Genomic DNA, 119955 nt, shown 5'->3' with positions numbered 1-119955 from the left:
GGGCAGTTCACAAGAGTCTCAGAGAGAATCAGACAATATCTTGTGCCTTGAAGGATAGTAAGACAATTTAAGACAGAGGAGAATATTCCAGGCACAAGAAAAATATTACCCAAAAAGTCCAGAAGCAAAAAAGTAAAGGGCTGTTTGAAAAAGAGGAAGTAAGTTTGACTTGCATAAAAACCAAGAAAAAGAAAAAAAAAAATAAGAAATTGAGGTTCCTTAAATTTCAAGCAAAGGAGGCGTTCCTGTTGTGGTGCAGCAGAAATGAATCCGACTAGTATCCATGAGGATGCAGGTTCGATCCCTGGCTTTGCTCAGTGGGTGGGGGATCCGGCCATGCCGTGAGCTGTGGTGTAGGTTGCAGACGCAGCTCGGATCCCACACTGCTGTGGCTGTGGTGTAGGCCTGCAGCTGTGGCTCTGATTTGACTCCTAACCGGGGAACAACTTCCATATGCGGCAGGTATGGCCCTAAAAAGCAAAAAAAAAGAAAGAAAAGTCAAGCAAAGGAATCTGGGCTTTGGACAGTGTAGGCAGTGGACAGAGGGGGAGGATATATGCAGGTAAAATTGCTTGAAACTGTTGTTAACGGCACCACCATGAGCAAATTTATAAGAAGTCTGGCCAGCCTCCTCTGGACCAACTTTCCCCCTTCTCTTTGGCCCTGTTTTGAAAAAATCCTCTTGGCAGAATTAGTAGAGGAGAAACAAAGGACAGAATGGATAGGATTAGTCCTTTTCTAAGGAAACCAGAAATGAAAGGCAGAAATGAAGGAAGAGTGATGGGATTTAGAGTGTTGGGGGAAGAGATGGATGAGGCAAGAAATCTATCTTTCAAGGAACTGATAGTGAAAATTTACTGAGAGTACCAAGCACTTCCCAAGGCCCCTATGGGTGAACAAGGGGTCATACTCTGCTGTCCCAAAACCTGGCAGGATGACACTAAATTTCTAGCCAAAGAGAATAATGATATTGCTGACCAAAAGTCTGGAGGAAATGAAAAGTTGAGCAAGTTGCTGAGTTTTGGATGATGAACCACAGAACAAAGAGTTCAGTGGTAGAAAATGTGGAATTGAAGTGCAGGCAGGAGACAGAACTATCAAAGTCATGGCTGGCTCCATGCTTAAAAAACCTGATGAGGCGTTCCCGTTGTGGTTCAGGGGAAACAAATCTGACTACTATCCATGAAGATGTGGTTCAATCCCTGGCCTCGCTCAGTAGATTAAGGATCCAGCGTTGCCGTGAGCTGTGGTGGAGGCCGCAGACGCGGCTTGGATCCCCTGTTGCTGTGGCTGTGGCATAGGCTGGCAGCTACAACTCCAATTAGACCCCTAGTCTGGGAACTTCTATATGCCGAGGGTGCGGCCCTAAAAAGACCAAAAAAAAAAAAAGTTGCAGAAGAAAAGTTTGAGGCTGGCAGAGGTTAGTTCCTGAGGTTGAAGGAAAGAAACCATCTCCAAAATATAAAAGTGCAAGGTGAAGCAGCAAGTGCTGATGCAGACATTCCAACAAGTTATCCAGAAGATCTAGCTAAGATCATTAATGAAGGTAATTACACCAAACAACAGATTTTTCAGCACAGACAAGACAGCATTCTATTGGAAGAAGATGCCATCTAGGACTTTCATAGCCAGAGAGGAGAAGCCAATGCCTGCCTTCGAAGCTTCAAAGGACAGGCTGGATCTCTTGCTAGGAGTTATTATGCAGCTGTTGACCTGAATTTGAAGCCAATTCTCATTTACCATTCCAAGATTCCTAGACTCCTTCAGATTTATGCTCATCTACTCTGCTTGTGCTCTATAAAGGGAACAGCAGTGCCTAGATGACAGCACGTCTGCTTACAGAATGGTTTACTGAGGAGTTCACATTGTGGCTCAGCAGGTTAAGAACCCAACCAGTATCCATGAAGATGTGTGTTTGATCCCTGGCCTCACTCAGTGGGTTAAGGATCCAGTGTTGCCAAGGCTGTGGTGTAGGCCTGCAGCGGTAGCTCCAATTGGACCCCTAGACCAGGAATGTCCATAAACTGCAGGTGTGGCCCTAAAAAGGCACAAAATTGGTTTACTAAATATTTTCAGCCCACTGTTGAGAGCTGCTGCTCAGAAAAAAAGATTCCTTTCCAAACACTACTGCTTATTGACGAAGCACCTGGTCACCTAAGAACTCTGATGGAGATGTACAATCAGATTCATGCTGTTTCCATGCCTGCTAACACAACATCCATCCTGCATGCAGTCCATGGATCAAGGAGTCATTTTTACTTTCAAATCATTATTTAAGAACTACATTTCATAGGAGTTCCTGTTGTGACTCAGTGGTTAACGAATCCGACTAGGAACCATGAGGTTGTGGTTCAATCCCTGGCCTTGCTCAGTGGGTTAAGGATCTGGCATTGCCATGACCTGTCCTATAGGTCACAGACGTGGCTTGGATCCCACATTGCTGTGGCTCTGGCGTAGGCTGGTGGCTACAGCTCCAATTAGACACTAGCCTGGGACCCTCCACGTGCCTCGGGTGTGGCCCTAGTAAAGACAAAACAAAAAAAAAAACAAAAAAAAACCCTGCATTTCATAAAGCTATAGCTTCCATAGATAGTGAAATCCTCATGATGAATCTGGGCAAAGCCAATTGAAAATCTTTTGGAAAGAATTCACCATTCTAGATGCCATTAAGAACATTCGTGGAGTTCTGGTTGTGGCTCAGTGGTAACAAGCCCAACTAGTATCCATAAGGATGTGGGTTCAATCCTTGGCCCTGCTCAGTGGGTTAGGGATCCGGTGTTGCCATAAGCTGTGGTGTAAATCTCAGATGTGGCTCAGACCTGGCATTGCTGTGGCTGTGGTGTAGGCCAGCAGCTGCAGCTCCAATTCAACCCCTGGCCTAAGAACTTCCATATGCCACAGGTGTGGCCCTAAAAAGAAAAAAAAAAAAGAATATTAATGAGTCATAAGACAAGGTTAAAATATCAACATTAACAAGAGTTTGGAAGAAGTTAATTTCAACTCTCATGGATGACCTTGAGAGGTTCAAGACTTCAGTGGATGAAGTAACTGGTGATATGGTGGAAATAACAAAAGAACTAGAATTAAAAGTGGAGCCCAGGAGTTCCTGTCGTGCCTCAGTGGTTAATGAATCCAACTAGGAACCATGAGGTTTCGGGTTCGATTCCTGGCCTTGCTCAGTGGGTTAACGATCTGGCATTGCTGTGAGCTGTGGTGTAGGTTGCAGATGCGGCTTGGATCCCATGTTGCCGTGGCTCTGGCGTAGGGTGGTGGCTACAGCTCCGATTTGACGCCTAGTCTGGGAACCTCCATATGCCAGAGGAGTGGCCCAAGAAATGGCAAAAGGACAAAAATATAAAATAAAATAAAATAAAATAAAATAAAATAAAATAAAATAAAATAAAATAAAATAAAAATAAAAGTGGAGCCCAAAGTTGTGACCGAATTGCTGCAATCTCATGATAGAACTTGACAGAGGAGGAGTTGGTTCTTATGGACCAACAAAGACGGTGGTTACTTGAAATGGTATCTACTCCTGGTGAAGATGCTGTGAAGACTGTGGAAATGATAACAAAGAATTTAGAATATTACACAAACTTGGTGAATAAAGTAGAGGCAGAGTTTGACAGGATTGACTTCAACTTTGAAAGAAGTTCTGTTGCGGGTAAAATACTATCCAGCAGCACTGCATGCCATAGAGAAAACGTTCAGGGAGACTCAGCAATATGGTAAACTTCACTGTGGTCTTATTTTAAGAAATTGCCACAGCCACCCTAGCCTTCAGCAATCACCATTCTCTGGAGTTCCCGTCGTGGCGCAGTGGTTAACGAATCCGACTAGGAACCATGAGGTTGAGGGTTCGGTCCCTGCCCTTGCTCAGTGGGTCAAGGTTCTGGCGTTGCCGTGAGCTGTGGTGTAGGTCGCAGATGCGGCTTGGATCCTGCGTTGTTATGGCTCCGGCGTAGGCTGGCAGATGCCGCTTGGATCCTGCGTTGCTATGGCTCCGGCGTAGGCTGGCAGCTGCAGCTCCGATTCAACCCCTAGCCCGGGAACCTCCATATGCCGCAGGAGTGGCCCAAGAAATGGCAAAAAGACCAAAAAAAAAAAAAAAAAAAAAAACAAAGTGAAAGCAATCACCATTCTGATCCGTCAGCAGCCATTAACATCAAGGCAAGACCCTCCATCAGCAAGAAGACTACAATTAGTTGAAAGTTCAAATGATGGTTAGTGAGTTTTAGCAATAAAGTTTTTTTATTTTTTTATGTATGTATGTATTTTTGTTTTTTAGGGCTGCACCCGTGGCATATGGGTGTTCCCAGGATAGGGGGTGGAATTGGAGCTACAGCTGTTGGCCTACACCACAATTCACAGCAACACCGGATCCTTAGCCCACTGAGCAAGGCCAGGGATTGAACCCGAATCCTCACGGAAAACAGTCGGGTTTGTTACTGCTGAGACACAACGGGAACTCCAGCAAAAAAAAGTATTTTTATTTTTTTATTTTTGTTTCCTTTGGTGACTGACTTTTTAATTTTTTTTAATTTTTTTGTCTTTTTGCCTTTTCTAGGGCCGCACATGTAGCATACGGAGGTTCCCAGGATAGGGGTCTAATCAGAGCTGTAGCCACCACCTTACGCCAGAGCCACAGCAAGGCAGGATCCGAGCCTTGTCTGCCACCTACACCACAGCTCATGGCAACGCCGGATCCTTAACCCACTGAGCAAGGTCAGGGATGGAACCCAAGACCTCATGGTTCCTAATCGGATTTGTTAACCACTGAGCCACAACAGGAATTCCGACTTTTTTTTATTTTTATAGCGTTCTTTATTACTCAGTAACATTTATAGTTGTACAATGATCATCACAACCAAATTTTATAGCATTTCCAACCCAAACCCCCAGGGCATCCCCCCATCCCCCCAACCTGTCTCATTTGGAAACCATAAGTTTTTCAAAGTCTGTGAGTCAGTATCTGTTCTGCAAAGAAATTCATCGTGCCTTTTTTTTAAATTCCACATGTAAGTGATGGCATTTGATGTTGGTGTCTCACTGTCTGGCTGACTTCACTCAGCATAATTTCTAGGTCCATCCATGTTGCTGCAAATGCCGTTATTTCTTTCCTTTAATGGCTGAGTAATACTGGGTTTGTACATTGTCTTTTAGACATGATGTTATTGCATACTTAGACTACAGTATTGTGTAAACATAATTTTTTTTTCTTTTTAGGGCTGCACCCATGGCATATGGAGGTTCCCAGGCTAGGGGCAGAATCAGAGCTACAGCTGCCAGCCTACGCCAGAGCCACAGCAACAGGGGATCTGAGCCGCATCTGCGACCTACACCACAGCTCATGGCAATACAGGATCCTTAACCCACTGAGCGGGGCCAGGGATCAAACTTACGTCCTCATGGATGCTAGTCAGATTTGTTTCTGATGAACCACGATGAGAACTCCCTGGTGTAAATGTAATTTTAATACACACTGGGAAGCTAAATCATTTCAGTGCCTTGTTTTATTGCACTATTCACTTTACTGCAGTGCTCTGGAACTGATTCCACAGTGTCTCCAGGATATGTCTGTCTGTACTTTGCTTTTTTTTTGTGGGGGTTTTTTTGTGGGGGGAGGATGTATTTTTTTTTTCTATTTGGTCACACCTGTGGCATGTGGAAGTTCCCAGGCCAGGGACTGAACCTGCTCTACAGCAGCAACCCGAGTGCAGCAGTGACAATACTAGATCCTTAACTGCACTGAGCCACAGAGGAGTTCCTATGTCTGTACTTTGAATCTCTGACTCACCCTTCTCCTACCAATCAGAGAAAACCCTGAGTTTAAAGGCTTCTATGATTAGAACTGGCCAACTCAGACAATCTCACTTTTGCCACATGATGTAGCATGATCGTGGCCCTACTGACACCTTGATTTCAGACTTCTGATTTCCAGAACTGTGGGACAATAAATTTCTGTTGTTCTTAGCCACTTAGTTTGTAGCACTTTAAGGCAGCCCTAGCAAGCTGACACCATCAGTTTCTGATACTTACCACTGAGAATCGTGACTCATATAATTTGTATTGAGTGAATAAAAATTATGGTACAACTCAGAGCTGGCAAATATGACAGCATAGGCAGCGATGGGTGTCTCTGAATGGCAAGTCTGCATGGACTTCAAATTAAAATCCCACAAAAGTAATACTGCCTTGCAGGACTGTAAAGTAGTCCTTGGAGGCATTAAAGTCTTCCTGTCAAGGAAAGGTGGAGTGGTTGCTGCCATGCTCAGTGGATGCCTTGAGTGGGTCAGAGAATTCCTGCCTTAGACGTCAGCAGTCTCTGCCCGACGGCTCAGTTTTATGATGCTGCTGGTCGCTGAGATGTTTGGAATTGTCTAACATCTACTACTAGCTCCAGATTTTTAGGCTGTTGATCTTCAAAGTGGTTAAAAAGACACCATGCCTAGAGTTCCCTTGTGTCACAGCGGGTTAAGAATCCAATGTTGTCACTGCTGTGGTGAGGGTTCCATCCCTGGCTGGGGAACTTCCACATGCCAAGTGCAAGGCCAAAATAAATAAATAAATAAGTAAAAAGACACCATGCCTTCTCAGTGATGAAGTACTGCCTCATAGGCACAAGGATCTTCAAGGTTTTTCTCGTGTAGCCAAATCTAGAGAGGGAAGCCAACTGTGATTCGTACGTCTCCTAATTCAAGTCACTCTAACAGTTGTTTTTTGGTCTTGTTTTTAATGCCATGATATTATTTGTTTCTTTACTGTGAGCCAACGCTTACATAAATTATGTCACATTTGGGGTGAAACTGTTCCCTAGAACCCCAAATAAACAGAAGAAAGTTAAACCAAAAAAGCACAAATGACCCACCTTGCATGCAGCACACACTGAACAGAGGACAGCTCAGGACACTCTCATTGGCAGACAGTCTTGGCAGCATAGTACACTTATTCTTATTGGCTGGAGCAAACAGGACGGCTGCCTTACCAGCTGTAATTGGCTGCGACCATAGACGGTGCTAAAAATGGAGGGAAATAGATCTGCAAAGCATATTGAAAATGTTATTATATAAGTAGTAGGGTTGCACGTTTAACTCACTACATCAGAAAAATAAATAAAAATAACACTTCAATTTTGCCTACAATTATTCCTGACGCTGATATTGGAGTTTAATAGGAAAACTAATCACCTGTCCAATATTATTTAAACGTGGTTATTGGAATTCCCTGTGGCACAAAGGGATGGGCGGCATCCATATAGCACCAGGAGGCAGGTTTCATCACCAGCCCTGCACAGGAGTTAAAAGGCTCTGCGTTGCCACAGCTGCAGCAAAGCTTGGACCTTGATCTTGGAACTCCCTAGCCACAAGGTGGCCAAAAGATTTAAAAAAAAAAAAAAAAAAGGTTATTTAGGGGAGTTCCCATCGTGGTTCAGTAGTTAGCGAATCCGACTAGGAACCATGAGGTTGATGGTTCGATCCCTGGCCTTGCTCAGTGGGTTAAGGATCCGGAGTTGCCGTGAGCTGTGGTGTAGGTCGCAGACGCGGCTCGGATCCCGCGTTGCTGTGGCTCTGGCGTAGGCCGGTGGCTACAGCTCCGATTCAACCCCTAGCCTGGGAACCTCCATATGCCGTGGGAGCGGCCCAAGAAATAGCAACAACAACAACAAAAGACAAAAAATAAATAAATAAATAAATAAATTTTATGTGATGGTTTATGCAGCATCTCTAAATGCTTAAAGAGAGTATACATATTTCATCCATATCAGTTATTGACCAGCAAACGGACTGAATTTTTTTTTTTTCTTTTTGATTTTCAGGGCTGCACACCTGCAGCATATGGAAGTTCCCAGGCTAGGGGTCGAAATGGAGCTATAGCCACCAGCCTATGCCACAGACACAACAATTCAGGATCCAAGCCGTGCCTGCGACCAGCAATGCTGAATGCTTAACCCACTGAGCAAGTCCAGGGATGGAATCCACATCTTCATGGATATTAGTCCAGTTTGTAACCTGCTGAGCCACAACAGGAACACCCTAATTTTTAAAAATAAAATTAAAAGCAATAAAGGTAATACATAGGAGTTCCCTGGTGGCCTAATAATTAAGGATTTGGTGTTGTACTGCTGGCTGGGGTTCAATCCATGGCCCAGGAACTGCTGCATGCCATGGGTATGCCTGCCCAAAAGTAATACATAAATGATCCTTGTTTTAAAAAGAGGCAACATTATAGATCCCCTTCAAATCCCCTTCAAGTCCCACCCACATCCCTGTCCCTCACAGAAATATAACTTGCTTTTTAACCCAGTTGCATGCCACAGAGAGTATACAGTTTGGCACAGACCTACCACACCTTTTAACTGCCTTAACCCACTGTATAAACAGGTTGAGTGTACACTTTATTAGGTATTCTTCTATTTACGGTTCAGTGTTTCCTGTTTTTCCCTATGAGGAACTCTGCAATGGACATGCTCGTACATGTTTCCTCATGCCCAAGTGCCAAAGGTTTTCAGAAGTAGACACTAATATCTGGGATTGCTGGCTCCCAGCACACATGTATTTTCATTTTATTCAATATTGCCAAATGTTATTAAGCCTAGATACAAAAGGCTCCGTGATGCCTTTTGTAGCAGGCAACTTTCACATGCTGTTTTAATTTATCAGTCTTGATGCAGTCAAATGTATCAATCTATTCCTTTATATTTTTGCTTTTAGAGTCTGGCTTAAAATGACTTCTAGTTTCCCAAAGTCATAAACCTATTCTTGTAGATTTTCTTCTGATATATTTAGCATTTTGTTTCTTTACGTCTGAGTCTTTTGTTCCTCTGTAATTTCGTGAGTGGTTTTAGGTAGAGAATCTAACTTTATCAAAACAAATGATCAGTTGAGCCAAAGCCATTTACTGAATTGTCACTACTTTCCCCTCTGAAAGAGTATTCCATCTTTACTGTACATATCACTCTAACTTGGGTGAATGATCCATCTCCAGGCAAAACTCACACTAAGAAAAGGCTTACATTCTCCAAAGAAGACATACAGATGGCCAAAAAGCACATGAAGAGAGGCCCAACATCACTAATTATTAGAGAAATACAAATCAAAACTATTACTTATAATACTTATACTTATATAATATAAATGCTGTGTAAATAGTCACGAATACCATCTGAAAGCTATGTAAATAGTTGCCAGTGCACGACAAATTCAAGTTTTGCTTTTTGGGACTTCCTGGAAATTTTTTTCCCCCAAATATTTTCCATCTGAGGTTGGTTGATTCCCTGGATACAGAATCTGTAGCTATAGAAAGCCCATTGTATATAGTAAAGGAAGGTCACATTTCTATACAGGAAGTATATAAAAAGGAGAAATAAACAGTAAGAATTTGATCGATTCACCAGGTAAAATACATAAAAATTTCCAGGCCTTTCCATGGCTTGAAAGAAATAACTTCCTACATTGGCCTCCTTCCTTCTGATACATGCCCATTAAAAAACTTTTGGGGAGTTCCCTTTGTGACTCAGCGGTTAACAAACCTGACTAGTATCCATGAGGCTACAGGTTTGATCCCTGGCCTCAGTCAGTGGGTTAAGGATCTGGCATTGCCATAAGCTGTGGTGTAGGTCGCAGATGCTGCTTGGATCCCACATTGCTGTGGCTATGGTGTAGGCCAACGGCTACAGCTCCAATTGGACCCCTAGCCTGGGAACCTCCATATGTGCAGGTGCAGCCCCAAAAAGACACACACACACAAAAATTTCATCTAGCTTATTCAGTTTTACAGGTAGCTGGATATAAAAGGAGGGGATGCCATAAAGAAGAAATGAGTATTTCAGGTAAATCTATCTTTCTGAACTGAAAAGTTGATACTCTGGCATATAAGTCAGTTCTTTGAGAGACTTTAATAGTATAGTTTAAACAGCTCAAACCATACAGTTTTCTGAAATTCTAATTTTGTGGTTTTATCTCCAGTGCTTACATAGTGCCTGGTATAAAGTACTCAGTACATTTGGTGAATGAATGAATGGTTGAAACCAGCACTGTCGTTTGGTTCAGTTAATGTTTGATTTGGGATGATTCACAGTCACTTCCCCACTAGTATTACTGTGTAAATGATTTCTTTCTGCCAAAGGGTACAGGCCTACAGCTTGAAGTGGACCTAATCACATTCAAGGCAGATCACAAATATCTCACTCATTTAGTAAAAATTCACTGACTACTTATTAACCACGGTGCTAAGCTCTGAGAAATACAACCAAAAAAAACCAAAACAAAACATAACAAAAAAAACCCCACAAAACACAGTTCTTGTATTTAACTGGAGTGAAAGGCAGACGGAACTGCAATCGCAAGTAGTTGGAAGTTTTAAGCAGAAGGCTGAACACAATGAGGAAATCAAGCTATTTGTACTCAGAAATGAGAGAAGACTAGCAGTCTTTTTTTTAAATTTTAAATGATTTTTATTTTTTCCATCATAGCTGATTTACAGTGTTCTGTCAATTTTCTACTGCTCAGCAAAATGACCCAGTCACACATACAATATATACATTCTTTTTTCTCACATTATCCTCCATCGTGCTCCATCCTAAGGGACTAGATATAGTTCCCAGTGCTATACAGCAGATCCCATTGCTTATCCATGCCAAAGGCAATAGTTTGCATCTATTAACTCCAAATTCCCAGTCCATCCCACTCCCTCCCCCTCCCCCTTAGCAACCACAGTCTGCTCTCCAAGTCCATAAGTTTCTTTTATGGGGAAAGGTTCATTTGTCCCATATATTAGATTCCAGATATATAAGTGATATCATGGTATTTGTCTTTCTCTTTCTGACTTACTTCATTTGTGAGATCTCTAGTTCCATCCATATTGCTGTAAGACTAGCAGTCATTAACAGGAGAGGCCCATGGACGCCCAGAGTCCCACACATCCAACTGAGGTTCAGGTGTCAAGTGCAAAGTGAAAAACCCCAGGCCTTTCCAGAAGACCGGGGAATCACAGATTAGCAGACCAAGAACTATGGGACATTTAGGTGCTTTCCAATTTTTTTGCTATTATCAATAGTTCTGTGATAAACCGCACTGGAAAAATCCTTGTGCACATCTTAATTTCTGGAGGATCAACTCCTGCAAGTGGATTCTTTGGGTCAAAGAAAGGCTATGCCCATTTACAGTTTTATGAGTGTTGTAAGAGGGTACTTGTTTTCCCATACCCTTGACTACACTAGATTTGGAAATATTACGGATTTCCAGGTCTCTACGGAAATGAAAACAGAATGTTTGCCAATTTTTTTTTTTTTTTTTGTCTTTTCTAGGGCCGCACCCTCGACATATGGAGGTTCCCAGGCTAAGGGTCTAATCGGAGCTGTAGCTGTCAGCCTACGCCAGAGCCCACAGCAACAGGGGATCCAAGCCGCATCTGCGACCTACACCATAGTTTACAGCAACGCCGGATCCTTAACCCACTGACTGAGGCCAGGGATGGAACCCACAACCTCATGGTTCCTAGTCGGATTCGTTAACCACTGATCCACGTTGGGAACTCCACCAGTTTTAAATATTAAAAAATTTCCATTTAGGAGTTCCCGTCATGGCTCAGCAGTTAATGAACACAACTAGTATCCAAGAAGATGCGGGTTCGATCCCTGGCCTCGCTCAGTGGGTTAAGGATCCGGCGTTGCCATGACCTGTAGTGTAGATCACACACGTGACTCGGAACCCGAGTTGCTGTGGCCGTAGGGTAGGTCAGCAGCAGCAGCTCCAATTCAACCCCTAGCCTGGGAACTTCCATGTACAATGGTGTGGCCCTAAAAAGACCAAAAAAAAAAAAAAAAAAATCCATTTAACTTCCCATTACACAACTATTTTAATCAGCTAGAAAAACTCGCGTTTATAGAAAAAGGAATTCACTTTACCTTATATTGCAATGATCGCTGGGGTCTTATCTGTTTGTGTTAATATTCCTGAGTCAAAGCAGAAGTGTTGTTCACTGCTTTAACTGGTGGGTTTAAGGTAGAGGAGTTATGGAAGGAAAACGGGCAGAAAAGGTTAGGAAGAAAATGTCATATGATGGGACATGGAGACACAGAACAAGGATGAGAAAGGACAATGCTGGAGGCCTGCGAGGGCCTGACCTCCTGCCATCATGTGCCCTGCCTGTGCTTGTCCACTTTCTGGTGTGGTTGCCCTGTCTGATGTTTTCGGTTCACACAGCTAAGCAACTGCAGCTCCCTTTATCATTGGAGGAGGAAATGAAAAAGCAAGCATAATTATAAGCTGAGAAGTAATGACTGGAGCCAAAGTGAGAAATCAGCACAGAATATTTTTTTAAAGGGAAAACCCACATGTTGCAACTTGCTAAGTCAACCAGGATTTTAGGGCTCTGACCCTCCGACCCAAGTCATTCCTTCCTTTTAAAGGGTTCCCTCCCTAGTTTTCTAATTGGTCATTGTGTGGTTAATAAACACAGCAGAGCCCTTCAAACTCTCTGCAAAATCTGAGAAAGAATTCCCATTCTAAGAAGCTGCACGTCTGGAATCGAAAATATGGCACAAATGAACCCATCTACAAAGCAAAGACAGACTCAAAGACGTAGAGCACAGACATGTGGTTGCCAAAGGGAAGGCTGTTGGGAGTGGGATGGACTGAGAGTTTGGGGTTAGTAGATGCAAACTATTACATTCAAATAGATAAGCAACAAGATCCTACCGCATAGCACAAGAAACTATATCCAATTTCCTGGCATAGACCATGACGGAAAAGAATATAAAAGATGTTTATACATGTACAACCGAGTCACTTTGCTGTATAGCAGAAATTGGCACAACATTGTAAATCAACTGTACTTTAATAATTGTAAAAATGAAGCAGCATTTCTGAATGTTGAAGTGTGAATCAGTTAACTACTTATTGTTTTTCTATCTCAGGATATTCTCTATTTAAGGGAATTCGCTGAACTAATAAAGCTTTTAAGAGGCGTTGGTTTTAAGACGGCAGAAGAGGAAGTTTCTGTACATATGTTTAAGGTTTAGACAGGCAACTGCAGCAATGGCTCCCTCTAACGACCAGAAAATGCTACAGTCATTCTACGGTTTTTTGGTTTCGTTTTTGTTTTTTCAAGCTTGGGAGCTGTCATTTAAAAATCGTGGTCAGGCTGTTTTCCATCTCTCATCACCTTACATAAAGTATCCTCATCACTTTTAAGTTACTTAGAAACAAATATAAACACATCACATAAAAACAGGAAGAAACATTAAGAGAGTACTTTTTAAAAGTAAATTATTGACTTTTTTTTCTCGGCCACACTCACAGCATAAGGAAGTTCCTGGGCCAGGGGACGAATCTGAGCTGCAGCTGTGATATGCCTCAGCTGCAGCAACACCAGATCCTTAATCCACTTCACCACAACGGGAACTCCAGTAATTGCCTCTACTAAAAAGTAGGGCTGGGGTGGGGGAATTGGGGTAATGTTGGTCAAAGGGTAAAAACTTGAAGTTAGAAGATGATTAAGTTCTGGAGAAGGCACAGCATTTGTGAGTATAGTTAATACTGCATTACAGGAGTTCCCGTTGTGGCGCAGTGGTTAATGAATCCGACTAGGAACCATGAGGTTGCAGGTTCGATCCCTGCCCTTGCTCAGTGGGTTGATGATCCGGCGTTGCCATGAGCTGTGGTGTGGGTTGCAGACGCGGCTCAGATCCCGCGTTGCTGTGGCTCTGGCGTAGGCCGGTGGCTACAGCTCCGATTCAACCCCTAGCCTGGGAACCTCCATATGCCGCGGGAGTGGCCCAAGAAATAGCAGCAATAACAACAACAACAACAACAAAAAAGACAAAAGACAAAAAAAAAAAAAAAAAAGAAAAAAGAAAAAAAACAACCAAAGCACTGGAGTTCCTGCTGTGGTGCAGGTTAAGTATCCTGCATTGCCCAGAGCTGTGGTGTAGGTCTCAGCGGTGAACTTGATTTGCTCCCTGGCCCGGGAACTTCCATAGGTCACAGGTGCAGCCAAAAAAAAAAAAAAAAAAAAAAAAGGGGGGGAAGAAAAAAGACAAAACAAAACAAAAACCTGAAACAAAAAACCAAGGTAAGGCCAGTGAGTATCTATTTAACAGAATATTGTCAACCTTAAAAACAAGAATCCAGTTCAAGTGGCAAAGCATTTACTTGGGATCAAAGAAGAGAATTTGGGGTACACAGATTTTGGTAGAATTCCAAATAGAGTCCAGATTGCAGAGAAGGGCTTAGGGGTTTTATGGAAGAAAGGAAGAAGAGGTTATCAGTTTTTTGTTGCTGTGTTTTGTTTTGTTTTTCTTCCTGTTATTGAGCTAAGTCATTTTTGAAGATGAATTTATTGGTGCAAGATAAGGAAAAGTTACTGGTCACTAGGTTAAGGTTCACTGAAAGTTCCTTTCAATAGAATATTCTAGTTTCACGGCTGACTTGGATTGTTGGTGGTTTTCAGAAGTCAGAAAACGGCCTGCAAGGCAGCTCCTCTGGAATAGCTGCTTCGGCTCTATTTTAAATGTCCCCTCTCATGTCATCTTCCAGAATATCATCTCACTTGAGTTATAAGTTTCTGTATCCGTGGATGTTTAAAAACGTTTATTTGGAGTCCCTGTTGTGGCTCAGCATGTTAAGAACCCAACTAGTATCCATGAGGATGTGGGTTTGATCCCTGGCCCCACTCAGTGGGTTAAAGATCCAGCGATGCCAAAAGTTTCGGCATAGATCACAGATGCAGCTCAGATCTGGTGTTGCTGTGGCTGTGGCATAGGCCAACAGCTGCAGCTCTGGTTCGACCCCTAGCCTGGGAACTTCCACATGCCGCAGGTACAGCCCTAAAAAGACAAAAAAGAAAAATTTGTTGATAAAAATTTCAGTATAGCCAATATCACTTAAATGGTGGGAATAAACCCCTTAAAATTTAAATACCAATTTAAAAAAAGTAAACTAGAAGCCTTACCATAAATAAATAAATAAATAAATAAATAAAGTTTTTGTTGTTTTTGTTTTTTTTTTTTTTAAGGAAACTAGGCTGTAGATCAGAATTCTGCCCGGTATAGCCATGTAGCAATAATGTGCAAAGAAGAAGCCTATGTGACCAGCCCTGTCATGAGTTTTTTTTTTCTTTTTTTGTTTTGCTTTTTCAGGGCCACACCCACAGCATATGGAAACTCCCAGACTAGGGGTCGAATCAGAGCTGCAGCTGCCAGCCTACACTACAGCCACAGCAATGCCAGATCTGAGCCTCACCTTCCACCTACACCAAAGTTCACAGCAGTGCTGGATCCTTAACCCACTGAGTGGGGCCAGGGATTGAATTTGAATCCTCATGGATACTACTCGGGTTTATTGCCACTGAATACAACAGGAATTCCATGAGTTTCTTGCATAACTACCGCAATCCTCTCGGCCAGGTATCAAAGTATCTTAAAGAGGAATTTGGCTGTGATCCTCACCTTATTTTTTAAAACAAATATTTATTGGCACAGTGCAAGGCATTTGAAAGACAGCCTGATCGAAACATACAAAGTCCCTGCCTTTTTGGAGCTTGCAGCACAGTGAAGGAGAAAGGCTAGAAACAAACAAATAAGTATATAATTGCAAATTGGGATGAAGCACTAGTAGGAAAAGAACTGTGTTCTTTTTTTTTTTTTTTTTTTTTGGCCGTACCCATGGCACATGGTAGTTACAGGGCCAGGGACTGAATCCGAGCCACAGCTGTGACCTACACCACAGCTGCAGCAATGTCAGGTCCTTAACCTGCTGCACCACAGTGGGAACTCTTAAACTGGATTCTTAAAGGAGATGAACAGGGCCCTCTGGACATAGGCGTAGACACAGCCTCCCTGAAATCTGCATTAGGGGAAGCTTCCCCAGCAGAGGATGGGAGGAGCTTTGCAGGAGACAGAAGCTCTGACCGAGAAACCATGAGTAATGCTCACTTGATCACTCAGAGAGCTGCGGCATTTGGGGACAGTTGATGACATGTTCCTACTTTCTTATTCATATTTGTGTCATCGCATAACACTTGAGTGTTTTGCTCAGGGCTGTGTTCTCTCCTCTCTCTCTCTCTTTTTTTTTTTTTTTTTTCTGGTCTTTTTAGGGCTGCACCCTCGGCATGTGGAAGTTCCCAGTCTAGAGGTCAAGTTGGAGCTGCAGCTGCTGGCCTACACACCACAGCCACAGCCACACCAGATCTGAGTCGCATCTGCGACCTACACCACAGCTCATGGCAATGCCGGATCCTTAACCCCCTGAGCGAGCCAGCTGATCGACCCCGAATCCCCATGAATACTATATCAGGTTCTTAACCTGCTGAGCCACAACAGGAACACCTATATTTTCTTTATTGTCAGGAGAGCCTAGACACAGGTCCATACCTTAAATTTTAACCAAGTAATTTCCAGAAGTCCAGAGCCGAGCTTGTAGGTGAGCAGGAGCAAGCCTCCTCTGAGGGCTAAGATACAGATGACGGAAGCCCTGAACAGAGTTAGCCTCTTAGTAAGAAACTCATTTCTGGGAGTTCCCGTCATGTCGCAGTGGTTAACGAATCCGACTAGGAACCATGAGGTTGTAGGTTCGATCCTGGCCTTGCTCAGTGGGTTAAGGATTAACCCCGGGTTAAGGATCTGGTGTTGCCATGAGCTGTGGTGTGGGTTGCAGATGCTGCTCAGATCCCGAGTTGCTGTGGCTCCTGGTGTAGACCAGCGGCTACAGCTCCAATTGGACCCCTAGCCTGGGAACCTCCATATGCCGCGGGAGCGGCCCAAGAAATGGCAAAAAAGACAAAAAATAAAAATAAAAAATAAGAAACTCGGTTTTGTTGCAATCCAGAGGAAAGAATGCCCACACCCCGCGAGCAAGTTGGATTTCAAGCCAGTGACTTTTGGAGCCAGGTTCCACCCTTCATCCAGCCTGCGGACTGGGGCTGGGGTGGGCTGAGAGGAAGCAAAGAGAGGATTAAAGACACAAGCTGCCCGATTAGCATAAACATCCCAAGAATGTGACATGGGTGGTCTCACCCTTGCTAGTGGGAAGGTTGACCTCTCCCATCAAAGCTGACAGTCAGGTCCTCTGGTCCTCTTACCTCACCTCACCTTAGAGCGTGGTGGCAGGGGTGGTTTCAGGTCCTGCTTGCTCCTAGAGAGGGGATTACAACCTTCCCGCTCCTCCGCAGAGATCTGGCATAGGACACTACACTTTTGTAACCTCCTGTTGGACACCCACGGAGGTTAGGCTAGTCACTCATCAACCAACCTGCACAGAGGAACTAGTCAGAGCAGACTGTTCAGCTTCACAGCTCACTGCTCTTTGTTATAGGGAGTTGAGAATAAGACAAAGGGCTTCAAAAAGGATCAATGCATCATTGAGAGGAAAACTTTTCGGGAGAATTATTCTGAAAAACTTTTTTCACAGAGCTGATGACTACTGGGCCGCCCTCAAGAGATTGCTTCTAAAAAAAAAAAAAAAAGAGGGAGTTCCCATCGTGGCGCAGTGGTTAACAAATCCAACTAGGAACTACGTTGGGGATATGGCTTGGATCGTTAGTGTCGAAAAATGAGAAACATGAACACGGGGAGATCTCCACAAGGCTCTTTACTTCTGCAGAAGGGTGCAGGTACTCCAAAAAGTTCACGCACCGAACAAAGGACCCTCCCCTATTTATCCCTAATGCGGGTGATGTACCTGTCCCCTTCCCATGGGTCAGGTTGGGGGGCACATTCTTCCCGGTTGGCCAGAGCAAAATGGAGTAACCAAGATTTCCTTTGATAGAAAAGACATTATGTTACTTTCCACAACTATGAGGTTGCAGGTTCGATCCCTGGCCTCGCTCAGTGGGTTAAGTGGGTTAAGGATCCGGTGTTGCTGTGAGCTGTGGTGTAAGTAGGTTGCAGATGCAGCTCAGATCTGGCGTTGCTGTGTCTGTGGTGTAGGCCCACAGCTGTAGCTCTGATTAGACCCCTAGCCTGGGAACCTCCATGTGCCATGGGTACAGCTCTCAAAAGACAAAAAAATAAAAATAAAAATCATTATATATATATATATAAACTATTATGAAAACAAAAACAAACCCAGTTCCGCTTAAAAGTCACTTAAGAACGTCCTCAAAATTATCACAGCCTTGGAGTTCCCGTCGTGGCTCAGTGGTTAACAAACCTAACTAGGATCCATGAGGTTGCAAGTTCAACCCCTGGCCTCGCTCAGTGGGTAAGGATCCAGTGTTGCCATGAGCTGTGGTGTGGGTCACAGATGCAGCCCAGATCCTGTGGTGCTGTGGCTGTGGTATAGACTGGCATCTATAGCTCTGATTGGATTCCCTAGCCTGGGAACCTCAAGATGCCATAGGTGTGGCTTTATAAAAAATAAAATTTAATTTTAAAAAATCAACACTGAAAAAAAATTGTCACAGCCTTGTAAATTAACTATATGTCAATAAAAAATTAAAAAAAAAAAAGAATATCCCAAAGAAGCAGTCAAAAATATTAATTTCAGAAGTTCCCATTGTGGTTCAGTGGGTTAAGAACCCGACTAGTAGCCATGAGGGTGTGGGTTCAATCCCTGGCCTCACTCAGTGGGTTAAGGATCTGGTGTTGCTGTGACTGCGGCATAGGCCGGCAGCTACAGTTCCGATTGGACCCCTAGCCTGGAAACTTTCATATGCCTTGGGTGCAGCCTTAAAAAAAAATTAATTTTATTTAGTCTTGACCCTTGAATATTGAATACCCTTCAGTATTCTGACTAATAAAATGGAAAGTATACAATAAAGCACTCTGGTTGTTATTTCCAGGAAAAGCTCTCTCCTGTCTGAGCTGTGAGCTGGAGTCAACTGATTTTTGTTTTTGTTTCTTTTTGCTTTTTTGTTTTAGGGCCACACCTGAGGCAAGTGGAAGTTCCCAGGCTAGGGGTCGAATTGGAGCTGTAGCTGCCAATCTACGCCACAGCCGCAGCAATGCCAGATCCTTAACCCACTGATCTAGGCAAGGGATTGAACCCACATCCTCATGGCTACTAGCGAGGTTTGTAACCTGACTAGTATCTGCTAGGAATTGCTCAACTGCTTTTATCATGGGCACAATTTTCACTGGAAATAACAACAAACCACGGACAGGAGCATAGAACTAAAGGTGTGTTTTGGGAAATTCCCGTCGTGGCACAGCGGAAACGAATCCAACTAGGAACTATGGGGTTGTGGGTTCGATCCCTGGAACTCGCTCAGTGGGTTAAGGATCTGGCGTTGCCATGAGCTGTGGTGTAGGTGGCAGATGCTGCTAGGATCCCGCGTTGCTATGGCTCTGGCATAGGCTGGTGGCTACAGCTCCAATTAGACCCTTAGCCTGGGAACCTCCATATGCCACGGGTGAGGCCCTAAAAGGACAAAAGACAAAAAAATAAATAAATAAAGGTGTGTTTTTGAAAATTACCAGTTCAGAGCTGGTAGTGAAAGATAATGTCTAATAAGTAAGTACCTGACACTGATCCACTGGCTGACACACAAGTTTTCTGCTTTCAAGGAACTTCTAAGAGAATAAAGAAAGAGTAGAGGTCAGGATGGAGGTTTGCTGAATATTCGAAGCGAGGGGCCATGAAGGAAAAGAGAGGTCAACAGGAAACCACTTAGAAAATGCATTAATTAAAGAAACATCTCTGCAAAGCAGTATTGTCTATTAGCAAAGCAGAGTGGTTATGGGCTACAAGCCAAAATGTAGAGACAATTTTTTTTTTTTCGGCTTTTTAAGGCCACACCCGCAGCATGCGGAGGTTCCCAGGCTAGGGATCAAATCAGAGCTATAGCCGCCGTCCAACACCACAGTTACAGCAACGCCAGATCCATGAGGCTGCGGGTTCAATCCCTGGACTCATTTAGTGGGTTAAGAACCCGGCGTTGCTGTGAGCTGTGGCGTAGGTCGCAGATTCAGCTCAGATCTGGCATTGCAGTGGCTGTGGTGTAGGCCGGCAGTTGTAGCTCTGATTCGACCCCTAGCCTGGGAACCTCCCTATGCCCTGGGTGTGTGGCCCTAAAAAGCAAAAAAAAAAAAGCAAAAAAAAAAAAAAAAAGAAAGAATCCTCTTGATAAATTCAATCTGGATTTTTCTTCCCCAAAGACATTGGTCATAACCACAGCTTAAATAAGACCTTTTCGTGTCCTCTGTGTCATTTCTGTGCATTCACCTCAGGTTAGCCCAGGATCTGAGGCTGTTGCCTCTGAATCAGTCTAAGAGACAGACACTGGAGAAAACAGGCCTCCTTTTCATAGGCTGAGGGCAGCAAAGGACATTCCTTCAACTTCAGGTGTCACGGAAAAAAATTCTTCCAGGTAGAAAAGAAGGCTCCTGGAGTTCCTGTCGTGGCACAGTGGTTAACGAATGTGACTAGGAACCATGAGGTTGCGCATTCGATCCCTGGCCTTGCTCAGTGGGTTAAGGATCTGGCGTTGCCGTAAGCTGTGGTGTAGGTAGCAGATGCGGCTCGGATCCCGAGTTGCTGCAGCTCTGGTGTAGGCCGGCGGCTACAGCTTCGATTAGACCCCTAGCCTGGGAACCTCCATATGCCGTGGGAAGTGGCCCTAGAAAAGGCAAAAAGACAAAGAGAAAAAGAAAAAAGAAAGAAAGAAAAGACGGCTCCCAGAAAAGCATGTGGAAAATGTTTAATTTTAATTAAAAGCGTGACTTGAGAAGTTATGCATCAAAACTTTAAAACAAAATTCTAGAACTCTTTTAAATATGAGGAGTAACTGATCTAAAATAACCAGATGTCATTCATTAGGAACATTAGAAATTGGGGCCAGAGAAGTGGCCCAAAATGTCCCTCTTGGTCATTCCCTCTTTGCTTAGTGGCAACCCATATTTACTTTTAAGTCACATTCATTCATTCATTCATTTTTTTTTTTTTTTTTTTTTTTTTGCCTTTTGCTTTTTAGGGCCGCACCCACAGCATATGGAGGTTCCCAGTCTAGAGGTTAAGTCGGAGCTGCAGCTGCCGGCCTACACCACAGCCATAGCCAAACCAGATCTGAGTCGCATCTGTGACCTACACCACAGCTCATGGCAATGCTGGATCCCCAACCCACTGAGCTAGGCCAGGAATCAAACCTGAGTCCTCATGGATACTAGTCAGGTTCATTACCGCTGAGCCACAACAGGAACTCCTTCTTCTTCTTCTTTTTTTTTTTTTTGGCCATGTTTGTGGCATGTGGAAGTTCCCGGGCCAGAATCAAACCTGTACTATAGTAGTGACCCCAGCCACAGCAGTAACAATGCCAGATCCTTAACCCCCTGAGACCAGGGATTTCCCCTTCATTCATTCTTTTAACTTTCCTGAGAAGTTTTGCACATGGCTTCACCACTTTTCTCCTCTTACTGTTCCCCTCGTGCCCTGCTTACATCCTTTCTGGTTCCAGCCACATCTCTTGGGTCAAAGTCCAGTCCTAATACTTCTAGCTTTTTTTTTTTTTCTTTTTAGGGCCACACCTGTGGCACATGGAAGTTCCCAGGCTAGGGGTCGAATTGGAGCTACAGCTGCTGGTCTACACCACAGCCACAGCAATGCGGGATCAGAGCCACGTCTGCAACCCACTCCACAGCTCACAGCAACACCAGATCCTTAACCCACTGAGCAAGACCAGGGATAGAACCCGCATCCTCATGGATCACAGTTGTTAACCACTGAGCCACGTAAGGAACTCCCTAATCCTTCTAATCTGACCGGCAGGGACTTCCGAAGCCTCCTTGAAGCCACAAGATCACACGGCTCAATACCTGTTGTCTTGAAATAGAATCACTCAAGATTCTAGTCCATCCTCAGCATTAAGTATCCCAAAACAATAAAAGATGGTTTATTTTATTTTATTTTAATTTTTTGTCTTTTTGCCTTTTCTAGAGCCGCTCCTGCGACATATGGAGGTTCCCAGGCTAGGGGTCTAATTGGAGCTGTAGCTGCTGGCCTACACCACAGCCACAGCAACGCTGGATCCTTAACCCACTGAGCAAGGCCAGGGATCGAACCCGCAACCTCATGGTTCCTAGTCGGATTCGTTAACCACTGCGCCACGATGGGAACTCCCAAAAGATGGTTTAAATTGCAATTATTTTAATAAATGTACAGAAAACAAAAAACTCTTCACTTAAACCTACCAACCACTTATAGCACCATCTCTGTTCATCTTTACTGTGTAAAGGTTCCAGGAGCACCAGAAGGGAATGTGTGTTCTCTGCTTGCTGAGTCAGGGGGCTCAGTGACCCCATCAGACACGTTCACTAACTCTCGGGCCGCTCGTTCTATCAACTTCTGAAAGAGGTTTGTGCTCAAAATCTCAATTATCCTTTTAATTTTATTACTGCTTGTTATGTTGTTCATGATTGTTCTGTTCTCAGTGGGTTGTCCTTGAAAATAAAAACATCTTGCTAGTCCTTTTAATATTTTTTGCCTTAAATTCTAATTTGTCTGATATTGTTATTACTGATCTAGATTTCTTTTCTCGTCTCTCTTTTTAAGGAAAGTCTCTTAAAAAGCCATTACAGTTAGATTTTATCTATCTAGTCTTTGTCTTTATTATTTTGATTCATTCATTCATTCATTCATTTATTTATTTTTGGTCTTTTTAGGGCCACACCCATGGCATATAGAGGTTCCCAGGCTAGGGGTCGAATCAGAACTTCAGCTGCCAGCCTATGCCACAGCTACAGCAGCAACGTGGGATCTGAGCCACATCTGCAACTCATGGCAATGCCAGATCCTTAACCCACTGAGCAAGGCCAGGGATCGAACCCGCATCCTCATGGATACTAGTTGGATTTGTTTCCACTGTACCACCAAGGGAACCCCCCAGAGTCTTTGCCTTTTAATAGGCTAATTCAATATGAACATAATATATATGAAATGCAATTGAGTACTGACATATTTCAAAGTAACTATGCCATCTTATTTTGTGCTTTCTCTCTGCTAAACTTTTTCCTTGCTTCTTTTTTCCTCTTTTTCCTCCTTTCCAACTTTCTGTTGAAGAGATGCAAGGTAGGATCTGGATGCCTCGTGCCAGACTCCTGCTCTAATGGAAAGAAACCTAGTAACTTCTGGCAGAAATGTACATTTTATTTTATTTTATTTTTGTCTTTTCTAGGGCTGCACTCACGGCATATGGAGGTTCCCAGGCTAGGGGTCTAATTGGAACTGGAGCCACTGGCCTACACCATAGTCACAGCAACACGGGATCCAAGCCATGTCTGCAACCTACACCACAGCTCATAGCAACACTGGATCCTTAACCCACTGAGCAAGGCCAGGGATCAAACCTGTGTCCTCATGGATACTAGTCAGATTCACTTCTGCTGCACCACAATGAGGACTCCTTTTTTTCAGCCCTGAAGTTTGTCAGTGATGAGTTGTGTTCCTTCACCGGTCACTTCTGAGTTTCTTGCCATTCCTGAATGGAAGGATGGAAGAAGACAGGAGGAATGAAAGATATGGAGACTGGGAGGATGAGACAGAGCACCAGGAGCTCCTGCAGTTTTCAGTGGATGATTTGACCTTGGATTTTAGTGCTAGCTCTTCTATTCCTCCTTCTCTCCTTCTGCTTTCCTTCCTCTAAGGCACCAGGGAGGGATTCTTCAGGGAATTAATAAGAGCTGCTGGAGGGAGATGCATTCATTCATTTGTCAAGTATTTATTATGTGCCTGCTTTTGTCTATACCAATGACTGAAACAGATCCTATTTTTGTGAAGCTTCTATTCCAGGGTGGGAGGCAGACAGTAAACAATAAATACATGACCATATTCACAAGGTACAATATATAAGTACAAGTTCTGTGGAAAAAAGAAAAAGTAGGACTGGGTAATAAGAGTCCAGATTGCTGGGAGTGAGGGTGAGGTAGGCCTCATTGAAAATGTGAGGTTTTGGAGTTCCCGCTGTGGCACAATAGGATCAATGGCATCTCTGGAGCACTGGGATGCAGATTTGATCCCTGGTCCGCTCAGCGGTTTAAGGATCTGGCCTTGCTACAGTTTCAGTGTAGGTTGCAATGCGGCTCGGATCTGATTCCTGACCTGGGAATTCCATATGCTGAGGGGTGACCAAAAAAGAAAGAAAGAAAATGTGAGTTTTTGAGCATCTAGAAGGGGGTGAGAGTTGGCCATGCAGCCAATGAGGAAAGAGCACCAGGCAGAGCTGGAGCAAAGACCCCAAGGTGTGAGTACACCTGTAGTGTGCAGGGGTGGTGTGAGGGCCAGTGGCAGGGGCAAGGAAGAGGTGAAGGGTGAGAGGCCATACACTATATGGCCCTGAGGCCACTGTGAGGATTTGGATTTTTGAGAAAATGGGGGCATCGCTGCAGAGTTTCGAGCAAAGGTGTGACTCAACAGGTCCTCTCTGGCTGCTCTATTGTGAACTGTGGGGAGTTAGCATAAAGTGGAGAGATGCTTTAGGGGGCCAGTGCAATAGCAGAGGAAATGAAAAATTTGGATTCTGGATAGGTTTGGAAAGCAGAGCCAACCAGCCTTCCAGGTTGGATTAAAAGGTGAGGAAAAGAGAAATGTCAAAGAATGACTCTGAGAAAGAAAAACGGAGCTGGAGGAATCAGGCTCTGTGACTTCAGACTATATTAGAAAGCTACAGTCATCAACACAGTATGGCACTGGACCAAAAAAACAGAAATATAGATCAATGGAAAAGGACAGAAAGCCCAGAAATGAAACCACACACCTATGACCAACTAATCTATGACAAAGGAGGCAAGAATATACAATGGAAAAAAGACAGTCTCTTCAATAAGTGGTGGTGGGAAAACTGGACAGCTACATGCAAAAGAATAAAATTAAAACACTCTCTAACACCATACATAAAAACAAACACAAAACGGATTAAAGACCTAAATGTAAGACCAGATACTATAGAACTCTTAGGAAAAAACATAGGCAGAACACTCTATGGGCATTCCCGTTGTAGCTCAGTGGTTAACATATCTGACTAGGAACCATGAGGTTTCAAGTTTGATCCCTGGCCTTGCTCACTGGGTTAAGGATCTGGCATTGCTGTTAAGTGTGGTGTAGGTCACAGATGTGGCTCGGATCCTGAGTTGCTGTGGCTGTGGTGTAGGCTGGCAGCTATAGCTCTGTTTGGACCCCTAGCCTGGGAAACTCTATATGCTGTGGGTGCAACCCTAGAAAAGACAAAAAAAAAAAAAAAAGAGAGAGAACACTCTATGACATCAATCACAGCAATATCTTTTTGGATCCATCTCCTAGAGTAATGAAAATAAAAAGAAAAATAAACACATAGGACCTCATTAAACTTAAAAGATTTTGCATAGCAAAGGAAACCACAAACAAAACAAAAAGACAAGCCACATAATGGGAAAAAAATCTTTGCAAACAAAATGACCAACAGGGATTAATCTCCAAAACATACAAACAACTCTCATAGCTCAATATCAAAAAACAAACAATTCAATCAAAAAAATGGGCAGAAGGAGTTCCCGTGGTGGCTTAGTGGTTAACGAATCCGACTAGGAACTATGAGTTTGCAGGTTCGATCCCTGGCCTTGCTCAGTGGGTTAATGATCCAGCATTGCTGTGAGCTGTGGTGTAGGTCACAGACGAGGCTCGGATCCCGCGTTACTGTGGCTCTGCCTATAGCTCCGATTAAACCCCTAGCCTGGGAATCTCCATGTGCCATGGGAACTGGCCCTAGAAAAGGCAAAAAGACAAAAAAAAAAAAAAAAAAAAAAAGTCAGAAGATCTAAATAGACATTTCTTCAAAGACACAGAGATGGCAAAAAAAAAATGAAAAGATGCTCAATATGGCTAATTATTAGAGAAATGCAAATCAAAACTATTACAAGATACCACCTTACACCAGCCAAAATGGCCATCATCAAAAAGTCTACAAACAATAAATGCTAGAGAGAATGCAGAGAAAAGGGAACTTTCTTACACTGTTGGTGGGAGGGGAAACTACTACAACCACTGTGGGAAACAACATAGAGGTTTCTCAAAAAACTAAAAACAGAGAGTTCCCTTCGCGGCTCAGTGGTTAATGAACCCAACTAAGATTCATGAGGATGTGGGTTTGATCCCTGGCCTCGCTCAGTGGGTTAAGGATCCGGTGTTGCTGTGAGCTGTGGTGTAGGTCACAGACACAGCTTGTATTCTGAGTTGCTACAGCTGTGGTGTAGGCCAGTGGCTGTAGTTCAGATTTGACCCCTAGCCTGGGAACTTCCATATGCTGTAGGTGTGACCTGAAAAAGCAAAAACAAAAGCAAAAACAAACACAAACAAACAAAAACCCTAAAAACAGAACTAACATATGATCCAGCAATCCCATTCCTAGGCATCTATCCAAAGAAAACTGTAATATGAAAAGATACATGTACCCCAATGTTCACTGCAGCACTATGCACAATAGCCCAGACATTGAAGCATCCTATAAATATCCACAGAGGAAAAGATAAAGAAGATGTGGTGTATATACACAATGGAATATTACTCAGCCATAAAAAAGAACAAAATAATGCTATTTGCAACAACATAGATGAAATGAGAGATAATCATCCTAAGTGAAGTAAGTCAGAGAAAGACAAACATCATATGATACCACTTATATGTGGAATCTTTAAAAAAAAGGATACAAATGAAATTATTTAAAAAACAGACTCACGAACTTCAAAAACAAACTTAGAGTTGACGAAAGGATCTGGTGAGAGGGAAGGCTGAACTGGAGGTTTGGAATTGGCATATGCACACTATTGTATATGGAAAGGATGGCCAATGGGGACCTGCTGTATAGCACAGGGAACTCTACCCAGTATTCTGTGACAACCTATATAGGAAAATAATCTGTAAAAGGGTGGATATATATAACTAAATCGCTCTGTCATACAGCAGAAATTATAACATTGTAAATGAACTGGACTTCAATAAAACTTTTTAAAAAGTAGGGAAAAAATGAAAGAATGACTCTGAGATTTTTCATTCAAGGAAAAGGTAAGAGTGTTGCAGAAGGAGTGGGTTGGGGGTAGAGGGAGATCAGTTTGGTTTGGGGTGTGTTAGTCTGAGGTATCTATTAGACTGCCCAGTGGAGATGCTGAGTTGGCCATATGATTAATGAGTTGTATATGAGATGCCCCAGTCTAACCGCCCCCCACATTCTGTTTCTCCACCAAAGTCTGAGACTCTAATGGGTTGGGGAGTTCCGGGAATTCAAAGCCCCTAAGAAAATCACATCTTTTTTTTTTGGCCTCACCTGTAGCATGCAAAATTTCCTAGGCCATGGATCCAACGCACACCACGGCAGTAACCAGAACCACTGCACACACTGCATCCTTAACCTACTAGGCCACCAGGAAACTCCAGAAAAGACCTGCTCTAAGCCAAGTAACTAAGGGGCCACACTGAGTCAACCAAATTCCTCAAAATCAACTCACCTCATGGTCCAAACACTTGCCATCTCTTTCATATTCTCCCCAGGTGGGTAGAGGCAACTGTATCAACTGTTTGAAGACCAGTTTGTTTGTTTGTTTGTTTTGTCTTTTAGAGCCACACTATCGGCATATGGAGGCTCCCAGGCTAGGGGTTGAATCGGAGCTGTAGCCACAGCCACAGCAACGCCAGATCTAGGCCATGTCTGTGACCTACACCAGAGCTCATGGCAATGCCCACTTAACCAACTGAGGGAGGCCAGGGATCGAACCTGTGTCCTCATAGATTCTAGTCAGATTCGTTTCTGCCGAGCCACAACCGGAACTCCCTTACTGGCATACTTTTAGTTCCAAGTAGCAATTAAAAGTGGCTTAGGAGTTCCCACTGTAGAGCAGTGGTTAACGAATCCAACTAGGAACCATGAGGTTGAGGGTTCGATCCCTGGCCTCACTCAGTGGGTTAAGGATCTGGCCTTGGCGTGAGCTGTGGTGTAGGTTGCAGATGTGGCTCGGATCCCGCATTGCTGTGGCTCTGACATGGGGTCCGGCGGCTACAGCTCCAATTAGACCCCTAGCCTGGGAACCTCCATATGCCACGGGAGCGGGCCTAGAAAAGGCAAAAAGACAAAAAAAAAAAAAAAAGTGGCTTAAACAAATGGAGGTTTACCTTCCACCTAGAACAAAAAGACTAGAGATTGGGAACATGATAATAAGAGGATTTAGCCACCAGAATGAAGGTGAACAAAAATAAGAATACATACGTAGTTGGTTAGGAAACCAACCGTGTCTTCCATAGCATTTTTGCTTTTTTTTTTTCTGTATAATGTTTTGTTAAATTGTTTTTTCGGTTTGTCTGTTTTGCTTTTTAGGGCCGCACTGGTGGTATATGGAAGTTCCCAGGGCTAGGGGTTGAATCTGAGCTACAACTGCTGGCCTACATCACAGCCACGGCAATTCGGGATCCATGGGAGGCGCGTCTGTCACCTATACCACAGCTCATGGCAATGCCGGATCCCCGACCCACTGAGGGAGGCCAGGGATTGAACCCGCATTCTCATGGATACTAGCTGGATTCGTTTCTGCTGCACCACGACGGGAACTCCCATGTTTTGTTAAATTGTATAAAACATTCTGATTTTTATACTCATGGCCAAGGTGTCACTTCATAATTCTCTAAGAACTCCAGCCCCAAGGTTAGTCTTGCTTCCAAACTCCAGGCAGGAAAAGACCTGGAGAGTCTGCTCATTCCTGTGGCAAATCGCAGTTTGGGGAGATTCCAGGAGATTCCTCAATAGACTCCTTGATTTTGAGCCTCCCACCTCCTGGGTTAAGGCCCACCCATCATCACTCTCCTGAACTAAACTGCTGGCTTTAATTTTAAATTGAGAAAACAGGAAACTGACATTTGGGGGAAGTGTAAGAACAAACAGGAAAAAAAAAAAAAAAGACATGTGGTCGATTCTGATCATTTGATTTTAAAAGAAAAAATAATTTCATATGGATAACGAAAAAAAAAATTCAAAATTTAGATATGGGGAGTTCCCGTCGTGGGGCAGTGGTTAACGAATCCGACTAAGAACCATGAGGTTGCGGGTTCGAGTCCCTGCCCTCGCTCAGTGGGTTAATGATCCGGCGTTGCCGTGAGTTGTGGTGTAGGTTGCAGACGTGGCTCGGATCCCATGTTGCTGTGGCTCTGGCATAGGCCAGTGGCTACAGCTGCGATTGGACCCCTAGCCTGGGAACTTCCACATGCCGCGGGAGTGGCCCAAGAAATAAAAAAAGACAAAAAAAAATTTAGATATGGATAACGAAAGAAATTCAAAATTTAGATATGGATAACAAAAAAAATTCAAAATTTAGAAGTGACTATGAACACAAAACTGCTCTAAAAAAATATGTCCTTGAAAAAAATGCATAGTCCTGGTTGGTTAAATAATTACGCAGGTTTGTTCTTGCAGGGTGCCTAGTATTTATGAGATATTTTTAGTTAAATAGAAAAATGTGAATTACTATGGTTTGGGTGGTATGCTATTTTCCAAATTAAAAGCAGTATAGCAAAAAATATCCTTGAAGGATATATCCATAAATAATTAGTTGAATTGGCAAAAATTCCCCTCCCCATGATTTCAGGTTAAGTGTAAAGGAGCTCTGACAAATCAAATGAAATCATGAAATCATGTCTTCTAATATGACAAATATGAAAATAAATTACATTTAACATTTTGCATATACTTTCTAAAAACAGAATATCTGAATAACAAAGTACATCTGAATAAGAAAGCAGTTCTCCAGACCTGCGTGGCCAAGGAGGAGGTGGAGAGAGAGAGGGTGGGATGGACTGGGAATCTGGGGTTAGTAGCTGCAAACTATTGCCTTTGGAGTGGATAAGCAATGAGATCCTGCTGTGTAGCACTGGGAACTATATCTAGTCACTTACGATGGAGCATGATGGAGGATAATGTGAGAAAAAGAATGACTATATGTATGTGTGACTGGGTCACCTTGCTGTTCGGTGGAAAATTGACAGAACACTGTAAACCAGCTGTAATAGGAAAAATAAAAATCATTCAAAAAAAAAAAAAAAAAGAAAACAGTTCTCATGAGGACCAAACAAAATCTTTCTCATTAATCTAATATGTCCTCAATGTAAGCAAATGAGAAATCATCATTTTAATCTGAAAAAGAAGAATCAGGGGATTTCTGGAGATGGAAGGTCTCTTGGAAATCATCTGGATTCAAGCCTTCATTTTGTAGATGAAGAAACTGAGAACTGAGAGGCAAGGGACCTGCCCAAAGTCAGAGACCATTGTGGTCAATGGCAGAGTCTGGACTGGGAGCCGCAATAGTCTCCAAACAGGCTGGTCTTTTTCTTGGCAGATTTATTTCCCCACTTTTTTTTTTTTTTTTTTTGATTTCTTGGGCCACTCCTGCAGCATATGGAGGTTCCCAGGCTAGGGGTTGAATCGGAGCTGTAGCTGCCTGCCTACGCCAGAGCCACAGCAACACGGGATCCGAGCCACATCTACAACCGACGCCACAGCTCACGGCAAGGCCGGATCCTTAACCCACTGAGCAAGGCCAGGGATCGAACCCGCAACCTCATAGTTTCTAGTTGGATTCATTGACCACTGAACCACGATGGGAACTCCTATTTCCCCACTTTTAACTTGAGCAGTAATAGAGACATGAATATGCATAACTGATCTCTCCTTAGTGGGCTTATAAAAGTGTTTTCTCAAAGTATGCTGGCAGTTGGCAAAAGTAATTGCTGATTTTATTAATAGCAACGCACATTTCAAGAATATTCAGGGCAGAACTTCCTTGTCCATGTCCCATCTTAATAAATCTATTTACTTATTTTTTTGGGGGGGGGCTTTCTTTCAGGGCTGCACCCGCGCAGCATATGGAAGTCCCAGGGTAGGGGTCGAATTAGAGCTACAGCTGCCAGCTTACTCCACAGCCACAGCAACGCAGGATCCGAGCCACAGCTACAACCTACATCACAGCTCAAGGCAATGCTGGATCCTTAACGCACTGAGTGAGGCCAGGGATTGAACCCAAGTCCTCATAGATACTAGTCAGGTTCATTACCGCTGAGCGATAACAGGAACTCCAATAAATCTATTTCTTGCCTATCATTTTGCCTCTTGCTGAATTCCTTCTGTGCTGAGACACAAAGGACCTGAGCCTCAGTGAGTCCAGACACCAGGTATTCAATGCATGTATGAGGAAGAAGTGAACAGAAGTTAGCAGGAGGGTTGGAATCCGGGAGTGAGGGAGAGATGTGTGAGGTTGTGACCAAGGGCAGCAGAAGTCACGAAGCCTTGAGGACCAGTGAGCCTGCCCCTGAGCTTGGAAGCTGCAGCCAATGGCCCACACCAATACTCCTTTTGCTACCTGTAGGACCCCCACGGACCAGATCACTGCATCCTCTTTTCTTTTTCCATTTCCTGTTGTTTTGACTGTAGAATAAAGCTTGCCCTTTAAGTTGAAAAAATATATACATACACTCAAGAGCCAAAACTATAACTCCTTTTTGGAGTAAAAGATCATTCCTAGGAGTTCCCGTCGTGGCGCAGTGGTTAACGAATCCGACTAGGAACCATGAGGTTGCGGGTTCGATCCCTGGCCTTGTTCAGTGGGTTAAGGATCCGGCATTGCCGTGAGCTGTGGTGTAGGTTGCAGACGCGGCTGGGATCCCGCGTTGCTGTGGCTCTGGCGTAGGCAGGCAGCTACAGCTCCGATTCGACCCCTAGCCTGGGAACCTCCATATGCCACGGGAGTGGCCCAAGAAATGGCAAAAAAGACAACAACAACAAAAAAAAGGATCATTCCTATTACATGCACTTCTTCTAGGGATACATAGGGATATTTGGTGCGTTACAATTTCATTCCAGTAATAACAAATCAGCATTACCATAACAGTCCTAAGACTCACACACAAAAAGCCCCCATTCATGTCAAGGAACATTCAGTATTGCATCGTGCAAAAGGGGTAGAATTATCTATACCCTTGGATCCATATTCTTAGCCCCCACACAATGACCACTCAGCCTACTCCCACATGCTTTTTGTCTTTGTCACCCCACCGAAACAGCCTTACTAAGTAAGGCCCACAATAATCTGTGAAGAAAGACAATGGTTATTTTTCTGTGCACATCTACCTCGACCTCTCAGCAATACCGGTCACCTTTGCCACTCTGTATCCCATTATCTCATCATCTTTGTTTTCCTTTTACGTCTGACTCTTCCTTCTCAATTTCCTTTGCAGAATTAGCTTCCTTTACCAGCATATACTGGAGTTCCCCAAGGCTCAGTTGTAGACTGTCTTTTTCATTATATTGTCTTCCTAGGCAACTGCATCCTGGTCTATGAGTTCATCCTTATCAGGCATACTTCTCTAGTAATTCCTCATTCATCTCCACTTCAACCCAAACTCTCCAGTCCCAAAAGAGAGGAAAGCCTTGCAGGTAGCTAACAGGCACAGGAAAAGATCCTCAATATTGCTCATTATTAGAGAAGTACAAATCAAACAATGAGAGATCATCTCACATCTGTCAGAATGACTACCATCAAAAAGTCTACAAAAAAACCAGTATCGATGAGGGTGTGGAGAAGAGGGAACCCTTGTACCCTGCTGCTGGGAATGTAAGTTGGTGCAGCCTCTATGAAAAACAGTATGGTTCCTCAAAAAACTAAAAATAGAACTAGCATAATGATCCAGGATTTCCACTCCTGGGCATGTATGGGGAAAAAATGAAAACTCTAATTTGAAAAGATAATGCACCTCAATGTGCATGACAGCACTATTTACAACTGCCAAGATATGCAAGCAACCCAAGTGCCCATCCACAGATGAATGGATAAAGATGTGGTGGACACACACACAGTTGAGTACTACTCAGCCACAGAAAAGAATGAAATTCTGCCATTTGCAGCAACCTGGATGGATCTAGAGATCACTACGGTTAGTGAAATAAGTCAGAAAAAGACAAATACTGTATGACATCACTTACATGCAGAATCTAAAAAATAATACAGACAAATGTATACAGCAAAACAGAAACAGAGAAAACAAGGGGACAGGAATGGCAGGGAGGACCACAATAGGGGTATGGGATTCAGAGCTACAAACCACGAGGTATAAAGTAGATAAGCAACAAGGGTATAATGTAGGAGTTCCCGTCATGGCACAGTGGAAAGGAATCCGACTAGGAACCATGAGGTTGCAGATTCAATCCCTGGCCTCGCTCAGTGGGTTAAGGATCTGGTGTTGCCATGAGCTCTGGTGCAGGTCGAAGACGTGGCTTGGATCTGATGTGGCTGTGGCTCTGGTGTAGGCCGGCAGCAACAACTCTGATTAGACTCCTAGCCTGGGAACCTCCATATGCCTCGGATGCGGCCCTAAAAAGACAAACAGACAAACAAACAAGGGTATAATGCATAGCACAGGGAACTACAGCCATTACCTTGTAATAACTTCTAATGGAATATAATCTGTAAAAATAGGTGAATCACTATGCTGTATACCTGAAACCAATAAAACACTGTAAATCAATTATACCTCAATTAAAAAAAAAAAGAAAACCTCCAGAGGTTCTGTTGTGGCACAGTGGGTTAAGGATCTGGCGTTGTCACTGCAGCAGCCCAGGTCGCTGCTGTGGCGAGGGTCTGAATCCTGGCCTGGGAACGTCTACATGCAGTGGGTCCGGCCAAAATAAATAAATAAATAAATAAAATAAAATAAAAACAAGACTCCTGATTTCTAGACTTGTATATCTGATTACTTAATAACTTTAATTAGATTTCTCACAGATGTTTCAAAATCCAGATGACTCTGTACAAACTGGGTCTCCATCCTCCCCACCCCAATCCTCTCCTCCTGTTTCCTATCTCAGACAGTGGCCCCCTCCTCTACCAAGCTGCCCAAATCAAACATGTGTGGTTCCTGACTCCATCCCCTCCTGTGCTATTTCCAACCCATCCCAAGTCCACTGATGCCATCTACTAAACCCTCCTGATCTGCCTACTTCTTCATCTCCCCACCACCCTCCAAGCTATCACATCTCACTACTGTCGTCTCCCTGCATCTCTCTCTTCCATCTGTTTCAAAGAAAGGGGCCAGGAGTTCCCGTCTTGGCGCAGTGGAAACAAATCTGACTAGGAATCATGAGGTTGGGGGTTCGATCCCTGACCTCGCTCTGTGGGTTAAGGGTTCAGCGTTGCTGTGAGCTGCGGTGTAGGTTGCAGACTCGGCTCAGATCCCATGTTGCTGTTGCTGTGGTGTAGGCCAGCAGCTGTAGCTCCAATTAGACCCCTAGCCTGGGAACCTCCAGATGCCGCAGGTGCAGCCCTAAAAAGACAAAAGACAAAAAAAAGAAAGGGGTCAACTGTGACAAGGCTCAGAACACTCCTCTTGCTCCTACTAGATTCCTAACATAACCTACAAAGTGTCCTATGGTCTGAGGACAGCCTCGCTCCTTTGCAATCTCACATCATACCACATCTCCCCTTCCCAAATGTAGTCTCTACACGCCATCCTTTTTGCAGTTCTTTAAACTCATCATAAATTCCTCCAACCAATGGGCCTTCGAATGCGCTATTTCCTTTTACCAGAAGGCAATCCCTCCACCACTCTTTGTTGAACTAAATTCTATAAAACCACCAGATTTCAGCTCAGGTGTCCTTTCCTCATGGATGTCTTTGCTGACAGCCAGTCCTGGGCCAGATTATTTTGTAAATAACAAAGAGAGAGAACCATGTTTCGGCTTCAGAGAACTATGTTTCTTTCTTAAAAAATTTTTTTTTAAAAATGATTGTGCCCAAAGCATATGGAAGTTCCCAGGCCAGGGGTTGAATCTGAGCCTCAGCTGCTACCTACACCATACCTGTGACAACATCAGGTATTTAACCCACTGCACCAGGCCAGGGAGCAAACCAGGACCTGAGCAGCAACCCAAGCCATGCAGTCAAATTCTTAACACACTATGCCACAGCAAGAACTCCCCCATGTTCCTTATAGCTTTTGAGTTTGTAATACTAAACTCACATTTTCATTTAATTAACGTCTACCTTTCCTTTCCTTTTTTTTTTTTTTTTGTCTTGTCTTTTTAGGGCTGCACCCGAAGCACATGGAGGTTCCCAGGCTAGGGGTCTAATCGGAGCTACAGCTGCTGGCCTACACCACAGCCACAGCAATGCCAGATCCGAGCCACACCTGCCACCTACACCACAGCTCAGGCCAATGCCAGATCCATAACCCAATGAGCAAGGCCAGGGACTGAACCCGAAACCTCATGGTTTCTAGTTGGATCCCTTTCTTCTGTGCCATGATGGGAACTCCTAACATCTATCTTTTCTGTTAGACTGATGTTTCTTAAGATCACAGAGAATATAGGACTGGTCTTTGCACAGTGTCTAGCACTACCTGGCACATAAAGTATGTTCCACAAACCTTGGTTGAATAAATGAAATGATCATTGTATTCCTGACATTAGCAAGTATAATCCAGTTCAGGTTTAGAAATAGTAATGCAAAAACAGAATATATCTCATAAATCTGATCTCCAGAGTTCCCATTATGGTGCAGTGGAAACAAATCCGACTAGAACCATGAGGTTGCGTGTTCAATCCGTGGCCTTGCTCAGTGGGTTAAGGGTTCAGCGTTGCCGTGAGCTGTGGTGTAGGTCGAAGACGAGGCTCAGATCTGGTGTTGCTGTGGCTATGGTATAGGCCAGCATCTGTAGCTCCTATTCGACCCCTAACCTGGGAACCTCCATATGCCATGGGTGTGGCCCTAAAGAGAAAAAAAAAGATTTTGGTCTCCATTCTTTTATTTTTGTCTTTTTTTTCCCCCCGGCTGCACCCAAGGCATATGGAGGTTCCCTAGGCTAGGGGCTGAATTGGAGCTGTAGCCGCTGGCCTATGCCACAGCCACAGCCACGCCAGGCCTGAGCTGAGTCTGTGACCTACACCACAGCTCATGGCAATGTCGGATCCTTAATCCACTGAGCGAGGCCAGGGATCGAACCTGAGTCCTCATGGATGCTAGTCAGATTTTTTTCCACTGAGCCATGACAGGAATTCCAGGTCTCCATTCTTTTAATCACACTTTCTCCTTCAGTCATTCTACACATTCAATCACCCAACACTAATTCATTGACGGGGTCAAGGTGGAGTGCTTGATTAAAGCCGTTATTTTAAGTAAAGCTTTAAGACGACTACTAACAGTTTGAAACTAGCAAGGTTTAAAACGCATTGTAAAAAATACAACAGGAGAAATCTTGCTTCATTTCACAGAGAAATGATTATTTCATTTCTCCTCTATGTTATTTTAAGAAGGAGATGAGGATTTTGCTTCATCAGATGCTGCATGTCTGGAAGCTGGACAGGCCGGTGTTACTCCTACATATGTACACAGACGCCATCCTTCTTCTGCCAGTTCCAATGTGCGATTTGAAAGTAAACACATCAGGTCCTTTTCATTTGTAATAGATAAAAACTGAAGTCCAGTCATCTCACATAGGATAAAAAACAAGTGCAGGTACATCTGTAACAAAAGGACAGCCAGCCTGTTTTTCTTCCATAGCACGGCGTTTCTGGTTTATCTCTGTAGTTGGTCCTCCTTGTCTGGTGCATTTTTTCCCCCAGGAATTTCCTTTTCAATGGGAAGATGGATGGTTTTTTGGGGCAAAAAATATTTATCAGACTCTAGTTCCAGTAGTACATATTTTATTTACTTATAAATACATACCCCCACCCTATCTTGCTCCAGCCTTCCTTGCATTCTTATAGACACAGGCATTTATTACAACTCTCCCCCAACATTTATTATAAACAACCCCCTCCCACTGGCCCCAGTCAAGTTGTGTTTACAGCTAAGAAGAATTTGTACATGGCACAAATCAACTCCACTGTTAATGCACAGAAATCATAATCCTGACTGTGCTGAAATACTTTTCTCCAGCTTCTGGGAAATAATTATACATGAAACACATACTGAGAACATTTCTTAAACAAACATAATGCCTGAGGCTCATCTGATAAGACGAACTGCTTTGTACTTCTTAGCATAATAAAATGTATCTTTGGAAATTGAGAAGAACCAAAGGGTATTTAAAACAAAAACAGAAACTGCACATACTAATCACAACAGATTGATTGATACATTGAAACTGTGTCAAAACAGATTTTCAGTGAGGCTTTTCATTTAAACAGGCCAGGAAAAAAAAAGCCTAAAAGGTACATTTTATACAAGTGGCTCCCTGTCCTCAAGAGTTTTCTCATTTAAAGTTTCTAAATAATATTTAGAAAAAGAATTCTTTATTACAAGAGGAATCATCTGCCTCGGTGAATTTATTGTGACAGGTTATCAACAACTGCTTTGAATGCTCAAATGGCAAAAGCTGAAAGCAGAAATACATTTTGCAGTTAAATATGTGGCACAATTATTTCCTTAAGCAGAAACTATGTCATTCCCCCATAATTTAATTTAAAAAATTATCCCTTTAAAAACTCACGGAACTTGTTAAAAAAAACCAAAAAACTCATGGAACTCGATACATATTGACTATTTCTCCACTTCCCTTTCAAATCTTTCCTAATATTTTCGCCAAGTTTCTGCTTGGTCTTTGATAACATTTGCCTTGACTTGCTGCTCAAGAATTTTCCTCAGCCCCCTTAGAAAGGCTAACTTACTTCACTCCAAACCCATTGGTGTCAAAGAAAGCATCAAGGATGCCTTAATGTGGGAGGGTAGGGAGTGACAGCAGGGAGGGGGGGTCTTAAGAAATTACCAACATGAGGAGTTCCCGCTGTGGCTCAGCAGGTTAAGAACATCCATGAGGATGTGGGTTCGATCCCTGGCCCTGCTCAGAGGGTTAAGGCTCTAGTGTTGCCGTGAGCTGTGCTGTAGGTCGCAGATGTGACTTGGATCCAGTTGCTGTGGCTGTGGTATCGGCTGGCAGCTGTAGTTGCGATTTGACCCTAGCCTGGGAACCTCCAGATATCGAGGGTGCGACCCTAAAAAGACAAAGACCAAAAAGAAAAAAAAAAAAAAGAAAAAGAAAAAGAAAGAAAGAAATAGAAAAGGAAAGAAATTACTAACATGAAATGCTCAAAGAGGGAAGAACAGTCACCAAGGTGAGAAGAAACCTGCTCAGTTCCTCCTGTAGTCTTTTCTTTGGGCCATTTAAACATGGAGCTATTTTGGTTTTTAACTTCAGGTATGGTTTCTAGAGTTCACTGAGAATTCAAAAACCAAGGGAATTTCCAGAGAAGCTGCAGTTTATTGATAATATCTAACTTCTTACATCAATTTTCTCCTAGGGAAATGGTACTTTTAGAACTGGATTTTGTCCTCTGGTCTCCTTGACTCAACTTTGATTTCTAGAAATCACTATCTCATTTCTATAAACAAAAAAAGTGGGACGTTATACTAAAACAACTAAAATAGAAAGGCTAGTTTTAAATTCTGACTTGAATACTTTGGCCTAAATGATAATAGAGCTCACACTGGGGACCACCTACGAGCACATAGAGGATTCCTGTGTGTCCTTAAAAAGATATGAATTCCTTTGTCACCATTACAGAACTGTAATTTCAAGTACTTCATTTGATATAACCAAACCATCCAATATACTTCATATAATCATTTGAAAAGAAGCATGAGCCATGTCTCAGAGCATTAAGTTTTTTCAAAAGGTGCTCTAAAAGGGAACGTCACATTTAGAATAAAATTTCCTTTGTGTTACTTCTTGGGACCCATCGTGTAATGAATTCGGCAATATAATTTTTGTTTCTTCTTTGAAAGCAACTTTTTTAATTGCATACTTCACACTTCTAGAAAATCTTCTTGAAGCGACTTCCTTTCCGCCACAAACACCCAATTAAGGACGCTGTACCAATTTACTCTTACTTCCTTCCTGTTCACTGAGTTTAAAATGGGTATAGGCGAGAATGCCAAATAATGTACACAACATGCCAAGGCCTTGATTAATTGACAACGGATCCTTAAATAAAACATATCCTCCAAATAAAGTAATGCAGAATTTGAAGTGTCCAAACATGTTATAGCTGAGGGTTTTGGATAAGGATAAAAAAAGAGTAACAAGCTAGATTTATATTTTCACATGTGCATACCCATGACCACCTCTCACCACCCCTCTCCCTCCGACCCCAGTCCAGTGAGGGAAATGCTGGTACCTTTAGGTAGGTTTTTTGCAATAGATCAGTGACAGATTGCCTCAACTCTCCTTGTTGACCTCTCCAAAGAGAAAGGGGGCCGCAAAACAAGGCTGGGAAAGGGATTCAGAATAAGGTACTGAGGGAGCTCCCATCAGCTCAGTGGAAACCAATCTGACTAGTATCCATGAGGATGCAGGATTGATCCCTGGTCTCACTCAGCGGGTTAAGGATCTGGCATTGCTATGGCTGTGGTGTAGGCCAGCAGATATAGCTCCGATTCAACCCCTAGCCTGGGAAGCTCCATATGCTGCCCGTGTGGCCCTAAAAAGACAAAAAAAGAAAAAAAGAAAGAAAGAAAAAGGTAGTGGGAAGATATTTTATAGAGCAATTCGAGATACTGTTTCATGGTGCCGTTTCTAATAAAATTTCCTGGGCAATAAGGTGAGACATATAAGGTGCCAGAGAGCTGACGCAAGGTCGACACAGCCAGTGTGCTCAAATTTTGGAGGGACTTTTGGACAGGGGAAGGAGCAGCACTGAGCACCGATGACACCCCAGGTGCCATGCCATTATATTATATATAAATGCGTATATAATTGAGCACTTTAATTATATTATATATAAGCACGTATATAATTGAGCACTTTTATTAACTGAGCATGTTTCCCTTCACTGTGTTTACTCTCCCCATCCTACAACTGTACAGGCTCAAGGATTTTAAGTACCTTGGATCAGAGTCAGTAAGTGGCAGGGCGTTGGAGTCCAAACACAGATGGGTCTATTTAACTCCAAAGTCCATGTTCTAGTTGAGTTTACTGCCAGCGAACTTGCTGCCGGATTAGTGTATTTCCAAATGACTGTGCACTTAAAAGTCAGACTAAAGACACACACGTGGTTCCTTTACAAATTCTTCTCTATCTTAATTTTTTCTATTTGAATGAATCCCTTATTATTTTGCAGATGTTTGATATGTATCCATCTGCTCTTCCTAATAACAATACTGGAAACACTCGCTGCCTCAGTGGCACGCTGCCTAAGCCAATATATGCAAGGCATGTATTTATACATAATAAATATCTGCCAGGTGCTGGACACAAAGTCTCTCAAACACTCACAGCAACCCAGCATTACAGGTACCATGACCCCTTTTCATAAGCGATGAGAGCAAGACCCCAAATATCCCACAACTCAGGCCCACCAGCAGGGATGGAGCCAGGCTTGCTCACCTGGACCTGTCCGACCTCAACGCCCAGGCTCCCTTCTCTGTTCTGAGTCCAACTAAGCAACGTGGAAGTTCCCTCTGGGCAGGCGAGGTGCACTGGGTCACCAGGGTACCTGTGCCTGCCTGCCCCCATAGGGGTGATTTTCCTGAGGGATGGGGGACCTTCCCAAGGATGTCAATGATAACCATAGAAACGAGGCTTATTATGAGCTATCTTCAAGTGCACTGGCTCCCACACAGCTGCATTTCCTTACTCCCCAGCCACTCTTACATATATATGAGAAGGCTGGTATAATATACATATATTATACCCATGGCATGCAGAAGTGCCTGGGCCAGGGATAGAAACTGAGCCACTGCAGGGACAATGCCACATCCTTAACTGCTAGGCCACCAGGGAAGGCCTCACCTCTCTTGTAAGTAGTCACAATCTGTTAAAGATACTTACATGAGAGGAAAGGCAAATTTATTTATTAAAAAAAATTTTTTTTAACCTATTTTAGGGCCATATGCACTCTCGCAGCATATGGAAGTTCCCAGGCTAGGGGTCAAATTGGAGCTATAGCTGAAGTCTACACCACAGCCACCTATATCACAGCTCATGGCAACGCTGGATCCTTAACCCACTGAGGCGAGGCCAGGGATTGAACCTGCATCCTCATGGATACTAGTTGGGTTCTTAACCTGCTGAACTCCAAAAAAGGCATTTTTTTTTTTAAAAATTGCACATCACTCCTTTATGATAATGATCTGGAAAAAAGATTTAGTACAGTTATGCTCAAATGAGTACCTAGCCCAAATGATGGGATAAGCAACTGGAACATGATTCAGAATTCAGGCACAGTGAAAGTCACACTCGGGCGTGATCAAGAGGCATTCCATTGCCATAAAACAACAAGGCAGGGGAGGAATTCTAAAACACACAGCAGGATGAACTCCTACATCTTAGGAGTCAAGTTTATCCTGTGATGGTATAAGGAATGGCTTCTTTTCTTTTTTTTTGTTTTTTTAGGGCCGCACCTTTGGCACATGGAGGTTCCCAGACTAGGGGTCTAATCAGAGCTATTGCTGCCGGCCTACGTGGGATCTGAGCCGCGTCTGCGACCTACAGCACAGCTCACGGCAATGCCGGATCTTTAACGCTGAGCAAGGCCAGGGATAGAACCTGTAATCTCACGGTTCCTAGTCGGATATGTTTCTACCGCACCACAGTGGGAAATCCAGAATGGCTTATTTTCTGATGACCACATGTGGGAATATTTCAACCTCCACTAAAAACCCCACAAGGGGTTTTTTGTGTGTGTATATATATATATATATGGTATGTATGTAATTTTTTTTTGTAAAAGTAAATCAAAAAGGCAAATTTAAAGAAATTCTTCAGGGAATCCTTTTGTAAATTAAAGAAAGAATAAAAAATGGGAGCAATCTGTACTCAAATTCCTCTGTCTCTGCACTCTGCTCCAGTGGGCTTTTGCCAGGATGCTCTGAAGTTCTTGACAAAACCGTCAGCGCCCTCCACCTCACCAAACCCGTCCTCATTACCAGCCTTCTTCAAAGTTGACCTGTCATCAGCACTGGACACAGCTGACGCCCCTTCTCCTCACTTGGCTTCCACTCCCTCTCCTCCTGCCTTCCACCCTGAGTGCTCCTTCTCTGCCCCTTCTGCCTGGCTCTTCTCATCTCTTCAAACTTAAACACAGAGGGGACCCATGGCTCGGTCTCTGGCCATCTTTTCTTCTTCTACTTGTTTGCCTGGTGATCTCAGCCAGTCCTGCTGCTTCAAACCACATCCACACACCACTGACTCTCTCTGCAACGGCTCCAGCCGAGACCTTGACCCTGAACTCTTGGACTTGCTTTACCCCAAATCGAGCACTTGGTCTTCCTCCCCCACCCCAAGCCTCCTCCCAGGGGGCCCTCTTTCAGTCCATGGCAACTCCACTCTACCAGCTGCTCAGGCCCAAACCGGGTGTGTTAAACCTTGTCTCCTTTCTCATTCTCCACATTCAATCTGCCAGCAAAACCTCTTGGCTCTTCTTGAAAATATATCCAGAATCCAGTCACTTCTCACTATTTTCACTGCCACCATCCTGGACCAAAGCATTGCGGTTTCTTTCTTTTTTTCTTTTTTTCTTTTTTTTTTGGTCTTTCTGTCTTTCTAGGGCTGCACCCACAGCATATGGAGGTTCCCAGGCTAGGGGTCCAATTGGAGCTGTAGCTGTTGGCCTACACCAGAGCCACAGCAACGCCAGATCCGAGCCATGTCTGCGACCTACACCACAGCTCATGGCAATGCTGGATCCTTAACCCACTGAGTGAGGCCAGGGATCGAACATGCAACCTCCTGGTTCCTAGTCAGATTCCTTTCCACTGCACCATGATGGGAACTCCCACTGCGGTTTCTAAATCAGCACGTAGCTGAAAAAACTAAATGCTTGATACACACAAAGTGTTTCGAACAGGGCCTGGCACAAAAACCACTAGGTGGTTTTTTTTCTCCCACTTCTCTCTCTCTCTTTTTTTTTTTTTTTGGCCACACCCACAGCATATGTGGTCCCAGGCCAGGAAGCAAACCTAAGCCACAGGAGTGACAATGCCATATCCTTAATCCGATAGGCCCTCAGGAAACTCCAGTGTTGATGTTGTTGTTTTTTAAATTATCACTCTTATTGTTATTTGTTGACAGTTGGCAAATGTGCTTTTTTCCTTTGTTGGCATCTCAGTATTCACTCACTAAAAGCAAAATGTTGAAAATGGGCAGCTGAGTTTGATTCAGACCTTCAAGTCATGACGTCATTTCTTGATTTGAAGCAATAGTGAGAAAAACAGGCACGCCCATAGCCAGCACAAAAACAAACTCAGAAGTCAGAGTGACTGGTCTGAAATTATTTTCTGTTTTTTGGATTAACCACCTCTTTGCCTTACACCTATCCAGCTAATGATAACCGAAAAGTGAGGGAAAAACCAAGGAGCCCCCCATTATTCACTCCGCAAATATTTATTTAACCCCACTCCGTGCAAGGAACGGTGCTCTATGTTAATTCTGGTATGGGAAAAGGTCACCTATTCCTTAAGAAAATTCAAAAGCATGTATGATACAGAAAGCTAACCCATTTCCCCAGTTCATAGTGCTGTAAATTTCCACAGACTCTAACGTGGAAAGAAATAGTAAAAGACCAAAACTGACTCACTCTACTCAATTGAGGCCATGCAACAGTGATTGTGAGACTCATTTAAGGAAACCGGTATGATGGAATTTGGAGAATATAAAAGACTGCGCATTGGTAGGTTATCAGGAAAAGGATACGTGACTGGTGAAGTGTTCCCAATGATCCAATAAATCGATAAGTTCACCATGAAAGCTATTACTCCAGAAAGCAGGACCATCAGCTACAATTAAAACCAAAAGAATCATTAATGCAAAGTGGCTGCAATCATTACAATCATCACGTGAAAACACATTTCAACAGGCATTTCCATCAACCACTAAGAAATGATTTTATTTTTTAATTTTTTTAAAAATTGGAGTTCCTGGAGTTCCCGTTGTGGCTCAGTGGTTAACGAATCCGACTAGGAACCATGAGGTTGCGGGTTTGATCCCTGGCCTTGCTCAGTGGGTTAAGGATCCGGCTTGGCCATGAGCTGTGGTGTAGGTCACAGACTCAGTTCGGATCCCACGTTGCTGTGGCTCTGGTAGGTCGGCGGCTACAACTCCGATTAGACCCCTAGTCTGGGAACCTCCATATGCCACGGGAGCGGCCCTAGAAAAGGCAAAAAGACAATAAAAAAAAAAAAAAAAATTGGAGCTCCTGTTCTGGCTCAGCAGGAATGAACCCGACTAGTACCCATGAGGATATGAGGATTCAGGTTCAATCCCTGGCCTCGCTCAGTGGGTTAAGGATCTGGCATTGCCGTGAGCTGTGGTGCAGGTTGCAGACAAGGCTGAGATATAGCATTGCTGTGGCTGTGGTGTAGGCTGGCAGCTACAGCTCTGATTCGACCCCTAGCCTGGGAACTTCCATATGCCATAGGTGTGACCCTAAAAAGCAAAAAAAATTTAAAAATTAAAAAAAAAATTTTTGGGGGGCCTCATTCATGGCATACAGAAGTTCCCAGGCCAGGAACCGAATCTGAGCCACTACTGCAACCTACGCTGCAGCTTCGAAAATGCTAGATCCTTTAACCCTTTGTGCCAGGCCTGGGGTCAAACCTGAACCTCCATTGCAGTTGGATTCTTTTGTTTTTTGTCTTTTTGTCTTTTTAGGGCTGCACACATGGCTTATGGAGATTCCCAGGCTAGGGGTCAAATAAGAGCTATAGCTGCCAGCCTACACTACAGCCACAGCAATGCAGGATCCAAGCCACGCCCGCAACCTACACCACAGCTCACAGCAACGCCGATCCTTAACCCACTGAGAGCAGCCAGGGATCGAACCCATAACCTCTGAGCCACGACGGGAACTCCTGCAGTTGGATTCTTAACCCACTGCACCATGGTGGGAACACCAACAAAAACGTTTTTAAAAAGAGAAAATCCAGTTGGGAGATAGCAAGAACTGAGGATAAAAGAGCAGAATAGCAGTCAAAAGTGTTCTTTTTTTTTTTTTTTTTTGCTGTGCTGTTCTCAGCATGTGGAAGTTTCTAGCCTAGGGATGGACCCTTGCCACATCAGCGATCCAAGCAGCTGCAGTGACAACACTGTATCCTTAACCCACTGTGCCACACAACTTCTTAGAAGTGTAATTTTGTCTACAAAATATAATGGAAAATTCTCCAGTAATATCCTGTCTCTGGGTGTGAATATCCAGGTTCATTTTCCTGAACTATCCAAAGAAAAATTATTTTGTAATAATTCTTTTTCTGCATTTTTAGGGCCACACCCGCAGCATATGGAAGTTCCCAAGCTAGGGCTTGAATCAGAGCTGCAGCTGCTGGCCTGCACCACAGCCAAGCCAGATCTGAACCTCGTCTGCGACCTACACTACAGCTCACAGCAACATATGCTGCAGGAGGGGCCCTAGAAATGGCAAAAAGACAAAAAAAAAAAAAGAAAAAAAGAAAGTAATATATACTCATTACAGAAAAATCAGAAGACAAAGATGAGCAAATCATAATTTTTTCCTCCAGTTTTATTAAGATATATTGACATAGAGTATTGTGTGAATTTAAGGTATAGAGCATACTGATTTGACTTATATTCATTATGAAATGATGACCACAGTAAGTTTAGAGAACACCCATTATCTCATATGTATACCAAACTAGAGACATAGAAAGAAACACATTTTTTTCCTTGAGAAGAGAATTCTTTTTCTTTTTTTTTTGTCTTTTTGCCTTTTTGTAGGGCTGCTCTCGAGGCATATGGAGGTTCCCAGACTAGGGGTCGAATCGGAGCTGTAGCCGCCGGCCTACACCAGAGCCACAGTAATGTGGGATCCGAGACAAGTCTGCAACCTACACCACAGTTCACGGCAACGCCGGATCTTTAACCCATTGAGCAAGGCCAGGGATCGAACCCGCAACCTCATGGTTCCTAGTCGGATTCGTGAAGCACTGAGCCACGACGGGAACTCCAAGAAGAGAATTCTTATAGTCCCAACCACTCACCACTGTTAATACTTTGGCATATATCCTTCCACATCTTTTTTCCACTTTGCTCATATTCATACTTATTTAAGTTGAATCCGTAGGCATTCACTGGATATCTAAAAACCAGGTCACATCTTGTAAGGAACACAATGGTTTCTTGCCCTCAAAGATATTAGAAACCACTTGAGGATATAATAAGAATGCTGATAATCATAGCTTATACTTACATAGTACTTATTATGTGCTAAATGTTTTATATATATATTCTTTTTTGATTTTTTTTTTTTAGGGCCGCACCCACAGCATATGTAAGTTCCCAAGCTAGGAGTTGAATCGGAGTTAGAGTTGCTGGTCACACAGCCACAGTAACGCCAGATCTGAGCCACATCTGTGACCTACACCACAGCTCAAGGTAATGCTGGATCCCCAACCCAGTGGACAAGGCCAGGGATCGAAGTGGCAACCTGTGGTTACTAGTCGGGTTAGTTTCCTCTGCACCACAACAGGAATTCCCCGTTTCATCTTAGAAGATAAAACAGGAGAGTTCCCATTGTGGGGCAGTGGAAATGATTCCAACTAGTATCCATGAAGATGCAAGTTCGATCCCTGGCCCAGTGCAGTGGGTTAAAGGATCCAGAGTTGCTGCAGCTGAGGCGTAGGTTACAACTATGGCTCAGATCTGATCCCTGGCCAGGGAACTCCATATGCCGGGGGTGGCCATAAAAAGAAAAAAGAAAAAGGAAAATAAATAAAAGTTATAGAACATTCTTTTTTTTTTTTTTTTTTGTCTTTTTGCCTTTTCTAGGGCCACTTCCCATGGCATATGGAAGTTCCCAGGCTAGGGGTCTAATCGGAGCTGTAGACGCTGGCCTATGCCAGAGCTACAGCAATGCGGGATCTGAGCTATGTTTGTGACCCATACCACAGCTCACCGCAATGCCGGATCTTTAACCCACTGAGCAAGGCCAGGGATCGAACCCACAACCTCATGGTTCCTAGTCAGATTCATTAACCACTGCGCCACAACAGGAACTCCCCACATTCTCTATTTCTCAAATAAGAGAATTTGGAGAAAATATTAGTTATAATTTAAATTATTGAGAAATTTAAATTCCAAAGAAACAATGTCATATTTGAAGTTTTCTTCAGTCTCATGTGGGTTTTTTCAGTTTTTAACTCAGTGTGGTCACAAGAGACCAGGGGGGTTGGATTTGTGTCCTGTTTAGGTAGAAGCAGGAATACCTCATTTGTTTTACAACAGTGAGGTCCATTAAATTTTCAACTCAGAGAAACCTGCTCCTTAAAGATTTTAAAAACTGTTGCTAGAAATGTATCATTATTAATTGTATTGATTTCACAGAATGTCACATACCTATTTCTTGATGACCTAGCACATCATTAAAAACATGATTACATGCTCTACTTTGAGGCAAGGATGCCCTCTAGGGACATGAAGGAATGAAGGTGACAATCCCTTATTCACTGGCTTCAGCCTACTGTGCTCTGGTTTCTTTGACCTTTTTTATGGCTTTTCTGCTCAGATTCTCACTTTCAAATCTGTCAGAGGGCCAGTCATATGCAGCCTTTCCCCTCCTAGTCTCAGGTGTCCAAGCTGCAGTGGCTAGAAGGTCGAATGACCAAGATGGTTGGAACTTTTGTAAGAGGAGAGGAGACAGTATCTGAGAGAGGGTCCAGTGGTTTCTACTTTGGGAAAAAAAAGGGTATAAACCAAAGTACACAAATTCCAAACACCCATCAATCTGCTCACAGGCAGCCTCATGGAGTGTTTAGGAATGTGGACTTTTGCTTTTTTTTTTTTAGGGGTGGACTCACGGCATATGGAGGTTCCCAGGCTAGGGGCTGATCAGAGCTACAGCTGCCAGCCACAGTCACAGCCACAGCCACATAGGATCCGAGCCACATCTGCACCCTACACCACAGCTCACAGCAATGCCTGATCCTTAACCCACTGAGTGAGGCCAGGGATCAAACCCGCAACCTCATGGTTCCTAGTCAGATTTGTTTCCACTGTGCCATGATGGGAACTCCGGAATGTGGACATCTGATGTGGAATGCATGGATTCAAACTCTGGCTCTGCTGTGGGATTTTGAGTTAGTTACTTAACTCTCTGCCTCTCAGTTTCCTCATCAGTAAAATACCTAATAAAGTTGATCTGAGGATCAAATAAGTTAATATTTGCAAAGTGCTTAGCACGGGGCCTGGATCAGAGTAAGGGTTAACCAAGTATGATAAATTAACACCACCAACAAAAAGACATTCCCATTGACTGTGCTAGAAGTATGGGAAGCAGAAGTTTCTTTCCTAAGTAGGAGGATTATGCTTTCTAACTTTATCAAAATGTCCCCAAAGCACATACCCCTTTGACCTGGCAATTCCACTCTAGGGCTCTATTCCCTAGACTATAAAGTACCAGTTCAGGAGGACACACATACAAGGGACGTTTTCTCCAATACTGAACACAGCGGTTAAGAAGTGAAACTATCCTATAGACAGTGAAAGAATGATTTGAAGAGACTTGCAGGAGACATTGTTAAGTGGGAAAAGCAAGATACAGAAAATTGTGTGTAATAGGATCCCATGTCTATAAAAGAAACATGTGTAATGTATGCAGACATCTGTGTATGCGAGCCTGTGTATGCTGCATGTGCTTCTATATCAGTATGTACAGCACAGAGAAAAACAGAAGAACAAACACTGTAACGTTAGCGTGACTTACTTCAAGGGGCAGGGGTGGGCTAGTGAGATGTTGAAGGGTGTACAGGTAGGAAGGCGGCAAGCCATGATAAAAACAGCATGGATAACATGGCATATACACACACATATGAAATTAAACACACACACACATGCATAGGTCTGTGTGTATGAGAAGATCTCACACCAAAATGGTAAAGGTGATTACCTTAGTGTGGCAAGATTCAAGGGGACTGTGACTTTATTTATTTAATTTGTCTTTTTAGGGCCGAACCTGCAGCATATGGAGGTTCCCAAGCTAGGTGTCAAATCAGAGCTACAGGTGCCAGCCTACACCTCAGCCGCAGCAACGTGGGATCTGAGCCGCATCTGACACCTACACTACAGCTCATGGCAACACTGGATCCTTAACCCACTGAGCGAGGCCAGGGATCGAACCTGTGTCCTCATGGATGCCAGTCAGATTTATTTCTGACAGGAACTCCTTGACTTTATATTTTTACGCACATTCAAAAATCTATACGATGGTATGTACAACTTATATAATTACAATAAAATCAACAAAGCTACATTTTCATTATAAAAAGAAAATAAGAAAATGCCCAAAGTATTTGCAGGCTATAGCTTGGCATGCTCAGCACAGGAACCAGGCATCAGAAGACCTGAAAGCTAGTTCTGGTTTTGCCACTGACTAGCTGTTTGACCCGAAGCAAGTCCCTTAATCTTTATGTGCCTCAGTTTCTTCATCTAAAGAATAACCCTTGCCTTGCCTCCCCCAAAGGGTGATTATAAAGGTTAAACATGAGAGAGTTCCTGTTGTGGCTCAGTGGTAACAAACCCAACTCGTAACCATAAGCATGTGGGTTCCATTCCTGGCCATGCTCAGTGGGTTAAGTATCTGGTGATGCTGTGAGCTGTGGTATAGGTCACAGACTCCACTTGGATCCTGTGTTGCTGTGGTGTAGGCCGGCGGCTGTAGCTCTGATTTGACTCCGAGCCTGGGAACCTCCACATGCCATGGATGCAGCCCTAAAGAGGAAAAAAAAAAAAAAATTATGAGAACAAACCCAGAGTTGCCAAGGGGGAGCGGGGGGAGGCTGGGGCTAGCAGATGTCAGCTTTTAGATATGGAGGAGATTAACCTACAAGATCTTACTGTACAGCACAGACAACTGTATTTAATGTTTTATGATGAACCATAATGGAAAATAATTTTTTTTTTTTTTTTTTTTGGTCTTTTTGTCTTTTCTAGGGCCACACCTGCGGCATATGGAGGTTCCCAGGCTAGGGGTCTAATTGGAGCTGTAGCTGCTGGCTTACACCACAGCCACAGCAATGCCAAATCCGAGCCACGTCTGCGACCTACACCACAGCTCACGCCAATGCCAGATCCTTAACCGACTGATCGAGGCCAGGGATCAAACCGCAACCACATGGTTCCTAGTTGGATTCATTAACCACTGTGCCACGACGGGAACTCCCGGAAAATAATATTTTTTAAAAAGTGTATATATGTGCATACCTGAATCACTCTGCTGTGCAGCAGAAATAAACACAATATTATAAATCAACTATACTTTGATTTCAAAAAAAGAAAAAAAATAAAGATTAAATGTGAGAATGGATCTGAGATAGAGCTCTGGAAACTAACAATTGCATTAATAATGGAGAATTATTATTGCCTTATTTCTTAGACACCCAAACAATTAGTACTTACTAAAGCAGAGAGTGACCAAGGACCAAATATTCCTCCTTCTCCGAACACTGGCTCAAAGAAGGGCACGGCGACCAGCAACATGGCAGATGACATAGGGGCCTGGTAGTACAGCAGCTGCATTGAATTTACTTGCAATTCATGCTGTTTGGCTCCTACCCACTGAGAATGAGGAGAGAGAACAAGTTAGGCAGGAAGAAAGAGCATCACTCAATAAACAAAAGCTGTAACTCTAGCCATAAAGATGGGACTGGGGGGCAGGGCTGGGGAAGAAGAAATGCCTAATGGTTCTACCAGATCTCAAAGATCAATAATATACATGAATATCCTTTAAGCACCCTGGATGAAAGGAGCTTTATAAATTCAATGTCTGATCATCTACTTTCTTCTTAATTATAAAGGAGAAGCAATATCCTCTCCTCCCTCCTGAACCTAGCAAATGGGGAAAGTCGATGCACACAGGGCCCCACAGGCATCTTGGGAAAATATGGTAGGAATTGAGATGCATAAGCAGAATAATATTTAAAAGCAAGATAAGCAAGACTACAGATACATGGAGTTCCCGTTGTGACTCAGCAGTAATGAACCTGACTAGTATCCATGAGGATGCGGGTATGATCCCTGGCCGCACTCAGTGGGTTAAGGATCTGGCGTTGCTGTGAGCTGTGGTGTTGGTGGGAAATGGGGCTTGGATCCCGTGTTGCTGTGGCTGTGGCATAGGCGGGCAGCTGCAGCTCCAATTCAACCCCTAGCCTGGGAACTTCCATATGTCTCAGGTGAGGCCCTAAAAAACAACAAACAAAAAATACAAGGAGTTCCCCTCGTAGCTCATCGAAACGAATTCAACTAGTATTCAGAAGGATGCAGGTTCCATTCCTGGCCTTGCTCAGTGGGTTAAGAATATGGCATTGCTGGTCGCAGGCGTGGCGCGGATCCCGAGTTGCTGTGGCTGTGGTGTAGGCCAGTGGCTACAGCTCAACCCCCTATCCTGGGAACTTCCATGTGCTGTGGGTGCAGCCCTAAAAAGGCAAAAAAAAGGAATACAGATACGGTATACAGTATCTGACTTCATTTCTTTCTAAAAATGACCCCTCCAAAATGATGACTGGGGAACAGGGTGGACTCCAACTAGAGATTGACAGGAACCTCTGTTATTCCAGGTGGCTGACAATATGTGTGGCTAGAAAGATATGTGAGGGGTTTTTTTTGCCCATACCTGTGGCATGTGGATGCTCCCAGGCCGGGGATCAAACCCGAGCCAAAGCAGTGACAAGGCCAAGTCCTTAACCACTAGGCCACCAAGGAACTACTCCTTATAAGGTCTTTTCGTTCATTTCAGAAAACCCAATCAACAGCAGAAAGAACGTTCCTTTTTTTTTTTTTTTTTTTTTTTTTTTAGGGCCACACCTGTAGCATATGGAGGTTCCCAGGCTAGAGGCTGAATCTGAGCTACAGCTGCTGGCCTACACCACAGCCACAGCAACGAGGGATCCGAGCCATGTCTGCGACCTACACCACAGCTCATGGCAATGCGGGATCCCCAAACCACTGAGCGAGGCCAGGATCGACCCTGCATCCTCATGGTTGCTAGCTGGGTTCGTTAACTACTGAATCACAAAAGGAACTCCTGGAACTTTCCTCTTCATGGCTGACTTTTCTGTGGATAACCCCCCACCAATATACCTCACTCAATAAATCAGATAATCACAAACCCTAAAAGACCAACACCCCAAAGCCTCAAATCCCATCGGTCCTCAAAATGCTTCACAAATATAACTAAAAAGGAGGCTTTAAAGAAAGCTTGACAGGACTATCCCTGAATAAGACCTGGCAAGAACAGCCAGGCTTTTGAATAAATGCTCCTATATAATTCTTTTCCCTGTAGGTCTGGATATCCTGTTACATGAACTCAAAGTTGATAGAAATTCACCAAGACAAAAATAGAAGAGCAGGAAATCTGAAGCCAGCCTCAGTAAGAGTCTTCTATAACTACGAAAGACAAAGAATTGATTCTTTGGCTTGGGGCGGTGGCGCAGGGAGCAAAGATGAATGTGGAGGGTGTACGCACGCCCCTCCCTTGCTTCAGCAGCCTCTCTGGGCAGCTGTGAGTCTTTGACACAGAAGGGCCTGGAATGGTGGTGACCCTCAGGCCTCCATGCCCTCAAAGCTCACCTGAAGTGCTTCTGAAGTGACCAGGACCGGAATATTTAAGATGCTAAGGCTAAATTTAAAATTAAACTCCTAACATGCATAACAAGAACACCTTGGTTTATAACCAGGGGATGGTTGTGAAAAAAGTAAAACTGGCTACACGTTTTGGCTCCGATTCCCCATGCAAGCACATCAGAAATGTCTAGTCCAAGGTTTTCAGTATAGAGAAAATACTGTTTCACTGTACCCTACCCTGTCCATTATCCTCCCCCCCCCCGCCCTGTATAAGAAACAGACAGACAAAAATACTTGTTGAGACTTTATGGTAATGAAGTAAGTGAATCTACGTATAAATTTCCAATAAATGCCTCCTACAGGCAAGGCACCGTGTTAGTGCACGAAATGAAATACCCATAAAATACTGACAGAGACAAATGATTAGAAGCAATATACAAGCTGTAACGGCAGCATATTTTTGAGGCAAAGATTTATAAATGTGAAAGTTTCCTTTCCTCTTCAAAGTTTTGAACATGTACTCACTCCTTCACAGTAATGTCATAATTAAAGAGTGAATGACAAATATAACCAATGAACTCCATCCTCAAGGAAAAAGTCTTACTACTCATTCTGTAAAGATGTCCCAGAAAATAATATAACATCACCCCAAACCCAGACTGTTAAGCATGGGTGTCATACACTTACAAACAGGTAGGGAGGCACTTGATGAGCATCCTACACCCAAGTTTCTCTGTCTCCTTTCTTCTCTTCACCTTGAGTCAGACAATTTATGCAATTATGCTTTCTTTCCAACAGTCTATTGTCTCTATACTGTATTTTTAAACCTTGGGATACAGCTTCAAAATTTATGCAATCTGCTAAAAAGGCACATAAAGAAAAAAAAATTACCAACCACTTGATAAAGGGATGTAACTAAAACACCAAGAGCAGCAAACACCATTCCAAGGAAATTAAACTTCACATCGTAATAAGAATTTAGGATTACACCTAAAGTTATAGGAATCTGTAAAGAAAAAGAGGTAAATGTGTTCAGATTAAATTCATGAGACATAAAATTAGTATCCCTTTCACCAAGTCTTACAAGGTTAATCACGAAAACATCCCTAGGAAACAATGAACTTCTATAAATTTTTTTTCCATTTGAAAATCTTATTTCTTCAAAGTGAAATAGGAAATTTCTTATTTATATTCACATTTAATTCTATTTAAAATTCCGGGTAAAATTATGAGTCAATGCATTGCACATTGCAAGAAAAAAATACATGTGTGCAGAGAGGAGTAAAATGAAGGACCCCAAAACTAGTGTCTAAAGAATATATAAACCAAAACGTATAACAAAAGCATTAAGATTTTGAATATTCTAAGTTATGACGTTCTGAAATTATTTTAGCCCATCTTCTTTTATTTAAAGACGTAGAAACCTCTGCAGATCGTCGCTGCAGACATACCCTGAGACATTTTATGCTAAACCTCTAACGTTTATTATAAACGTTTTTCAGTTTGAGCTTTTGCAATGAACCCGATACACTCATTTGCACCACTCCATACAGCTTTCTTTTCTTACCCATCATACATAGCATTTAAGGATCAAACCATAGTTATTAAAACTCACACAAGCACACTCTAATGGGCTAAAATCCCAATAGAGCGCCAAGATGGCTTTTCTCCACCTTCTCCAATATAAGCCTTAAGTTCACATGCCCAGAGATGACTCATGTGTGGATTTCAAGATCATGGGAAAGAGCGTGGCTCAAGGTTAACCATTCGAATTTCCCGGGGAGAAAGACAGTCCAGGAGGTAGGATGTTGGAGGAGTGCCTCGCCAAGCTGAAGCTACTCACCAGCGTGAGCTGTATTTTGACAGAGAAGGTTTTCTTGTAGAAGAGGGTCTGGATGACTATGATCACCGGTGTGGTCATGGCCTTAGCCAGCTGATAGGTGCCTATGGTGTTGTTCTGCAGAGATAAATTGGTGAAGACCACGAAGCCACAGAAGCTGAGCGCCAGGAGGAGGAGCTTGGAAGGCGGCAGACTTTTGGGGGCAAAGATGTCCAGCTTCTGGCAGGCATACAAGCCCAGCCAAGTGACCACGAAGTGCACCAGGGTCAGGCTCATGTTGGGGAAGCCGTGGTGCACATAGATCCATTTGTTGAGGAACACGATGCAGATGGACACCAGCAGGTTGAGCAGGAGTCCGGCAGCGATGCGCCCGTTGCCTCGCACTCGGTCCGCCAGCGATGCCATGACCCCCACGAAAGCTAGGGCCCTTCAACCTCCGAAAGGGGCGCTGGGACTGTCTCTGGCTGCCTTTTCCCTCCTCCTATGTTGCCGGGTCTCCGCAGACGCCGGCCTTACTGTCCAGCCGGGTAGAGACATGCAACCTTTGGGTCTCAAGCGAGCAGCAGCCTCAGCAGTGCACACACGCTCTGCCGCCGCCCATTCAGTCAGTGAGGACGCGGCAGCACTTCCCGCGCGCCCCGCCCCCTTCCGTCCTCGGCCACGTGACTCGGGGCGCCCGCGCTTCCGCCCTCGAACAGTGGTCGGAGCGGCGACTACCTGCGCAGGCGCGTTGAGCTCTGGGTGCTGAGAACTACAACCTTGGTACCTTTCCGGATTGCCAAAGCCTGGTGAGGCCATTCTGGGACCGGTTTTTCGATGTGTGACATTCCCCGTGTGTCAGTCAGGTAGACTTGCTAGACACCGTTGGTGCTGAGCAAATTTAGACTTTACCAGACAGGGGAAAGCATTACTTACCGAAAGCATATTTTTAAACATTTTATTTTAAAAATCCAAACATCCAGGGTAGATATAGTACAATGAGCTGTCATATATTAGTCATGGTTAGTAACTATTCAGATTTTCTTCTCGAATCAAAGTTTGGCTTCTTATTGTCCTAAGAGTGTCCATTTTACTTAAACGTTTTAATATATTTTGTCAGAGTTGTATATAGCAGTCTAACATTTTAAAACTAATTTCATCTGTTGTTGCATCACTTTATTTATTCTAAACATTATGCATTTGGGTTTTATTGTCCCTTGATTAGCCTTGTGGGGTAACTATCTATTTTCAAAGATTATTTCTGATTTTGTTTCATTATTTTTTTCATTTTGACTATTTTCCAATTCCTTCCTTCCTCTCTCTCTTTCACCACGCCCAGAGCACATGGAGGCCAGGGAGCTAGCTGGATCCTTAACCCACTGTACCACAATGAGAACTCCTCCCTCTAATGTCTTGTTCATTATTTTTACTTAAAAAAATTTTAATGGTGTACCCTTGTGGCTCATCAGGTTAAGGATCTGGCATTGTCACTGCTGTGGCACAAGCTTGATCCCCGGCTTGGGAACTTCTGTATGTGGGTGCAGCCAAAAAATTAAAAATTAAAAAATTTTTAAAAGATGAATTTAAAGCTGTGAGTTTCCCCCCAGAGAATACATTTGCCCAGTCTCCAGGACAAAGTAATCGTTTCATTGTCCTTAATGCCTTAGTCTGCTTGACAGTTTTAATTTCCTCTTTAAGAATTATGCAAATACTGAGCACCTGCTTTGTGCCAGGCGCTGTATTTGGCACTTGGGAGATAATGGCAAGTAAAACCAGACCAGATCCTTTCTCATAGATGTTACTAAACAATTACAGTTGATACTAAAAAGATTATAAGCCATGAGAAGTGTTCTGTAACAAAATATGATCCTATAAACGTATAATCACAGAACCGGATGTAAATTTTAAGAGGAAGAAATGGTCAAGTTGTTCCCCAAGAAAATGACTCATACAGGAGTTCCCGTGGTGGCGCAGTGGTTAACGAATCCGACTAGGAACCATGAGGTTGCAGGTTCGGTCCCTGCCCTTGCTCAGTGGGTTAAGGATCCGGCGTTGCCGTGAGCTGTGGTGTAGTTCGCAGATACGGCTCGGATCCCACGTTGCTGTGGCTGTGGTGTAGGCCAGTGGCTACAGCTCTGATTGGACCCCTAGCCTGGGAACCTCCATATGCTGCAGGAGCGGTCCTAGAAAAGGCAAAAAGACAAAAAAAAAGAAAGAAAATGACTCATACAGTCTAGCTTTCCTAACACAGTCTTCCCAGTATGCTTTTCTTCCTATCATGCCACCAAATTCTACCAATTCCTGCTGTAGTGGGTGCCTTTTCAATTTTTTTTATAAGTTTCTTGTATTTTGTTTTTTCCCCAATATGATTTTTTTTCCTACTGTACAGCATGGTGACCCAGTTACACATACATGTATATATTCTTTTTTCACCATTATCATGCTCCATCATAAGTGACCAGACATAGTTCTCAGTGCTACACGGCAGGATCTCATTGCTAATTCATTCCAAAAGCAATAGTTTACATCTATCTGTTAACCCCAAGCTCCCAATCCATCCCACTCCCTTTCCCTCCCTCTGGGCAACCACAAGTCTGTTCTGCATGTCCATGATTTTCTTTTCTGTGGAAAGCTTCATTTGTGCCATATATTAGATTCCAGATATAAGTGATATCATATCGTATTTGTCTTTCTCTTTCTGGCTTACTCAGTATGAGAGTCTCTAGTTCCATCCATGTTGTTGCAAGTGGCATTATTTTGTTCTTTTTTATGGCTGAGTAGTATTCTGCTTTTCAATTTGATGATATATTGCCATCCTCTCTTCCAGTCTGGGTCTACAGAACCCCAACTGTTTAGTGATGTACCAGATGTTTACCCTTACCTGCTCCGAAGTTAAGAGCCTGTGCCTTAATTAGTCTACCTTCATTTAGTCTACTCAATTCATCACCTCCTTCTGGGTACAGATGTAGACTGATAATCTAAGCATGATGATATATGTATAGGGACACCTGCAGCATATGGAGGTTCCCAGGCTAGGGAGCGAATCTGAGCTACAGCTGCCGGCCTACACCACAGCCACAGCAATGCAGGATCCAAGCCGTGTCTGTGATCTATACCACAGCTCACGGGAATGCCAGATCCCCTACCCACAGAGCGAGGCCAGGGATTGAACCCACATCCTCATGGATATCAGTCAGATTCATTTCCGCTGCACCACAATGGGAACTCTGATAAATTATATTTCTATCATTCCTCTATTTTTCTTGTAATATTTGAAAATAGTTAAAATATGAACTCTGACATTTGGGGTAAAATATAAAAGTATCTAGTGCATTCCAGCTGCCTGTTGGATTAAGTTTACTAATCCTGCCATTCAAGGCCTTCATAAGCCTAACCCCACCTATGACATTCATCCAGTTTCCCACTGTTTGAGAACCTGTGCCTCTCCAAGCTGATTTAGTTGATGTAAATACCTTCTTCGCCAAAGCACAGAAGCCCTAATCCTTACTTGTCCTGAAATGTGATTATTATCCTTATTCTCACAGACGTTGTAAAGTCAGGGTTGTTATCTTGCAGCAAGAATAGGTGAGAATAAGATTCAAACCCAAATTTCTCTGGCTCCGGTCCATTTTTCCTCCTTTTTATTATGAAAAATTCCAAATGTAAGCAAGGTTAAAATGGTATGGTGACCAATCCCATACCCATCACCTGGCTTCACCAACAGCTGTCCTGTTTTAGGATACTCACTCCCCACCCCTCTATTTACTTTATAAATAGTAATTTTGCATTTCTTCAAATATACAAATCTTTTTGGCTGCCCCATAGCATAAGGAGTTATGCTAGGAATCAGATCTGGGCCACAGGTGTAACCTACACCACAGCTGAGGCAATGCTAGATCCTCAACCCACTGTGCTGGGCTGGTGATCAAACCTGTGTCCCAGCCCTACAGAGACACCACTGATCCTATTGCCACAGTGGGAACTCCTAAATGTGCAAATCTTATTATCATACGGTTTTTGACAAATGGATGCATGTAGTAACCCACACCTGTCAAGACAGAAAACATTTCCATCATCACACAAAATTCCCTAGAAAATCAGCACCCCCACCCCCAAGAAGAAACCACTGTTCTAGTTTTCCTTCACCAATAGATTAGTTTTGACTGATCTGGAATTCCATCTTAATGGATCATTAAATATTCATTCTTTTTGTGGCTAGGTTTCTCTTTCTTTTCTTTGTCTGTGTGTGTCTGTGTTTTGGACTGTACCCATGGCATATGGAAGTTCCCAGGCTAGGGGTCTAATCAGAGCTACAGCTGCTGGCCGCGGCCACAGCCACAGCCGCAGCATTGTGGGATCCGAGCCTCATCTGTGACCTACACCACAGCTCACTGCAACGCTGGATCCTTAACCCAGTGAGCAAGGCCAGGTGATTGTTTATAAGAAACAGTCTAAACTTTCCTCAAAGACTGTACTACTTTACATCGTTCTTCCCAGAGATGTGTCTGAGTCTCAGTTGCTCCTCATCCTCACCAACATTTGGTTCTTAGTTTCGTGTGTGTGTGTGTGTGTGTGTGTGTGTGTGTGTGTGTGTGTGTGTTTTCCTGGCCATGCCTATGGCATGAGGCAGTTCCTGGGCCACGGCCTAAACCTGTACCCTAGCAGTGACAACGTTGGATCCCTAACCAGCTAGGGCACCAAAGAACTCCCTATTCATTTTTGTTTTAGCCATTTTGATGGATGTGTAGTGATACTTCCTGGTTTTAATTTTCATTCACAATTGATTTGAGTACTTTTGATGGGTATATTGATTATGTACTGTCTTCTTTATGAATCAAATGTTCCAGTCTTTTGCTCACTCTACATTTTTTTGACCTTTTATTACTGAGTTAAAGGAGTTCTAACTTACATATTCTGGACACAAGACTTTTGAGTCAGATATCTTTTTGCAGATGTTTTCTCCCAGTCTAAGGCGTATTTATTTTAATGATATCTTTTATAAGCAGAGGTTTTATACTTTGATGAAGTTTAAGTTATCAGGGAGTTCCCGTTGTGGCACAGAGGTTAACGAATCCAACTAGGAACCATGAGGTTGTGGGTTCGATCCCTGGCCTTGCGCAGTGGGTTAAGGATCCAGCGTTGCTGTGGCTATGGTATAGGCCGGCGGCTACAGCTCCGATTAGACCCTTAGCCTGGGAACCTCCACATGCTGTGGGAGCAGTCCTAGAAAAGGCCAAAAAAAAAAAAAAAAAGTTTAAGTTATCAGCTTTTTTTCTTAGTGGTAATTGCTCGCGCTCGCGCGCTCTCTCTCTCCTCTCTCTCTCTCCTCTCTCTCTCTCTCTCTCTCTCTCTCTCTCTCTCTCTCTCTCTCTCTCTCTCTCGTATAGGAAATCTTATCAATGCTAAGCTCATAAAGATATTCTCTACTCTTCTTAAAAGCTTTAGAGTTTTAGCTTTTATATTCAGGTTTATGACCTAATTAGTTTCTATGTATAGTATAAACTAGGGGTCAAGGTTCACTATTTTCCGTATGGACACTGAGTTGTTCCCTTACATTTTACTGAACTCCAACCAAAGATTTTATTTTGAAAATTTTTAAATCTGCAGAAAAGTTGAAAAACCATAACAAAGACTCCTGAAAATACAACCATATACAATCTATGAGATTTCACAAAAGCATTTCTTAGAAGGAAGTTCACAGTAATACAGGCCTTCCTCAAAAAAACAAGAAAAACCTCAAATCAACAACTTAATCTACCACCTGAAAGAATTCGAAAAAGAACAAACTGGAGTTCCCATTGTGGTGCAGTGGAAACAAATTCGACTAGTAACCATGAGGTTGTGGGTTTGACCCCTGGCCTTGCTCAGTGGGTTAACAATCCGGCATTGCCATGAGCTGTGGTATAGGTCAGAGACATGGCTTGGGTCCTGCATTGCTGTGGCTGTGGTGTAGGCCAGTGGCTGAAGGTCTGATTCAATCTCTAGCCTGGGAACCTCCATATGCTGAAGGTTTGGCCCTAAAAACAAAAAAAAAGCAAAAAGAAAAGCAGAAAGAAGGAAATCAAAGATTAGAGAGGAAATCAATAAAATAGAGTTTCAAAAAACAACAGAAAAAAAAAATCAATAAAACCAAGAGCTGGTTCTTTGAAAGGGTAAACAAAATTGACAAACCTCTGGCCAGACTCACCAGGAAAATAGAGAGAACCCAAATAAAATAAGAAATGAAAAGGAGTAATCTCAATGGATACAACAAAAATACAAAAAAACATTAGAGAATACTATGAACAATTATATGCCAACAAATCTGACAACCTAGACGAAATGGATAACTTTCTAGAAACATTGCAGCCCACCAAAAGTGAATCAAGAAGAAATAGATAATTTGAATAGAGTGATCACTAGAAATGAAACAGAATACATAATAAAAGCACTCCCTACAAACAAAAGTCCAGGGTCAGATGGCTTCACAGGTAAATTCTACCAAACATACAAAGAACTTATATCCATCCTTCTTAAAATTTTCCAAAAGACTGAAAAAGGAACACTCACAAAGATATTCTATGACATCACTATCACCCAAATACCAAAACCAGACAAAGATACTAACTACCAAAAAAGAAAATATTAGGAGTTTCCGTCGTGGCGCAGTGGTTAACGAATCTGACTAGGAACTATGAGGTTGCAGGTTTGATCCCTGCCCTTGCTCAGTGGGTTAAGGATCCGGCGTTGCCGTAAGCTGTGGTGTAGGTCGCAGACGCGGCTCGGATCCTGCGTTGCTGTGGCTCTGGTGTAGGCTGGCGGCTACAGCTTCAATTGGACCCCTAGCCTGGGAACCTCCATATGCCACGGGAGCGGCCCAAGAAATAGCAAAAAGACAGAAAGAATAACAGCACCAATTAAAAAAAAAAAAAAGAAAAAAAATATTAGGCCAATATCTTTGTTTTTTTGTTTTTTGTTTTGTCTTTTTTTGCTATTTCTTGGGCTGCTCCCGAGGCATATGGAGGTTCCCAGGCTAGGGGTCGAATCGGAGCTACAGCTGCTGGCCTACTCCAGAGCCACAGCAACGCGGGATCCGAGCCGCGTCTGCAACCTACACCACAGCTCACGGCAACGCCGGATCCTTAACCCACTGAGCAAGGGCAGGGATCAAACCCGCAACCTCATGGTTCCTAGTCGGATTTGTTAACCACTGCGCCACGACGGGAACTCCTATCTTTGATGAACATAGATGCAAAAGTTCTCAACAAAATTTTAGCCAACTGTATTTAACAACACATAAAAAAAGATCATACACAAGGATGCCCACTCTCACCACTTTTATTCAACACAGTATTGGAAGTCCTAGCCACAGCAATCAGACAAACAAAAGAAATAAAAGGTATCCAAATTGGAAGAGAAAAGGTAAAATTGCCACTCTATGCAGATGACATGAAACTATATATAAAAAACCCTAAGGACTCCACGGAAAAACTACTCGAAATGATAAACAAATTCAGCAAAGTAGCAGGATACAAGATTAACATTCAGGGATTGGCTGCATTAATGTATACTAACAATGAAATATTAAAAAGGAATATAAAAACAATAACTTTTAAAATTGCACCCCAAGAAATTAAACACCTAGGAATACACTTGACCAAGGAGGTGAAAGACTTATATATACTGAGGTCTATAAAACATTAATCAAGGAAATAAAAGAGGACTCAAAGATACGGAAAGATATCCCACACCGGGATTGGAAAAATTAACATTGTTAAAATGGCCATATTACCCCAAGCAATCTACAGATTTAATGTGATCCCTATCAAATTACTCATGACATTTTTCACATATACAGAACAAATAATCCAAAAATTTATACGGAACCATAAAAGACACAGAATTGTCAAAGCAATCCTGAAAAAAAAAAAGCAGGATGCAAAACTCTCCCAGACTTCAGACGATATTACAAAGTAATCAAGATGGTGTGGTACTGGTACAAAGACAGACATACAGATCAATGGAACAGAATAGAGAGCCCAGAAATAAACGCAGACACCTACAGTCAATCAATCTTTGACAAAGGAGGCAAACACATAAACTGGGGAAAAGAGAGTCTCTGGCAAGTGGTGCTGGGAAGACTGGACAGTTGCATGTAAATCAACACACTCTCACATCATGTACAAAAATAAACTGAAAATGGCTTAAATACTTAAACATAAGACAAGACACCATAAAAATTGTAAGAGAGAACATAAGCAAAACATTCTCTCACATAAATCATACAAATGTTCTCTTGGTCCATCTCCCAAGGCAACAGAAATAAAAACAAAAATAAACGAATGGGACCTGAGCGAACATACATGCTTCTGCACAGTGAGGGGGTGGGGTGGGGCAGGAGAACATAAGAAAAAAACAAAAAGACAACCTACAGAATGGGAGAAAATAGTTGCCAACAATGCAACTGACATGGGCTTAATCTCCATAGAGAAACAACTCATACAATTCAACAACAAAAAAACAACCCAATCAAGAAATGGGCATGAGACCTAAATAAACAACTCTCTAAAGAAGACATACAGATGGCAAAAAAACACATGAAACGATGCTCAACATCACTAATTATTAGAGCAATGCAAATCAAAACTAAAATGAGTACCACCTCACACTGGTCAGAGTGACTGTCGGTAAGTCTACAAATCACAAATGCTGGAGAAAGTGTCAAGAAAAGGGAACCCTCCTACGCTGTTGGTGGGAATATAAATTGGTAAAAGCACTATGGGAAATAGTATGGAGGTTCCTCAGAGAACTAAATATAGAACTACCATTTGATCCAGAAGTTCCACTCCTGAATATATATCTGGACCAAAATATTCAAAAAGATACATGCACCCGTATGTTCATAGCAGCACTACTGTAAATAAGAAGATGTGGTATATACACACAACAGAATACTACTCAGTCATAAAAATGAAATAATATCATCTGCAACAACATGGATGCAACTAGAGATTCTTATACTAAGTGAGAGAAGTCAGGAAGAGAAAGACAAATATATGCAATCACTTATATGTGGAATCTAAAATATGGCACAAATGAACCTATTTACAAAACAGAAACAGATGCATAGACATGGAGAACAGACTTGTTGCCAAGGGGGAGGAGGGTGGGAGTAGGTTAAGGATCTGGTGGTGTCACTGTAGGGGCCTGGGTCACCACTGTGGCAGGGGTTAGATGCATGGCCCAGGAATTTCCATATGGCACTGGAGAGGCAAAGGAAAAAATAAGTAACAATTTCAATATATCAGAGTACTTATGATCACAAGGGAAAAGTAGGATAATAGGAAATTTAATTTCTTATTACATAATAGAGGGACAATCCTGGAATTTGTAAGAACAGAAATTTTAATTTTTATGTAATTTTATTAATAAACACAGGGAAATAATGATATAATACATTAAAATTTTAAAGTGTCAACATAATATTATTAAAAGTACAAAATTCAAATGTCACAAATATCTTCCCCATGATAATGCAAAAGAAAAAAACCAGTAATTACAAATACGTATATTTTACAAAAAAACTCCATTTATCATGGAAATTGTTGCGATTACAAAGAGTGGATGAATTATGATTGAATTTCATATCCTAGAGGATCAAGTCCCTGGTCTAGGAGCATTAGAGAGGATTCTCTTAACTTCTGAAGCAATTTCCTTAGTTCTTCCTTAGAAAATACCTGATTTTTAAACAGAGAGAAAAGAATTAAAAATGAGAACAAAAAGGAGTGTGAATTTATAGTCACCTAATCAACCAGATTAGCTTCAAGCAAAAAGAAATTCCTCTTTAAGACTGATGTAGCCGTGGAGTTCCCATCGTGGCTCAGAGGTTAATGAACCCGACCAGTAACCATGAGGTCACAGGTTCAATCCCTGGCCTCCCTCAGTGGGTTAAGGATCCAGTGTTGCCTTGAGCTGTGGTGTAGGTCGCAGACACAGCTGGGATCCTGTGTTTCTATGGCTGACCCCTAGCCTGGGAACCTCCATATGCCACAGGTGCGGCCCTAAAAAGTCAAGAAAAAAAAAAAAAAAGACTGATATAGCCAGAGGCTGGTATATGAGCATAGCCCAGGAACTTCAAAGACAACTCTCTGAGCCAGTGTAGATATTTCTAACTGTTTAGAAATGTATACACATTTTGGTTATAAAAGCACATACATCAAAACTGGACCATTAAATCTAAAAACAGCTAAAATATCTAAACTCATCTCACAAAATTAAGTATTACTATAGAGTTATCAAATCACTAAAATTTAAAGGTGGAAACACTTCTAGAACTTACCAGATACAGCTTGTGGCGCTCAGAGGACACCATATCTGCTAACTGCAGGCATTCCTGATACTGACCAGTACTATGCAATATGGTGTGGAGCAGAAAACACAACATTGGCAGACAAAGCTGTCTCAGTAAAACCATTTGATGTGTTCTTTCATGGTCTTCCTCAGCATCCTGCAGACAGATATCAAGCAGTCATTTTAACAACTTTAAGCCTAATACCTTTACCAAAAAGTCAATGAATCAGACCAACATGCAACTGGTAAAAGAACCTAGAGTCTCTGTAAAGCTTACCATGCCCATCAAAAATAGAACAAGGCAGGGTTTCAATCGTGGTATCTGATAGATACAATTCTTTGGCAAAAAACCATTAGGATGAACAAAACATACTTCAGAGGAGCCAAGTCTGTTAATGAAAACAAAATGCTTCTGAATCTGTATTCACTACCTCTTGAATAAAAACATGCATAAAAGGGAAAAAAGTTAGAAAGGAGGCAAAAATCAAACAGGAAATAATCACCACTGCACTGGATGTATACAGAAGGAAACACAGACACCTATGGGGAGGGCTGAGAGGACATTCCAGACCAACAGTGTGACTCCTGCTGGGCAGAAGGTCAGGACGAGGGGAGAGGTGTGCAGGGAGGACAACTTCATTCAAATGCTTTGTTTTTTAAACAGAGAATGAATTTAAGATGGCTTTGTATAATTTCTTAAAAACAGAAAAACTGGAAGACCCTAAAGATTTGAATAAAACAATGAAAGAGAACTAACAGATATATGAAGAAAAACTTACTGCAGAGAAAATAATGAGCATTTCTAAGTATACATGGATCTTTTTTCCCTTTTTTTTTTTTTTTAATTTTCTTTTTCCGGCTATACCTGTGGCATATGGAAGTTCCTGGGACAGGGACCGAATCCAAGCCACAGCTGCAGCAACACTGGATTCTTAACCCACTGTGTCACAGTGGGAACTCTTACATGGATCTTTCTAAAAAGCGGACACTATGAGTGCAGAAAAAAGAACAGGTTCTATACTCGAACTAGCTCAGTGGGTTAAGGATCAGGCATTGCCACATGGTGTAGGTCACAGACACAGCTCAGATCCCTCATTGCTGTGGCTGTGGCATAGGCTAGCAGCTGTAGCTCGGATTTGACCCCTACCTAGCCTGGGAACTTCCATATGCCACGGTGCAGCCTTAAAAAGCAAAAATAAATAAATAAATTATATATATATAGTTGTCATAAGGAAAATTTTAATTATATATATATATTGCTGTCATAAGGAAATTTAAAAAAAATTATCGGATATCTTGCTAAGCTTTTCAAAGAAACATATATTTTAGCTTATTCTGTTTTCTGTTTTATTTTACACTATGAGTTCTATGTATTTCCTTACAATTTTTAAGGTTATTTCAGAAATTTTAAGGAATTCCCAATGTGGCTCAGCAGTAACAAATCTGACTAGTATCCATGAGAATGCAGGTTCGATCCCTGGCTCTGCTCAGTGCGTTAAGGATCCAGCATTGCCACAAGCTGCAGCGCAGGTCACGTGCACTCGGATCTGGCGTTGCTGTGGCATAGGCTGGCATCTGCAGCTCCAATTCGATCCCTAGCCTGGGAACTTTCACATGCCACAGGTATGGCCCTAAAAAGGAAAAGAAAGAAAGGAAGGGAGGGAGGGAGGAAGGAAGAAAGGAAGGAAGGGAGAAATTTTATTGTGGCTTGGTACTTTTTTGTTATTTTAATGAATTATTGTAGTTTTCAATTTTGTTGTAAGATAATGTAGTGGGCATAAAAGGTCTCTTCTTTTTTCTGCACTCTAGTGTCCAATTTTTAGAAAGATCCATGTAGGGGTTCCCGCTGCGACACTGTGGGTTAAGACAAGGTCCAGTATATGTGTGATACTGCAGGTCAAGGAAAGAAATTTGGGTTTTAGTCAAAGTGTAATGAGAAGCCACCAGAAGGTACTGAGTAGGAGAGCAATCTACATGAGGAACGGACTGTATAAAGAAGAGTGGAAGCAAGGGAAAGACAGGTGAGGATCCAACTAGAATGTGGTGGAGGGAGAGGTGGCGTTGAGTAGGCAAACATCACCTGCCTGGTCTGTTCCCCCTGCCAGCCCTGTGTGCCACCGGCTTCCAACACTAATGGGACCATCCTGCAGTTATGTAAAAAATGAAGTGCAGCTATAAGGGTCAATATATAAGGCCTAGGCTTTGCTGAACAGCTGTGCCTTGCACAAGAGTGCTGGCAGGCAAGCGGGGGGGAGGGGGCAAGGCTGAAGTCTAATCCACGCCCCATTCTTCAGGGCATTTGCACTTGGCATGGAATCTATCTATGTAAGAGAAAGGTTACCATTTCATAATTCTTATACAAGAGATATAAGTGCTATCAGGAACTCTGAATAATTTCCTGCTTTGTTGAATATGTTTATTTATCATCTGACTGCTCAAGAAATCACTTCTTCTCTGGGTTAGATCTAAAGAAGTAACTGAGACTGAAAATTGATTTTTATTCTTTTTGGGGAGGCCAAACTCTTGGTATGCAAAGTTCTTGGTCCAGGGATCAAACGTGTGCCACAGCAGTGACAATGCTGGATCCTTAAACTGCTGCACCACCAGGGAACGCCTGGATATTGATTTTTAAATGTTTGATAAAAAAAAGGGGAATGATTTATTGCCTTCCAATCCAATTCCATTTTAATAATACTCCAGAGTGTGCTATATGACTTTCACTAGCTAAGATTAATTCTTAGGAGTTCCCATGGTGGCTCAGTGGTTAATGAATCCAACCAGGAACCATGAGGTTGCGGGTTCAATCCCTGGCCTCGCTCAGTGGGTTAAGGATCCGGTGTTGCCATGAGAAGTGGTGTAGGCTGCAGATGTGGCTGGGATCCCGAGTTGCTGTGGCTCTGGCGTAGGCCAACAGCTACAGGTTCAATTTGACCCCTAGCCTGGGAACCTCCATATGCCACAGGAGCGGCCCTAGAAAAGGCAAAAAGACAAAAAATAAAATAAAATAAATAAATTCTTAGAATAACAAAGATTTATGTATAAATAAGGCACCAAGTCTTTTCAAACCTTAAATACCTAAATTAAAAGAGCACCAGCATCAGAAACATTTAGCCTGAGGAAAATGCTAAAGGTTCAAAACTATTTATGAGGTCAGCAGAGTTCTACTATGCGTTTTAATATAAGAAGTAGAGACTTTCAGAGTTCCCACTGTGGCTCAGTGGGTTAAGAATCTGATTAGTAACCATGAGGATGAAGGTTTGATTCATGGCCTTGCTCAGTGGGTTAAGGATCCGGTACTGCTGCAAGCTGCAGTATAAGTCACAGATGCAGCGCAGATCCTGGGTTGCTATGGCGATGACGGAGGCTGGCAAATGCAGCTCTGACTAGACCCCTAGGCTGGAAACCTCTATATGCCGCAGGTGCAGCCCTAAAAAAAAAAACAACGTGGAGACTTAAAAGTAATAACTATATTAGGATTCAGGAAACATACCAAAAACACTCCTATAATTTTCTGTTCAAAATAATATACCTAGTACCCAAGAATCCAGCATTTACAATCCTTGGACAGATCATCCGATCTGCAGAGGTAAAGCTGAGTTACTGTTTTTGTCAGGTCCCAGAAGTGGGCCTCGATGCCTTTTCCTTACCCGTTGTGGCTCAGCAGATTAAGAACCCGACTGGTATCCATGAGGATGCAGATTCAATTCCCAGCCTCACCCAGAGAGTAAAAGATCCAGTGTTGCTACAAGCTGCGGCTCAGATCTGGCGTTGCTGTGGCTGTGGTGTAGACCGGCAGCTGCAGCTCCAATTTGACCGTAGCCTGGAAACTTCCACATGCTAAAGGTGTGGCCCTAAAAATAAATAAATAAATAAATGGACAGCTCAGAGGTGAGAGCCACTGCTTTACCTATGTCCTATTCATACTACTAGCCTTACTTTCATATCTGTAAATTGAGCTTAATACATGCATAAGTAATTTTTAGGCCCAGAATTTAAAAAAATTAGATTTTACTATCCTGAATGAACATATTAAATAAGGAGAATACTGTACCTAAGAGTCAAACATTCGTATATTCCCTAACTAGCATTTCAGGTTAGTGTTAAATTATGAGATGTTATAAGCACAAAGGTTACAAGATCTATAGATGCTCCCAAAGAATTTAAAAAAAAAAAAAAAAAAAAAAAGACTGCCCTCGCTTTTAGCTATAAACAATGCACACAACTTACCTCTCTAACATCTACCATCCACCCTCCATCAACAAACAACAAGACATTGTACATTTTCTCCTTCACATCAGCAGTGAGGGCATCCAAGTGCCCTTTCCAAATTCCGTAATCCATCTGCAGAACAAACATAAGGCAGACATATGATGGACTAAAGCCAATACAAATAATACATTTGTACACACAGGAATACATACATATGGAACATCATTCTAAAGAGTTGACATTCAGTAAGCTAAATACAAAAATAAACACCAACAGACTGCAGTTAAATAAAACACTCAAAACGTTAATCATGTAAATGAACACTTGTGTCACCTGAAGGTATGTTTCATGTTTGGTTAATTATCGACAGAAAAGTAAGTAAACAGATGGCTTTTTTTCAAAGTAGAACAGTAAAAAAGGAAGATCATCGATTACAATAGGAATATAACTACTAAAGAACTGATCTCTTTAAATACATAACATGTATTTTTGAGATGCAATAGACATGTCTCATCTCCATTCAACTTACTTCGTATTTCTTTTCTTTGTGTTCATGAGCCACTTTCTCAGTAAAAGTTGCTTGAGGTATCAAAGTAGGTTTTTGTGGAGCTGAATTCATATGCTTAAACCACTCATTAAAGGTTTCATGGGCTTCCTAAAATGCAAAATAGAAAAATACAAAAAAAGAAAACTTTTCACATATGTTTAAAACAAAGCTTTTAAAAAACAGGTCCTAGAAATAATTTTGCAGCACCAAGAAATAAAATCGTTTAATATTTCTTTTTTTATGCAAAAAACCATGGTGAATAATTGTTTTGTTTGTGATGTCCACATGTTTACTTGCTGTCTTCTTGAGGAGCCTGTTAACTTCTAGAGGGCAAGGACAGAAAGCCATCCAGACTTAGTCCTAGACCCTAGTCAATATGATCACCTCATTGTTTGTTGAATGAATTTTGAATGAGTATGTTGTTATTCAAACTCATAGTATGTTACGTAGTCATAATATAGAATATTTTACTTTTCTGTTATTGCCAAAAGCAGAACTGTTAAAGTTGAGATAAGCATCCAAAGAATCTTAAGAAAACATCCAGGAGTTCCCGTCATGGCTCAGACGAAACGAATCTGATTAGTATTCATGAGGAAGCAGGTCTGATCCCTGGCCTCGCTCAGTGGGTTAAGGATCCCGTGTTGCCTTGAGCTGTGGTATAGGTTGCAGATGGCTCGGATCTGATGTGGCTGTGGCTGTGGCATAGGTCAGCGTCTATAGCTCCAATTTGACCCCTGCCTGGCCTGGGAACCTCCATATGCCGTGAGTGTGGCCCTAAAGACAAAAAAAAAAAAAAAAAAAAAAGTAAAAAGAAAACATCTACTTCAGACATCACACACACTATCTACCATGTGAGATGTCTTGGTTGGTTAGCACTGATTAGGGACTCCTATAAATGAAGACCAGGTCATGATTTCAAAGTCCTTGTGGATGAGTCAATCCCACAGTGGGAGATAAGAAAATGAGTTAATTGCCACTTCTGGGAGCTCCCCCTGTGGCTCATCGGTAATGAACCCAACTAGTATCCATGAGGATGCGAGTTCGATCCCTGGCCTCGTTCAGTGGGTTAAGGATATGGTGCTGCTGTGAGTTGTTGTGTAGGTCGCCGAAGTGGTGCTTGGATCTGGCATTGCTGTGACTGTGGTGTAGGCCAAAGCTACAGCTCCAATTCAACCCCTAGCCCAGGAACTTCCATATACTGCAGGTGCAGCCTTAAAAAACAAAAAAAAATCGCCACTTCTGGAAAAACAGTTCAGAGTCTGAGAATGAATAAGAACAGTCAAGGTAAAGGCACTGTGCAGTTTTTCTTTACAATCTCACCAAGTAAGCTCTAATGCACAAATGTTCTCGGATGGCGTTATCATCTTCAGCAGGAAGTGGGCTCTCCATTCCTTGTTCCTCCCATTGATTATAGATTTCTGCTATTGAATCCTGAGGAATTTTCACGAATACTTCTTTTGCAGCTTCGTGTTTTTTTGATGCTATGAAAAAGACGATTCGCCAATATATATGGATTTCTGTTAAATGGTTTCTAACGGAGTCAAATCATTGGTTTGCAACTTTCACAGTGACCTGTAACCACTCCAGGTCCCGAGGTACCTCGGTTAAAGATCTGAGTGATCTTTCTACTGAATGGCTGGGCTTTTTCCTTATTTCGATGCAACCATCACAAAAAGATTCATTAATTGTAGTTACTTTTACATACTATTCTGTATCTTAAAAAAAAATTAATTCCATTTTCAAAGCCTTGAGGTTTTAGAGGCAAAACTGAATAGGACATGAAAATTCACTATTAAATATGTTTTGTTTCATAGTACCAAGTTTAATATATGAGTGGCTGTTTTGTACTTTACCCTAAAACAGAAAACAAAGTTCAAGAACAAAACAAAAACTTGAAAAAAAAAAATATATATATACACAAATACAGCATACCTAAGAATTTCCTCATTATCGCATTGCCTTGTTTTAGTGCTTCCGCTCTCTGTGCTGGGTCAAATACCAACCAGTCAATTACATCAATTTTTAAACGGTCCTCCTATTCATTTAATTGGAAAAAAGAAATGTCAACTTTGTTTTTTCTAAGGTATCTTGCAAATTAGTAGAAATAACTTATATGCTCACTTCTAGTGAATATTTTCCCTCAAGTTACATAAAATTATGAAGAATATAGCTTTTCTTATTTTCACATTTATTTTTATTTTTACATTTAATAGCAGCCTATCAAATTACAGAAAAAACTTATTGGACTGTGAATCTGTAATTATATATTCAATGCACCACCAACTTAACCATGTGATTTCTTTAGGTGCTACTCTAAATTTTTTTTCTTTCTGAAATAAAACTTTCTATTATTTTCTGAAAATAGGAATAAAGTAAGCTACATAAAAGTTAGGGATGCATTCAAGTATCTAGAAAAGTCTGATGAGCAAAAATCTAATGCTCAGCTATTTTCTATTAAAGAAACTTCCTTTAACATACTACTACTACTAAGCAATTCCTTACATATGCTCTTAAGCTTGCTGCCAATTTTTACAACTTGGCTGACACAGCAAAATTCTTCAAAAAAGAAAGAAGCCAGAGCATTTTAAGGGTAGAAGTTGACAAAGGAATAACATGAGGGATTATTGCAGGATATAGAACACATACCCCCAGAGTTCCCGTCATGGCTCAGTGGTTAACGAATCTGATTAGGAACCATGAGGTTGCGGGTTCGATCCCTGGAACTCGCTCAGTGGGTTAAGGATCCGGCGTTGCCGTGAGCTGTGGTGTAGGTTGCAGACGTGGCTCAGATCCCCTGTTGCTGTGGCTCTGGTGCAGGCTGGTGGCTACAGCTCCGATTCGACCCCTAGCCTGGGAACCTCCATATGCCGCAGGAATGGCCCAAGAAAATGGCAAAAAGACAAAAAAAAACAAACAAAAAAAAAACAAAACACCACACACTCCCTTCCCCGCGTATTACCTCTGTAGTGCCAGTATCTAGGGCTGGGGCCAGGTCATGATGACTGAATTCACCATTATCTTTCTTTCGAGTATTCTCAACTACAGTTTTTGTTATAGTTGCAATATCCAAATCTAAAGAATTTTTTGAGGAGACAAAAATCAAGAATTAATTGTTCACACATTATTCTCTAAATGGTTACAATGATTTGGTAAATTTGGGATAACAATTCTTTAAAAATGTCACATGTAAAACGAAAGACATTCTGGCATTATGAAATTCCAAAATTAAAAGACATGTTATACTTCAGTGACAGTAGAAGTTATTTCATTGCTAAAACAGAATTTTATTGAAAAACTCATTCCTTTTTTTTTCTCTTAAGAGAAATAAGATTTAAAACTAGAATGATAAATGTCACTAGAGTCAAATGATAATTTGTCTATAAAGCCCAACAGATGAGGTTCTCAACCATTTTTACCTGCTTCTTTAGCCAGCTCCAGGCAATGGTGGCGCTGTTCAAATTCTGTAACACCTTCCAAAAATAGTGCATACTGGGCAACAGCTAGGTCTTGAGGCAAATGACAGGTATAAAATGCTATGAGATCTGTATGCTTCTCATTTATTAAAAGCTAAAAAGCAGAAAGAGATCAAAGTGTGTCAAAAATAAAACAAGTTCTAGGATCAGCAGTGCTTTTTAAAAAGTTCATTTCAAAATTTCATATGTATTTTAGAGAGTCATACAGACACAGATTTGTGCTGCTAAACACAATTAATTTTAAATTTCAAAAGAAAGTACTTATGATAATTAAAAGATCTCTTATGGATTCTGATGACTTTCCTGCCACTGGATATTAAAATATTATCATTCTGAAGTTTACCTGTATGTATGTCTTTAAAACCTCAATGGAAACTTCTTCCTTCATAGGAAAAAAAGAAAGATATAATTCCATTATAAACACAATTGCTTACATATACCAACAAATACATCTAATAAAAATTCTGCTATAATGATTTTTAATATTTACCATTGAGCAATAACTATATGTCAAGTAAAGTACTTAGCGAGGTTTACATTCAAAGTTAAAAGCCTGATTTAACCTTACCAGACCCTTTGTCGGTAGTCACTATTATTTGCATTTTTCAGAGGAAGAAACTAAGACTTGTGGAGGTTTCATTTACCCAGAATTACACAGCTAGAAGCTGCTGAGCAAGAATGTGAACCTAGGCTCCTTACTCCAAAATCCAGGCCTTCAACCGATGTATTGTTCTGCCTTCTACATGTACTCTGAGCAAAATGTTACCAATCATTTAGGACAGAAGAAAAAGAAAAAAACAAAACAAAGGTTTAAAATCTCATAGAGAATTTAGTCTGGTTCAGTCAGTTTAGGAGGTTGATTTAGGGCTCACTATTGATGAGGATTCGAATTACAACTTCACCAAAAACCAACCCATCAGCATTCTGCTGCCACAGATCAGAACCCTAATGGGTCACCACAGTGAGTGATCAGTGAGTGACCATATGAGACTATATGCACCCTTATCACCATTTCTTGAAAACAACAAAAAAGCAGTATGTTTTCCTGATGACAAGTATATAGCATCAGCCTTGCAGGAAAGGCATGCGGCTCATTTTTATTTACTTTGGTCTGCAGTCCCAGAGTGCGGAAAAACAAAATGAGGTGAGTCATGAAGCGGAGAAGGTGTCCAGGTAGATTGTTTCTGCTCTTGGAAAGCCATTTGCTAAATTCATCCATCAAACCTACAAGCCACCAAAGCAAAGATTCAACAATAGGGATAAAAATCAAAATTAGAAATATAAACACTACCCAAAGGCATTTATTGTATTCCCATAGTACTACTAAATCACTATCTCATTGTTAATAACCATCATATAAAACAGATATTGGATTAAATTCAAATTTTATTTTCTAACAACTAAGTAAAGAGTTATATTCAAATAGGCTGATATTTATAAAGTGTAAAATAAAATACGTAGTAGTTATGTGCACCGTTCTGATAACTTTCTACAAAATTATTATAAGAAAACAAAGAACTCAAACAAAGCAAAATAAAATATATCTTACCATCAATGTCTCCAAGGATAAGGAATTTTTGAACTATATGATAATGTTCTTGATTCTCTTCCAGAACTCTCTGAAAAAATTTTTACATTTTCTGTAAATCTATTGTGGATATTCTGTAGCATGTACTCACTGGTAAGCTAAAACTGTCTCAACTTTTGAAGGAATATATAAATATATGTATATATATATACACACACTATATATACATAAAAAATAAGCTGAAAATGAAGGGTCTTAGGAGACTAAAGTAAAATAAAATATGAGAAGGATATTGCCCTTGGAATATATATTCAAGGCTGAATATTATCTTTGGAAGCAAATAACTATGATAAAACAATTAATCTCTGTGAATGTTATGAAAATCTTATTTTTTATATTTTACTACTGTTTTTCTTGGCAGTCTATGGTGACCAGAAAAGAAGGGCCTCTGTAACTTCAGCAAAATAAACTGTAAGATTTCCTTCAACATAAACAGCAGTTCTTGAATACATTCATTGGGTTTTCGCTTTTGCAAATGGTACAAAGAGTAACAAAACCTTTCGCAGTACTGATTAGACACAGGGTAGAAAAAGCATTTATAAGTAACCTGCTGTTGGATTTTTTTTTTTTTAAGCAAATAGTTCATTTATTTTTTGTCAAATGTATTTTAATTTTTACTTGTCTAAATTTTCTTTCAGCATTTCTTTTTTACATTCATATATCTGCTCCACCTGGAATTGATTTTAATACATGGCATGAGGTACAGATCTAGCTTTGTTTTCTTCCAGATGGAAAGTCAATTATGCCCATACTGTGCATGTAAATAAACTATCCCTCTTCCTCTGAAAGATCATCTCTGTCATCTATTAAGTTCTCATATATATTTGGGATATGGACATCTACATTTCAGTGATTCTATCTGTTCCCATACCAATTCCATACTGTTTTGTTGTATGTTAATATTTTTTTATTTACTTTTTTTTTTTTTTGGTTGTTGCTGTTGTTGTTTTGGTCATGCACACAGCATGCAGAAGTTCCTAGGCCAGGGTTCAAACCTGTGCCACAGCAATGACAATGCCAGATCCTTAACCTACTGAGCCACAAAGGAACTCCCTATATTGTTTTATTATTAAGCCAAGTATCCCATAGCTAGTGTTCTTTTCCAAATTTTCTTGCCATTCTCACTTATTCTTCACTTGGGAATTTTCTATTCAGAAATAATATCCCAAAGTATTAGATTTCTATGTTAATTTTGGAATGACTGATATTTGTATCAAATCCTCTCATACAGCAACATGTGACATCTATTTATTTGCATCTTTCAATAAGATACTAGTTTTCTTTCTGGAGGTCCTCAAACCTTTGGTTGATTTTATTCCTAGGTAACTTATAGCTTGGGTCAGTAATTTAAATGGGACTTTTTTAGGGAGCTAAATCCTTTTCTAACTAGCTGTAACAAATAGTTATAACTTTTGGGGAACTTTGTCTTGAATTTAGATACTTAAAAAATTCCCTTATTAATTATAGTAAATTATTGAGTCTTAAATTTCCAGATTTATATTTTAATCATATGTAAATGTACCCCACCTCTAATATTTGTATCTATTCCTTGACTTTCATGTTTTATTTTCATTCACTGGAATCTCCAAAATAACAAAAATGGTTAAAAAAAAAACTTGACAGAGAAAATATTCATTCCTTTTTTTTTTTTTTAAATGAGAGTTGCAAAGTTTATTTCAGGTTCTCTTGTTTTTTTGTATTTTTTTTTCTTTTTTGCCACACAGGCAGTATGTGGGAATTCCTGGGCCAGGGATTGAACCTACGCTGCACAGCAGCAACCAGAGCCACAGTGGTGAAAACGCAGGAGCCTCAACCCACTAGGCCATCAGAGAACTCCCTTAATTTCCTTACTATACAAAGAGCTCTCATACAATAAGGAAAAGATAAAATCCAACAGAAAAACAGTTGACAGATCTGAATAGGTAATTCATAAATGGTCAATAAACATAGAAAAATTTGTTCAACCTTATGAATAGACAGGGAGATATGGAAACAGTGAGCTCGTATCTCCCACCTACTCTGATGAACTGGCAAAAAGTAAAAAAAGTGTGAGATGTGGAACTGGTGAGAATGCAAGGAGATGGCCACATTAATAAGTTACTTATGGGAATATGAATTAATTGCTACAACTAGGGAATTAACTTAATGACATATAACCTTTAACCCAGAAACCCTGCTTTCAGGAAACATATCCTAGAGAGATAGGACTGGTAGATAAGCATAAACCAGAGTAAATAAACAAGAATGTTCACTGTGGTGCTGGAAAAATCTAAATATCACCAAAAAGGGAATGGTTTTTAAAAAAGGATACATCATTCTACAGACCATTATATACCTACTTAAAAAAATAAGTTAGGGAGTTCCCGTCGTGGCGCAGTGGTTAACGAATCCGACTAGGAACCATGAGGTTGCGGGTTCGGTCCCTGCCCTTGCTCAGTGGGTTAAGGATCCGGCGTTGCCGTGAGCTGTGGTGTAGGTTGCAGATGCGGCTCGGATCCCGCGTTGCTGTGGCTCTGGTGTAGGCCGGTGGCTACAGCTCCGATTCAACCCCTAGCCTGGGAACCTCCATATGCCACAGGAGCGGCCCAAGAAATAGCAAAAAGACCAAAAATAAATAAATAAATAAATAAGTTAGGTTAAGTTAAAACTATATCCACTAACTTAGAGAGACAATCATTAAATGGGGAAAAAAACTGTAAAGGTAGTGTAGGTAGAAGGATGTAAAAAACAACAAAAACCAAAAATCCTATATGGACTATCTACATTATTTACATGTAGTGGTGAGAGTATGGAGAAGGACATGGAAGGCAATGTTTTATCATCTCAGTGAATGTGAATAATCACAGGCGGTTGGGAGGAACTTCTAAAGATCTTACTTATGTATCTTTAGATTATTTTTTTAATTTTTAATTTTGTATTAAAGTATAGTTGATTTTCAGCGTTGTGCCAATTTCTGCTATGCAGCAAAGTGACCCAGTCATACATACATATACATTCCCCTCCTCCCTTCCACGCTTCCTTCCTTCCTTTCTTGTGCTTTTTAGGGCCGAATATGAGGCATATGGAAGTTCCCGGACTAGGTGTCGAATTGGAGCTGCTGGCCTACACCACAGCCACAGCAATGCTGTACGCTTAACCCACTGAGTGAGGCCAAGGATCAAACCTGCATCCTCATGGATACTAGCAGGGTTCATTACTGCTAAGCCACAATAGGAACTCCTACATTCCTTTTCTTACATTATTTCCCATCATGGTCTAGCCCAAGTGACTGGATTACTCTGGTGATTTTTAAAGTCTAAATTTTGACATCTAGGAAAAGAAAGCCTTGTTAATTTTCCTTTATATATTTTTCAAAAGAAAAAGAATAGATTCTTTTGCCAAGACCTAGGGAGTTGGCTGGGGTGAGGAATACATGGCCGCCTGGCTCCATCAAGGCTCGAACACATATTGAGACATATATATGTCTATTTATTATTGAGTTGTTTTATATGTGTGTATGTATATGTATATCAGAGTAATACATATAAATTTGGACAAATGCATAATGTCATGTATTCACATAAACACATACACACACACACGAAAGGGATAAATTAGCTTATACCCACACCACATATTTAGATGAAACCAATCCTAAACCAAAGAAACAGAAATGATGTATCATTTAATATATTATTACGTTTCTTCCTTTTAAAGAATATACTCCATTTGGATAAAAGGTGAGGAAAAGAGAATATAACAAGATTTCACATACTTGTGCATCTTTCAGCCACAGTGCATGACAATGCAACACTTGGTTTCCTATTCCATTTATCATAAAATATTAATATTTACCTTTTTATCAGTAGCTTGAAGTTCTTCAAAAACCTTTTCTAAGGTCCAGCTTCGAAAGGAAGAACAAGGGAAGTGATCAATAACAATAATATGAACAAGGGCTACAAAATAAAACTTCACAGAGCATATTACAAATGATGATGATGAAAACAAACCAATAAACTCACTTTGTTTCCAAATATTCTCTAGGGAGTTCTTCAGTTTCATCCAGAGTCATTACTGATGTTCGGATCTCCTGTTCTACCAGACTGTCCACCATCACCCGAAAGTAGGCCCACACTGTATCCTCCCAGGTGTCACAGACAGGAAGCAGCTTTCCCCCAATTTCAAACAGAAACACACAGATACAGTCAACAGAAGAGACAGGAATAGCAGTTACACCCATTGCTCTGGACCATAAAGGCACCTAATGACCTAAAACATTAGGAATGTAAATTATCACAGCTCCCCCCACCACCACATCTTCTAAGATGTTTGAATTATTAAGATTTCTTCCATAATGAGTTCACAACAGCATTCATTTCCCATGCTGATATAAGATGGTATTTCAACTAATTTTGAAAATATCCCTCAAAATAGCTGCTGTAAAATGTAGCATAGTCACTGTGCTTTATGCAGTACACTTCTGGATAAAGCTATGGGTACCATAAGTCATCAAGAAATAAGTATTGTAATTAAATTTACAATGCTAGAAGAAACTGAAATCAGATTTCATGTATTAAAAACATCAAGTGGTACATGGAATACATCAATTTAAGCAGCTCAAGTCACTCTATTTGATGATTATCTCTATCATTGCTGTTCTTTTTTTTTTTTTTGGCCACACCCACAGCAAATGGTAGGTCCCAAGCCAGGGATCCCAAGCAGTGACCTGAGCTGCTGCAGTGACCTGAGCTGCTTCAGTGACAAGGCTGGATCCTTAACCTGCTGTGCAACAAGGGAACTCCTATCATTGCTATTCTTAGAAAGCAGCTTAACCTTACATGATTACAATATACTTTATTAGAGTATTTTGTGTATCTGATTTCATTCTATAGGGGAAAAAAGAATTATTAAAATAGACCACATACCTGCTTGAGATTCCCACTTAAAGCTGCATAAATTGCTCTCTCGTATCTATTAAAATGTTCCTGAAATACAATGAATATAAAAAAAGTTGAGCTTTGTTTTTCTTAGCATGTGAACTTTTTTCATAATGGAGAATTTTGCAGTGTCTTTTGAACTGAACTTATTTATGCACCTGACAGTTTTTAAACTTTTTAAAAGACCTAGTGGGGTAATAAAAAGGAAAGACCTCTTAGTTTGATATAGTTAACGTTGAATTCTAAATTTCAAATACAAGGTGAAAGCAGACCCAACTCTAACGGATGCTTTGATTATTTATTAGAGTCAAATTTTATTCCATATAGAACCTCTACAGATGTCTTCCCCTATTTAAGGTTCTAAATACCTAATACTACCTGATAATCTCCTAAGAATAACATCAAAACAAGGCACTTGGAGCTGCCATGCATCAGTTTGCATCAAATTCCTAAGGGGAACTAATTAAATTCATCAAAATTTTTCATTTTACTTCTGGATTCTATTAATGGCATTTCATTTTTTCATCGTCCAAACAAGAGACTTCAGAGACTCTCACTATATAACTGAGTGTTCCTTGGCTTTCTGTTTCCAATCTCTGGTCCTAACCATTTTTGTTCCTTTCTTTTCCACTCTCAGTACTAACCTGGGGCAGGCCCTCATTACTTAGTGTCTGAATAATTCTGACAGGCTCCTAACTAGCGTCTCAGCCTTTATTAGTCCATTCAACTTTAAGCCTATCTTCCACTGCCATGCTAATCTTAAAGTACTGCTGTCATGTGCCCTCTTGGGTTTTTTTGTTTTTTGTTTTTTGTCTTTTTGCCTTTTCTAGGGCCGCTTCCGTGGCATGTGGAGGTTCCCAGGCTAGGGGTCTAATCGGAGCTGTAGCCGCCAGCCTACACCACAGCTCACAGCAACGCTGAATCCTTAACCCAGACAAGGCCAGGGATCGAAGCTGTAACCTCATGGTTCCTAGTCAGATTCATTAACCACTGCGCCATGAAGGGAACTCCGCCCTCTTGGTTTTTGATGGCTCACCACTATCTATGGTATAAAGTTTTCATTCCTTAGAACAGCACGTGAGGGCCACCACTGCCTGCGTTTAATTCACCCTTTTCAATATTTCCCATTACAGTCAGTTCTGCTAAAATGCTTGTTTTGAAAACGGGCACTTGTTCCAATGCAACTGACATATCAAGGAATGCTTTTTTTTTTTTTTTAATGGCTGCTCCAGCGGCATATGCAAATTCCCAGGGCAGGGACTGAATCTGAGCTGCAGCTCTGACCTAAGCCACAACTGGGACAATGCCAGATCCTTTAACCCACTGCACCAGGCGGGGGATCAAACCCATGCCTCCACAGCAATCTGAGCCACTGCAGTTGGATTCTTTTTTTTTTTTTTTTTTTTTTGTCTTTTGTCTTTTTTTTGTTGTTGTTGTTGTTGTTGTTGTTATTGTTGCTATTTCTTGGGCCGCTTCCGCGGCATATGGAGGTTCCCAGGCTAGGGGTCGAATTGGAGCTGTAGCCACCGACCTACGCCAGAGCCACAGCAACGCAGGATCCGAGCCTCGTCTGCAACCTACACCACAGCTCACGGCAACGCCGGATCGTTAACCCACTGAGCAAGGGCAGGGATCGAACCCGCAACCTCATGGTTCCTAGTCGGATTCGTTAACCACTGCGCCACAATGGGAACTCCCCTGGATTCTCAACTCACTGCACCACAGTGGGAATTCCTCAAGGAATAATCTGAACATAGTACAAATTTCCCATTTGCTTATGCCCAATTTTGTGTATAAGACACACGAGCTGAATGCAGAAAACTCTATCTAGCTGAACCAAACTACTTAGAAATAGACAAAACTGACACACCTCAAACACCTACCAGCTTCCTGAGTTCTCCAAGTGTGTTAAAAGCTAAATTCACCTACAGCAAGTGTTACAATTTTGCTGCAACTCTGACACCCCAATTCCACAAGCAAACCTCAGTTCTATTTCAAGGTAAAGTGCCATATTTATTGCAGTGTTTATGTATTTCATAACTGTTTAACAGCGTATAATTGTGCTACTGCATTTAAGTTTTTATCTTTTTATGTATCATGGATGTTTTTTGAGTACAGTGCTCTTAACTCCATTTCCCCTAAAAGCCCTGTGGGTTTTCTGCACAGTTCTTCATGCTGTAATGATTCTTAGGAATGCATAGGTCATGTCATAACAGAACTGATCATATTTCCTTTTGTGAGCCTTCTGCCCTAACCTGGTAAACTTGCCTGCCCTTGAGTTTCCCAACCTAGGCATCCTACCTAGAATTCCTTCCTCTGCTTTTTCCAACAACTCAAATCCTACTAATTTTTAAAAGTTCAATTCTATACTCTCTCGGGAAGCCAGCCCAATGCCTATTCTATGGATTTGGTTGGTACTTTTTTTTGGTATTTTTGCCTTTTATCAGTGTTTAATTCTTAGTGTCTGAATAATTCTGATTAGTAGGTAAGCCTTCCCACCCTTATTTATAAGTTTGATTGGAAGCTCTTTGAAAACAGGAAATTCAGTTTTTATTTACTCTCAAATGTTTCACAGTGTCTTCAGCAGACCTTCAGTGAGTTAAGAGTAAAAATCAGTATCAGTAAATATATATCTTACATCTTCTGCCATCCTCCAACAACTTATTTTCCAAATGCATCGATAAGGATTCCCTTCAACAGGTTCTAATTCTGTTCCTACAAAATAGTAAAAGAAAGTTTATAGTTTAAAATGAGATTTCCTTATTTTGACAATGTCTAAAAACAAAAGCTATACTTGACAAAATATCCTCTTAGAGCTAAACCAAGAATAAAATCTATTAAAAGTACCTCCATTAACATTGGGGTCATGGTAGAGTTTCCAGCCTTCAAGTGTTGCAGCTCTCCATGCCTGACCACAACGCTTGCAGAGTCGTTGTGCCTTTAGAAACAAGAAAGAGCAGTTAGTGACATAACCAATGCAGTACTGGAGAAGCACTTGTGCCTTGGGGAAAAGTACCAGCAATTTTTTTTTTTGTCTCTTTGCCATTTATTGGGCCGCTCCCACAGCATATGGAGGTTCCCAGGCTCGGGGTCAAATTGGAGCTGTAGCCGCCGGCCTACACCAAAGCCACAGCAGCTCACAATCCGAGCCACATCTGCAACCTACACCACAGCTCACGGCAATGCCAGATCCTTAACCCACTGAGCAAGGGCAGGGACCGAACCTGAAACCTCATGGTCCCTAGTCGGATTTGCTAACCACTGAGCCACGACGGGAACTCCAGTACCAGCCATTTTTGACAGAATTACATAATTAATCACAGGATGGTGTAGGCAATTAGTAATGGTATTTCATTTTACCCATATGCATGTCCTTCTGTGGTCTCTGCCCTTCTTTAATTCTGCTAGAGACAAATGGGCTAAAGAAGTTGATGACCCCTGATTTATGTAAAAGCATTACAAAAACATTGTTAGTCTCCATAATGACAGGGTGCTATTACTCATTCAATTTCCTGATGTTGTTTTTTTGTTTGTTTGTTTGTTTTAAAATGGCCACATCCACAGCATATGAAAGTTCCTGGGCCAGGGACTGAATCTGAGCCACAGCTGTGACCCACGCTGCAGCCGTGGCAATGCCGAATCCTTTAACCACTGCTCTGGGCTGGGAATTAAACCTGCATTTCCATAGTGACCTGAGCTGCTGCAGTCAGATTCTTAATCCATTGTGCCATAGTAAGAACTCATGATATTTAAGTTAAATGTAACCAGCCAGATGAGCTTAATACACCAATGAGAAAGATACATGTTTATAGGTGCACTATCTCTTAGCAACCAGTTCTTCCTCATTTAGTTCATATGGTTTGGGTAAGTCATGTGGATTCCATCTCTGAACTCCAGGGTTAGGCATGTCACCTAGTAAGAATCATTCCCAGGACTCTTGCTGGAGATATAAATACTTCTTTTGCTGGGATTGCTAGCTTCTAAGAGAATGTAAGGCTGGAGCTGCTGGTGGCCATCACTGACACAAGTGGCTTCTTGAGAATGACGCCACAGAGAGGAGGGCAGAGTCAACAGCATGGGAGAGACAGTAACCTAATGACACCTTCTGAGCCCCTGGACCTGCTTATAGCCAGATATAACCTCTTTACTTCTCTCTTCCATAAGCCAATCAACCCCTACTCGTAAGTAATTTGAGTTGGGTTTCTATGATTTGAACCTAAAGAATCTGAATACAACCAGTTAAAAGGTATCATACCTCAAATATCACTTTGGATTTATGGCTCTTAAAAATTATGAAAGCTATGTAGCAACACAAAAAAAATTTCAAAAAATGTTGATACGCTATCTAAAAAAGGCAGGACAAAATCTGAATGCAGAACCTAGAAACCATTTTTCTAAGTGAAATTAACCAGACATAAATAAACAAATATTGTATAATTCCACTCATATGAAATGCTAGAATAGGCAAATTCACAGAGAAAAATATTAGAGGTTACCAAATGCTAAGAGAAGGAGGAAATGTGGAATTACTGCGTAATGGTTACAGAGTTTCTGTTTGGGGTGATGAAAGTTTTAGAAACAGTGGTGATGGTTTCACAACACTGTGAATGTAATTAATGTCACTGAAGTTCACACCTGAAAATGGCTAAAATGACAAATTTTGTTATTTATCTTTTATGACAATGGAAAAAAAAAACAACAATAATGTAATATACCAAAACTAATGAACTATTTATTTATTTATTTTTTTTTTTGCTTTTTAGGGCCATGCCCATGGCATATGGAAGTCCCCAGGCTAGGAGTCAAATAGAAGCTACAGATGCTGGCCTACACCACAGTCACAGCAACTCGGGATCCAAGTCACATCTGTGACCTATACCACAGCTCACGGCAATGCCAGATCAACCCACTGAGAGAGGCCAGGGATCAAACCCGAACCCTCATGGATCCTAGTTGGGTTCATTAACCACTGAGCCATGAAGGGAACTCCGAACTATTCACTTTAAATGGGTGAGCTGTACATAGTATTTGAATTACATCTTAATAAAGATGTTAACAAAATCTGAATGTATACTGTGTTAATAATTTTGTTAAAAAGAGGTACAAAAGGGATTATAAGTAAATTTTTAAAAGCCCACTATTTGTGATTACATAAAGGTAGTGGGACCTTGAGAGTTTTGTTTTTGAAGTCTTCCAGTAATGTGACTATAACTATACACATATGTATATATATATATATTTTTTTTTGGTGGTCTTTTTTTGTCTTTTTAGGGCTGCACTCGCAGCATATGGAGGTTCCCAGGCTAGGGGCCCAATCAGAGCTGAAGCCGCCGGCCTACGCCAGAGCCACAGCAACACAGGATCTGAAGCGTGTCTGCGACCTACACCACAGCTCACGGCAATGCTGGATCCTTAACCCACTGAGTAAGGCTAGGGATCAAACCCGCCTCCTCCTGGATGCTGGTCGGGTTCTCTAACTGCTGAGCCGTGACAGGAACTCCTGTTTTCTGTTTTTAAAAGTGCATCCTTGTTTGCCATTTTGTGATTCCTAGTATCCTGCACAGAGAGGCTGGACTTAATAAATGAGTACATGTTACTTCTTTTCTTAATTAAAAAATACGAATGATGTTTAATAATCTAAGAGTTATTACTATAAGAAATTACACGCAATTCCCGTCAGGGCTCAGTGGTAACGAACCCAACTAGTATCTGCGAGGATGCAGGTTCAATCCCTGGCCTCGCTCAGTAGGTTAAGGATCCAGTGTTGCCGTGACTTGTGGTGTAGGTCGTAAACATAGCTCAGATTCCACATTGCTGTGGCTGTGGTGCAGGCTGGCAGCTACAGCCTGAGAACTTCCATGTGCCACAGGTGCGGCCCTAAAAAGACAGAAAGAAAAGAAAAAAAGAAAGAAAAGAAATTACATAACATATGCCAGTGATTTGTAACACAGAAGAACAAGAAACACTTTGAATTAACATTTCTATCTGGAGAACACTGCCAATAGTACCGCAAAAGAGGTACAACATAACATCTGAGGCTTGAAGGTCCTATTTATCAGACGGCTTCAACTAAAGAGTCACAAAGTCATCCAGGAAGCTGTCTAATTAGGTACTTCACCTTCTAGGTATAAGATCTTAACTATCATGACGGAGGTTACATTTAAAGAGGTGAAGGTAAAAGGAAGACGTCTGAGGGCAGCAGAGTCTTCAAATGCTTAATAGTGTCAACTAGACAAACAGTTAGGGTCAGACTTATTCTTAACTCTTAAAATGCAAACTAGAAATAATGGGGCTATGCTCAGGGTACACAGTATAATACGAGAAGGCAAAGTTTGACTTCTCATATAAAGAATTTTCTACCAGAGTTGTACAAACTAAAGTGCACGGCTCTCTGAAGCAATGTGGTCTTTATCACTTGAGATGTTCACACAGGAGTTAGATCCAGAAATACTGTGAAAAAGCTACTGCACTGAGGAGACACATACTAGACGGTCACAAAGATCCCTTCCAACTTAGAGTCTGTGACTTCTTGATATTAAACAAGCAAGGTATACACATCATTTACCTCTTCTGTCATTCCAGCACGAATGAGAGTGAAGAGATATTTGAGTAATCTGACTTCATCTTCTCTATCCAGATCATCGAGGGGCATTTTCTGTCTTATGGGAGCATCAGGATCCTACAAAACAAACAAACAAATAAATAAAACCATCACCTCCAAACCCTTTACAGGTACATACAATTTAAACATCGCCAAGAGATGATCAATCTCTCCGGAGTTTAAATACTGAAATAAATTCATTTAATTTAGCTAAGTAACAAAGGGAATGAAAGTGTCTCTAGTATTCCACATAGCCACAAAACTGTCTGCTGGCTATTCAAAACATGTGCCACTGGCCCACAAAGGTAAGTAAGTGCCCTGGTCAGGCAAGTCAGAAACACTACTAGCCCAGCCGGCAACTTTAGAAATCATACTCATAATGCAAGATGGCTTGAGCTTTACCCTGCTGTATCAACCACCTGGCCAAGATAAACCTAAATAGCATTAGCATTAGGTCTAGATGGAGAATGAACATAGAGGAGAAACTGCAGGAATCACGATGCATTCTGTGACTAGAACATGCTTAGCTGTTCTTTCTGAGAACATATAAGAAGAGAACCCAGTATGGGATTAATGCTACATAAAACACACCAACACCCCCCCAAAAAAATTTTTTTAGGTATTCCCTAGTGGTGCTGGGGGTTAAGCATCTGGCATTGTCACTACCGTGGCATGGGTTTGATCCCTGGCCTGGAAACTTCCACATGCTATAGGCACGGCCAAAAAATTTTTAAAACAGATTTCTTTTTTTTTGTTTTTTTTTTAAGGGCCTCACCCTCGGCATAAGGAGGTTCCCAGGCTAGGGGTCAAATTGGAGCTATAGCTGCCGGCCTACGCCAGAGCCACAGCAACTCGGGATCTGAGCCGCATCTGCAATCTACACCCAGGTCACGGCAACGCTGGATCCTTAACCCACTGAGCAAGGCCAGGGATCAAACCTGCAACCTTGTGGTTCCTAGTTGGATCCGTTTCCGCTGTGCCACTACGGGAACTCCCTAAAACAGATTTCTAATAGATAAATACCTCCTCCCTCAAACAGTTATTCCTACCAACTACCTTTCACAGATAAAAAGAAATGTGTCTTGAAACTTTTGGGATAACATACAGTCCTCACTTCTGCAGCAAAAAGCAACATTATCTACATGATGAATTTCAGATGAAAAACTATTTGAATATGACTGTTGAGAGAGGAAATATTCTCATTCCAAATGTAACTGAGTGTATGGTAATATGAATATCAATTCAGAAAATGGAATGCATAATAGGTCAACTGGCTACTTTCATAAATATTTTGGAGACAGATAGTCATTAAATTTTGGAACACAGTTTGTTTGTTTGTTTTTTAATTTTTGTCTTTTTAGGGCTACACTTGCAGCATATGGAGGAACCCACTGAGCAAGGCCAGGGACCAAACCCTCCTCTTCATGGATACTAGTCAGGTCTGTTTCTGCTAGGCCACGACAGTAACTCCGTGGAACACAGTTACTCTTTCTGGCAAAAGGAAATCACCGCTTTCCAGATTATTAAGAGTAAGTGATTTTTAGTTGCTTGCTACAGGGTGATTTTGCTACAATTTTTTATAAGCACTTTCAGTAGTTTCCCCATAATTTTCATCAAAACCCACTTTTGTTACCAAATGGAATTTTACCTATTTTTTCAATTGTTACTTATTTCTCCTACTCTTCACTATAAACATTTAATTCACAGGCCTCCACCTATCACAAAGCTCTGCGCCTTCATTACTATAATAATTAGACTCCCATTCTTTTCAAATCCACTGTTACTCCTATTACTCATATTCTAGAATGATCTTTCTAACCTCAAACAATTCACAAAGCTTTATTTTTTTTCTCTGCTTTCTATATAGAAGAGCTTATATAGGTCACCACCTTGTAGTTGAAGAATCAAATCTTGCTATTCAGTCAAAATTAATTTGTTTTAATGTTGGAAAATCAGGAACACTTCCTATACCTTCCTTTACAACTTATAATCCATAGGCCACAGACAGGTTCAAATACATATGCAACTTGGTACTTTTTAGAGTTAAATAATACATGCAATCCTTCTGGAAAGTAAAACTAAGATCCAAAAGAAAAATTCTCAGTCCTTGGGGGGGCGGGGGTGGGGAATTACTTAACTTTGAGGACAACTTTCACTTCAAAGAATACTTACCAATTCAGTGACAAGAGGACGGACACTTCCTATATAAGAAGGTAGCTGCCGCTGTTTCAGGGTATGCAGAGTATTTTCCCTGAAAGAAAAAGTACGACTCTTCTTCAGCCACCCCAGAAGCATATGGAAGTTCCAGGGATCAAATCCGAGTCAGAGCTGCGACCTATGGCACAACTGCAGCAACACTGGATCCTTAACCCATCACACTGGACTGGGGATCAAACCCATGGCTCCAAAGAGACAAGCTGGATCATTAAGCCACTGCACCACAGCAGGAACTCCCAAGTATAACTTTTTTGTTTTTCTTTTTAGGGCTGCACCTCTGCCATATGGAGGTTCCCAAGCTAGGCGTTGAACTGGGGCTGCAGCTGCCAGTCTAAGCTACAGCCATAGTAATGCCAGATTTGAGCCATGTCCACAACCTACACCAAAGCTCGAGGCATCGCCAGATCCTTAACCCACTAAGCAAGGCCAAGAAGTGAACCCACATCCTCACGGATACTAGTTGGGTTCGTTACCGCTGAGCCACAACAGGAAATCTAATTACAACTTTTTTAAAGGAGCAATTGTAATAGGTCTTAAAAAAAAAAAAATCAAGTCAAAAAAAGAAAGAGTACAAACTCAGAAAAAACATGCAGAATGCTAAACAGAAAAGGGCTCAAGTGATAAATGACGTTGAGTACTTTTTCATACCACATTGGTCTATCTGTGAGGTATCTGTTCAAATCTTTGCTTTTTTACTCAGTTATCATTTTGTTACCTGGTGGTAGTTCTTTTTATTTATTTATTTTTTCCCCCTTTGCAGGGCTGCACCTGCAGCACACGGAAGTTCCTGGGCTAGAGGCTGATTCGGAGGTACAGCTCTAGGCCTACACCACAGCCACAGCAACACAGGACAAGCTGCATCTGCAACCTACACCCAACTTGTGGCAACACTGGATCCTTAACCCACTGAGTGAGGCCATGGATCAAAGCTGCATCCTCACAGACACCATGCTGAGTTCTTAACCAGCTGAGCCACAACGAGAACTCCCCAAGTTGTAGTTCTTTGTGAACTACAGGTTCTTTGTGTTTCTTCCAGTCTGTGGCTTGCTACCAATTCATTTTTTCAATACCTTTCAATGAGAAGTTTTTAATCGTGATGAAGTCAAATCAATCTCTTTCCCCTTACTGCTTTTTGTTGTCTAAGAAACAATTGCCTATCCCCCAAGTCACAAAGATGTCCTCTTATGATTTCCTCTAAAAGCTTTTATATTTTGGGACTATGATCCATCTTGAATTAATTGTTGGGTATAGTATGAGGGAGGTGTCAAAGTTAATATTTTTTTCACATAGATATGCAGTTTTTTCTGTGTGGTTTGTTGAAAAGACGTGCCTTTCCCCATTAGATTGCTTTGATGCTTTGTTGAAAACCAAATGACCATACAAGTGTGCCTCTGTTTTGGGATCTCTAGTCTCTTCTACTGATTGGTAAAAAAAAGAGACTAACTGGTTTAAAAAAAAAAATTTAAAACTTGCAAAAATATTAACAGGACATTTTAACTTAAAAAAAAATTTTGGAGTTCCCGTCATGGCGTAGTGGTTAACGAATCCGACTAGGAACCATGAGGTTGCGGGTTCGGTCCCTGCCCTTGCTCAGTGGGTTAACGATCCGGCGTTGCCGTGAGCTGTGGTGTAGGTTGCAGACGCGGCTCGGATCCTGCGTTGCTGTGGCTCTGGCGTAGGCCGGTGGCTACAGCTCCGATTCAACCCCTAGCCTGGGAACCTCCATATGCCGTGGGAGCGGCCCAAGAAATAGCAACAACAACAACAACAAAAGACCAAAAGACAGAAAAAAAAAAAAAATTTTTTCCCTGAAAATGAAACTTTCTTTCAGAAAAATCACAATTTCCCAAGATTTAATTTTTAACAAACATTTGGTAGCACAAATTTTCTAGTTAAACAGAGGAAAAATAATTAACTTGTAGACTCTGTACATATATAATCTACTGAATTCAAAGGCAATCTGAACTTTTTATTTGAGTCTTGAAAAAAATTGTCCCTTTAACCTAGGGGTGCTTTCTGGTTTCAAGGTCTTAAAATAATTTAGAAGTACTGAAGGATATATGGAAAGGAAATCAAAAAAACACAAAATACAAGTAGCTAGAAACGTATCAGAAGTGTTTTCTTGATGATCAAATTATGATTAAGAAACTACAGCAGGAGCTCCCTTTGTGCCTTGGTGGTTAACAAACCCAACTAGGATCCATGAGGTTTCAGGTTTAATGCCTGGCCTCACTCTGTGGGTCAAGGATCTGGTGTTGACATGAACTATGGTGTAGGTCACAGATGTGGCTCAGATCCTGTGTTGCTGTGGCTGTGGTGTAGGCTGGCAGCTGCAGCTCTGATTCAACCCCTAGCCTGGAAACTTCCATGTGCTGTGGGTGTGGCCCTAACAAGCAAAAATAAATAAGTAAAAATTCTTTTTAAAAAAGAAACTATAGCAAAGCGATTATTTAAAAATGCAAATCAAACAACTCATATAACTCAACAACAAAATAAACAACCCAATCAAAAAATGGGCAGAAGACCTAAACAGATAGTTCTCCAAAGAAGACATATAGATGGCCAGTAGGCAAATTAAAAGATGCTCAACATCACTAATTACTAGAGAAATGAAAATCAAAACTACAATGAGGTATCACCTCACACCAGTCAGAACAGCCATCATTAACAAATGCTAGAGAGGGTATGCTGAAAAAGGAGTCCTCCTGCACTATTGGTGGGAATGTAAGTTGGTAAAACCACTATGGAAAATAGTATGGAGGTTCCTCTCAGAAAATTAAAAACAGAATTATCATGATTCAGCAATCCCACTGCTGGGCATATATCCAGACAAAACTATAATTCAAAAAGATAATATGCACCCATATGTTCACTGCAGCACTATTCACAATAGCCAAGACATGAAAACAACCTAAAGGTCTATTGACAGATGAATGGATAAGATGTGGTACATATATACAATGGAATACTATTCAGCCATAAAAAAGGATCAAATAATGCCATTTGTAGCAACATGGAAGCAACTAGAGATTATTCTACTAAGTGAAGTAAATCAGAAAGAGAAAGACAAATACCATATGATACCACTTACAGGTGGAATCTGAAATACGGCACAAATGAACTATCTACAAAAAAGAGACAGACTCTCTGACATAGAGAACAGACTTGTAGTGGCCAAGGGGGAGGAGGGAGAGAATGGGATAGACTGGGGGTTTGGAGTTAGTAGATGCAAACTATTACATTTAGAATGGATAAGCAATGAGGTCCTACTGCATAGCACAGGGAACTATATCCTATCTCCTGGGGCAGAACATGATGGGGGATAATAAGAGAAAAAGAATGTGTATATATATATATGTATGTATGACTGAGTTACTCTGCTGTACAGCAGATATTGGCACAACATTGTAAATCAGCTATACGATAATAAAAATGGTTACATTAAAAAACTGGGAGTTCCCATTGTGGCGCAGTGGTTAACGAATCTGACCAGGAACCATGAGGCTGTGGGTTCGATCCCTAGCCTTGCTCAGTGGGTTAAGGATCCAGCGTTGCCATGAGCTGTGGTGTAGGTTGCAGACTCGGCTCAGATCCCACATTGCTGTGGCTCTGGTGTAGGCCGGTGGCTACCGCTCTGATTGGACCCCTAGCCTGGGAATCTCCATATGCTGCAGGTGCGACCCTAGAAAAAGGCAAAAAGGCAAAAAAACCAAAAAACAAAAAACTGTCATTTGAGAAGGTAATCGAAGTGTTCACAGCTAGAAAATATTGGGGGGGAAATTTTTAAAATATTATGGAAATATGCCAAGCTGATAATTAATGTTGGGCCTAACTAATGCCATTTTTCTGTGTATCATTTTGTGATGCTAATATATAGTTTTAAAATTTATCATTTATTTTGATTTCTTTATCATTCTGAATAACGATAAATCCCCAAAATAAGTAAGTAAATTATAAATGAATGCATAGAAAACACAAATCAGATTATGTCATGATTTTATCCTTGAGGCTGTCCATCACATTCAGAAATAAGTCCAAAACCCTTACCTTGGCTGCTTGTAAAAGTCCTACATGAACGAGCTCTCTTCAATCTCATTTCCTACCATTCTTTTCTTTGCTATCTTCACACTGGACTTCTTATGCAAATCCTTTACTTATTTTTTTTAAGGCCCACACCCATGGCATATGGAGGTTCCCAGGCTAGGGGTTGAATTGGAACTGCAGCTGCCAGCCTATGCCACAGCCACAGCAATACCAGATCTGAGCCATGTCTGTGACCTACACCACAGCTCATGGCAACACCAGATCCTCAACCCATTGAGCCAGGCCAGGGATCAAACCGGAGTCCTCATTGATACTAGCCCAGTTCATTACCACTGAGCCACAACAGGAATTCTATGCAAATACGTTACCTTCTTAGAGTTTTCTCCAGTTCTATTCTTGCCCAGAACACCTGTCCCTCAGAATTTGCATAGAAGGGCTCCTTTATTTCTTTCTTTTTTTTTTTTGGTCTTTCTGCTATTTCTTGGGCCGCTCCCACGGCATATGGAGATTCCCAGGCTAGGGGTCCAATCGGAGCTGTAGCCACCAGCCTACACCAGAGCCACAGCAACACGGGATCCGAGCCACGTCTGCAACCTACACCACAGCTCACGGCAATGCTGGATCATTAACCCACTGAGCAAGGCCAGGGATCAAACCCGCAACGTCATGGTTCCTAGTCGGATTTGTTAACCACTGCGCCACGACAGGAACTCCTCTTTTATTTCTTAAAAGCCTCTTACTCTGAATACCTATTATTTCCTTAGAGAGGCCTTCCCTGGTCACCCCTTCAACTTAAGAGTAGTTCTCATTATCATCCTCTATCCATCAACTCTGATTCTTTTTTTCTTTCAAAGCTCTTAATACCCAACAGGGTATATATTTATTAGCTGTGTAACTCTACTAAACGTTTATAAATTCCATAAAGGCAGAGTTTTTATCTTTTTTGCTCAGAGAACACTGAGTTCAGTAAGAACCAAATAAATATTTGTTTAAAGATGAATAAACAAAACCAACATTAAGTTACTTCAAGGACAGAAGTTTAGTGACTTACCAATATACTGATTTTGCATAAAACTCAATATTATCAGAAAAATCTCCAATCTCATCTTTGGCAATGCTCTCTAACCAATCCACCACCAGCTAGGAAAGGGGGGAGAAAAGAGTATTAACTATACAATCTTTATCATTAATTTCAAAAGAAATTTTTCTTTGGCCACACCTGAAGCATGTGGAACTTCCTGGGCCAGGGATCAAACTTGCACCACAGTAGTGACCCAAGCTGCTGCAGTGACAACACCAGATCCTTAACCCACTACACCACAAGAGAACTCCCAGAATAATACAGTTTTTAACAGGCTATTCCTGGAAATACAAGGGCTATTATTTCAAAACCAAAGAACAAGGTTCCTAACTCCTTTTAATTATAAATCGAAAAATCAAAAAGAAAAAAAAATTACAAAAACTTTTATGTCATGTGCCTTTTCTTCATATTTCATAAAACAGATTTTTGAATTCCAGTCATACCTGACATTGTCGGACAAGTGAATCCCTCTGAAATAATGCTTCCACAACTGCTTTTTCACTGGCATTAAAAGCCTTAAAAAAAAAAAAAAAAGCTCATTAAAAACATTATTTGAAGGAAAGAAAGAAAAGATGCTCGAAGAACATTATTTCAACAGAAAAGTAAAAGAGAGTATGAAATAAGTATATATTTGACCACCCATAACCATTTTAACACAGGGTATCTATATAATCACCTTTGAAGATTTTTTTTATAAATTAATTTCAAACTGCCAGATCAATTTGCAGCTACTCTTACTTGATAATTTTAATCCTGGCTACATTAAAAAATTTTAAATTCCATTTCTCCAGAAGTGTTGTTTTAGGAAAAAATATAATACAAAATGAAATAAATAAAAATCATAATAAAGGGCAGGATGCAATCATGTGGCATTATTAGAAAATTAACATTTTAAGGAATATATACATATATGAGTAACCAAATCACTTTGCTATACAGAAAAATTAATACATTGTAAATCAACTATACTTCAATAATGACATTTTTAAAATAAAAATATCTAAAAACTTTAAAATCTTTTCATTCTACATAGCAGAAGCTGATAGATGATAAAATTTAAAAACAATCCAAGGCTCTTAATATTAACTTTAAAACAACTTGACAAAAGTATTAGCAAGCTCTATTAAGCAATATATTAAAAGGATAATATATATGGTGTCCAAATCTATTAAATCTACCTTATTTACTGGTTGAAGGAGAAAAGCCATATAAACATCCTGACAGAAGCCAAAATTTCACTTGATAAAAATATCTTTGTAAATTAGAAATAGAATATTTTGCTAATATAATAGACTATCTAGTTGATGCTTATAGCAAATAGTATACTTAACTGTAAAGAGAGACACTCTTTTTAAAATCCAGAAGATGAAAATAGTAAGAATTCCTGTAGGAGTTCCCATGATGGCACAGCGGTTAATGAACCCAACCCAACTAGTAACCACGAGGATTCAGTTCGATCCCTGGCCTCACTCAGTGGGTCAGGGATCCCATGTTGCCATGAGCTGTAGTATAGGTCGAAGACATGGCACGGATCCCTCATTGCTGTGGCTATGGTGTAGGCCGGCAGCCACAGCTCTGATTCAACCCCTAGACTGGGACCCTCCATATGCCTCGGGTACGGCCCTAAAAAGACAAAGGAAAAAAAAAGAATTCCTGTAATTATTTAACTTTCCTTTGACATACAAAACCAGAAAAAGAACAGTAATAAGTATGAAAGAGTCAAAGTCATCACTATTTGTAGATAACAGGTCTGCCTACCTAAGACACTACTAAATGAAAAACTATTAAAACTTAGAAGTTCAATAAATAGCCAAATATATGATAAAAATCTTCCTAGATGTTCACGTCATTTGGTTGGAATGAAGTATTTGTAGAATAAATAAATGATTGAAAAATATTTTAAAATATTTTAGGTGTAAAAAAATTAACAAATGTGTAGTTGAAGTCATTTATTATAAAAATGTATATTTACTTTTTCCTTTTTTTTTGACTATTCATAATTCATAGCACTTCAAACATGAATTACTTTTGTGATTGGAAAACAAAAAGGAATTAGCCAAAAGACGACCTGAGTTTTAGGATTTTTTTTTTTTTTTTTTTTTTTGTCTTTTTGCCATTTCTTTGGGCTGCTCCCGCGGCATATGGAGGTTCCCAGGCTAGGGGTCCAATTGGAGCTTAGCTGCCGGCCTATGCCAGAGCCACAGCAACACGGGATCCGAGCGCGTCTGCAACCTACACCACAGCTCACGGCAATGCCGGATCCTTAACCCACTGAGCAAGGCCAGGGACTGAACCCGCAACGTCATGGTTCCTAGTCGGATTCGTTAACCACTGCGCCACGACGGGAACTCCCTGAGTTTTAGGGTTTTAAAGGCATATTTTTACCAAGCCTTGAAATAATAGGTTAATTCTTATATTCTTCAAACAAAGCACAAAAAAGTGATGGAAGATTTATGAACCTGTTCTGGAGAGCTAGCATAATTCTAGACACCAGAATAGGATGAAGATATATCACGAAAAAAGCAAATATATTTGGGAAAGTTCTAAATAAAATATTAGCTAATAAAATTTAGTAGCATATTTAGAAACAGATCATGACTCAAAATGTATCATATTTGAGGATAACTCAATATTAGGAAAACTACTAATGCAAGCCATTACGTTAATAAAATAAGCAGGCATCTATAGAAGATTAAAAACACAGCTGACTACATTCAGTACCCATCCCAACTCTTAACTAGTTGGGAGAGAAAAAAATCCTTTATCTGCACTAAAACAAAAGCATTCTTATCAAAAGACAGATACAAGAAAAGACTACCTGCTATTATTGATATAACTGTATGGGTGCTCCTAGTCAATGAAAAAAGGGAAGTGAAAGAAATGAGTTTAGAAAGGATTAAGGGAAGTTCGCTATTTGTAGATCATTTCTGCCCACAGAGAAATCCCAGTAAAATGAAGTAAAAAAACTTACTGGAGCTAAAAAGAGAGGTCCAAAAGATAGCCAAATATGAGCTTCACATGTAAATCATTAACCTTCAATTTAACAGATATAATTACAAAATGTAGCAGGAAAGAGAATTCATTTGCAATAGGATTTTTACAGACTTTCACAGAGCACAAATCTTTATAACTATAGAAGAGCTAAAGAAATGTAGAGATATGCCATCATCATAAGCTGGAAAACTCAACATGGAAAAGATGCCATTTTTCCTCAAATTAATTTTCAAATTCAATGTTACTTCAATAAATATATCAAAAGGACTTTTAAAGATGGAAATGGTAAAGTTCATCTGGGAAAAAAAGTGTCCAAAATAGTAGCCAAAGATGTTTTCTAAAAATGAGGAAGAGGTACCCTACAAAACATCAAAATTTCTGAGCTAGAGTGACTCAGTTGGGTAGTACTAGCTTTCAAATGTACCAATGAAAGTAGAACAGATCCATGTATAAATATGATAAATATATGTTTGATAAATGGTGTTGGGGTAAATGGATAACCATTTGAAAAAAGCTAACTCTCTTGCTTTCTACATAGACAAACAAGACAATTCAGGAGCTTACTATATAGAAAAAAAGATTTAGAACATTGGAGAAGATATATATATAAATTTTTTTTTCTTGCTTTTTAGGGCCACACCCACATTATATGGAGTTTCCCAGGCTAAGGGTCGAATTAGAGCTACAGCCGCCAGACTGTGCCACAGCTACAGCAATGCAGGATCCGAGCCACATCTGCAACTACTCCACAGCTCACGGCAACACCGGATCGTTAACCCACTGATCGAGGCCAGGGATCGAACCTGCAACCTCATGGTTCCCGGTCAGATTCGTTTCCACTGAGCCACGAAGGGAACTCCCCCGGGGAATATTTTTTTACATAGGCAGGAAAGGCCTTCCTTACTAAGACACAAGACAGTGAAAGATAAAGGAAAACATGACATGTTGATCGGTTATGCCTGACTGACAAAGACCTCTTAAACAAAGCTGAGAGACAAGTGACAGAAAGATAACTATCTTTAACATATATGAGAAAACAATAAGAAAATAACAGAAAAACAAGCAAAAAATATGAATGCAGAATTCATATAAATATTTAAGAATGAAAAACACCACCTCACAAATAATCAATGATATGCATATTGAAACAAAGTATCTCCCCTACAATTGACTAAGTCAAATGACTGATAGCAGAGGAAATATTTTCACACATTGAGAGTGTAAACTGGTACGAGTCATTAGGAAGGCAACATGACAATCTCTATCAAACTTCATCCCAACAATCTCATTTCCAGAATATAAGAAATACTCAAATATGGAGCTAAGTATGAAAAACAATGTTCACTGCATTATTGACTGCAAAAATACTGGAAGCAACTTAAATGAGTTCAGCAGAGTGTCTGAAAAAATTATGGTATATTTATACTCTGGCATATTTTGAAAAAATACGATAAACATATGAATTTACATGAAAAAAACTAAGAAATATTGATGAATTAAAAGAAACCCTCTCAGTATAATGTATAAATGACATCATACTATATGGTAGAAAACAAACAAATAAACAAAGCCCCTAAAACTATGTGTGTGTATGGCCAGGGGGACTAGATCAAAGTTACTGCAATAAATACTGTAAAAAATAGTGAAGGTTTTAGCTTAAGGGGTGGCAACAGGAACAGAGATGAGAGGTCAAAGTTGGAAGAGACAGTCAACAAGTTTTGATGATGCATTAAATTTTGAGATGTAGAGGCCCCAGCTACTCAAAGTGTAACATAGAGACCAACAGCTCAGCACCATCTGGGAATCTGTTAAAAATGCAGGATCTTAGGCCCCACCCCAGACCTACTGAACCACAATCTGCATTTATTAACAAGATCCCCAGATGACTCATGTGCACAGTAAAGTTTGAGATGTGCTGGCTTCGACAATGTTCAGGTTCCTTGGAAAGCTGGCCATGGGGCCATCTATTGAAAGACAAAAGTAGGTTTGTCTTTTGACAGTTTGGAGTAATGGTGCTTAAAAATTATTTGCTTTAAAAAAAAGTGGGGGGGGGGAGTTCCCATCCTGGCTCAATGGTAATGAACCTGACTAGTATCCATGAGGATGTGGGTTCGATCCTTGGCCTCGCTCAGTGGGTTAGGGATCTGATGTTGCTGTGAGCTGTGGTGTAGGTCACAGACATGGCTCAGATCCCATGTTGCTGTGGCTGTGGTATAGGCCAGCAGCTACAGCTCTGATTTGACCCCTGGCCTGGGAACTTCCATATGCTGTGGGTAGGGGGAAAAAAAAAAAAAAAAAAGAGGCAAACAAAAACAAACAAAAAGACAGAAAAAAAAGAACACAGCTGACCCTCAGTGCAAGGGTTACAGGCACTGAGCCTCCCTACAGTCAAAACCCACATATAACTTTACAGTCAGTCAGTTCTCCATATCCCCAGTTCCTCTGTATCCAAAGTTCAATTGAAGATTCAACCAACCACAGATTGTGTAGCACTGTGTTATGCTTTCACTGAAAAATATGTGCATATAAATGGACCCTTGAAGTTCAAACCTATATCATTCAAACGTCAACTATAAGTGGTGCTGACTTTTGAAGGGGAGCAAAGTGGCTGAATTCCCCAAGTCGGCTGGGGGAAAAAGAAAACTACGGAAAGACCATTTAGAGAAGAAGACAGAGCTGGGGGACTCATTCCCTTCAGGCTCTATCTTCTCTTGGCTTTGGATTCTCTAGGAGAGAACAAAATACTTTCCAGTGCTGCAGAGAAACCTGCACAATCTAACAACTTGACTGATATCTTTGCTAGAAACAAAGTCACTTAATCCTGCAACACTTCACCCAGATTGTGGTTACAAAAAAAAAAAAAAAAGGCTTCTGCTGAATGGCTTGAGGGACAACACCCTCAAATTTCCTAGAAGTTCAATGTTTGATGAATGATAGGCACACCTTCATTATCTCAGAGGGCCCTCTGTCTAAATGAAGGATTTCTAGAGTACCGTGCTTCATCTTTTCAACTTCTTTTTTTGTGTGTGTCTTTTTTGTCTTTTTAGGGCTGAATCCGAGGCATATGGAGGTTCCCAGGCTAGGGATTAACACAGAGCTGTAGCTGCCCAGCTGCACCACAGCCACAGCAACTTGGGATCCAAGGCAAGTCTGCCACCTACACCATAGCTCAGGCAATGTCAGGTCCTTAACCCACTTAAGTAAGGCCAGGGATCGAACCCACATCCTCATGGATACTAGTCAGGTTTGTCAACTACTAAGCCACAATGGGAACTCCAGATCTTTCCAGGTTTAATTAAGCATTTCAAACTGACATTCTCAATTTGATTTTTTTAAAAAACACCACAAAACTTGTGTGTGTGTGTGTGTGTGTGTGTGTGTAAAGATGCACAGAAGAATGTCTGGTAGGATACATACCAAATTGTTAGATTGAATAGTGAGAGACAGAAGAGGACTTTTACCTTTTACTTTATAATATAAATCAATTTAGATTGTTACATCTTTTATTGGATCTTTTATTCATTTGCAAAATTTTAAAAATGAAAAAACTCAAGATGGAAGGTCAAAAATCAAATTCTACTATTAAAAAACATTTGAATTTTTAATGATTTATAAAGGAAAAAATTAATATAAAGCTTACAGTCACTGCAAATATATTTTCATCTTCTAATGCAGACTGTATTCTGTCTCTGGGGAAAGACAGCAAAATGAAAAAGCCTTATTTTCATGAACATATGACATCACCTTTTAAGCTAGATACATGCACAAACCTGCATTCTATCCAGTGTAAATGAATTTCCAATTAACAGAGCCAACATGCTTTAAAAATAAGCCACAAGCAGTAAATGCCTTCTGAGTCTAATACTGAATCTGAACAAAACTGATATTTACTAAAAATACACAATGCCAAGTCTTTAATGGCTACCTTCTAATGCATAAACCTAACTTTTCACAAGGCAAACAATCAAATATGATTTTCTCTCAGGATTTTCTCATTAGGATAAGAAAGCAAGAAAATGAGAGCCAAAATCACCACACATGTGAGAGAAGAAAAATTTGGTTAATTTCTCTCAAACTTCCACATTACATAAAGTATATCTGTCAGTTCTTTTTCTTAATCTATTCTAAGTAAGTACTGTAGTATCTTTAGCACTTCCCTTAAATCGTTACACATTTCTCATTTGGGGTAGCTACCAGTTTTATAACTTATCATCCCCTTCTTTCCCCCTAACTCACTTCTGACAACTAAGGCCTTAGAAATGATACACATCTCAAAACAGCAGAACCTATTTCCAAACGCATCTTATTCTAACTTCTAAATATCAATCTGCTACTTGGCTTGTTACCTTGTGTTGACTTCTCTTATGAGTTCTACGCAACATTACCTATACAACGAAGCCAGCAGCCGCCACGTGACCATTTCCTGTTGAAGAAGCCAGAGCATACTGGCTGTTTTTGAAAACTTTTGAAGTCCAGGTGTTGCTCGGCTCACTATTTTACTCAGTATATTCACCTGAATTAAAAACACAAATGTAAAGAGGTTTTCTACAATTCTGAGTTACAACCGTGTATTCTTCAAGTACAAAGTGCTGAAACTAATCCTATATTTTATATATGTACATATTTATATGATTAATTTGTCCTGCCTACTATTGTCTTTTTATTTCCATTTTTTCCTATTGTCTTTTTAAACTGAATGTAATATAACATTCCCACTAGAAATGGCCTTAACCACTAGAAATGGCCTTAATTTGAAAGTGTTTATGTGAGTTTATGTATAAAAGTACACTATAGATTTCAGATTCAACAATAAGAACCGTAAGTACATTTTTTTTTCCTGTGGCTGAACCCTCGGCATGTGGAAGTTCCTGGGCCAGGGATCAAACCCACACCACAATAGCAAACTGAGCCACTGCAGTGACAATGCCAGATCCTTAACCCATTGCACCACAAGGGAACTCCCATGAGTACATTTTTTTCTCCCTGTAGATCAACCCAGAAGCTAGGTCTAACCTATACTTGACAAAATTATAACATGAACCAACAGAACAGCAATAAAAACTAAAAATAAGATATCTTCAAGAGTCCACTTGCAGTGCAGCAGGTGAAGGATCTGGCATTGTCACTGCAGTGGCTCAGGTTCCTGCTATGGCGTGGGTTTGATCCCTGGCCTAGGAACTTCCACATGCCATGGGTGTGCTTCCCCAACCCAATTTTCAAATTACATCCTTTTTTTTTTTTTTTTTTTTGTCTTTTTAGGCCCACAGATAGAGCATATGGAAATTCCTAAGCTAGGGGTCAAGATGGAGCTTCAGCTGCTGGCCTACACCACAGCCACAGCAATGCCAGATCCAAGCTGCGTCTGAGACCTACACTGCAGCTCATGGATGCTAGTTGGGTTCGTTACTGCTGAGCCACAAAGGGAACTCCTCAAATTATATCTGAAAAATGTATACCATATAAAAAAAAATCAAGAAAAATATTTTCCTAAAACTGGTACATTGTCATCTCTAACCAAAACCTAACCAAAATCCCTCTTCGTTCAAAAACATGAGCTGTTAACCTTTTTGATTTCTCTGGAAATCTAATCCATTCACCTACTAAAGGACATATTGGGTGCTTCCAAATTTTTTTTTTTTTTTGGCCACCCCGTGGCATATGGAGCTCCCAGGCCAGGGATCAGATCCAAGCCATAGTTGCAACCTAAGCCACACTGTGGCAACACTGGATCCTTAACCCACCATGCTGGGCCGGGGACCAACCTGTGTCACAGCCCACCCAAGATGCCACCAATCCTGCTGCATCACAGCAGGAACTCCAGGTGCTTCCAAATTTAGGTTATAATGAATAAAGCTGCTATAAACATCTATGTGCAAACTTTTGTGTGGACAAACTTTTTTATTTTTTGCTTTTTAGGACCAGACTTACGGCATATGGAGGGTCCCAGGCTAGGAGTCTAATCAGAGCTACAACTGTCGGCCTACACCAGAGCCACAGCAACGCCAGATCCTTAACCTACTGATGAGGCCAGGGATCAAACCTGCAACCTCATGGTTCCTAGTCGGATTCTTTTTCCACTGAGCCACAACAAGAACTCCTAAGTGGACAAGCTTTAACTCTTTGGGGTAAATACCACAGGGTATGAATGATGGGTTATAAGAGGATGTTTAATTTTGTAAGAAACTGAGAAACTGTCTTCCAAAGTAGCTATACCATTTTGCTTTCCCACCAGCAATGAATGAGAATTCCTGCTCCACATCCTTGCCAGCATATAGTTGTGTTAGTGTCTTGGATTTTGGTCATTCTAATAGGTGTATAGGTGTTGTTTCATTTGCAATTCCCTAATGACATATGATGAACATCTTCTGTCATCTATAGATCTTCTCTGGTGAGTTGTCTGTTAATATGTTTTGTCCACTTTTTACGTGTATGTGTGTGCTTTTTTGCCTTTTTTTTTTTTTTTAGGGCTGCACTCGAAGCATATGGAGGTTCCCAGACTAGGGGTCAAATCGGAGCCACAGCTACACAGGATACGAGCCACATCTGCGACCTACACTCACAGCAATGCTGAATCCTTAACCCACTGAGTGATGCCAGGGATCGAAGCCCCAACCTCATGGTTCCTATTTGGGTTTGTTTCTGCTGCACCACGTCGGGAACTTCTGTTTTGTTCCACTTTTTAATTGAATTGTCCATTTTCTGATTGTTGAGTTTTAAGTTCTTTTTGTGTTTTGGATTTTCCTTTTTCTGTTTTGTTTGTTTGTTTTTGCTTTTTAGGGCCACACCCATAACATATGGAGGTTCCCAGGCTAGGGGTCAAATCGGAGCTGTAGCTGCCATCCTACTCCACAGCCACAGAAATGAAGGATCCGGGCTGTGTCTGCAACCCATACCAAAGCTCACGGCAATGCCGGATCCTTAACCCACTGAGCAAGGCCAGGGATCAAACCCACAACCTCATGGTTCCTAGTCAGATTCGTCTTCACTGCGCCACAACGAGAACTCTGGATTTCCTTTTTCAAAGCTACAGAATCCATTTGTTCTCAAAAGAAATCTTATATGGACTCTCAATATGTAAAAAGCAGAGCTTCTCTGGCTGACCTTCTAACCATGCCATCCCTGCCACTATATCCCTAAGACATCTTCCTGAAATATTGTAATTTACGAGTTGATGGAAATTTACAAGTTAATGCTACCCAAAAAACATCTGAGAGTATTGACATCTGACCAACAGTGGACTAAAATTAACTTACCTGACTACTACAAATGTTTTCATACTCTTCTACAAGTTCAAAAACCGTAGTTGAAGAGTGCTTCAAAAAAGACTGCAGGAAATCAGAAAACATGCTCATGGATGCTAGAACACATTAAAAAGAAAAGGAATAGAAAGAGTTAAGTGACATACTTCTAGGCAATTCTGTTTGTTTGAAAACTTAAAAACATAGCTCTGAGTTCTTTTTTTTTTTAACTGCTGGGTTTTTTTTTTTTTTTTTTTTTTTGGGGGGGGGTCAGACCTGCAGCAAAAGTTCTGGGGTCAGGGATAAAACCCGACCCGTATTTCCTTAATGATAACAACTTTTCATATACTTACTGGCTATTTTTATATCTTCTTTGGAGGAATATCTATTCAAGTCCTCTGTCCATTTTTTAATTGGATTGTTTATTTTCTATTGCTGAGCTGTAGGAGTTCTTCCTACATTCTAGATATTAAGGTCTTATCAGATATATAATTTGCAAACATATGTTCCCATTCTGTGAGTTGCCTTTTCACTCTATTGATTGTATCTTTTGACATACAGAAGTTTTAAATTTTGATGCAGTCCAATTTTTCTGTTTTTTCTTTTGTCACGTACAAGCCTTTAAGATTGCAAAGATCTATTAGTGATTACTCCATCAACAGTTACTACAAAAATGTGAGCCAAATTTTAAAACATTTGAATTATATTTTAAGTACACCATAAAGTAGCTGAGAAAGTTATAACAGATATTAAAATGACATGTTTTACTCAGGGAAAATAATACACTCTACTATAATACTACATCATATTTGTTCCTATTAAAAATAAAATTCTTGGAGTTCCCATCGTGGCGCAGTTGAAACAAATCCGACTAGGAACCATGAGGTTGCAGGTTCGATCCCTGACCTGCTCAGTGGCTTAAGGATTCGGCATTGCCATGAGCTGTGGTGTGAGTCTCAGACGCAGCTCAGATCTGGCATTGCTGTGGCTGTGGCGTAGGCCAGCAGCTATGGCTCGGATTAGATCTCTAGCCTGGGAACCTCCATATGCCGCAGGTGCAGCCCTAAAGATACAAAAGACAAAAAATAAAATAAAAATAAATAAAAATAAAATTCTTATATTTTGTAGATTAAGTACAAAGTACTTTTGAGTCACTCAAAATCTGAGTACTTAGAAATAGCCATCACCACAATGTTAAAAGAAGGGCTCTGAAATCATACTGCTTTCTTTCAAATCCTGGTGCCATCACTTCTTAGCTGGGTGAGCACAAGCAGGTGATTTAATCTTTTTGAGCAGCAGTTTCCTTTCCCCCAAAATGGGAATAGTTATTATAACTATTTAATTGGACATGAAATGAGTTAATGTTCGTAAGCAAAGTGACTAGCACTTAAGTACATTAACTTATAAAGATAAAATGATGAGGCACCTACATCATAACCTATAGGTAAAAGAGTCACTAAAAGCAAATTTGTTTTTTTCCAAAAGGGAATTTTCCAAAATGTTTTTTCCCAAAAACATTCCAAAAGGGATTTTTTTTTTTTTTCCTAGAGCTAGAATGGTCACAATACTATCTGAAAAAAAAAACAGCATTAGCATCCAACCCAAAAGAAAACATGTCAATGATGTTAGATAAAAATTAAACCAAAAGAAAAAGCTCTTTGAACAGCACAAATATGGAAGGATTAAAAACACTAGAGAAGTGTCTATTAACCCAAATGGCTGCTATTTACATTGAAATGTAAAATAGCAGCCAATTTCAATTTTTAAAATGTAAAAATTGAATCTGCTGCTCCAACCAGGAACTAAGGTGAGGTTCTCAACCTTTTAGAGCGACTGCATTAAAAGGCTGAGCCATACTTGAGCCATTACCATAACTAATTAGCTTAACAAAAAAATTTTTTAATGATGTTCAAGAATAGGAGATATTTCCTTTAACTCAGAAAAACAACAAGCTACTGTGTTACAAAGCTCAAAATCATTTTACCAGCTTCTCCAGGATCATCCTCACGTAACATAACAGCACTAAGGGTTACATCCTCTGTTACACTGTGGGGCTCTGTGTTGGTGAAGAGCCCTGCACGCTGCGATGAGAATGCAGCAGCCCAGTTACTATCATCCAGGTTAGTGACCTTCAAAAAAAGGGAAGATACAGAAAAGTAATGGAGTTATTGTCAGTGAATGAATAAAGATTTTAATACTATTAAAATTTTTTAAAACATATATATGCATGTTTTATTTTTAAAGAATAGGCATGGGGCTATTTTGTTGAGGAAATTATGGCTTTTTTGACTGTTTCTTTTTTGTACTATTCCACACTTTAAAAAAAAGCCCATTGCTTCGTGGCTCAGCAGGTTAAGGATCTGGCACTGTCACTGCTGTGGCTCTGGTTTCAGCTATGGCTTGGGTTCCATCCCTGGCTGGAGAACTTCTGCATGCCATGGGGGCAGCCAAAAAAAAAAAAAGCAATCCCCACTATGGTGCAGTGGGCTAAGGATCCAGCATTGTCTCTGTGGCAGCATGGGTTTGATTCCCACCCCAGTGCAGTGGGTTAAGAATCCAACATCTGTAGCTCCGATTTGACCTCCAGCTTTGGAATTTCCATATGCAGCAGGTGCAGTCCTAAAAAAGAAAAAAAAAAAAAAAAAAAAAAAAAGGGAATTCAACATTACTGCAGCTGTCGTGTAGGTCACATCTGCAGCTTGGATCCAATCCCTGGTCCGGGAACTTCCATATACTGTGGATGCAGCATCCCCCCCCCAAAAAAAAAGCCAAAAAAGACTGCATTTTGTAATGTTTAAGCTGATATTAATCAGTAAAATAAAGAAGTCCTATCACTCTAGAACTAGTGAATATCAATATTTTAATTTCGAGAAATAGTAGAGGACAAATGACCCAATTTCCTCAATAAAGTAATGGTACTGAAACAAAGGTAACACAGGAACTTACAAATTATAATACTTAAGGGACATACCAAACCCATGCAATGTGGTGAGCTTATTTGGATTATGAATTGAACAAACTAATTTAAAAATCTGATACAACTGAGTAAATGTGAACACTTAAGTAAAATGGCCATTTGAAATGATAAAGGAATTATTCTGTGTGTGTGTGTGTGAGTGTAGGGCAGAGTTAGATGTGTTAACAATACAGTGCTTAGGTTAAAGCAATTGTCCGTGTCCCCATCATGGCTCAGTGATTAACAAATCTGACTAGGAACCATGAGGTTGCAGGTTTGATGCCTGGCCTCGCGCAGTGGGTTAAAGATCTGGCATTGCTGTGGCTGTAGTGTAGGCCGGTGGCTACAACTCCGATTAGACCCCTTGCCTGGGAACCTCCAAATGCCACAGGTGCATCCCTAAAAAAGACAAAAAAAAAAAAAAAAAAAAAATTTGTCCTTGTGTCTCAGAGATACCTACTGAAGTATTTATGGATAAAATAGCATGAAATCTAGGAACTGTAAAGAAACGTGATAAATGGATGGGTTCCCGTAGTGGTGCAATGGAAACGAGTCCGACTAGGAACCATGAGGTTTCAGGTTCGATCCCTCCCCTTGCTCAGTGGGTTAAGGATCTGGCGTTACCGTGAGCTGTGGTGTAGGTCACAGACAGGGCTTGGATCCTGCATTGCTGTAGCTGTGGTGTAGGCTGGCAGCTGTAGCTCCAATTAGACCCCTAGCCTGGGAACCTGCATATGCCGCAGGTGCTGCCCTAAAAAGATAAGAGACAAAACAAAATAAAACAAAAAGGAAAATGTGATGGAAATGCTTGTGGGTGTAGATGAAACAAGATCAGTCAGTGGGCAATTAACACATTCAGACTTACTCTACAATTCTTTGGTTTGTTTTCTGTCTTTTTTAGGGCTGCACCAGAAGCATATGGAAGTTCCCAAGCTAGGAGGTTAAATCTGAGCCTCTGCTGCCACAGTCACAGCAATATCAGATCTGAGCCAAGTCTTCAACCTACACTACAGCTCATGCCAATGCCAGATCCTTAATTCACTGTGCAAAACCAGGGATCGAACCAGAATCCTGATGGATACTGTAGATTAGTGTGGCCCAGCGGTTAACAAACCAACTAGGAACCATGAGGATGCTGATTCGATCCCTGGACTCACTCAGTGGGTTAAGGATCCGGCGTTGCCGTGAGCTGTGGTGTAAGTCACAGATGTGGCTCAGATCTGGCGTTGCTGTGGCTGTGGTGTAGGCCAGCAGCTGTAGCTCTGATCTGACCCCTAGCCTGGAAACTTCCACATGCCATGGGTACGACCCTAAAAAAATTTAAAAAATAGAATAAAATAAAATCCAGGTATGAGCAATAATAAAAATGTACTTTAAATCAGTCTCTCCAAGGAAAAATGCTAAAGATGGGTATTAGGACCCTATTTATTAATCAGGTGGTAACTATGGGCTGAGGACAGTTTTGCTTCAGCTACTGAAGGGTGACTGACAGTCTACTCTCTTCTGGGTACTTATCATCATCACTATGAAGATCAAACTGAAAATTTTACAGAGCAGTGACATTTTACAGTCAGAAAAATACTCTGGTCCACAATCAAATCTTTGTAAGATAGACACATAGTAAAATTAATGTAGCAAATAAATATTGTACTTCCTTCAGGTCAACTTATATATCCAAGACCACCTCTCACAGGTGATATGAAAGGTGGAAAAACAAATCAAGAAAATACCTTGACTCTAAAGTCATTTGTGACTTTTTTTTTTTGGTCTCTTTGTCTTTTTAGGGCCTGCGGCACATGGAAGTTCCCAAGTTAGGGGTCTAATTGGAGCTACAGCTGCCGGCCTACACCAGAGCCACAGCAACGCCGGATCCTTAACCCACTGAGCGAGGCCAGGGATCGAACCCGAGTCCTCATGGATACTAGGCAGATTCGTTAACTGCTGAGCCACGACAGGAATTCCATTTGCAAATGTTCTGTAATAATCGATACACAGTTACTCTATACTGGCCTTTAAGAGAATAATAATTTCACTTATTAACCTTACAGTTCTGAAGGAATAAAAAATAAAAGTCATCTTCTTCTGCTTAAACCCAGAGGCAGTAAATAAACTCATTAAGTAAAATAAGAATAAACATTGCCCAAATAAACGTTTGGCAATCTAAGCAAGTAACACAGTTCAACAAGTAGATCACTGTTAGATGTTAACACTCTAAAAATCCATGAGACTATAATAAATATTTTGGAGGTTCTCTCCTTTTTTTTTTTTTTTTTTTTGGCCAAGTCCCCAGGCATGCAGAAGTTCATGGGCTAAGGATTAAACCTGGGCCACAGCAGTGACAATGCTGGATTCTTTACCCACTGAGCCACCAGGGATCCCTATAATAAATATTTTAAAGATCACTTTAACCTTCTAAAACAAGGAGAGGTTTATCATGCAAAACCATTCTTCAGAAAACATATAATTTAGACAATTTCAAGTATGTGTAAAAAATCTCTGTGCTTTTTAGGGAGTTCCTGTCGTAGCTCAGTGGTTAACGAATCTGACTAGGAACCATGAGGTTGCGGGTTTGATCCCTGGCCTCGCTCAGCGGGTTAAGGATCCAGCATTGCTGTGAGCTGTAGTGTAGGTTGCAGATGCAGCTCGGATCTGGCGTTGCTGTGGCTGTGGCCTAGGCTTGTGGCTACAGCTCCGATTAGACCCCTAGCCTGGGAATCTCCATATGCCACGGGAGCAGCCCTATAAAAGGCAAAAAGACAACAAACAAACAAACAAAAAAAACCGTGCTTTTTAAAATAAGCATAGAATCAAATAAGAGCCATTTTCATCTTGTTTTTGGAACTAAATTGGCCATAATACTCTACTATCACAACAAAACTCTTCCATTTTCTTCTGCTCGGATAGATATATTTTTTTCTTTTTCCATAGGGTTTTTTTTTTTGTGTGTGTGTGTACTTTCTCAGGGCCAAAAATGTGTCATATGGAAGTTCCCAGGTTAAGGGTCAAATTGGAGCTACAGCTGCCAGCCTATGCCACAGTCACAGCCACAGCCACAGCCATGCAGGATCCAAGCCTTGTCTGCAACCTACACCACAGCTCACGGCAACGCCGGATCCTTAACCCACTGAGCAAGGCCAGGGACCGAACCCACAACCTCATGGTTCCTAGTTGGATTCGTTAACCACTGCGCCACGACGGGAACTCCTCTTTTCTTTCTTTTAATGCCGTCTCTCTTCCTTATGAGAGTCTTCATTGATTACCCTTGGCTTTCTCCACATCTGTGCTTCAAAACAGGGCTCAGTTTTTATAGCCACAGGCAACCAATCCGAACTTATTTTTTCTGATCAGCAAACACACACACATATTTAATCTGCTTCTAACTGTTGCTGGTGTCACAGCTTCCACTTAAGACATGAGATGCTTAAGGGTTTCAGTTTTCTCAAAGTCTAACCCCAAAATTATTTTAATCCACATAACGTAGTTACTTTTATGCTAAGACTTTAATTCTCATTAAAAGCTTTTAAGCTTTAAATATTATACTTTTATAAAAATGGAGAGGCGTTCCCACTGTGGTGCAATAGGTCAAGAATCTCACTGCAGCAGCTCAGGACTCTGTGGAGGTGTGACTTTGGTCCCCAGCCCAGAGCAGTGGATTAAAGGATCCCATGTTGCCACAGCTACAGCCTAGGTCATGGCTGTGGCTTGGATTCAATCCCTGGCCCAGGAACTTCCATATGCTGCATGTGCAGCCATTAAAAAAAAAAAAAAAAAAAAAAAAGGAGAAAATTTCAGCCCCATTTTTTTTTTTTTTTAGGGCTGCACCCACGGCATATGGAAGTTTCCAGGCTAGGGGTCAAAAAAGAGCTGTAGTTGCCCGGCCTAAGCCACAGCCACAGAAACTCGGAATCTGAACCACGTCTGTGACCTACATTGCAGCTCATAGCAATGCTGGATCCTTAACCCACTGGGTGGAGCCAGGGATCGAGCCCACATCCTCACGGATACTAGTGGGGTTCATTACCGCTGAGCCACAACAAGAACTCCCAGCCCTATTTTTATACATACCATAGACAGATTTCCCAAGAACCCAGAAGACTGTGTAAGCCGGGGAGACCTCCCTCCAGTTCCAAAAATGCTGGAAGCATCTGGTTGCCTTAGTAAGCTTCGGTTTGGTGGAGTAACTACAAGCAAGAGGTTAGTAAAAAGAATTCAAAGTGCATGAGCATCGATCATGAAAACATGAAAAAACAGAGAATAAATAATTTCCATTTTTCAATTACTTAGATTCTAACCAAATGAATAACTTTCAATATTAACATTTCCATGATATGAATATTTAACTTATTTTTCTAAATACCCAAACTTTTGGTATTACTGAAACTACCAGGAAAAAATTATTACTGCAAACAGAGATGCTTTCATTACAACATAACTTAGCATTAATGAAGGACACTAAGGAGCCCATGACTTTGTCGAAGCATACGACAACTACAGTCTAGAGGGGAAAGATGTGGAGTAAGCAGATTACAGTTTGAATTTTGGTCCCATTACTTACATACTAAGTAGCTATGTTATTTGTAGGAATCAGTTTCTCTAAGTCTCACTTTCAGTTTTGGCAAAACAAAGATAATACCATGTCATAGTTATTATGTATCTATGTAAGTACAGTGTCTCACACATGGTAAGAGTTCAACAAAGAGTAACTGCAATCATTATTTGTTCTTAATTATTGATACTGTAGCCAAAGAGAATGAGATGCTATTATTATTATTATTATTAAATGCCTTAAAAGCAAAACAACTTACAAGGTGGTCGAAATGAGCTGGGAGTTCGGGGAATAACCTGGTTTCTTGGTGTAGTATTAGTAAAAATTTCATCTTGGGATGCCCGAACTATAGGAAAAAGTTAAGTAAAGTTTTCCATGTAGAAAAGACACCATTAAAGTTGGAATGAACCATATTTAGACTAAACAAAGTATGTAAATTACAATTTTTAAGAACATGCTATTTTATGGCTAACATTGTTCCTGTGCAAAGAACAAACAATTCCCTTTCCCATTTAAATTCATAGTTATGAGTCTTAGATTTCTACACATTGAACTAAGAGATTTCAAATAATAAAAAAACAATCTAGGAGTTCCCGTCGTGGCATAGTGGTTAACAAATCTGACTAGGAACCATGAGGTTGAGGGTTCGGTCCCTGCCCTTGCTCAGTGGGTTAATGATCCGGCGTTGCCGTGAGCTGTTGGTGTAGGTCTCAGAAGTGGCTCGGATCCCGCGTTGCTGTGGCTCTGGTGTAGGCTGGCGGCTACAGCTCTGATTCGACCCCTAGCCTGGGAACCTCCATATGCCACAGAAGCGGCCCTAGAAATGGCAAAAAGACAAAAAATAAAATAAAATAAATTTTTAAAAATTAAAAAATAAAAATAAAAAATAAAAAAACAATCTAATTTCAGCAGAAGTTAATCACAATATGATAGCAGTAGAATGGAACATTCCTATTTTCAGGGAAATATGAATTCCACTGAATTTCAGCATTATATTTACCAAATAACATATGTGGGGAGTTAAAGAAACAAAACCAAACCTATTTTCCACAGCATTTTATTACTATAGCTAGTGCTTAATATCTCTCATAAAAATAAAATTCTATTAATTCTAATTCCAAACAAGTTGCAATTTTTATTCTGATGCTTAAAATGCAAAGGATACTTAAAACTCTTTTTTGGGCACTCTGTTTGCGTGCAGTCCGAGTCACCTCTGCCTCCCGGATCACAGGGGATAACATCTCTCCAAAGCCACTCCTAAAATTGCATAATCAAGTTCATGTGAATGAAATGAGAATGTAGTATTTGCAAAAACACATTATCGTCATGATTGGAGCAAAAGACCCTGAGTCAGTCAAGGTGTAGATCACCTCAGTAGCCAAGTCTTTGATTTTTTTTTTCTTTTTGGTCAGGCCTGGGACATGTGGAAGTTCCCAAGATAGGGATCAAACTCGTGCCAAAACAGAAACAATGCTGGATCTTCAATGCACTGCCCCACAAGACAATTCTCAAGTCTTTGATATTTGTGTTGACAATACCCTTCTGGCTCCAAATCCTGCTTATCCTTCAGAGTCCTGCTCATATTTTACTTGTAAAAAGACTTCTTTGACTTTCTAGCACTTGTTATTTTCTCCTACGGAATTATTAACACTTGGAATCTAATCTAGATTATAACACTGTTTTAGATAATTGCGATCGTCGTACAACTATAAATGTAAAATAATTCATTGAGTAGTAAAAAATAAATTAGCAATAAAATATCTAAAACAGTGATCAAAACTTTAAAAAAAAAGATAATTGCTTCATGAAGGTAAATCTTTTTTTTTTCTTTTTTTTTTTTAGGTAAATCTTTTCTTATTGGCTTGAGGAGGTCCCTAAAATTGAAGGAACTATCTCTTAAAGGGATTTTCTGTTGTCTCTAGAATACTCCAAACCATGGGTACAACTATTTGAGCTGGTGACTTGGGAGGCTAAGTGAAAAAGAATTCTAGTAAAGTGGAGAGAATGACCCTTCGAGTTATTTCTCCCCAGAGTACACTAAGAGTACAGCGCTACTGTAGTCACAACGCCCCTGTCATTCTCCACCCAAAGTCTAAAAATATTGTGCGAATTATGAGACCTGTATCTTAAGACTCTAATATGCATTTCCTCTACTTAAAATCTTCAGATAGCTATCTGTGGCCTACAGAATCAAATTCAAACTTTCAAGCACAGTTTTTACAATTTGATTCCAGCTTACCAGTTCAGGCTTATATTCAGCCACAAACATCACTCCCATACAAAGCTACAGTGAATGTGACCATTCAACTATCCTTTCATATCCTTACACTTTTGTACGTATTATTTCTCTTACAGAGGCCTACATTTGTCTCCTTGGTCTACCTGGTGAATATTTACTTATCAAACAGCCTCCTGGAGTCTGGACACACACAGATCTAGGTTGGTGTCTTGGTTCTCTTATCTGTTAGCTTCCTAACTTTGACCAAGTTCCTTAACCTCTTTTAGCCCCAGTGCTACCTATGAAAAGAGGATCGCAGTAACTATCCTCATAGGATTGTTAGGGAGATTAGCTAATAAAACATTTAAAGCGTACTCATTGTAGGCTAATGTTATTCAAAGACCAACTAGAAAGTTATCTCCTTTGAGAGGTCTTCCGCATACCTTCCAGGACAGGGAGACTTCCGTGCTCCCTCATTTCTCTTCCCAAAGAGCAGTACCAAAAACACCACTTTGTACCGCTCGGTTGTCTCCTCCACTACGCATTCTCCAAGGCCAAAAAGCTTAAATAACTCATCTTTGTCGCAGGTGCCTAGCATAGAGCCAGTGTCACAGAAAGAACTCAATACAGTTAACTATGTGATGCTGCAACTTGTAATGAGAAGGTCTGGGCTGAGATCCCAGTTCCGTCACTGACTGGCTTTGTGATCTCCGGCAGGTAATAGCATCTCGAAGGCCGGGCCACCTCCTACCCCGCCCACCCCAGGAGGGAAAACTGTTGCGCGAAAGTGAACAGATGGTGGAGTCAAGCGGAAACGCAGGGGATTATCATTATCCTTATCCCTCCCAGACCTAGGCAGCCTTTCTTCCATCAGCTGTAGTCCCCCAGCCCAGAAAAGAAGTCCCGGGTCAGCATCCGGGCCTTCCTCGGTTTCCTCCGGGAGTCGGGTTTCACCCATTTCGTTCCTCCAACGGGGAGAGACAAGTGTCCGAGCCCAGCCGTCATCACCAGAACTAACCTGTCCATGGCCACGGCCTTTTCCAACGAGAAGCTTATAAACTCAGATCCAACCTAGCCGCCGCGTTTCGGCCTTCCCGCTCTCCGGAAGCAAACCCTTTGACCCGGAAGCATAGCCTCGCTAAGCCGCTGTAGGAAAAGAGTTGAGTAGCGGGCGGGGAGAAAAAAAAAAAAAACAAAAAACCAGCTCTCCCCTTTGGCGCATGCGCAATTTCTTTTTGCCAGGGGCAGGCGGTTCGGTTTGCGCAGGCGCAAAGGTGTATCTTGTGGTCGACCCAGCCGGGCTCAGCCGGGCAGGGCCAGGGGCGGGGCAGGAGGCGGGACCTGACCGGGTTTAGTGGCGCTGCTCGGCCGCCCCTTTGCCTGATTGGCATTTGTGGGCGTGGTCCAGAAGTAGGGTTCTCCTACTGGGATACTTGACTTGTATTGATAGTTCAGAAAAACGTGAAGTCATTTCCTGGTATTCTCTACGAGAAACAGCCCAGATTTGGAATTGAGATGTGCAGGCTCTGCTCTACACCTCGGGGGTCCGTGTCTCTCTCTTCTTGTACTCATTTTGTTTGAACTGTAGTGTAAACCCCCTACAGGTTTTGAAATTGTTTTCTACAATGGCTATTTGTTCTTCACTTGCTATTTTTCCCCATTAAAGAAAAAAGAATCACTTGTCTTAAAAAGCATGAAAGATGATGGTATTGCCTTCTATTTCAAAGTGCCGGATAGGCAAAAGGTAATATATTCTGGCCCTGAATCAGTGGAAGTTTGGCGAAAGGCATTTACATTATGCTCTAATCCTGGGAAACGTAGTTCCCAGGAAGACGTCTTCATACCTAATTCCCGCTGAGACGACGTGGGGTTTTAAGAAAACGTGGCTTTGGGCTCCAGCTAGGCTCAGAACCCCTGAGCCGCATATTTCTCATCTGTGGAAAGGAGATAACGCCTTTATCACTGAGTTCTTGGGAGGATTAAGAAGCGATGTCCAATGTGCATTGCATACAGCACTCATCGAAATGTTAATTTTCTCCTCTTCCAATAACAGCTTGATCCCCCCCACCAAGTGCTCTCTTGTTTTTTTTCCATCTATGAATTTCCTTGTACAAAAGAGCATTTGTTCTTTTATGGAAACTGAAATGTGGTCTTAATGGTTTTTGGTCAGGGCCAGAGGCAGGTTTATTCAAACTATGAACCAGTGTTTCAGGTTCTTGCTTTGTGTCCTCTGGCAAATGAATTCCAATGTTTGTTTGTGTGTTTAATTTTTAGTTGATTTACAACGTGCCAATCTCTACTATGCAGCAAAGTGACCCAGTCATACATACATATATATTCTTTTTCTTATATTAATCTTCCATCATGGTCTATCCCAAGAGATTGGATATAGTTCCCTGAGTTATACAGTAGGATCTCATCCAATATGTTTTATTCATATAATATACTTGAAGTGTGTAAGGCACACAATAAAAGGGAAGAGCAGTTTGGGGCATTAACTCGGTGTTTAATTCAAGTGAAAAGAGAGAATACTTGTGGAAAAGTGCGCTGAGGTTCATTTTGACATGATTACCAAGCATAAACACCTTACTACCCTTAAATGTATCAAGATATATTCATTTTATTGCCTTAGAATTATGTGCAATGAATTCCTTGTGTGATGCATATCATACACATTCTAGCTTTAATATTAGGGTTCTTCTTTTCAGTGACAGAAATTCACTAGGGCTAACTTAAGCAAAGGGAAATTGACTAGAAGCCCATCACTGAGCTCATGGAATTAAGAAGCTGGTGGGAAAAGCTTGGGAAAGCAGACTTGTTCAGGAACTAAAGACCGGGGATTTAGCCATCCCCAAAGCACTCAGACTTGAACTACTGGATTTGGAGGAACTTTTCCTCTCCCTCACCCCTAACAGCTGAGGAAATCAAACATCATTATGTTTTTCCTCCTCCACGACATTTATTTTTATTTATTTAACCTCTTTTTAGGACCGCGCCTGCGGCATATGTAACTTCCCAGGCTACGGATAGAATCAGAGCTACCCCTGCCAACCTATGCCACAGCCACAGCAATGCCAGATCCAAGCCGCATCTGCTCAGGGCAACACCGGATGGATCCTTATCCCACTGATCGAGGCCAGGGATTGAACCTGTGTCCTCATAGATACTAGTCAGGTTCTTACCACTGAGCCGCGACAGAAGTCTTCCACTCCTTTTTTTTTTTTTTTTTTTTTTTTTTTTTTGCCTTTTCTAGGGCCGCTCCTGCGGCATATGGAGGTTCCCAGGCAGGAGTCTAATCGGAGCCGTAGCCACCGGCCTATGCCAGAGCCACAGCAACGCGGGATCCAAGCTGCATCTGCAACCTACACCACAGCTCACGGCAATGCCGAATCCTTAACCCAGTGAAGGAGGCCAGGGATCAAACCTGCGTCCTCATGGAGCCTAGTCGGGTTTGTTAACTGCTGAGCCACGATGGAAACTCCTTATAGTAAACATTTTAAAAAACATTTCAGGAAGCAGGTTTTTTTGTTTTGTTTTGTTTTGTTTTTTAACGTCCCTTCTCAGTCACACTTCTGTTTGGTATATTATAAATAGCTGGTTAGCGGTTTTCTTAGTATAGATCCAGCAGATGTAACTATGACAGAAAGATAAGAAAATAGAGGCAAATGGAGAAAATTAAAGAATTCTATGATCCCATTAACTATATCTGACCACAACCACATGAGAGACTGTCATCAAAAATCATCTGAGGAGTTCCCGTCGTGGCGCAGTGGTTAACGAATCCAACTAGGAACCATGAGGTTGCGGGTTCGGTCCCTGCCCTTGCTCAGTGGGTTAACGATCCGGCGTTGCCATGAGCTGTGGTGTAGGTTGCAGATGCGGCTCGGATCCCACGTTGCTGTGGCTCTGGCGTAGGCCGGTGGCTACAGCTCAGATTCAACCCCTAGCCTGGGAACCTCCATATGCCGAGGGAGCGGCCCAAGAACCAAGAGACAGCAACAATAACAACAACAAAAAGACAAAAAAAGACAAAAAAAAAAAAAAAATCATCTGAGGAGTTCTCGTCACGGCACAGCGGAAATTAATCCGATTAGGAACCATGAGGTTGCAGGTTCAATCCCTAGCCTCACTCAGTGGGTTAAGGATCTGGCGTTGCTGTAGCTGTGGTATAGGCTGGCAGCTGTAGCTCCGATCAACCCCTAGTCTGGGAACCTCCATGTGCCTCAGGTGCAGCCCTAAAAAAAAAAAAGGAAAAAAAAAATCTGAAGGAGGATGCGGTGTAGGTCAGCAGCTGAAGCTCTGATTCTACCCTTAGTCTGGGAACTTCCATGTGCCTCAGATGCGGCTGAAAAAGAAAAAAGAAAAAAAAAATCTGAAAGATCGCAAAATGTTGGTAGTGGTTGTCTTTGGTGAGACTGGATGACCTTTGTTGTATTGTTATTTAGTTCACTGTGCCCTTTTTTTTTTGGCTTCCCCATGGCATATGGGATCAGATCCCAGCAGCAGTTTCGCTTTATGCCCCAACTGCAGCAACACCAGATCCTTTAACCCACTGTGCTGGGCTGGGATAGAACCTTTGTCCCATTGCTGCAGAGATGCCACCATTGTGCTACAGAGGGGATTCCATGGGTTTTTTGTTTGGTTGTTTTTTTAAGCAGTTTGTTTTCATAGCATAATTCAATTGAAATTCAAATTTAAAAATAAACTTTTTTTTGGCTGCACCTGGGGCAATGAAAGTTCCTGGGCCAGGGATCGAAACCTCATCTCTGCAGCAATCTGAGCCATTTTGGTCAGATCCTTAACCCACTGTGCCACAGCAGGAACTCCCAAAGAAATATTTTGATAAATTCTTAAGAATTCTAATTAGTCAGGAGTTCCCGGCATGGCGCAGCAGAAGCGAATCCAACTAGGAACCATGAGGTTGTGGGTTCGATCCCTGGCCTCACTCAGTGGGTTAAGGATCTGGTGTTGCCGTGAGCTGTGGTGTAGGTCGAAGACGCGGCTCGGATCCCAGTTACTGTGGCTGTGGTGTAGGCCGGAAGCTGTAGCTCCAATTGGACCCCTAGCCTGGGAACCTCCATATGCCACGAGTGTGGCCCTAAAAAGACAAAAGACAAAAAAAAAAAAAAAAGAATTCTAATTAGTCAGATATAAATCTACTGAATTAAATTATGGTAGGTGTTTAAATATATTTCGCCACTTCCAAAAGATAGGATTTTGAATTCAATTGTAAGATACACCTCAGCTTCTATAAAACGTAAGTAAGTACTTAGGTATTAACAGCTGGTTCATATATGAGATAGTGTTGGGTTTTGTTTTAATTTTAATATTTGGGGAGCAGGTTTCTTCTTTGAGTTCAAAACATTATGAACATGCTATTACAATTTCATAATTTCTTTTTATCTAAAGAAGTGGAATTATGGAAAGATTAAGTAATTTACTTCAGGTTATGGACTTGAACTACATCAAACCACAAACAGAAGCATAGTAAAGAGCAGTGAATCATGAATTGAACAGAAACCCAGTTTTTGGCTGAACCAAAATCATAATGTGTAGGTTCTAAAAGCTGGTTTGGCTCAGGAGTCAAAATTGCTTGGAGGTTAAGTGTAGTCTTGGAAATCAGGTTTCCCAGGTTTAAATCTCAGTTCTGCAGTTTATCAGCTCTTTAACTCTTCTAAACCTCATCTCTGTAAATGAAAATATTCTCTTAGGGTAGTTACGGGGACTAAATACAAAAATAGCAATAAAGGAGTTCCCATTGTGACTCGGTGGGTTAAGAACCTAACATCCATGAGGATGTGAGTTCAATCCCAGACCTCACTCAGTGGGTCAATGATCTGGCGCTGCCACAAGCTGTGGTGTAGCTTGCAGATTCGGCTCGGAATCGGCACTGCTCTGGCTGAGGTGTAGGCTGGCAGCTGCAGCTCTAGTTCAACCCCTAGCCCAGGAACTTCCATACGCCGCAGGTATGGCGGTAAAAAGAAAAAAAAAAAAAAGCAATGGAGCAAAGTGGTCAAAAGCTCAGACTTGAGAGCTGGATTGCCTGGAGTTACATCCCACCTCCACCACATACCAGCTACGTGAACTTGGGTGCAAGTGTGTGCCTCAGTTTATTCTTTTTGGATGTAATAATAGTACAAGATCATAAGGTTTTTATGAGTTCAATGAGTTAATATGTGTAAAGCCTTAGAATAGTACCAGGCATTATATGTGTGGCATGTTATACATATTCAAAAATGATCTTATTCTCACTTTTATAATAATAACCAGTTCATTTTGCAATCATAATTTTTTTTTTTTTTTTTTTTTTTTGCTTTTCAGGTATACAGAGATTCCCAGGCTAGGGGTCCAATTGGAGCTACAGCTGCCAGCCTACACCACAGCCACAGCAACGCAGGATCCAAGCCACAGCTGTGACCTATACCACAGCCCACAGCAATGCCAGATCCTTAACCCACTGAGCGAGGCGAGGGATTGAACCCGAAACGTCATGGTTCCTAGCTGGATTCATTTCCACTGCGCCACAGCAAGAACTCCACAACCATAAATATTTTAAATCACCATGTAGTCACCAAATAAAATTTGGCCACTATTTTCTTAAAATGTTACTTAAAACCTATTATGTGGTAAAACTGTGAGACCTGATAAATTGATGCTAGGAGGTGGCTGGCAATGTTTTATTCTTTTTTTTT

General features: G+C 41.2%; 2 protein-coding genes across 3 annotated transcripts; both read right to left on the bottom strand.

The window, feature by feature from the left end:
• SLC35E3 (solute carrier family 35 member E3) lies at window positions 36078–54991 on the bottom strand. Its single transcript, XM_003126366.4, has 5 exons — window positions 54331–54991; window positions 53383–53493; window positions 50325–50483; window positions 43614–43696; window positions 36078–38970 (listed from the first exon to the last, which is right to left on the bottom strand). The coding sequence occupies exons 1-5, from the start codon at window positions 54730–54732 to the stop codon at window positions 38784–38786; spliced, it is 942 nt and encodes a 313-aa protein (XP_003126414.1). The 5' UTR covers window positions 54733–54991; the 3' UTR covers window positions 36078–38783.
• Window positions 63619–114523, bottom strand: NUP107 (nucleoporin 107). Of its 2 annotated transcripts, XM_021091969.1 has the most exons (28): window positions 114282–114523; window positions 112211–112302; window positions 111305–111391; window positions 110565–110680; window positions 105528–105672; window positions 103559–103662; window positions 100691–100818; window positions 99946–99994; window positions 93755–93826; window positions 93282–93370; window positions 88142–88220; window positions 85934–86047; window positions 82216–82306; window positions 82007–82083; window positions 79357–79416; window positions 78454–78599; window positions 78287–78335; window positions 74414–74483; window positions 73970–74088; window positions 73208–73246; window positions 72808–72958; window positions 72351–72463; window positions 71324–71426; window positions 70712–70872; window positions 69374–69499; window positions 68863–68976; window positions 64625–64792; window positions 63619–64022 (listed from the first exon to the last, which is right to left on the bottom strand). In XM_021091969.1, the coding sequence occupies exons 1-28, from the start codon at window positions 114287–114289 to the stop codon at window positions 63915–63917; spliced, it is 2778 nt and encodes a 925-aa protein (XP_020947628.1). In that variant the 5' UTR covers window positions 114290–114523; the 3' UTR covers window positions 63619–63914. The 2 variants fall into 2 exon arrangements, with proteins under 2 accessions (XP_020947628.1, XP_020947629.1); XM_021091970.1 differs by lacking the exons at window positions 112211–112302; window positions 114282–114523 and having other exon boundaries at window positions 110565–110707; window positions 111304–111376.

Source organism: Sus scrofa, chromosome 5, assembly GCF_000003025.6.
Source record: "Sus scrofa isolate TJ Tabasco breed Duroc chromosome 5, Sscrofa11.1, whole genome shotgun sequence".
NCBI lineage: Eukaryota > Metazoa > Chordata > Mammalia > Artiodactyla > Suidae > Sus > Sus scrofa.
This window is presented reverse-complemented; position numbering and strand designations above follow the sequence as displayed.

Bases quoted from the DNA above. Each gene is read 5' to 3' on its own strand.
- SLC35E3 (XM_003126366.4), bottom strand. From the start codon at position 54,732: ATGGCATCGCTGGCGGACCGAGTGCGAGGCAACGGGCGCATCGCTGCC. The intron at 53,494-54,330 runs GTGAGTAGCTTC...TTTTCTTTACAG, and splicing joins TCAAAATACAGCTCACGCTG to ATTCCTATAACTTTAGGTGT. The intron at 43,697-50,324 runs GTAAGTACTAAT...TTTTAATTGTAG, and splicing joins CTTGGTCACTCTCTGCTTTA to CTGATGGTCCTGCTTTCTGG.
- NUP107 (XM_021091969.1), bottom strand. The intron at 111,392-112,210 runs GTATCCTTTGCA...TTTTTCCTATAG, and splicing joins TGCCCAAAAAAGAGTTTTAA to TTCGGGCATCCCAAGATGAA. The intron at 74,089-74,413 runs GTAAGATATATT...GGTGGCTTGTAG, and splicing joins TATCCTTGGAGACATTGATG to GTTTGATGGATGAATTTAGC.